The 117,176-nt window shown below is 42.6% G+C and overlaps 1 protein-coding gene across 2 annotated transcripts; it reads right to left on the reverse strand.

Moving 5' to 3' along the window:
* Positions 1–2,962: 2,962 nt before the first annotated feature.
* On the reverse strand, positions 2,963–115,189 carry SOBP (sine oculis binding protein homolog). Of its 2 annotated transcripts, XM_066547138.1 has the most exons (7): positions 115,020–115,189; positions 105,675–105,813; positions 103,642–103,827; positions 91,339–91,490; positions 51,593–51,688; positions 15,492–17,446; positions 2,963–3,075 (listed from the first exon to the last, which is right to left on the reverse strand). In XM_066547138.1, exons 1-6 carry the CDS (start codon positions 115,113–115,115, stop codon positions 15,494–15,496), a joined length of 2,622 nt encoding a protein of 873 aa, XP_066403235.1. In that variant the 5' UTR covers positions 115,116–115,189; the 3' UTR covers positions 2,963–3,075; positions 15,492–15,493. The 2 variants fall into 2 exon arrangements, with proteins under 2 accessions (XP_066403235.1, XP_066403236.1); XM_066547139.1 differs by lacking the exon at positions 51,593–51,688.
* Between the last annotated feature and the right edge of the window lie 1,987 nt (positions 115,190–117,176).

Below are 117,176 nucleotides of genomic sequence, written 5' to 3' on the forward strand. Positions count from 1 at the left end.
TCTCTTGAATAATGTATTGTACCATTTGGTCTGCATTTTCCTCAAGGTTTATGTATACTTGGATATCTCTCCCCATATATGCAGCTGGAGATATTTTTTCAATAGCAAACAATGAACTGATTCAGCTGTTCAAAGCAGTTGTTCACATTCTGAATTTTGAGGTGAGATGTTAAGAAAGTATAAGGTGAGCAAATTCTCAGGAAAGCTAAGGCAAGTTTGTGATCACTGGAAACATGTGAAGCCAGCTCTAGCCTAGATCACTTTCTCTACCTCTGCTGTCCTGATGATTTTTGACAAGCTGATTCCATTTCTGGAAAAGAAAACCAGTTCACCAGAGAGAAAGATTTCTCTAAAGAGTCTGTTGTTTTTCAGAAGAGTGAAAATGTGTGCTAACAATTCTGGACCACTGACAAAAGCAAAATCAATACACACGGCCTTCGTTTTACAGCCAAGTTCAGATGAATAAATAGAGATGCAGCAAGCTGTTTACTAGGGAGACAAGCTTTACTCTACATGCCCTTCCAAGCAGGCATGCTTAGGCTGTTGTTGTTTGCCTTCCATGGCTGGTTAATGAAATCAGTCAAATAGTTCCAGAGCTCACCGGACATTTCCAAGCCCTCCATCAGCAGTGCTGGCTGTGCTGGGAAGCAAATGCTGTTGTGTGAGACAGCTGTGGCAGAGGTCTGGGGGCACTTGGGAGGAGTTTGGTCCTTTGAAGAACCTCTGATTTCAGGGGGAGCTCATGCACAGAAAAACCCCATCCTCACAAAAGGCAGGCAGAATACTCCCTGTACATTGCCCCAGAGGCAGCATGAGAAAAGTGTGCTTGCACAGATCCTTCCGAAATCAATGAAACTGCAGCCACTGCATCTATCCAGGGATCTTCTCCAAGATCAGGACCTCACTCTGTACTGTGCTAAGTGCAGGGTTTTTTCTCCCCATGCCTTAAACACTGCAGAAAGTGAGAAGTGTCAAGGGAGGCATGAAGATGGAAGGGTCATAGATACAGCTTTCAAGAACAACTTATACATATTTTTCTGTGGCTTCATACTCAGGGGTCTTCTTGTCTGTGACCAGGCAGGTATAGGAATGAATAACTGCATGCACTAAGAGGGGAGGAAAAAAAAGAAAAATAAAACAACAGCACATTTAAGTGCATTTTTTCTTGGAGTTTTATTTTGTTTTAATAAATCTGACACCAGTCAGGGAGAGAGAAAAGCATTGCAAGACCGAAAGGAAAGCAGAGCACGCTGAGGGTGCTTCAGATTCTTGCTGTCTTGAAGATGTTTCATCAAAATGTCTTTGAGCTCTCTCCCTAGACTCAGGAGATCTTGGATTCCCCCCCCACCCACTCCTTTCATTTTTGTTGGTTTTTTTTTTCGTTTGTTTGTTTGTTTTTTTAAAAAGCGAGCTTACTCGCCCGGTGTGATTTCCAAGCTTTCACAGCTCTAATAAATAAGGAGCACCTGTAAAACAGTAGCTTGACTTAAGTGAATCTGTACAAAGGAAAATATAGAAATACAGTATATACATAGTGCTCATAGTGCACCATCACTACAAGGCTCTGGTTCAACTCACTCTGCTGCCCTGCTCCCAACACCACTGACACAGAGACTCTGCTCCCTCCTCTCTTCCCCGCAGCAGCCTTATAGAAAAGGTGTACTCTGAACACTCAAGAGTGAACAATTGCTTTATTCGAGTTAGTAAACAGTTACACTGAATCACAAGGTGATCTGAAATTTTTTTTAAGTTTTTTTTTCTTTTTGATTTTTTGTGGGGTTTTTACATGTTTTTGTATTTTTTTTTCTTTTCTTTTTTTTTTCTTTTTTATTTGTCAGAATGGGATACTCCACAACTCTCTTACCAATTCAGTGCCAGTATAACATGCTCTAGTGTACTTTTGGACTCTTGGCTACAACTGTACAAGTGCACACAAGTAAATTCTACCCTGTTATCCTCCACCCACTGATTGAGGATCAAATTGCACATTTCTCTTAACCATGACAGGAGAAAGCAAACAGTGAAACAGAATCATGGGGGATCTTTCTCACTTTACCCTTGTTTTCATTGGTTTGTCCATACCATTCTAATTATCATGAAAGGGCTATGCATATGGAGAGATTGTCTCACTGCCTTCCTGGATCACTGAAAACCATCAGGGTTGAAATTTCATCCAAGTCTTTCGTGACGCCCAGCAAATATTCCCCTCAGATTATTTTACACCTTGAGGGAATTTTGGTCTTTAGTTCAACACTCTTGCTCTGTTCCCAAATGGGGCGCTATTTAGGGGAATTTAAAGAGAAAGCTGAGAAGAATAAACATTTACTGAGTTCTCTTGGCATTCAGTCTCTGAAAAACCACAGTATAAACTATTCATGCTGCTTCTTACATCTGTCAAATCAAAAATTAAAAGCCATAAAAGTGTAACACTGAAAATATGGCATTAGAAAGGATAAAGGTGGCCTTTGTAAAAATAACAAGGAAAGTATATTAGCCAATAAAATATTCTAACTCTTCATTTAAAAGTGCATCATGGGTAGGACAGAGATGACTCTGAAGCGTTGCTACTCCAGTATTACCCCTTTCCCCCATCAAAACTTGAATAGGTCCAAAACCATACAATGCAAATCACGATTCTTAGTGTAGCAGCAAAACCACAGCAGTTTTTCAAAGGAAAAAAAAATTTAAAAAAAAATCCATATCATTGTCCAGTCTCAAATATCTGAACTTCGAAGTCAGTGAGGGCAAAGTACCTATGTTGGTCCATGTGGTTTTTGAAACCCGGGTGAAAAATCCCCCCCAGCAAGAAACGAAGAGGGAAAAGCGTTCCGAGAGGAGAAGAGGGGTGGTCGCAGGAATGCTGAGCACACTGTGTGGATCTATGATGTGCTGTCTTCTGGGTCAAAGGCACCCGTGGGACCGAGACTTCCTCGGGGGCTTCATGACAGGAAGCTCTTTCTTTGCTGGACTTTCAGCCAGAGGGGTGGTGAGCGGACCAGCTGGTGTCATTCGGTGCAGTGACGTGGTTTGCTCTGCTCCCTTTCTCCATGCAAGGTACCCTGTCAGTGAGCGCTCCTGCAAAGCAGACAAGCAGAGGGGGTCAGGGAGAGCAGCTGGCTCATTGCAGGCAGGCTGGGCACTGCCTGAGCTCAGGTCCCACACAGCCTCACGCTGGGCAGGTAGCCAGGCCGAGGCACAAGCCCACTGCTCCGGCCTCACCGGCCCCTCCTGACTCAAGGGCCATTGGGACACGCAGCCTCCAAGGCTCCTGGAAAGGAAGATGGAGGAATTCCTGTGATACAAAGCTGGAAGCTGATATAATTAGAGTTAATTATCAACAACACCCTGGCAGGTATAAGCTCCTGAGTCTTATTGTCTAGGGGATACTGGGAGACACCATTGACTTCCCTTGTCAGCTGGCCATGTAAGCTACCTAGCAGGGATTGTCCCCTCTGTCTCCCTACACAATGAGCTTTGGACTTTATCTCAATGGATGGGATCTGCTGTCCCCTACAGATTTGGACTGAAACTCTGCAGTACTTAGGAGCCTTAGTTTTGGTGCTGGGGCACACTTCCCTTCTCAGTCTGCTCCACAATCTCCCCTTCACACTGGCTCCTCTGCAATCCCTCCCAACAACATGCCTGTATCCCCTTGCCAAACCTCCATCCTCCTTACAGCAGAGACTGGAAGGTACATGGAATATGTTGACCAGCATAAACTTCCATGGCATGGAGACCAGGATATCTAGGTTAAGGAGTAACTTTTGTGCTTTCAGGCAATGTGCCCAGTGAGATGAGCTTCTTTGTGCGTACAGAGAGCTGTGAACAAGAACTAGACTGAGAATTGGGATCTATCCACCTACTAAGGTGAAGTACACAACTGCTTTCTGTCACATTTTTTGGCTTGAAGTCTTGGTGTAAAAAGGGAAGCACAGAAAATTAAACCTGTAATGTCTGAAGCTTCACGCTGCTCTCTCTTTCCATACATGAACAGAAATGAATTTCCATCCCTCACTAACCAGTCTCATAGTACATGGTACAACACAAACCAATAAGGGATTTCACAGAGAAGGCATAAAGAAGTTCAGTAGCTCTTGATGCTTTCTGCCTGGAGCAGAGATGTGTAAGTTCTGTCTATTTTCCCCTGTTGCAGATGGACTCAGAGTAACAGGGTGTGCAGAAGGGCAAGAAGGACCTTCCCTGTTGACTGGCTCATATGGCAGTAATCGCGTTTGATAAATGCATCTTTGTAGCAATCAAGTTACAAAATAAAAATCCGTATCAGGCATCGCAGGCAAAGTTCTGTAAAGAAATGAGAACACACCAGTCATCACTGCTTGGGAGCTCAATGCTACACACCTCTTGCCAGCACTAGCGTGCATGACCAGCACAATAAAGTCAGCTATTTATATCACCCCCCAGAAAAAAACCCAAATTACTTTTTAGGAGAGCGACATATGCTCTTCACCCTAGCTGAACCTGCCTTCAACACACATCAAATATTGCTGATCAGATAGAAAAATTGCATCAACCACAAAAGAATTTTCATTAGGGTAAAGCCATGGAGCTGAAATTATGTGAGCTGTGCTGAGGTAAGCATACTGGGTTTTGCTTGCTTTCCAAAGTCAAGTAGGGCTGGGCTGATCCTGGGTTGGAAGACCACCTAGAAGTTAGAGACAGGCTGTAGTTCAAACCCAGGAAGCAGCATGGAAAAGATGAGGGAAAGAGAACAAGTAAGAAGGCTCATTTCTGCCCTATTGTTAACATAAAGGGAAGGAGAATAACTCAACTGGATGATGACCCAGCTAAAGCAGGTGGCTTGGAGGTTCATCTTTGTGGGCTCAGACAGTGAGGCAGTGCTGCCGTGCAACAGGTGAGAGCTGCACTGGTGCCCTGCAGGGCTGTTAGTCAAAACCTGAGCAACAGGCAACTCTGACACAGGCTGCACTCACCCACACAGAGTTTCCTCTTTGGCTGATGCCCGACACATCCTTGCTCACAACAGCACAAAATTAGAGCATGGCAGGTCAATTTGGCAACTCAGGCAAAGCCTCCCCACTCTTTGCTCCCCCTCTGCAGTTACCCAGCTATTTCCACGTGCTGTTGCAGAGCTACAGCCCTTTGTCCTGTGGTGGGAAGCTTGGTCCTGCTTGGTGGAGCCAATTGCTGGAAGTGTTCCTCCCTTCCCTGCCCCTCCATGCTGAGGAGCTGGATGGCTCAGCTGTGGGGAGATGTCCTTCTGCTCCCCCACACCCAAGCACTGATCCCTGTGTATCTGCTCCCAGCACTGCCCAGGAGCCAAGCTTGGTGGCATGCTCCTGATGGCCACCAGAAAGAGCTGCTTTTCCACAGCGTCCTCCCCAGTCCTGTCCTGCTCCCTCAGAGGGGCCATGTCATTGACATGGCTTTGGACTCATACACACATCCAGATGCACACACAGTTTTTTCCATGGTTGCTTCCCTGTCATTCTATGCCGCATTGAACATTTCTGTCTCCAGATTCACATCTTATTGTTCAGGAAAAATTAGAGACTGGGTGGGGAAGGCTGAAACAACCGTTGATGTGGATTGGCATGGCAGAGTTTCCATAATTTAGCACAGCACTTAATTCACCCAGACAATGAATGCTGATGTGCTAAAACAGGCCTGGTTCATCTGGGACATGCATGGCCCTAGAGTAAAGGCACTACAATTATTTTCTCAGGGAAACTGCTCTGAAGATAAACCACAAGAGTGCAGCTAAAGTCAGCATGGGAGCAAGCTCAGCCCTGGAAACACTCGGGAATCATCTGTTACTTGTAATAGTTCTGTAATTTTTAATTTTATTTTTTTTTACAATTCTTAAAGCAGTTCAAGCTTCTTCATTAAAACCTTCCCCTTTGAATACTCTATGATTTATCTTTCCATGAGCTAATGGAAGGGATGCCACATTGCAAAAGTCAGGGAGGGCTTTTAGCTCAAATGGGAAAACAAGCTGAGTCCTTAAGCACTAATGCTGGATTTCAAAGAGAGTGATTTCCTTCTGCTCTGACTTTGTAAGCTAAGGATCCTCCTCAGCTTTGGGTCACCTGTGGAACTCAGGCTTTCCCTTCTACTGAAACATGAGTTGCAATCTGAGCAAACATTGTGACTTTAGGGAATGCATTGGGGAAGAGCCCTGGGGTTTGCCTTCTATGCTTAGGCAGAAGAATTGGTAAAGACACCCCCAATTCTATGAATTGTTGCACCATTTTCTCCAGGCTACTACTGACAGGGGGGTGTCTGGTTTATATTTTGGGGCATTCTGAGGTATGTACATGGATCATGCAAAGAGGAAAATGCCATCATGGTTTTGGACTTCCAATCTCTACACTGGAAGTGACTCCTATGGCAGACCACAGAGCCTGCCAGGGCCAGTCCTGATTGTAATTGGGTATACTCCACAACAGCAAGGCAGCCCAGTCTCCCCCAGTTAGTACAGCACCAGTGTGTTTGCCAGCCTTGTAAGCAGTGTGCTTTGCCCCATTGGTGTGCAGATGTGGCAGAAGATATGATTTTCCTCTGAAAAAAAAAACCAGCCAAATTTTCAACAAATTCTCCCATTCTAAGCTGGGATAAAGTTGAAATTTTGCAAGGTATTTAAAAAAAAAAACAACAAAAAAGCAACCAACCCCCCCCAGCCCCCCCCAAAAAACCCCAACCACAACACCCCCCAAAAAAAAACCAAATCCAAACCAAAAAACCAAACTGTACCAAACAAAAAAAAAAAAGCCCCAAAAAGTGAAAATCTGAAATACAAGGTAAACCAAATCCAGACAGTTTCTACTCTCCTTTCCTGAAACAGGCAACCACTGTGATGCAACAACCCTTCTTTAAACCTCCGATTTTGTCTGAATCAGAACAGTAACTTCGACTTGCATTTCAGCAGTCTCCTGTGAGCCTAAACCACTATTCCAAGGTGCTTCCCAATTTTGTTATTCAACCTGATCTCTCCAGTAAAACCAGTTAAATAGCCAGAGAAAGGCAGTTTAACTGTTGGTGGTGGTAAGGAGGAAGGTGAGGATGGGTGTCTTGCTGAGCCACAGCCTGTGCCTCCCTGAGAGTTCTCCTTCTCACCTGGGCTACACCTGGGCCTGGCTTTTTAACCTGAAATGTTATTGTGGGACACAAAATTATAACAATTACAATAACAAGACTTTCTGAAGCAGCAATGAACTTTCTTAGTGAAAAGTTTCAGCATCCTGTATCAGGAAGCAATCACCATTTTCCCATTTTCCCCATGAACAACTCCACTGTCCATAACCACCCAGGACTGCATGCCTGGCACTGTCCTCACAGGGTTTCTCCCTGGTTTTCACAGCCCTTGTTCTGGTTCTTTTCAAGTCTTAACAAGAGCAGATGCAGACTCATCCAAAAGCAAGGGGGCATGCTCAGGTGGCAAAAATGTCACGTGGATTATCTTGTGGGAGAAAGAAGAGGAAAAGCTCATCCAGAACACATAAGGAGCAAGTGGGTGAGACCTGGCACAGACCTCAGCACAGTGTCAGGCACCTTAGGGCATCTCCCTTATCCTCAGCACTGAACTGGGCACTGAAAAACCTGGATTGGGCCCAAACACTGCATTAGATTTTCTCTATTTCTCACCCCAAGAAGACAGGAACGATGTTTTTACCACCAAGATAACCATTTCAACAATAACTGGCAAACTTTTCAAATAAAACTGAATTGGCATTTTAGCTGATCTTTCAAATTTAGGGTCACAATTCAAATTTTCAGTGACTTTGTCATGTATCCTTTCTAGTCGTGTTCAAGACTCTCTCAATTGGAGAATTCTGTGGGAAGGGGCTTTTTTTCCTCCTCTTTTTGGATAAGGAACTTAGAAGTAGCAGCACAAGTAGTTCATGAAACCTTATAAATATTTGGAGCATAAGCAGACGACACAAAGTTTTGCATTTAAGCACGTGGGCTCCAAATAAATAGCTGAAAATTGCCTTAACCATAGGTTTCAATATCAATCACCTGATGATGGGATGCAGATCTTTCCAGAGAGGTCAGAATTCCATAGTTATGTCACTCAACACTACCCAATCCTGAAACCCCCTATTTCTTAATTTATTTTTTTTTTAATATCTGCCTTCATAGAAGATGATTACATTACACTGCATGAAAGTCCAAAACTGGGACTGGAAGATGGAGCACAGCAGGGAGTAGGGGTGTCCTCTCAGCAAATGCAGTTCAGCCTCTTTGCCTTTAGATAATTTGTTATTGAAGGTTGGCTCGAATTTAAGGCAGCAATGTTTCAGAAACACTTGGAAAAGCAAGCCAGCTGCAGGGCGGATATCATTACAAATTGAGACACATGTTGTACAGGAATACCATTCTTTTCAAATACCAGAGTTGTGTCTGGGGAAGCCAAGCCACGCAAAGAGTCGGAGGCAGGACCTCGAGCTGTAACGTGCTGGGGGCCTTCAGCTTGCATTAGAGGCACCAAGCTCTGAGTGCACACAGCACTGAGCAGGATCAAGCCCAGATATTTAATCAGCTGTAATTTTCATGGTAGAAGCAAACATTAAATAGTTGAGGGTTCTGCAGAATGTTAGAGGTTACTCCAATTCATGGCTCTCACGAGATGATCACACACATTTCCAAAGACAACTTTCAGTCCTGTGAGTGCACCGCAGCTCATTATCAAAATAATGTAAATAAGGTCATTATCAGGAGGTCTCAGCTGTGAGGCTTTGACTAGTGGAGGCACCCAGAAATGTGCTTACCTTTATGGGACCAACAGGAGAGACTCAGCAGGTAATCTGGAAGCAAAAATTGCTTCAGAAAGTCTTGCTTGCCACTGTCTGATTTCTGCCTGACTTCTTGCTCAAAGAGCTTTGTTTCTACTTTTCTTCAATCTTCCACTGTGTTTTTTCAAGCAATAATTTAATTTTATTTAAAATCTATACCTCACTGCTTGAGTATGTCCAACTTTTTTACAAACACAGTCCTCAGAAGTGTTTTGCTCTTTTCTCTCCCACTTTCAGGTATTGGTGTTAAATAGTCTATAATCTTCTCACAGTTGTTCAGAGCTCACTGCTCCGCACTGAGGTTGGCCATGGTGTTTCAGGGTCAAGCTTCACAAAGGCTGTGAGGTGCTTAGCTCCTCATCAGATTTCAGTGGCAATCAGACACATACCATCCAGCATCTTGGCCCCTACAAGTCAAGGCAATCGATGTCTAGATGATGTTTTTACAAGTGTTTTTACAAGAGTCTGTTTTACTATGGTCTTTGTTGTTAGGGACTCTGTATTTAATTATGAGTGGTGCTTTCCTCCCCACCCCCATAAAATTTCCCTGTACCACTGACTTTGGTAGCTCGACAGCACAAGGACAGGCTGATGAAGAGCTCGAGTCTCCCCATAGGGCTGTTTCACACTTAACACTTTTCAGTGCAGCCAAACCTGCTTTGAACCAATTTAAATAAGAGGAGCATTTTAGACCTTATAAGTATGAAAGTGCCTGAACAGTCTTTAAAGCCTGGCAAAGAATTATGAGCAACTCATTGTTTTAATATGAATGTGGGTTGCACCAACTTAGGGAATGCATGGTGCTTATTTCAGTTCAAATTATTTTAATTTCATAAGACAATTAAAACTAATAATGGCAAGTAAGCACCAAAATTATCTCTGAAATTGGTGGTCTGAGGTCCTGGGAGCTGTCAGGTAGGCTACAGTCTGTAGGTGTCATAGGTTCTTCAGATTTCTGTGGTTCTGTCAATTGAGCTAAGCCTTTTTTGGCTGTCAAGTTCTGGCCGTGTGTGTTGTTTGCCAACAGCCCTAGATGATTATTACCTTTACAAATCAGACCAGGTGTAGTTATTTTCTAAACTGAGTTCAAGAATCAGATTTCATATTTGAAACATGTGCCCTAGGAGGTTTTACAGAAAAGCAGGAGAAGCCCATCAGAAATCAGCACTTGCTCCTTTGATTCAAAGAGTGTGCAGTGATCTATGGCAGCGTACCACGAGCCTGCTATTTACTGCCACCAAGACGGAAGTTAGCACTCCCACACCCCGGCAGCAAGATGTGGGAGCTGAAAGCTACCCTGGAAGTATGTCATTTTATACTTCACTATTTTGAGAAACTTTTTTTTTTCTTTTCTTTCCATTTTTTTTTTTTCCCCTGGGAAATCCTTTTTCTGATTTAATATACCTGAGAAGGTACATAGGCAATTTTGAAACATAAGATCACACTGCTAGAGTCAGGCAGCTCTCAAGGGCAAAGCTTCAGTTCCAAGCAAACGTATTTAAGGCTTTGTGGTGTTCAAAGTCTCTCCTCTCCCCCTCTGGATAAATGGAAAATTTCTGTAGGTTCATAAGAAGCCAGGTGAAGGAAAACTTCTGAAGCAGGAGAGTAGGTGTTAAGTGTATGAGTCCAATTACTCTGCTGATTTAAATTAGTTTGGCACCAGTAGAACTATATCCAGTTAAAATTAGCTAAGGCTCTGGCCTGTAGTACCATGTCAACAAAGATGACTAGCATAGAAACGTGTTCAAATACAGAAAAACTGTTTTCACCTATATCTTTAAGGTCAAATTTTTTCAGAGCAAGCTAGGCAGAGGTAAGAAAGATGTTGGTAGATAGATACCACAGTGACAGAGGAGATCTAAAATCTCTAAGGCTGAAAAAAAAGGAGGTTAATAGCTATGCTCCTTGCCTCAGGAATCCAGACCAGAGTAGGAAATCTTGTGCTGGACCATGGGCAGAGGAGCTCAAAGTGGGATATATACTATTTCTGCTCTGAACTGAGTGTTCTACATGCTGTATATTTTTATGAGTAGACTGCATGGACCAGACAGCTGAAGGTTTGGGCCTTTCACTTTCAGCAGATGCTGACCCTGAAACATACAGGTTGGCTCTGTAGATGGCCATACACCTACTATTTCCATTACTTCTGGAAGAAATTCTGCTGTCACAAGCAGAAAAACTCCTTCCTTTCCTGATCCCTCTGTCTCCAACACAGGATTACCCAACACACACACATACACACACACAGAAGCTAGTTGTGAGTTTAGCATGTGACACTTCATTTTCTCATTTAGTTTAACATAACTATCATGTTAAATCCAAGCAGGCCTCTGTGTTTTCATTTCTTTGCTTTAGGAAACATTGACATCAAAGCTAGTGGGTTAAAACTGATCCCGCCAGGGCATAAAGCATGTAGGCAGGCAACACTAACACTGCTAATTTTAGAAACTCACATTGCTCAAACTTGAAAATATAACACTCAACAGAATACTCTTCCTAGCTTCATTCCTTTATCATAGCAGGACTTTGGCACTGAGATATCTTTTGATAGTTTTTCAAATTGCATCAAGTTAGAACAGCTTGACAGTCCACATCCTGATGGAGAAACTAAACTTTAACATCAAGGATTATGTTGCTGATTAGCACTTTCAATAATCAAGTAATTGGTACATTAAATAATCCAGAAATTGGCAACTTGCCCAAAAAGGTCACGCTTGCACTGATTCCTTTTTAGAGAGTCCATGTTGCCGTTACATGAATTCAATCTGTCTGTCCAGAAATCTAGCGTAAAAATATTTGGCTAATTTCCTTCTTGTCACACAATTTGATGGGAAATAAAATCCAGGAAAAGTTGCACATTAGAGCAATATGTTCAGATTTTCCAATTCAGGTAGGTGAGAAGCAAGAGGGAAAAAGACAACTGGCTGGACTTTTTGTCTCCCAGGTTAGTGTAGCCAGTGCTATCAATACAAACCTCCAAGGGCCCAAATCAACCCACTTGTTAGTGTAGCTTCTCTCCTCTTTCTAATTTGTTAGAATTTCTGTGAGGTTGGAGTCTCTCTTAAGGTATTCTCCCCACAACTGGACTGCAGAAGGGTTTTATCTCCCTGCTTCTCCGAGGCCTGGGCAGGAGGAACTAACCCCTGGGCATGGCAGAGGTCAGGGCTGCGGGTGCAACAGGCTACACTGAAGTTCTCCACTCCCTCTTGTCCCCTCTGCACAGACACAGACAGGCTCTGAGCCCTGCTCAGTCCTCACAGGCAGAAATCCCTCAGAGGGGAGGGCAGAAATCTAAGGCAGAGCCCTTTTGCTCCCCCAGACTGGCTATGACCAGCAATGCTGAAATAGCAAAAGAAGGGCTCTTCATGAAACCACAGAGTCCTCACCTCAAATCAATCATCAGAGCTGCACAAATCACTCGTGCGTGCCTTGAGGCGCTCAAAACCCACCCGCCTTTCACTGAGGTACCCACTGGAATGAGATGGTTACCATGCTGTTTACTTCTGCAGGGTATTTGGAGTATCCTCTTTCTTTTGGAGCACTTTAGGACCCTGGTCTCCCATATCTTCTGCATAGAGGCTACTTCTTTTCTTTTCCTGGAGGAACGAGGGGATGGACACAGACTAATAACCATCACCACGCCGTGCTATGCTACTGCACAAGCCCCAGGGGTAGAGCAGACACCTCGGCTGGGCTTCTTAACTTCCAGTATCTATGTGGACATCTAGGTCTGTGCCAGTCACCCTAAGTTTACCTCACTGCAGGCAGAAATAGGCACCCCTAGGTCACAATTCATCTGAGCTGTCTTAGTTGTTGACTCTGGGATGAGCTCAGCTGTCTCTTTGGAGTGCCTGCTTCTTTAGGTAAAAGAGAGTTTAGACAATTAGCTCAGCTGCATCTTTGTTACAGATGTCTGTATTGGGTCAGATCAATCTTGCCTGGCAACCCGAAAACTTTCCTGTAAGACAACCCTTACACTGAGGCAAAGAAATATGAAAAACTCATGATGAAAGGGAAAATTGCTATTCCTGAGGATAATCACAGTGGCAGCTATTGACATTTAGAGAACACAAAGGGCTGAGGACAGTAACTGGAATGGTAAAGAATCCTTGTCTTTCTAATGCAGCTTGTTCAGTTTGCCAACTTTCTCTCTTAAATACTATCTGTGATGTCATGAATAATCATGTCAACAGGAAAAAATAGACAACTTGGTGAAGCCAGCACTCTCTCTGAAGGTTTAGCCTCTGGCTTTGAATGATACTAAACTCTTCTTGGGACTGGGACCTTGAAGAGGCAGCACTGCTGCAGCCTGGATAGTCCAGGCAAGCAGAAATAGATGCTAAGAACCAGCCTGTCTTTGACTACAGAGTAAGCACATAAATGTGCAAGTGTTCGAGCATTGTCTTGAAATAAGCAGCTATGAGGAGCTTCAATGAGGTGGGAAAGGAAGGGTTAACCATGGCTCTCCTAAAATTTAATAAAAAGGACACAGCCAAATAGCAGCCTTCTCACTAGATCAAATCACTACCCCTAGGTAGAAGCATGCATACATTTATGAAGGGAATCTTTCAAGCTCCAAATGTAACAGTGGAGTTTGCAATAAAGATATTGCTGCTGAGGGACATATATTCCATACCTCAGGGGTGGGTAGGGGGATCCCCACTAATAGGACCTAGGAGTGTGTAAAGATTTAAATATTAATTTGACTTTCAAGTTCCTGTATATGCTGATTACTAGTCCAAGAATGTGATAGTTGTCCTCTCTTCTTATTAGTGTATCTTTTATGTGTGTCAGCACATGCTGAGAGCAAAGAATAATGGTTGTATTCCACTGAAGAAAGTAAATAAATACTGTTGGTGATCAAGGGAAGAAATGTTTCCAGCCCTGCAACTAGCACAGGGAAGGCTGTGTTAACAAATGAGAAGGCAGTCCTGGCTATACTATATATCTTTGATGGTGCAATTAGCCCACACTGATGGAGCAGGGAGATAGTGCAATGGCCCAGATTACACAGCCTGCTGCTGCTATCTGTGGCTGTAGGTGCCAAACACCACTGCAGCCATTATTTGTGCTACTAGGAACAGGGATTTACTGGAGGCTACAGAATATTCCATGGATTGCAATGAAATCTGGCATGTCACCAAGCCACATCCGGCAAAGCATCAGTATTTTACTGCTGAACAGATTTCTTGCAACACCCACCATTTCCCCTTTTCCTGAAAGAAGCTCTCCGTGCTCGTGTATCTAAATAAATTCCATTACATTAGTTTTGTTAAGGAATATATTCAGTGCAGGTAGCGCAGTGTGCAGCTGCAGTGCCAGCTGCAGGTTGAGCTCTGAGGGGGCCAGAGCCCAAGCCTGAGCACCAGGCAAGAGGGTGGGAATGGGCACTGATCCTTTCTACAACAAAGGACACAGGGTGATCGCACACCCCCAACAACCCCCAGACTTCCCTGTGCTTAGATTGTGAGGGTATACAAGGCAAAAAAGCCCAGGGTTCCTTTGTTCTGCATCCCTACTCAAAGGCATCAGATCGAGCTGTTGTTTTGTTATTTATTTATTGCACCATGATGAAATTATTTTAATGATTGGGATATCTGAGAACTCTGATGTGGAAAACCTGGGGTCGAGCCAGTGAGGAAACCTGGTCTGATTGTGTGAGTGTGGGGTGTGTAGCTGTGGAGGGGCTTTGTCCCAGCTCAGGTGTTACAAGAGTGACTGCCAGAGCCGTTCTTGGGTGGTCAGACAGGGCAGATTAGTTAGACAGTTTCTCGCTCACAGGTTTGAAGCATCAGACACATACTAAACAAAGAGTTTTACAAAGGTGCTATGCTATCAGAGGGATTCAGTAGGCTGGAAATTGGAAATGAAGGATGAGAGGTTTCTGGATCTGGAGCACTGTCCTTGGGCAAGCCATGGGGTTGGTGGAGTTACCCATATCTCTGCCTTGCTTTGCAGCCCTACCAGGAGCCACAAACATACACCAAGCACCGGGCTGGGGCAAATCTCAGTGGCTTTTTTAAGGTGGGAGACTTGCACCAAAGACAGATACCTCAGGAAGGGCAGTAAAGCCCCAGGGCAGAGGTTTTGCTGCAATAAGCTATAGTGGGCAGGTCCCAAACAGCAGGCAGTCCCTAAGCACCAATACATGAGAAAGGAAAGCCCATGGAGAGGAGTTCAGTCTCTCAAGAACAGCTCAGTGGAAAGCCAGGGTGCAGTGTGGAGGCAGACCAAAGTGAGATGGTTGGAGGTGACCATTTGCTAAGTCCATTGGATCTGAGCTAGCAGGAAGCTGCTGGGTCATCTGGCTCTGTGCTACGCTGCAGGGCAATTTCAGTCATTGTGAAGGCTTGAGCTGCTGTGTAACTCAGCTGGAATAAGTAAGCAGATTAATGGCCCAGACCTGTACCATATTCTAGGCAGAAAACCACTGATTTTGACATACACAGCACAATAACTTCACAGCCAGAACCATCATGATATGTTCTGTGAGCAAAAGTGTAATGAGGCTGCTGATGAATGGAGTACTGACAAGTACAGATGCAATACAACACAAAAAACAATACTACAACACAAATACCAGTAGTTTTCTGAAAGTGCTCATAAATTGGAATTTGTATCTTTCTCTTTCATGAAGGCCACATCCACATGAGTTTGCCCTCACACCTGAAAATACCGAATTCTATTCACACAGAAGGCAGTAGTGATTACACAAACCTTTACTTATTCTGATTTCGAATTCGGAGACACCTCCTTTTCAATGGTGGCTCCAGATCCTCTGGCCCTGTGCTGAGCATTGGCGTTGAGATAATGCACGGCGCAATAGCAGTCTTTTCTGCTGGTTTTGGCACAGGCTGGATCACGCAGCCTGTCTTGGGCAGCATCCTCAAAGCATACGCATGGTCCTCGTCTGCTGGATTGTTAAGGTTCGGGTCCTGTTTGTCTCCCCCAGCCAGGGGCTCCTCCCCAGCCTTCTTGCCAGCCTCTCCCTCGAGGTGGCAGTTCGAGGCGCAGTTGTTCTCCTTCACGGACTCCAGCTCGCTCACTGCCAGCTCCTCCGGGGACTGGGGCTTTTTCGGCTCCTGGGGTGGCTCCGGGTTCTTGGAACCCTCTGTGCTCTTTGTGCCATTCACAATGACGTTGCACACCGCTGCGCCAGCTTCCAGTCCTGGCGTGCCAGAGGCCAAGGAGACGGGACAGCAGTGAGCTCCGTCACTGCATGGTAACGTTTTTGAGTCAACCGGGCTGCAGTTGTCCCTGCAGTCATTGCAGTTCCTTTTGTCCGAGCTACCAAAAGCCAAATTTACAACACTGTTAGGTTCACGTTCAACTTTCACCTGGGCGTGCAGAGCCCTGTGGATGACATTGTGCAGCCTAGACCGGTGGCCCACTGTTAGGTCTATCACACCATCCTGTGGACCCTGTAGCACGCTGGGGAAACCAAATTTACTGTTTGCTGGACTACTAGGTCTGACAGTCAAATCGACAACTTCATTTTTACTGTGCTCCTGAAGCACTTTAGCTTGATTAAGGGACTGGCCTGAGCAGCTCGGTGATGAGTCAGAGGATTTGGATGATCCTTGCTTTGACTCTCGAGGGGATGAAGAGCTATTGGTTGGCTTTGCCCCAGGCGTCTCGCTGGAGGTACTCGGAATGAAGCTTTCGCCATTGCTGGAGAAGCCATTGGGGGGTTTGGAGTCGTTGATGTGAGGGATGGGGATGGGAATAGGGATGGGAACGGGCAAAGGGACAATGACAGGATATGGCACTAGTAGAGTTGGGGGTGGCACCAGTGGGGCGAGGGATGGCAATCCAAAGTTCATCATCTGTGGCATAGGCATAGGACCATTTGGCATCATGCTGACAGGGGGGAAAGGAAGACTGGGCAAAGGAGCTCCGGGAGGGGGAGGTGGCAACAAGCCAGGAGGATTCCCAGGCATGGTAGGTGTTGTGGGGGGATGGATGTGGGGGGAAAGCATTGGCCTGTGCATGGGGCTAGAGGTGGGACCCATATTTCTGGGACCACCTGGTGGGGGACCAATTCCAGGAATCATTGGATTTGAGAGAGGGCTGTTAGGATTTGAGGCATGGTGAGGTGGCCCACGAATAAATGGTGGACGGATTTGCTGCATAATTTGCTGTTCCATGAATATGGGCAGAGGAACTGGCCCACGGTTTGTCATCACCATGGGAGGACTGCGAGGAGGGACACCAATTGGAGGCACAATGCTAGCAGGTGGCTGGACAGAAACTGGTGGAATATTTGGATTCTCACTGATGGGAATAGGTTTGGGAACTGGCGTGGGGATTTTAGTGACAGAGCAGTTGGCAGTGTCAGACGGAGAGGCAGTGGTAGACGCTGATGGTCCAGGGCCTTGAATTTGGCCAGCTGCAGACGCTGGGGATGGGGCTTTTCTCCGAGCATCTGCTAGCGGTATATTCCAAGAATCTGGAGTCAGCAGCTGCACCCCAGTGCCTTCTGCTTTATTTTCGACTGGAGGATGTAATGTACTGCACAGTCCAGCTGGAAGATTGGCCTGTGTCTCTTTGTAGAAAATGTCCATTTTGTACTGATTGAGACATTTTGCACTGCAGAACTGAAGCCTTCTTTCCCCGTCCCCAAAATCCAGATACTCTTTTGTGTGTCTTATGTGCTTACACCAGTCACATACCTACAACACAGTAATAAAATCAAATCAGGTAAGAAAAGCAATCTTCTCTTCATAGTGTTATTTTAAAAGTAATTTTTCAGTTGCTAAACACATTATTTTTCTAACAGGAAAAAACGAAGTCGTATTTGTGAAAACTGCACCTTTTTTTCCCCCCCAACATATTAATGAATTGAATGCCACTCCCTTTTCTGTCTCCCATGATCTCAGTTCTACCTTATACGATGCTTTATATGTCTTAAACCCAAAGCACAGAAAAGAATCCTCAGCTGGCATAAACCGTTATAACACGCATATGTAAGCATGCAAAGTCCATACGAGTATGGCTGTGATCACTCCTTGGTGGCAATCTAAGCACGCCTGTGCCATCTGAGATGCCATGCTACACAAGGAGTGTGAGAACTGGGAAAGGACTCAGAGAATTGCTGGAAATGAACACAAACCATTCTCTGCTGAACTGCAGCACACAGTAACATTTAGTATTCTACCAAGGGTATCAAATAATAGGTTGGAAAGAGTGTGGTATTTCAAAATGGCATCACAAAGCAAAAAGCATCACTGATTCTTTGCCCTTCGTTCCAAGGAGAAACTTGGAAAAAGTTGGGATATATGCGTAAGGTTCGAATAGTCCCAATTTGTGATGTTTCAGCAAGCTGGAATTATTTTCTGAGCTGTTTGCCCACTCTTGTGTACAAGTCACTTTGAGTAAAACTTTTTGGCAAGCAATGACCTGTTTAGCAACTTCTCAAATACTACGGCAAAAAGTTTGCATTGCAGGCTCAATTTTGTTTTGTTTCTCTGCTTTCCATTTAATCCTTTTTTTGTATTGCTATTGGTGTGGTAAAGGCACAGCCAATTTTTTTTTAAAATAAGGCTGCAGAACTAATTAAGCTGTGAAAGGTTTTCCCAGTTGTAAACCACTAGACACCAAAGTTCAAAAAATAGTCATTCTAGGCTTCAGAATCCATTACTTCAGAGAAATTATTGTGATTTCATTAACACATTAATTTTGCAACACCAACAGCTCTCACAGATGGTGAAGACATGATCTACAATTCAAATATGACTCTTGTTTGCACAAATGCCTTTCCTTCATATGGCATTTTAAACAAGAATTAATATGGGTAATCTTGCCATAGCTATAAACAGATAAACAGATGTCAGATTTTTCAGTGCCTCACTTTTTTGACAGAATTTTACACACACAAACCCCCCCCCCAGTTTTGTCATTTACATTTGTTCTCAAAATACTCCACTGACAGAGATTTTTGGTGCTTTCTATCAGCATGTTGAGCCTATGACCATGTCATAATATATCCTGGTATTGTTTGCTCTGCCTTTTCCATATAGCCCACATTAGCTTGTTTTGAAATGACTCTATCTTTTGTACAGAGGAAAAAATACACTAAAAACCCCAAAGAAGACTATGATTGTGAAAAGACTGCATTAAAAGGATAATTAATTTTAATAACTATTGGCCATATAAACAATTCAAAACAACATATGCTGGGCATCTGATTACCCATCTCATTTAACTCTCAGCTTTCCTTTAATATAAACAGTGGCGACATTCTTGAGTTTTCAGTAATATATCTTTAATGTATATAGACACACACACACATACACACACACACACACACACACACACACTATAGGCTATGGCTATTAGCCCATTTAACTCCTCCACCTTTTGGCTGTCCTGCCAGGTCACTGTTTCTTTCCCTCTTGCTCCCCTCCCCATTCACACACACAGGCATACACTCCCTCCTCTCTTTTATCCCAACATTTAAATCAAGCTAAATAATCAGTTGAGAAGCAGCAACCCCTAAGTCAGCCCTGAAGTTTGTGAATGCAGGACCCAGATTTTTAGCTTGGGCATGCAGACACTGTGCCCTGTGAGATAAAGCAGAGGGGCTGCTGGTGCTGCTTGGCACATGTGGCATCAGTATGGCTGTATTTCCAGCATGGTGCCCCATGGCAAAAAAGGAAATTTCCTGGTGCAAACAAGTCCAGCCCTGCATTGAACATACAGTGACGCTGACACCCTAAAATGTGTGGGCAAAAAGGCTGTGAAATGCATAGAACTGCTGGGATAAATGCCTGCACTGCCATGGTGCAGGCATACCCCAGATATGGGGCAGATGGGAAAGCAGGAGTGCAGCAAGCAGGGCAGAGGGGACAATGTCACTTCCAATAGCTCCTGGATTTTATCAGGTATCAGCCCTCCACAGGAAGGCTCAGTGGCCATCACAGACAGCCCTGGAGCTTGTGCTGCAAATAGTGCAAGCACACTGCAGTGGTACCAAACCATCCTGCATATTTGGCATGGCTGTAGGATTGCCACCCACCTGGCAAGGCAGCACACATGATGGAACCATCCTGTAATCAACCTCCTGAAATTTTCTGGCTTGCCACTGTTTTCAAAGCAGACAAAAGGGGAATTTGTGAGTCTACACTATGAGGTAATAAGATACATTTAACTCAGTAGAACTGCTGAATTTACCTTAAAGTTATTTCTGAGTGAGAGCTCACTGCTGTAGCCATAAAATGCTATCTATTTTGCATGCATGGAATCAGGATGTACTCCACCACACTCTTCCTGCTGCTTGCAGAGTATGCTCTTGCCCCAAGGGCTGGCAAAGATGCAGAGAGACTCCACATGTACTCCAGGAGATGTACAAAGAGATGCCAGGAGCTCCCAGACAGCTCCTGAGGCAGGCTGGGGCAGGATGAAGCCCACCCTGGCCCATCACCATCTGTTTGCAGTGGAAAGACAAGGAGGAGAGTGGCCTCAGAGGTGTCTGCAGAAAGGGATGGAGCAGGACTTCAGGTGCATCTGCAGTGAAGACTTGCCCTTCCTTTGGGACAAGGAAGTAAACCACCTTGTAACCCCCTGCCAAAGAAGTGCCTGAGAAATATGAGAGAGTAAACCCAGTCTCCTTATCTTTCTAGGAAGAGACCCATCCGTGACCTTAATTAAAGGGACTGAAAGAGAAATACAGCTCCACAAAAAATCGTGACATCTTTTCTAATAATTTAATTTTATTTGTTAGCATTTGCAAAATTCACCGAAACACTCTACTGTATTATTGCTGTACTGATTTGTTTATCTCCAGTGGGCTCCTGTGTCTCTGCTGGCTAAACAAATATTTTCTCTTCCTTGTTAAAATATTTAGAAATCCCGCTTACAAATTCTCTACTGATTTCTCCAATTTTCAATAATTCGGTGAGGAACAAGAAACTCTGCCTCACTCACATATTGATCACATACCCTTCTGTATATTTTATCACTAGATAAAATTATTTAAAGCCAGAGAAATTAAAGGCAGCAAATCTATTCCTCTGAATACCCCACCTAGACCAAATGTTCAATAATTATCTCATTGATTTAATGCAATATCTCAAAGTGTTGAAGCTACAACATCAGTGTAAAATGTCCATCTTCTACATTCATATATTTCATAATTTTCTTTTGTTTTTTTCTCTCATTCTTTTGACTTACAAAAGCAATCAGTCTGTGCTGCTTAGTTAAGATAAAAGGTATAAAAATGTGGGACTCATATGCAGGTAATATGCAGGTAATATGACACATCACAATACCATACTATAAGGCAGAAAAACTGTCTCCACAACAATGAGGAAATTAGTAAAGGAGAAAAAAATATCACTTAAGAATTAATGAATCAAGTCTGTCTTACAGAATTGATCATTTAAGATGAGGTCAATGAATTTATGATACAAATGGCTATATCAGTAAAGGTGATAAAATGCAGCAATATCATTCATTTTACATCTAACTAATGATGTGCTCAGAGTAATTACAGATTTCTTCTAAAAGCCTACACTGATTGGTTCAGATGTGATAGGTAAAACATATATATATCTCCATTCAATAAAATAACATTTTCTTATCTGTAGAGCACACAGCTGATGTCTTATCTTTTTAAGTACTTGCATTCTGTATGGAACATCACTGTTCTTCACAACCAGCTCAGAATTTCTCTGTTCATGTATTCCCTTTCCTTCCCTTTTCCTGCCTTATTCCTTCTTTTCATTGTATAACCAAGAGAAGAGCTAAACTGTTGCAGAGTGCTTATTGACACTGCCCATTGGATTGGGAGTGCTCACACATGGGAGCAGCTCCCTAGGTTTCAGTGGCATTAGTCACAAGCATTCATGCTGTAGGATCACATTTGGAAGGCCTGACCCAGCACCAGTGGAAAACAATGAAGAGGCTCCTCTTTAATGCAATCCATCGGCTTTGGGTCTGTTGCTTAACCCTGGCCCCTGCTCACCCTGGAGTCATCAAGAGCTTTGGTCCCAGTCTCAACAGCAGCAGAGACACAGACAGGGAAGGAGCTGCAGGAGAAATACCCAGGAAGAAAATAAATGCTGTTAGACTGAGTTACAGACGTTTCCTAACAAACATAGGCACAGCCACCATTTTGCACATTTCTATCAACAGGAGGTTGGACCACTAGTGGTGTCACTGACAATGAGCATGAACACTTCCAAGATAAGAGGGTGAAAACTTGCAAGGTGCTAACAGATCTCCTATGCACCTTCATCTCTCTTGGAAAACACTTCTAGGACCACTCTGGGAGAAGCACACTTCACACCATGAATGCCAGAACATGAATCCTGAATGACAGAAAGATCAGTATTAAGATAACAGCCTATCTCATTCAGCTGCAGCGCAACAGCCCTCAAGAAGATTAAATTTACCTAACTGGGGCATATCCAAGGCTAAACAACAGAATGAACATTCCTTCAGTACATTTAATGTATTTATATTTTGGTGGCGGGTTGCCAGCATGCTACTTATAAGCTCAGTGACTTGGTATCATTTATCTGCTTTCCTGTGAAACACACAGCAACCTACACCAGGAGACAACTCAGAAGACACTGCATCAGCAGAAACACAGCTCGTGCCCGAAATGGGAACACTGAGGAAGCCAGCATTGAGGGATCCCGTAACGCTCAGATGTCTCTAATACAAAGAGCGGGAATAAAGCCATTCCTGTTGGCATCCATATCTTTATTTTGATAGAAACACCCAAAGTGGAGTCCAGACATGGCTACGAGGCTGCCTTGCAGGCACAACACAGGATCCTGCTGTGCCCAAAAGGGCCTGGACTTCAAGCACCAGGTAATTAATACTTAAATCAATTGGCTGTCAAATGCAGGCACAAAGTTCACACATAGATGCAGTCCACCACTAACTTTTGAAGAATAATCTAGTATCAGACACTACTTCATTAAGAAATACACTTGGGAAAACCTGTGTGCAGAGGTATTTACATCAGCCTAGAGGAACCAGGAACAAGTAGCAATGGAAAAACCCTGATGTGATGAAAGATACCCTGTGCCTCTTACACAATGCTTTGGACAACTCCATGGTAAAGCTTGGCAAGAGGACAGAAAGTGGTCGCTAGGGCAAAGACGTGCCATTTTCCGCTTCTCCAGAACCAGAGGGTGACTGACAAAGCTCTTCTCCTTGCTCAGGACAACGCCACTGGGGTATGCCTTGCAAAAATGAGGGCTGAATCACATCTGAGGACCAGACTTTTATCAAAGATGCTGAACAGATGCTGAAGATTATCAAAGACTCACTTCTTGGCATAAAATCCATGTATTCTACTTTGCTGAGTAGTTCCTATTTCCTTTTCTCACTGTAGTATCCAAGTGCTGTCTCTTTATATACATTCAGGCATATGTTCTGACTTCACGAACACCACTGCACATTTCCTATATCCTGTTCTGGCCCTGGTTGCCTTTCCTTTTAGCCCAGACTGGTCCTGGAAAGGTCTGGGAAGATGCCTGAAGTTTCTAGTACTGCCACCCAGCCAGGAAGTGTGAGGCATGGAGCCAGAGGCTCCCACCCCATCCCAAAAGCCACAAGGTGAGGACACAATGCCTCTCCCCTCCTGCCTTGCAGCCCAATGAGAACCTGACACACCAGCCATATGTTTTTCTGCAAGGGCTCAAGATTTTTGAAGTCTGCCAAACACTGGACACAGAAAAAATCTAAAAATTAGGAAGTGGCTAGAAACACACATACAGAGGTTTCTAGCACACAGCCAAATGAGTCACAAGTAGTGTGTTCTAGCACACAACTCAGTCACACCCTTTGCAGAGCACCCAGCAGCCGCTGCAGCATGGACACCAAGGCACCTTGAGACCCAGGCCCCCTTGCAAGGCTGTGGGCACTCCCAGCAGAACACCAGGGGAAAATTCCGTCAATCAAAAGGAAAGAAACCTAGATCTGTGTGTCCTGCTGTACTATGTACCCAACTGACTCTAAAGGAGCGTGAAACCTCTCTCTGCTGTCCTCGACAGCTCCCCAAGCTTATTGGGCAATGTGGCTATCTGCAGCCTCCCTTCTTTTCTCAATTTATCCATCAACAAGGCTTCTCTTCAGAGCAGGTCACCTAAAAGGTAATCCCCTCATAGATCCCACCTGCAATGCTAATCCTGCAAATGGCCCTGTTTCTGCAGTCTGTTGCCTGATTAAGAACAGAAAAACTTCAGGGCAAGAGCTGTACCTCAAGCGTTAATGTATCCAACACTTGTGAGCACAGAGAAGCTCTGGCCCCAGTGGAGCTCTGGGTTACACTGAGACTTCCTGTAAACATCAGTTTGGGTCTGTATCAATCTTCACCTCCTCTTCTGCTCACCTTCTGAGGATAACCTGCTTCAGAACAGCCCCTCAGGAGCCAAAGCCCCCATCAGGCTCTGAGTTCTTAGAGCTCCGATTTGTTTGACACAAAAATTGTTCCAAGGAATTAAACTTCCCTTTTAGCATTTCCTGGTTCAGAAAAAGACAAATATGAAGAAGAGCAAGGTAGGCACACTGTCATGCCAGTTGAGAAGGTGGGCAGGTGAAGATTTGCAGAAGGACACAACCATGCTCAAAAGAATAGGGTCAGAGTGAGGAAGAGGGGGATAATGTGTTCCACCCAGAGATAATGGAAAATTACAAACTCCTTGGAGAGGTAAGCAATAATCAGCACAATATCCTAATGCTGTTGTGCTTTTTTCACAGCTAATTGAGTTATCACAAAAGGTATTCAGCTGCCAGCACCCAGCGCCAAGAGATAGAGTGGGTGCAGCCTTGCCAGGAGCTGCTGTCGCTCACCAGCGTGTCCCACATTTCTCTACTTGATCCTCCTCCAAAACACCCACGCTCAGGCTTCCTCCTGACATGGACCAGGAAGCCTGGGGCACAGCCAGGGCTGGGCAGGGTGTGCAGGGTCTGCCTGTCCAGCACTGCAGCCACTGTGTGCTGGACTATGGGGCTGGGGGTTTTGTCTGGGTGTCCCCAGCAGGCATCAGACTGTCCCTGAAGGGGGAGGGCAGTTCACCATGTCTACTTGGAAGACAACTATGACTAAGTCCCAGCTGTCATGACTGGGAATTGATGCTCTTTCACTACCAAATGTCAAACAATACTGTAACAGGCATAATCCTAAGTGCGCCTCTAAGCAGTTATCCAGCCTCGATCACCATTTTTGATGTCTTATTGTAAAACATTCAGCATGTTTATTGTGGCAAGATTTTTCTATCCAAGATGGCTTGTGATAATTTTTTTTATACTGATTGTTCCATTTGAATGGAGTGATTATTATAAAAAACAAAAAGAATCATTCCAGCTGAAACCTGCTGCGAAGGAACCCCGAGGCAGGCTCTAACACACTGTGAATGTGGTTACAATATAGCTCATAGCGACGCTAGGTGTGAAGGAAAACAGATTTTTACAATGTTTGGAGCTTTGTGTAAAAACAGTTGACAAAACAGAACACTGCAGTTGCCTACAACTTAAAACTGTCCTGTGACAAGTTTCTCTCTGTTAAAAAGATACCAAAGCTTGCCTGCCTGATTGTTTTTCTTTCCCTGATGTTACCCTCCTGAACATCTTGTCCTTTCAAAAATCTTTACCAGTTTTCTGAGTGAATACTGATTTTATGTCATTTAAATGCAAGACTCACTCTGTCTCCATTTTTCATCCTAATTATGCAAAAGTCTAAGCTACATGAAGCATAAGGAGAAAATAGAGTTATTTGGTAATTAATGGCTAATGATAAATTGATTCCATCTTTTGAATCATTGCAGTTGTCATCTGTGGTATTTAAAACATAGGGCTTTTCAAAGCCCTTGGGTTCCTTTGTGTTGGGGGGGCTTTTTAATGTTCCCAGTTAAGAAGAATGAATGTGAGTTATGCTAATGCCCGATGGAAATCCAGGTTGGGTCTTATTTCATCAGAGTGGCTACACATTTGATTTTGTATATAAACAGCTGAGCTCTGTGTTTTCACCTTCAATCTGAGGCTTTGAAACCACAGAAGGAACTTTGGATCTAAAACCACTGGTGAAGCCCAAAATATGATGGGTGAAACTCTAGGGAAAATGAATGTACTGTGAGGTGGGGCTTGCCAAGAGGGAAGTTCTTTTCCCCAGAAATGTTCCTGGCTAAAATAACACAGAATGGGACAATAGCAGCATTTAAATCTAAAATCTTTAATATAAGGTTTTTACAGGGGTGCTATACAAGAGCAGATGAAAGGGCATGTCTGTATGGCTGTTTCAGTACCGGCTAAGTCCATCACTGCAGCAGTGACAGAAGTCCTAAATAAAATGAATGTGATGCATAAGATAAATGGAGGGTAAGAACAGGAGAGAGAGCCGGGGGTTAAATGCCCTCAATAGGTCAGACAGTCTGTCTCACACATTTCAGAAACATCTAAAGAACATCTCAGTCTGAATGTCCTTTCCAAAAGGGCATGCCATGGGTTTCCCATGCCTTGGAAACCTCATCCCACACCAAGTGCATTGGCCTTTGAGCATGCAATAGTCTGTGGGGCAGAGCAAATCACAGTTCAAGCCATCAAGTCCTACACTCAGATCCTGAACTCTCATCAAACCTCATCACACAGAAAGGCCAAGAAACAGTTCCTCTTCCAGACTTAATGTAGTCTGACAGGAGACCATGCAACTGTGTCAGTAGCTATCTTCCTTGTGAGCATAATTTGAGGGATCTGTGGAATCAACTGAGTGTCTCCACCATGCTCCTCATGGCCCTTAGTTCTTGGGTGGCACCACAAGAAGCCAGCTTGGCAGAGCAGTGGTGCAAACATCTGCTGGTCAGTCAAGAAGTTTGATTTGGATTATGTAGGCATTGGTCTCCTTGATGTTCAACACTTTATTTCCAGGCAAACGCTTCTCATGATGTGCATTCCCAAACTCCCCTGCTCCTGAGATGATGGTGGGAAACAACTCAGCAGCCAGAAACAAGAACTACATTGAGTAGGTGAAGCTGGGAGTCTTGGTGAACTACAGCCTGTCCCTTTCCACAACAGGAGGTTTTGCTTTATCATCCTTAAGCTGTTATGCCCCAGCAGGAGCTTCACTTCTTCCTAAAGATGATACAAATGAACTTCATCAAACTGCTGTCACTAAAGCTGTGCAAAGTATCAGCAGTGGAAAAGCATTGCAAACACCTTGAGAGCAGGACAAGAAATGTTGGCTTTGAATATTCAGGAAGTCATAAGAAAGAAATCAGAGCTAGCATCTGGAAAAACATTTCTGGGGCTTAGAAATACTTCCTCAGAGTGCTCAGGCCCTGTTGTCTCTTTGGGGCAGCAGGGGAAGGTTGCACTAGGAAATACCCTCCTTCCTCTTCCTCAGAGAGTGGAAATGCAGTTCTTTGCTCAGGAGGACATTCACCTCCATGACCTTGGAAAACTTTTTGTATAATCTACATTCCCACACGTTCAGCTACAGGAGGCAGCAGAGCAGCTTCTCCATCCTTGGAATGGCCAAGCTGCAGAGTCTCACCAGTGCCCAGGCTGACAACAGGGCCAGCACTTCTGTCATGCCAGGAACCCCTCACTCCTTTCTCCTTTGGAGAACTGGACTAAACATCAGCCACAGAAGGTTTCTTCTGCAGAGCATCTGCCAACAAGTGCAGTGAGAAAGAGGGCCTGTATGCACTAGGCACTGCAGCATTCCCTGCATCCAACCCAGCAACTGGGAAAAGAAAGGAAGCAACTGACACTGCCAATTCTTCTATCAAATTCTTTTGAGAAATAAAGATGCTGTTAAGCAAAAAAAAAAAAAGCTTAAGGGTAAAAATGAAAGGGGCACTTTACTAGGCTCAATCAGTATCTCAATGATTGACCAAAATCTTTCCAAATGAGAAATCTGCACCCTTAGGAATCTCATGCAACCAAGTCTGCACATGACTTCAGAAGCCAGATGAAGATTTACTTCTCTAATTAATTCACTTTTTTATTCAGGGTCTGAATAAACATGTTCACTCATCTTGTTTTCTGATCAAAACTTTATTCTGATAATATGGCAGACATTGTGAGGTGGAAAATTACCCATCTGGCTAGAATTTATATCTAGTAATATCTTATATGTATTTTTTCCCAGTATATTTTCTTTTTTATATTCAAGAGACTGTAAAAATAACAATAAAACCCCCTGTCACTACTCCAGTTGCTCATAGATTGGTTGACAGAACTATAAATGTAATAATGAGGAGGTTTGAGGGGCAGGTTAATGTTTTTTGCTAACATATGATGCTTTTAGCCTAAGGCATTGCTGGGGGCCAATACCACTTCACCTGAAACCAAAATCACCACTGAACAGTCATTAAATCACTCAGAGTTAAATGTAATATTACTGGGTCTAGAGAATAGTAGTGTAATCCAGATTTGAAATTTCATTAATCCATAGAATAGGAAGCAGGAGTGCAATCTGAAACCTTGGGAAATCTTTATTTATTACCCTTTATTTGTAATGAAGGGTTCTAAGTCCAATTTCTCCCCCTCACCTACTGCCATTTTACAGTGGCATAACTCTCTCAGACTGGTGGGCTGTTTCTTCTGATTCACGCCTCTACAGGCAATTCTGTAAGAAGCTTACAGAATTCAAGACTCTGGGTGCTTTGAAAAAAAAAATTATATGTGTGTGTGTGTGTGTGTGTTTTCCCCCTATCTACATAGCTCAGGGATCTTCAATTCTTCAATTTTTATTATTACATGGCAATCTTTCTCATGCAATGATTTTTACAGGCCAGGACCCACTACACTGTATTAGGTGCTGTAACAGATACATAACTGTGGCACAGTCAGCAGCAGAACTGGCTGGGTCTCACAGTCTACCTGACACAGGTTCCCTGCATGTTTCCCCACCTTTCCCAAGCACATAAAAATCCTAGAGGGACTGCATCAGCCACTAACTTGAAAAAATAACCTTAGGAAAAGATTGACTTGATTAGGGAAAGATTGACTTGACCACTAGTAAAAATGGATGAAAAAAAATCCACAAAACTTCCCAAGAGAAGTGTTGCTGGGTTTAGGCTACAGAACTCTGAAGGGAGTCAAAGCTGTCTGAGATTTGAATGCGTGTGATTCACACTTTGAGAGCTGCTGGTAATGGTACACACCACCCTGAGTCCCAGAGTATGTTCAGTTTGAAAAGCAGCCCTCTCTCTGGAAACCACATTTGATTAGAACAGCCCTGGGCCAGATCCAAAACCTGCCTGGATCAGGGAAACATGTGTCACATCAGTTTCAGCCCAGGACTGAGACATGTCACATCTCTTGCAGATTGGGCACCAAGAGTGGAATTCATTTTCCCATTTCCTCTGGAGTTGGGGGCTGGAGAAGACGAAGCCAAGTAAGGGAAATTGCTCCGCTGCACACAGAGGAAACATTCTGAGTCCTCTACTTTCTCTTGCTGCAAGGCACTGATCCTGGCTGAAACCCAGAGCCCATTGGTACAGACCCAGCTCCCCTTCCCCCTCCTAATTAGCACAAAATCACCAGTGGAGAGAGGCTTATTCTGAGCAACTCTGGGTATTACTCTTGGTCACTCCCATACGGAGCAAGGAAGAATGAAATAATGGCCAGGGAAGAGAAGAGATGGGGATTGTAACAGCCTGCACATCCCTCAAACAGGGAAAAAGGAGGAGAGGAGAGGAGAGGAGAGGAGAGGAGAGGAGAGGAGAGGAGAGGAGAGGAGAGGAGAGGAGAGGAGAGGAGAGGAGAGGAGAGGAGAGGAGAGGAGAGGAGAGGAGAGGAGAGGAGAGGAGAGGAGAGGAGAGGAGAGGAGAGGAGAGGAGAGGAGAGGAGAGGATAAAAAGATTACTCTGTTTCTGGTAGGTAGGATTTACCATGAATATTATGGTCCCTAGCTATCTGAAACCATGTTTTTTCAGGATTTTAACCTCGAAAATAATAAATGAGGAGTTACAAAGGTCTGAAACTGCAGCCTAGAGCCAAACATATGGTGAACTAATGTGTGTGAAAACTTCCTTGTCGTCTTCTTCTGCTAATGCCTCTCTTGTTTTACTAAGAACATTCCTGCAGAGAAGCCAGGCTTCCTTTGACAGGAGCCAACAGCTGTGAGGGTGATGGGCAGCAAGCAGCTTTACTTATGTGCCACACCTGAGGGAGAGGGGGCCAGCCCTTCACATACCCTGCTTGCCCACTGTGATGCCCTTCTCAGGCCTGAAACATTTGCTGGTTCTCAAGAAATGCAAAATGTGTCTTCTTCCTTGCTGATTGACCCCTCTTTCTTTCTAAGTAAGGCATGGAAGTGAAAAAATTATCTTTCCTATTCCGATGAAAAGGTCTTACTTATCCCTCTGTTTGGAAAGTGTTTAGCACTAGAACGTACCTGACACTAAGCTATTTACATAAATCAAATCTATTAGCAATCCTGGGATCAATCTGGGATAACTCCTGAATCATGTAACTGAGAGTCGAATTTGGCACAAAGGATTAATTTCTCACTGAGGAGGGTACATTACAGCAGAAGGCATCAGATGCACTGTTCAGTAGAGAACACAATCACAGAGGACCCTTTAGCAATGCATTGTGTTACTGTAGATGGCACTCCTTCCTTGCCTGGGTGCACGATGCACACTGCGACTGCACAGATTCTATTATGTAAATGCATCATGCCAAAGCCTTTCATACTTACAAGACCATGCAGATGATTTTCTCCTTGCATGACATGCATGACAAAGCAGCTATGTGGAAGCAGCACACCAGGACAAAAGACATCAACATATTTAAACCATCACCCTGCAAAGCTCTCAAGAATGCTTTGCTCTTTAGATTCCTCCTCAAAGAAGACCCAGTCTGTCTTACCTTCTCCAGCCTTTTTCCTCCCTTACGAGGAAAAAGACCTCCCCTAGGTCTTCCCACAAAACTACTTCTGACAACAATTTCACAAGGTAGAGCACCACTCAAAATATTCATAGGACCTGCTGAGACCTGGCTGGCAAATGAAGACCTGCAGCCATCATATACAAAGACTTCTAACTGTGCATTTGTTCAGTGCAACTCAAGTGTTTGTTCTTCTTTAAAGAGCTTTCCTTTACATTTACTTCAACACCCATCCTGGGTCAAGTGCTCCTCACCCTCAGTGACTTAGAGCAGTGGAGAAGGAAGGTTACATAGGGTTACATAGCTACAGCATTGAGATAGGATTTGCCATGTTGGCATTAGTCATTCTCTGCGAGGAGAAAACTGCTGAGTAACTTTGGACAAGGAGAAAGGCAGACAGTGAAATAATGCAAATAGCACAATTTTAGATATTAACTTTGATTGCCCACCTCAGGTCTGTGAATAGATGTAGGCATCTCGGGAGGGTGGATCACAGCAGGAACCTAACTAAGGCTCTGAACTGGTCCCAGCAGAACTCTGTGTCCATCCATTGTCAGAGGAATGAAGGGAGACCAAGCAAGTCTCTAAAGCTGGGAGGCTTCTGTGTTCTTTATTTCCAGTATGTATCTTTGATCCTCCTTTTACAACCAGGAGAAGGCTTCTCCAGATCTGCCTAACCAGCTTGGAGGGTTTTGAAATGGGAATCAGGTCCTCTCACATGTGTGTACAACATCCAGTACAGTCACTCACACAGAGCCAGTGCCTTGATCCACCACCATCAAACAACCAAAGTGCAGCATCCCTGTGGGGCTCTTTCCTCCCTCTGGGATCAGAAATCAAGTGGGGCTTTGCTCACACTCTGACTTTAGGATTTGGTTCTCTGTGGCTCATTACAACTGTGCACTCATACACACGCTGTTATATGGAGATGCACCACAGTAGCAGGGAAAGGAAGATGGAGTTAAGTACAGTGTATTTACCATTAGACATGACTGAGAATATTGGCTGTTCTTCACACATACCAGGCACATTTGTCACCCTGTGCTATAGGAGGGATGTGACTAAGAGGTGGGGACATGCCAGTTAACCTCAGGCACTTGTCCAAGCACAGCGAGAGATCTGAGGTATGCACGAGGGTTGAAATTCCATTACAGGTTTTAAATAATTAAACACTACATGTTTGGAAGCTCATTCATTCCTATTACTTTTTAAATAATTAATCTGTATTTACATCTAGTGAACTTCACGGAGCTATACACATAACAAATTTGAGTCAAGTTGCAGAAGAGAGATTGTTCCTGTCTGACAGCATTACAAATGTTTTTGTTGTACACAGTAACTTCAGCTATTAGGGATCAGTCAAAAGCCAAATCCAACCTAGATGCTGTACACCACTGGGGTTTTTTATCAAATTATTCACAAGTAATCAAAACACTAAGAGAAACTGAAAATCCCCAGAGGATGAAAATGTGCTTCTTACATCTTAGAATAGTAAAAACTGATTCAAGAAATGAAATCAGTGAAATGAAAAACTGCATATTTTTTTCCTATTGAACATAATCACTATGTTCAAGATAATGCTGCCAGTTCCATGTAACCTGTAGTACAGTCTGATTAAAAAATACTGATCTCAAAGCCTAGAATAATACATGTAACAGAGTAACAGGCTCTAGAACAGGGAAAAAAAATCTTTATCCAGAATCCTTGTCTTCCTCAACACATTATTTCCTTCTATTTGCTTGTAGTTCAAGCTGAACCAGACATTAAACACTCAGCAGGTTTCACCTAACTGAACTACATGTGATGCACCAAAATGAATAACCAACACTGTTGAAACCTCCAAAACAATAGAGCACTGAAATAGGTGCTTGAAACCATAGCTCTGCTGTGGGAAATGTATTTGTAGCAATGGCATCAGCATTACATGTTTATTACACATGTGATTTCCAGCTCCAGTTAGACTCTATTTGCAGGTAAACAGATATATATGCATTCACTTATGCAATTCTAGCTGGTATTCCTACAAATTCAGCCCAAAGCTAAGTTATTTCCTTTTCAAATAGCATTAGTACTAATAGAAATGCTGCTGGCCAAACAGTTCCTTCAATTATAATAAGTGGAGCAAAGCTGCCATCAAACTGAGATCTCTGTTACACCTGCACAGTTATTCTGTAAGTTAATTAGATTGCACAGGGCTAAATACGGACTTAATGTGCTCTTCAGAGGCCTCATAATGGCAGAAGACATATTAGGGAGGGAAAAAAGAATCCAACTTGACTTTCAAATCCCAGGCTGGCTTTGCAAGGAAGGGAGCAAAAACATCTGTACTGTAGGTGAAGCAGACATGCATTAGAGATCATGGAAAGCCCGTGTCACCTTGGAGAGGAAAGGTTTGCTTAAAAAGTACCTTGCAACCTTCTTACTTAGTTATTGTTATTAAAAAATAAAAAAACCAATGCAAGGACATCTAAATCAAGGGCAGGTGTTGGATCCAATAATGACAAGTCTCCTGTTTGCTCCTTTGACCTGTGCAGCTCTAATTCAGAGTCCTGAGGACAGAAGCTGCACATTTCTGAATGGCAGAAGAGAAACGGGGCTGCAGAAGAAGGGACCATGAGGTCAAGTTTCACTGAAAGCCAGGCTTGCATGCCAGGCACAGAGATCAAGGAGTGACTAACTCAAAGCACAGGAAGAATCAGTGCTTCAGATGTCAGCTGTTTCAAGGATTACAAGTCCTCCTGTTTCCAGTGTCAAGGTAATAATCAGAGCAGTGGATGTGCGAGGATCCTCGCAGCGATAGCTGAATGTGCAGCCCTCGATTTGGATTCGGTTTGGGGGATTTTGTTTCTTTTTTAGACAAAGCCAACAGCGCCAAGTATTCATATTTCAATGCTGTTTTAAGGATCAAAACCCATCTTAATAAAAAGACGAGCAAGATTCAAAGCAGAAAATTATATGGGAGCTTCACATACAGTAGGTGGAGAGCAGGATTCTGTGACTTTTGTCAGGGGTATTCATTTAAAGATTGGTGCTAACAACAGCTTCTTAAAAATGTTGTTGTGTGTATCCCTTCCTGTCCTGTCCCCCGCCCCCTCCTCCCCTTATTCATGTTTTCACATAAATCCTGATTTTGGCATATTACTTTATTGTGGAGACATGTTCTGTGTACTGGATGGCTTATGCAAATTAGCCAAATGTCCTATAAATTAGTCTTGAAATGCCTGGGATAATGAGCTGCTTGCATGGTGAGCAGTGCACAGTATTCAAAGAAGGACTTTACAGGTTGGGAGAGTAGGAAAACATTATAAATGTGTCCAGACTGCACAGCAAGGCAGGATGCCTCCCTGGCACTGACTGTGCTGCTCACCTCAAAATGCAAGGCTGACTGACTGGAACTGAAAAATGCAATACTAGGAAGCAACCAAAAATTGAAATACCCAGCCCCCCACTTCCCCCCCACTTATTATTTGGTAGGCAGGTATGTCCTCAGCTACTGAAGCCCAAGCTTGCAAATCTTCTTAGTTGACTTGGCCAACATATTTAAACTTTTGCAGGCTGGGTTTTCTTCCCTGCCTACTTTGAATTCTCACTGAAGGTCTTTTGACATATGTTATGTATGTGAATTGTATTGTATGCATTGCTTTCTTTTGGAGATATGCATCTGTCTACCAAAACTCATACCTCCCTTGTGTTCCTTGCCTGAGATGGAGAGAATGCTTCAAAACTACACTCCCAGTTGTATTTTAAAAACAGATGTTTTATGTCACTTGCTGCTATCTTGTGAAGTGTAGATTTAAGAGCAAGCTTTGTGCACACAGGGCTGGTTCTCTGCTCCTGACTCAGGTGATGCTCTCTGAGGCATGTGAGGTAAATGGCAACAAATCAGAAGACAAATCCAAAATACACCACTTGCAAGTGGTGGCAATTGCCAGTGTGGTGTGTGTTTAATTGGCATTCCATATTGAATTTCTGTGTGGGCACCTTTATTTGCAACATCACAATAACTAAATGATATTAGCCTTCAGAGGCACGTGTATGAGAGAAAGTGCTGTTAGGATGCCTTTACCTTGCATTCTTTTATTTTATTGTTATCACAGAACTAAGGGGGGGAGGGTAAGGGAAAGAGGACACAGGGAGGGAAACCAGAGATGGGTTTTACAAATGGGGTGTTCACCTTGCCTCCCTCCCTCTCCTTCTGGCTCTTCTAAGGTCCCATGTTTTCTGCTAAGGATCCTGTGGAGCACGCCCTCAAAGGGAGCCATTTTATCCCTTTGTCCTGCAACAACCACTGTGCCCTCCTGAGCACCCTGCCTTGGAAAGGTCCCTTTTCACTATTCAGAGAGAGCATAGGAAGCTCCTCAAAGCACACAAGAGTGCAGTAACAAATCTGGCTCTCTGCTGTCAGTGCTACTGGGATATGGCGAGTGGCCGGGCCAGCTGCTCGGAGCTTTGTGCTAACCATGGCTAACCCTGATTCGGTGGCGTTTTATCCCCTCTGACAATTGTGCAGACAAAAGGGATGAGGTAAAGGCAATGCAAGCAGGAGGAATTCATCGCCGCAATTCCACGTGAGCTTCAGAAGTGCAATTATGTTCATTTTATGAATGGAAGCAGAGACAAAGAGAGATAAAGTGACTTGGCCAGGGTCACAGGGAATATCTGGAACAGAGCTGAGGAAAGAACAGGCACCTCATTAAGGACTGATCTAATACCATGCACTGGGACAATCTTCCTTGCAAAGAACTCGGGGCTTGCGTTCAGAGACCCGCCTAGCTTGGTAATTCTGAGAAATCAAGCTGTGAGCTGTGGCAGGTAACTGACAGGCTTTTAGATGGCAAAGATCACATTTAGCAACATCTGGGCCTTATAACATTTAGGGATGGGGACTTTCCACAGTTAACAGCACTTACAAGCCAAAGACTAGAGGAACAAGCAGGGGCTTAAAAAAAAGTTACGTGATTTATCGTGGAATTGGGGAAGATAGTTAAATTGAAAGAAACAAAATAAAGTAATGGAGGAAGAGAGATATTCAGAGGAGGAAGAGAAGCCTAAGAAAATAATTGCAAGTAGCAGGAAACCAAGAACAAAGGTCAAAAATAATTTTAAATGAAAAATAGCAGGTATACTTAGGTGAAAACAGCTCAGCCGACAGAGACAATCCCTGCCTCACTGCACTTTCAATAAAAATGTTCCAGCTTGCATGAACCTTGGGCAGAGGAGCTGTTTGTGCTGGAGACAGTCACAAGAGGAGCTGCCCAGGAGACAGAATCCCAGTGCAAGGGTACCCAGGCAGGGGAGGGGCAGCAGCCGTGCCCACCGACGAGCTCCACCTGCTCCCTGCTCAGCATCTGCAGCCAGTGTAACACCAGCAGGAGCTGTTTCAATAATGTTTTAAACCTTCCTGCCCTCCTTTTCAGAGCTCCAACATGTAAATTCAAATCCCTGGACATTCACAAGCAATTATTTTCTAACAATGCTAGAAGAAAAGCTTCCAGCTCTACAGCTTCAAAAGCTCCTGCCCAGACATGCTCTGTCGTTGACCTTTTTCAAGACCTAAATATATATGAGATACCTAAATAAGATAATTGGCCAAGTATAATGTTGGTGTGAGCTGGAGGCCTTATACCAGAGGTGACAAAGGCCCCCTCTAAGCAGGAGAGAAACTGCAGGAACTCCATCCTTGCTGGTTTGCCCCCTGCGTTCAAAAGCTTCTCTGATGCTTGCTCCTCTCCTGATTTTGTGTGATTTTATTCATGTGTCAGGTCTCACAGTGGATGTACTTAGCTGTACAAACTGTGCCAAGTGAGCTTAGCAGAATGGCAGTGCTGTGCAGGAGATGGTACTTTTGCAAGGGCAGCCCCAAATTTCTATTTTCCACTACTGCATGAGAACAGCCTATCATGCCATAGAAGATAGAAATGTTTTGTGGCCTTGCAGATAAGCTAGACAGATGATCCATCAACATGGCTCTGCATCACCACCATGGTGAAGGGATAAGGAGTGAAAGCTGATGGCTTCTGCACAACAAACAAACAAGCACAGAGACAGTGTTTGCTCATTTCAATGTGCAAAGCTGACTTGTTTAAATATGAATATGTTGCTTATAGACAAATTTTAGTGACAGCAGCCCCATGGCATCTATCACTGTTTGCACTTCTGCTAAAAATAGTTGTGTTGTCTTTGGATTTATTTAGATGCCACATCTACAGGTAGTTCTCACTCCTTCCATCACATCTCTATCTGTTACTCTTTCCTCCATCCTCCAGGGTACATCACACTTAGGAAGAAGCTAACCACACAAGTTCATGTGGTGTCACAACCACCTGAAATCACTTCCCTGACCTCACCAAAAGGCTGTACCCTTTTCTCTCTCATGTCCTCCCAGTTGTTCTCCTTCTCTGTCACGCTTACAGGCAAAGGACAACAGGCACAGCTTCTAAATGCTCCCAGTGCCGTGACTGAAGAGTGAGATGGTCTAAAAGGCAGCACAAACTACAGAGACTGCAGAGTGGTTTCTCTCAGACCAGATCATGATAATCATTGCTTCTCCATTTACAGAAAAGTGAGCAATTTTCTCTTCCCCCTGTGCCAGCCCACAGCATGATACAGAAGTGCTTTAGAATCAAAGCCCTGTCTGGAGGAACTAACAGAACCTTTCCATTTCTAGGTTTTCACTGTATATATATTCAGATGAAGCACACTGTATATATATTCAGATGAAGCACCTGTCTCCAGTTCAGGGCGATCTGCCTTAACTCAGGCTCCTCCCAGAACTCATTTGGGCACTGTCTTAACACCTATGAAAAAGGAGCAAATCCCACCTAGGAAATAAACAGTAGTGAGAAAACATAAAATGTGAAGTCTAAACACTACTGGTTTCCTCCAAGAGCCACAATCCAGGCACTCTCTAAACCTCTCTTTTAAGACAGAGCTACATGGAGTTCCTGAAGGTTCAACAAGGTCCAGGCTATTTTTGATTTGCCTTCTTAGCAGTTTTTGAACCCCAAGAGCACTGGGAGATCCCCATGCCCACAGCACCTCATCCCTCTTCTGTCAGTATCTGCCTTCATGGATGGATTTTGGTGCAGGACCAGGGCTTTGCACATCAGGGATGTGGCACTTCCTGCTGTGTCAGTGCACCATGATATCGACGTGCTATCACTCTGCCACTCAGAAAGGCACTCTGAAAATAAAAAGTGTGTTCTCCACAGCATGCACCATTTTGCTAAATGGGGACCTAGGAACCAAAACCAGCCAGCAAAGACCATGAACTGCAGCTTCTATTGCTCCAAAAACCTTCAAAAAGGCATTTTGCCTTCTGCACAAAACCTGCACTTGTGGCAATCCTCAGCATTTGACAGCTGAATTATTTTCTCTGCTATGTTAATCAGATTTGTTTCCAGCAGGTTTTTCTAACAACACAGGGGGGAAATTGGGCCAAACTCCTCTACATAGGGGCTTCTCCCAAAACTCACAGACACAGCTGAACTGGAGGGAAAGAATAGTGGGATCATAGTAAATTCCATGGAGACAAGCACAACCTGCTTTCCAAATACATGAGCAAGGTACTGCAGCTCTCCCAAGCGGGCTGCTGTGGTCTTCCTAGCCCCTAACTGAGCTCCCACCAGCAGTTCAGAGATACCAAAGGAATATGTGTCACCAGCGTGGCATTAGAGAGAAAAGCCATCACACAGAGGTCACTGCAGCTGTGTGGTGACTTAGGGCAACTGAGAATTCAGTGAGATCCCAGCAGAAGGATTTTGATAACGAATACAGACGAACATCTCCATTTATGCAAGGAGCACAACAGCAGCCTTTCCTTTCACTGACCACAATGGTCTTGAGCTAATATCATTTGAACTTTGGACAGCTTGCACTCATCTGGACCATGGCCATGCCTTTCTGCTGGGGAAAGGGTTTCTGCCCTTATTTGTGCTGGAGGAGAAAGGAACTAAAGCTGGACTGCTGGACTGCACAAGCACACGAGTATAACCCCTCATTAAATGTGCATCATGTGGTGACAAAGAAGGAGCACAGTGCAGTGGCAATTGCCAGAGCCCTGTGGCAATACAGCAAGCATAGCCACTGGGGAGAGCAGCGCTTGCTCAACACAGTCCCCTGCAATCTCTTGGAAAGGAAGAAATAGGATATGCCTAAGATAAAACTGAACATGTTTTCCTGGCCCTGTGCAAGCCCTGTGTCTGTAAGGGTGTGCCTGTCCCTGCTGAGGCCCCCATTCCTCTCTGGGCACATGCTCTGGGAAAAGCCCTGTAGGCTGCAGGCACAAGCACACCTGAGAATCTCACCTGCTTGCTTTGCTCATGGTACTGGATGCTTCCAGTTTAAGCAAGATACTGGATCCTGAAGGATCCAGTGATTTTACATGAAATACCATCCCAGAGATTTATAAATACAAAGTGAAAAATAATGGATAAGAGAAGCATTTACCCTTTCTATCTATGGAGTCAATCTCTTAGCTGTTTAATACTTCAGTTTCCAGCATCCTTTGGCCCTGATGGCTTGGTAAAACGATCACCAGTGCAACGTCCCTAGCACTCTCTTCCAGCGCTACATAATCCTATGTTTGGGACAGATTCTCATCTACCTTGAGACTCCTTTACACCACTCTGGCAGCTGAGAGGGGCCACCTAAGTGCATTTCATATGCACCAACTTTTGAGGCTTCTTTCTATTGCCAGAGTGATGAAAAGGCATCCCTAGCTTGGGCCAGAACCTGGTCCTTTGCTTAAAGTTTTGAACAAATGAAGCTGCGGTTTGAATGCCTAAGACACAGAGAGAGAGGGGGGCAGTAGCCAGGTGAACACCAGTTACTTCCACCCTTGGCAGTCAGGAATCTATGTCATTATGAAACAGAAATGCATTGGGATGTGTTACCTTCCCAAGCACTAAAAAACTCTCAGAAAATGACTGCTTTGCATGTTGACTAAGGAGGCATTAATTTCAGTGTCATGTGCAGTAATGTTCATTTGGGACAGGCCACAGGTGGTCAATTATTCCTCTGCCTGTCTAGAAGAAGTATGTTTATCCCTCATAATAAAGTATATTAGTACAATATAGAGTTTATCACTCAATTAGGAAAGTGACATGTAAGGAGTTACAGCTTCTTGTGGAGAATAGAGCTAAAAAAAAATTTTTAAAACTGAGTGAAATACTACCCTCCTCCCCATCAGACACACAGAAAATATACAGCTGGAGAGGGAACTGACAGGTACTTTAGGTTGAATATTTAACCAGCCTGTACAATCCAATATTGTATATTAAAACTCTAGACTATAACTGTGTTCCTTTCTCTGTTTGAAACATTTTTAGCTGATTATTCAGGCACTGGTTAAAAAAAAAAAAGAAAAAACAAAACAAAAAACTCACAAAATTTAATTTTGGTCCAAGCATAAACAAAGCTGTGCATTGAGCAGAATTTGAGAACATTGTGCACATGCACACTTTGATCACTTTTTGGGATCCACACACAGCTCTGCTTACTTCAGTTACTATGTCTGGGCAGTCAAGTTGTTTTTAAATACCTGTAAGTAAATCCTGGTACTTGTTTACTCCTGCATCAGATAATAATTCATAATAAATGAACTTTTCAAATACCAAGGATGCAGTTGATCACTATTTGGAGTATAACACAACATTCAATAAGAGATATCATTTTGCACTTCTAACATTTTAATCTCAAATTTAAATTGCATGCAAAAGAAATTAAATAACAGCATCCCCAATTAAAAGCTGTAGACTACATATCTAAACATAAAGTTAGCAGATACCTAACTTCCAAGCATACAAGCAGTCTCTCTGGGTGGCTTTACATGCAAGACTGATGTTGGACACATGCAGGAATATGCAGCTCAGCCAATGACTGTAGTACCTAAAATGTAGGTGTCCTATGGAAGGTATTTATCTAGTTAATGAGCAGATACAGGCATGTCTAAACATTGCTTAACCAATCATAAATCAACACCTAATTCCCACTCTACAAGTGCTTGCCTTCCTTTATTAACCACAGGACCCAGAAAGAGACTCCAGCCTGGATGCCAAATACTGAGATGTCCCAGCCAGGCATGTGAATGGAACCATGTCCTAAACCAAAGGGTGCTGTGGAACTGGGAAGAAACGTGGCACTGGTGAAAACCAGAGTGAAATGTTGATCTAGCTGAAGCTCAGACTGAAACATCCATCACCTTACTGTGAATGCAGCTGAGAACAACATCTGATCACCTGAATCCCACAGGATTATCCTGCTATCCTGAAAGACATCAGGCACAAGGAGACATGCATGGTTTTCAAACAGGGAAGCAACCACGGGCATAATGAAGATTTCACTGAAATTGTTAGGGCTAGACTGGGGGAAAGGTGTACAGCATAGGAGTATTTCAGATTACTACAAGCAAAAAGCTGTGCTCAAAATACTGATGTGTTTTTATCTGCATGTACACTCACCTGAAAGACCCCGGTCTGCAAATGAAAGCAAGAACAAGAAAACTTCTTGTAGGGAATCAGACACTTCTTCCCAGGGTGAGAAACAACAGCACATCAAACTAACACTGTGCAAGACAACATTTATAAAAATGCTGATAGATATCATCCTCCTTTTGACTTATGGAGCCATCAAAAACTCACTTCCACAGAGCGTTTTTGGACCCTTTAGTTGACTGAATCACCAATTTAGAATCTGTCAGACTCCATTATGCAGATTAAGAGTCTCTCCTTGGTTTCATTTGTTATGCATTAATAAGAGAGCACTGGTGCCTGTATCCTCTCACACAACCAAAGCCTTTCTGCCATTACATAGTAAATTTTGTTCTTTCTCGCATTCGGAAAAAACCCGACACAGCAGCAACACGGCTTAGTTGCTATGCAAAGACTTTAGAGCCACTGCATAGGGATCAGTTCCAGAGTTCAGTTTGATTCCAACCAAGAAAGGCAAATTATGCCTGGAAGTGAACTGGCAAGACCTTCCTCCTTGACTGTTTCTCTTGTCTGCAGGTGTAACTTGTGCTCAGAACGAACCTGGGATCCCCACAACCTTTTACAATCCTGATGCACATTTACTGCCTTGCAGCCTGATGCCTGCTAATGTTAAAATTCCGAGTACCAACAGACAGATTTATTATGAATGCTGGTAGGGATCTTTTTTCTCTCTCATTGACTAGATGTGACTCAAAAAGTTAATGGTAATTGCTTTCATCTTCATTTAGCAACAAGAGAGAGAGAGAGAAATGGGAGCAATTTGCAGATATGAGAACAGGTCATTACAGGTGTGTTATATTAGTGTATTCATGAGCCCCCTGGGACAGCCATGCTGTGATATCCAATAACTTTTTTAATGTGTAATTACACACCATTGGACTATAATTGATTAATTGAAAAGAGAATGTAGGCAGATGCTAGGCCAAGGCTGCTGCTGCTTGTTAAATGAATATGTCCTTGCTTCTTTATAATAAGTTAAGTGAACTACTCAGAAGCAATTAAGTGAGAACTGAAATTCATTAGATTTTATGTAATTGTTGGTATTAACTTCTATAATAAAATGCAGGATTTATATTTTGGGTTTTTCTTCCCATCCCAAAAGCAATATAATACATGTCACTGCTGAGATGTAAAAAAAGTGTCTGCCACAGACAGTGAGCTGTGAGATATGTGCTCCCAGCATTCAGATCTTCCCCAGACAACTGTGTAGCACTAATCTTCCTTCTTGGGATGTCATTCCTGCAAGCTCTGCACAGCCCCAGGGATTCCCAATGAGATGGAGTCAGACACTTAATGTCCCAGAGCATCCCTAAACCTCCCTGCAGTCTACTTGAATGGTGGCAAAGCTCTTCTCAACCATCCTTAATTGGCTGGATCTTAACTCTGAGAAATAAAAAGAGTACAGTCTCCTGATTTTCAAAACCCTACTCTCTTACTGCTCTATGTTGGATGAAAGCCTTCAAACACTTTTCAGGGGGAAGACAACACATGAGCAAGACAAGACGGTAAGCCAACTGCACGATTACAAAGAGTGACACTTGTTAATGAAGGCACCTGTTCACACCCGATAAAACCCATTCTAATTCACACCTTGCATGACTGAGAGCCAGGGTCAGAGGTGAGAAAGAACCTGAGCCCCTGGATACCAAAGAGATGTGTTACAAAGGATGGTTCCCCCAGGTAGCTGCCAGGGTATCCCACAGGCCCTACTGAGCCATCTGCATCTCCTGCACAGACCCCAAAAAGAAAATATTTATAGCATTGGGTGATGACTTGGGAAATTTTATTTCCAATTTATATGGAAGGAAGTCCAGTGAATTTTAATTTATCACACTTCACTTCCTTTAAAACAAGATATATCTTTATTCTTTAACATTCTATAAAAACTGACTGAATTTTATTTCACAGAATCACAGAATAAGATGAGTTGGCAGAGCCCCACAAGGAATATCAATTCCAGCTCAGGACCTGCATAGGACCACTCCAGAAAACACATCCTGTGCCTGAGAGTGCTGTCCAAATGGATCCTGAACTCTGTCAGGCTTGGTGCTGTGATCACTTTCCTGGGGGGAGGCCTTTTCCAGTGCCCAACCAAACTCTGGGGGAAGAAACTTTGCCTAATATTCAACCTAACCCTCTCCTGACACAACTTCGGATCATTCCCTCAGGCCCTCTCACTGGTCACCACAGAGAAGGGATCAGTGTTTGCTGCTCCTCTTCCCCTCATGAGGAAGTTGAAGACTGTAATGAGGTCTCCTCTCAGTCTCCTCCAGGCTGAAGAGACCAAGTGACCTCAGCCACTCCTCATATGCTTCCCCTCAAGGCCCTTCACCATCTCTGTTGCCTCCTTTGGACACTCTTCAACAGTTTAATGCCTTTCTTATATGATGGTGCCCAAACCTGCACACAGGACACAAGATGAGGCTGCATCAAAGCAGAGCAGAGCAAAGCAGGACAATCCCCTTCCTTGCCTGGCTGGCGATGCTGAGCCTGACACAGGTTATGAATGCCAGTTTCCTAAAGCTAAGCTACAATTCTCAACTGCTTTTCTTCCCAAGAGATATGAACTCTTTTTTTTTTTTTTTTTTTTTATTTATAGGGGTTTGGGTGGAGGTATGGCTGACAATTTTTTCTAGGATTTTTTACTTCAACATTTATTGAAATCATTATTAAGAAGTAATCTGCTAATAAATGAATGTATTTTCATCTAGCCATTTCTTAGCTTTTTACATGTTTAAATTTGTGGTAAAAAAATAGAGGCTTTTTTGATATTAAAGAAAAATCAATTTTTTAGTGACAACAGGTTTAATACAAAAATTATAACTTCAGTAAACATATCAAATAAGGAAAGTAAAGAGTAAAACTAGAATAATACAACACAGTATTGCAGTAAGGATAAATTAAGGTTAGAGAAATTATTCAGAGGTCATCAGTAAGTGCAGATTTATTAATGAAAATTTTAATGCTTGTCCTGGGAAGGAAGTTGACAGATTTGGAGCTGTAATGGGATTTTAATTGTTTTCCTTTTTAACAAATGCACTTTGCGTCTCTTTCAAAATAATAAGAGTGGTGTTAAAAATTAAAAAACCATGCCTCCTTTTGAGGAAAGGCAGGCTTGTGCTCACAAAGTGTCAAATGCCACATCCTAAAATAATGCTCCCGTATTGGGATGAAGGAAAATGCTAAATTAGAGGCACTGGGGCAAAGTTGCTTCCCATATGTAAATGGGTGTTGTGGGAAAGGGGATATGACTCACTCTTGGTTCCAGAAGGCCAAACACTCACTGCCTGTAGCCATAGTGTTTCCCAAATCTGCCCCATTCCCATTGCCCCTCTTCCCATGCTGCCCACCCCTCTCACTGTCACACCTTTTAGTGTATTTCTTTAGGGGCCCTGAATCATCCTCCTTAATTTGGCTCACTGGATTGGAAAGATGGGGATTATATAGAGCTCCTGGAGGTACCAGCCTGCTTGGGGAGGAAGACACATCCCTGACCATGGGGGAGAATTTATCCTTTTATTCCCTTCCTTCTTCCCTTTCCTGATGCTCCTGTGGCTTTTATGCCTTGTATTTATGTGTTGCTGGGCTCTGGCTCTCCCTGACACTCCCAAGGTGACTGGCACTCCCCTGCCCACCTCTGTGGGAGCCATGGGGAATCCTTCACCCTCCTTTGTGCTCTAAGTCCTGGTCACTCACTAACCCTAGGTGTAAAAGAAGTGAGGTTTGGGTCTTCTTTCCAGCAGAAAATCTGCTACCTCAGACTTTGGGGATTTGCTTTCTACTAGTTCCTACAACAGGTCTCTGATGTCAGCCTTCAGCTTAGATATTATTAATAAAGGGCATGTTTTCTACACTTCAAATTAGCTGTCAGCTGGCCTGCTGGTTTTTGGTCAGACAGGAGGAAGATGTCTCAAAGCAGTCATTCATCTTTTTTTGTTTACAGAACATAAGGTGTCATTCAGAGCCCACCTCAAGTGAACAAGAAGGATCCTATTGATTTCACTGGGCTTTGGATCAGAGGTTGTGGAGTCCTAAGCATGGTGTGAGTTAAGAAATAAAAGCTTAATACTTTGTGAGCATGGAGGTGTACGACAGGGGAAGGGGAGCAGAAGGCCTGAAAGACCAAGGAAATCTCTCAGGACCCCCTAGAAAGTCTCTTGCAGCCCAGAAAACCTCCCAGGTTCAGTCCATGTCGCCATAATGTGAGGAATGGCTTTGCTTCCATTGTGGGATAGAAAAACATATCATTAAAAAGCAGGGCCAAGAAGGACACAGCCTGTGTGCCGGGCAAGACAGTGGCTGCATTTGTTCTAACCCAGTAAATAGATGTGTGCAGACAGGCCCAGGGACTATCATTTCCTGGGGACAGTGTGTGGCAGGGTGGCTGGCAGGCTGCAGCTCTGTGTTTCATCCTGTGCTATCCCAGTGGGATGCTGATCATGGCACAGATACCAAGGTACCCAGTGCCCTGTGGTGCCTACCTGTGCCAGCAGGCAGGGAGGGTCAGCTGGAGCTGGGTGTCAGGGCTCTCTCTCCCCAGGGCTGCAAACAGGCCCATGGTCTGAGTGCTGCCTTTTTTCAGTGCATTTACACAGCACTCAACTTCCATGCATATAAAGCAAACACTACTTAGCCCTTCATTCAGCCTGGCGGCAATCAAGGACAAAAAACCATTTAGAATAATTTTTCCTGGTTTGTTGCCCTTACTTGAAGAGAAACAGAGTGCAAGGTTTTCAGTGGGGTTTTGGGGAGTTTAGTTTCAAAATACTCTGCCATTGCTCATGGACAATTTAGTTTTTGAAAATGAAACACTACAGGCGATTAATCTACCATATGACCTAAGCGTCACTGTTATTTCAGTCACAAGAAAGGTTGAATTTCATGTGGCCAAGATTACTGAGGTTTTAAGAGCATCAGTATCAATTCACTGCTACAATTGCTTTTCCCCATATTTTTGTTCCAGGGCCATAACCACCACTCTGACAGCTCTCTGTGTCTGATCCAAGGACCCTGAAACCAACAGTGGGCTCTCCAATGCTGGTTGTTGGGGGTTTTGCACAGTCATCTGCTTGTACTGTGTGCCACAGTACAACTGATGCAGGACTACCAGTTGCCCTCAGACTGTGATGGCAAACTGAGCAAGAAACTGATGAAATCCATCAGAAAACCACCAAAAACTGCATCAGCAGTGAGAGAAACATTGATTGATGCTGAAGCAGCATTTAAACATGGCTGTAGAGGTTTTAAATTCTTATCAGACTCAGTAGGTCTACAATCTGGAACTCCACAAGGTGTCACAGGTCTCTTCCCCCTCTCCTCTCCTGCCTCTCCAAGGTGGCAGAATCACCTCCTGACCACAGGATTGTACCTGACAGGCTAGCTGTGGCCCTGCACCCCTCAGAGCTGCTGGGCAGCACTCTTGCTCCAGCTTTCAGGCCAAAAGCCCTGCACATCCCCAGTCCTTGGCCAGAATGAAGGAAGTGCTCTCCCTTTCCCTCCACTGCTTTGCACCCAAGAGGGAAGACCCAGAATAAGCACAGGAGGAAGTGCACTTCTTCCTCTCTCTCCACTCTGTTATGAACAAGAAGACAGCAGGAGAGACAAAAAGGGTGGAAAGGAAAGGGACAGAATGAGCAAAGCTATTTCTCCCTAATTCAGTCCTTTTTTGGAGGCACTGTGACTTTAAATGGACTGAGAGGTATTTTCTTCTGCTGCTGAGGCACTAATAGGGAGTGGTTTTGCTTGATACTGGGGCACATTAAGCAGGTCAGGCACCTTAAAAAAATTAATTTAAGCCTCACTTTCTGAAACCAAAACTCTCATGGCCTTCAAAGGATACCAATACGCATATTTACATTTAACTCATCTACAATAGCAAAACCTATTTGCCTCATCTGATCACAAACACTCTAAGTACTTTCCAATATCAGTCTAGTAGGTATGAAATCTTTCCCACATCCCAGTGCCATAATTCTGAAGTTAACTTGCCTGCATCCCCACTGCCCTGTTTGGGTGCCCCACATGTGCCCCTTGTCCTGACTCTGCCTCGTGCTGGAACAGCAGAGCACGGTGACACGACTTCAAGCAAAGCATCAGCTGTAGCTCTGGCTCACCACAGCTTTGCCATAGCCTCTCCAAAGGCCTTTTGCTCATAAGAGAACAAATTGCATTTCATGTTTCCATTGTAGATGTGTTCTCAGAGTTTTCTCTGCCTCTTTTTGCCAGTGATTAAAGAAAACTAGCCATAGGTGAGTTTGCATTAAATCAAATAGCGAGTATGTTTTATTTTGAGTCTTTTACATAATAGCTTCCAAGCACCAGGACTTATAATTCATCTCATACTGCATTCACAAATTTATCCTCTCAGAGCAGAACTACTAGGAACAGACTTTTTTATTTCAAAGATGAAAAGATGAGGATTGTTCTGCAGGAAAAGCATGGATTCAACTGGGTATGGGACTGGAAATGAAATTTTTTTTCCAGGATATTTATGTTTTGTTTGGTTATTTGTTTGCTTTACATATGATCCCACAGCAGTGGGTGGTACTCACATCATCTCCATAAACAAATTATCTGGAAAGCAACCTGATGTTTAATTTCCTTAACCCATCAAACCCTCCTTGCCTCATACAGCAGCATGCCAATCTGAAACCTTGACTCAATATTTGAGTAAACGGGGGGAGGAAGTACGAACTTCTGGTTTTTCTTTCCCACTTTTGTTAAAAGGCAACCAAGCATGACTCTTCCTACCCTGACTAACCTGGGTAGGTGCCAGATGGATTTTTCCTTTCTCTAGGCAATGGCTCAGGAATTTCATCCGGCTAGAGCTGGGGCTGTGGGCTCCTTGCTGGCCTTTTCACTCCAGCCTCCCCTTTCTCGGCAGTTAATCCCATCTTTCTCCCCACATCCCCTATTAGCTGGACTGTACTGTTTCTTGACAATCAGCTTACAGCAGGGACTAAATTCTGCCTTTTCCTTCTGGAAACAAAGAGATGTGCCTGAAAGAAAAGCTTCCAGTCACTCATGGAATAAGAAATTGAAATCCCAAGGCAGTGCCTATGGGAGAAGAATGGATGGCTGGCCAAGACAGCATGCTGACCTGGCTCTTTAAAAATAGATTTCTTTTATGTAGTTCCCGATATTTAGCATGGATAGCTAAACTTTAGACAACATGATTCTCAAAAATCCTGTGAAGTCCACAAAGAAAAATCTGATCTGCTCATTGATTAGAGCATCTTATCCACTTTGGTTTTTGTGCCCTACAACAAATCCCAGGACACAACATATATGGATTTAGCTTGGGAAATGAGTTCCCTGTTCTAATCCCATAACTGAAAAATGGTTTCCTATACTAACCAAAATATTTAATTGTCACTGCTTTTCTTAATGAGCAGAACTACTGAGCACACTTCAGGAGTTTCCTCTACCTAAATTATACCTTTCTTCCTTCTATTTCTTATCAAACTTGCTCACATTCAAAAAAGACAAAAACCGAACAGAAAACCTGAGTTGTATCTCATCAAATTATCTGCTCTTGTGGTGTGTAAGAACTGAAGAAAGCATACAATTTGTAATCCTCCATGTTACTTTTGTAATACTCTATGTTACCATGCATTAAAATCTCTCCAAGTACTGAAGAGTTAAAGCTTGCTGTGTGTGTGCCTGTGACCTGGGATGTTAAGATTCAGCCAGTGTAGCCTGGCTCCTGAGGGAGAGCCCTGGCATGCAGACCCAGCAGCAGCAACCCAGCCCTGGATCCCGGCTGGCAGCACTCTCCCAGCATGAGCACTTCCCAGACTGAGGAGCCTGCCTTTGCCGAAACAAACCTCACTGGAAAATGGCAGCTAAACCCTAAAGCAAAAAAAGCATTTTTGAGCTCAAGCCTCCAATTTTACCTGACAGAATATTACTCTATTTACTCTGAACTGCCCTCAGAAAACTCAAGGGATTTCCTCATTCTCAAAAGCATAAACAAGTTTTAGTTTCTCTTTGATTTATAAAATCTTGTCTTTTCACCCAGCCAGCATCTGACTTGTGCTGTTAGATTCTGGCTAAGTTTTCACCATTGGGAAAATATTTTTTAGAGGATCAGCTGTCCCCATTCCTTTCTTTTATGTTTGTTTTGGGTTTTTTTTCTCCTCTCTCAAGCAATATTGAGTAGCCTTTAAGAGAAAGAAGGTTTCTTGATGGCCAGTTCTGGTGAAATTAGCTTTTGAAATTTGAGCACATTTTAAAATAGCATTGTTTCCATAAAGTAAAATGTAGAAGGAATAACACTACCTCTCTGTGAAACACATAGAAACTTCAACAAATAACACTAGCTCCCCCACCACCCACACCTAGGCTCAACATCATATTTTCACTGAAAGTTCCTAAAATACATCTTTAAAGATAGCAGAGGTACATATTCATTATTTGCCTACTATTTTTTTCCACATACAAATTGAGTGCAGATTACATCCCTGCCAATTTCGTTTCCAATAGCATAGGAAAAATAAAACTATAACAAATTGCTTTTATTACTTCCTTAAACAAGAATTGAAACTTGTCCAAAAAAGCACATGAAAGACTAACTTTGATGACTTGAGCTTTTGCCAGACACACTGGTGATATAATAAAGCAAAAACTTAAATGTGTATTAATAGAGGAATAAGCAACTGGGCATTAAAAGAATGCTTGATTTTAATAGCACAAAGTGGGTTAATTGGTTTGTTGATGGCTTGCACTAAATATAAAGCAGATTTTCAGTGGAAATATTACACGACATATCCATGTTGTCTCTATTACTAAATTTCTCCAGCACCAAGAAGCTCTACTGACTTTGGGAGCATCTTGGTGTGCTGTGATGGTTTGTCAGGCCTGATTAGCAGCACAGTAATTAAGCATGGCCTTGAAGAAAGAGCTTCATTTATTTGGCACAGGAATTATGAGTACACCAGGGAACCACTCTTTGTGTTTGTCTAGTCCCCTCTCCTTAGGATGTAACACTGCTAACCCAGAAACCACCAGGAACTTTGCAAAGGGTTTAAGAGGAACCAAGACCAGATCTCCTGGGTCACCTTGCTTTTGGCTGGGGAGAATTATACTGGTAATAAACTGAATCTTCTGAGTGACACCCATGGGTTTAAAAAGCATTGTCTTTACCTAACCAAGGGCTGGCTCAGCACAGGGGACACTTGTGGGGTAGGAAAGCGCAGGGCCAGTAGTGCAGGTGTGGCCAAGATGCTCTGCGCTCTGGCCAGTGTGGGGAGCAGGGACTGGCCACCAGCCCTGAGCTGCTGCTTCCTGCTGTGAGCTTCTCTGGCCAGCTGACTGAACCTGGAGGCCAGCTTCAGCGCTGGGTTATCGGCTCATCAGCTCGACTTTCACTGCCTGTTGCACCTGGGGCACCCAGAGCAGCGCTTGCCCTGGCATCCCGGGGGAGCAGGCACGGGCTCTAAGGCAGATAAAACACAGCTCGCTCCTGCACTGCCACCCGCCTCTTCTCTGGTTACAACCAGAAAAAAAGAAATGTTGTTTCAAAGTAAAACCCCGTGTACTGACTCTCCATAAACACTCCCATTTAGCCAAATGATACATTTTACTTAAGTACAGATGGGAAGAAAGGGGAATGCAAGGGAGAGATCTACAGATGTATCTAAACCCCCCTTCTCGAAAGCCATGCATGAATCTCTTTTAAATGTACGACAATTCATCCTCTGTTTACTTTAGGCAAACAGAAAAACTCATGGTGGAGCACTAATTTTCACAAGCTAATCAAGAACATTAGGTCCCAACAGATTCATTTAATAGAAATATAATAGGCATTCCTGCTTGCTTTTAATCTCGTCTAGCTGCAAACGCTAAAATGAACAGTGAATTAACCCTGCCTTGGAACAGAGATTCTTTCACAGCTGATATCATCTCTCTTATGGCTTGTAAACACTCCAGGCTCCCTGTAAGTGCTTTCCTGGCTTTCGCTCTTTCCCCACAGCAGAGGAGAAGAATGGAGAGGAGAGGAGTGGAGAGGAAAGCAAAGGATGCTCTGGGTTGCATGCAGCTATGAAGGGGAGGAACAGGAGAGCTCTGAAGGGAGGACTGCCTGTTAGCAGAACAAAATGCAGCGCCGCCACCCGAAAACAAGGCAGAGCTAAAAGGTGGATGGGAGAGTGAGTTTTGGGGTGCTTTGGGGGAAGAGGTGGGGGGCTTTCCGTGCATCACCAGCTACTCCCTGCATGGCTCTCCCTGATTTACCAGTGCAAGACAAGGTAGTAAGACAAGGCCATTCACGTGCTGACATAAAATATATATTTTTCAAGCAATTTGAGATCTTAAACTGTTCATGGATAGCAGAACTAGCATTAGAACGCTACAACAGTAAAAAAAAAAAACCTATCATATTTCATAATGTATGTCATAATGAACAAAAGCCTTTAAAAAAAACGGTTTTCACTGTGCTAAAGTAACAATCTAGACTTGTTGTAAGTATGTTATTCTTACAAGTAGTTCGCAGTTATTCTTGAAGGCAAGTCTTGGAGTTTCCTTAGCATAGTGCTGCTGGGGAAAATTTTCAGCATGTCCATCTTCATCTCTAGCCTGAAGGGAAATATAATGGCCTATTTAGGGACTTACAAATAATGGAAGGAAAAAAATAGCTAAAAGCATAACAGCTCAGATCATTAAAACAGACGGGAATCCCAAAATACAACATTATTTAAAAGTTTCTTTAAATAGTCAGTACACCTTTTAGATATGAGAACTTGGGATGCTGTTTTCTTACATAGCTTAGATTGAACATGCAAATTCATTGTGGAGTAATAATTAGAACAACAAAAGACAAAACCAAAATGAAATATTTGAGCTGGAAACTGAGCAACTCAGGGTTTCAATTTACTCCATGGCATTTTTCAGGATTACATTACATATGTACTCGTTTAAACTTTTTGACATGCTTAAGCGATCCCTAGATGATGTACTTGTATTTTCAGTTTAACAGTAAGGCCAAAAAATAAATGAAAAAAAGAAATGCTTTCATACTCATAATTTACATGTAATACTATTACAAATAAATGGGTTCCCCCTCCATGTTTAAGTGAAGCTTTGAAAGGAGCAATCATTGAGTGAGAACAATGATCCTTCAGTCAAATGCGGTCAAAATATTTAACGACAAAGATGCATTAAAAGTTACTGGTTATTTGTAACTACACTGTTAATTAAGAAAGCTGAAGTTTAAATGGAGACATTACCAGAGCCCATTAGCAATCCTGCTTGCATATAGTATTTTTCCCTTCTCATCTTGAGCGTTTTCTGCTTTTTGAGTTAAAGCAAAAGGGAGAAGCAGGTGAAAGGAGGAGTGTCAGCAATACGCTCATTACACTGTTCATTTGAGTGACACTTGCACTCCGTTCCGCTCCATCTCATCTGATTCCTGACTGTTCACTCTCTCCCTCTCACAGCCTCCCAAAATTCACAGCTGAGCTGTCTCCCTCACATATGGCTTGCATATAATTATGCACATTCCATTTTACACTGCATTAAAATGATGAGCTCCTGGCTCCCTGCCAACCTATTTAAATCAGCCCCTGCCCAAAGGAGCCAGGGAGAGGAGGAGGGCAGAGGCAGGGTGACCGCATCGGGGGCGAGGGGTGCGGGCAGGGGCAGCGGGGCCGGGAGCAGGCAGCTCTGCTGTCCATCCCTGCTGCTGCCCCGTGTGTGCTCCTGGGGCAGGGGTGCCCAGGGATGCCCAGGTGCAATGCGGGCACACCTCAGTGCCTGTGGCAGCGAGAGCTGGCACATCGCTCGCCCCCCGCGCGGCGAGAGCTGCCTGTCACCGTGTGTCACGCGCCCGGCACGCCAGCTTTTCGGCGTTGGCATTTATGAAAGATATTTACACCTTGCAGGCTCTGAGACTTGTTTGTCTTCAAACAGGCTCCTGCCTCTCCCCGAGGAGACGGGCTGGGGAAGGGGAGACGTGGCCTAACAGCACTGGCGATTTTTAGGAAAACATGCAGGGTCTGCACCTCAGCGAAAGTCCCTTGACTCCAGCAGGCTTTGACTCAGGCCTCTGCTTGTCAGCCATGGGGTGTGAACACAGTTTGCCAAACAGAAAATGCCATTTTTAATGGTGAAAAATTTGTCCAAAGGTATATTTTGGGAAGTACCTAAAATTGATGATGATTACAAGAACAAGGGAAGTAGGAAAAAAGTTTATTCTGTATGATTCCTAACAGTTTATGGGTATTTTCTTTCAATGCCCTCAATAGTTGTGGGGTAAAAAATGTTTAAAATTTTCCTTTAAAACCACAAGAAAGAGGATTCCTGAACATCTGAAGTCACTTTTATACTGACAAAGATTTAAATGTATTCTTCCAATTATTAGTTTGAAACTAAAAGCTCTCTTGCACAATAAATACACCTTCATGCTGCCTGGAATATAAAGTTCAAATCTAACCGGGTTTTCTAAAAAAAAACACACCTCAAAATTCTATAAATTTTGAAAATAAATTTTGTCCTTTCCTCCTTGAAGGAATATGGTCAACTCACTGAAGCTCTTCCAGGTCATTTAGAAGACAGCTGGGGGATGAATGCCTTAAAAATGCCTTGCACAAATAGAAACAGACCTGTCAACTTGGGAAAACAGATGCCAATGGGATGCTCAGTGAGGGACAGCTAGGGAGATACTGGTGGGGCAGAGGTGTTGTGTGGGGCTCTGAATGCTGTTGGTGCCCCCAGACCCCTGAAATTTTATCTTGGCACTATGCAATGCATTGTGCATGTGATGGCTGGCACATTGTAACCTGCCAGTGACCCTCTGGAGCGTTGTCTTGGTGCATGCACACACCTTCTAAAATGAAATGGATATCAGGGTGTTTGGAGTGCATCTGTCAAAATACAGAGACAAACTCCACTGAACTTGACCTGCTTACCAAAACTGCCAGTTACACAAAGGTTATTCACCCCTGCTGACAGAAACATGCTCCTGCTCCTACTGATCTAAACCTTGCTTTATTTAATTTTGGATGTAGCTAAAATTTCCTAGTCTCAAAACCTGTTTAGCTACATACTGCCAAAATTTGCTCAGGCAGCAGAAATACACCCAATTTAGCTAGCTGGTTTCCATTGTAAAAAACACCTATTCTGAGCAGTCAGGACTAATTCTCCAGTATCTTTCCATTAATTCATTACTACCATCTTCCAGTTGTAAATAATTTGCAGAAGGAAACACTCCTACAATGTTCATCACTGTTCTAAGCATATTAAAAAAGTGGCTCAGAATTTATCTGGCAATGGTAATATTGTGATGCATCTGTGCCTACAATGACCCACTCTCAATCACTGCTGCACACCTCGTGACTGCCTCGGTTCTCCAGCATCTCACTCACAGCAAGTTGGCATCTACAGCTTTGCCATCAGGCCTGGCTGCTGTGGAAAGCTATTGTTCAAAGAAAAAAAACAACTGCAAAAAAACCTGAGCCAAATCTGTGATCACTCTGATTTTTTAAAAAAATGCTTTAATACTGCTAAAATCATTATAGGAACGCACTCATCAAAAAATGTATGTACTAACTGCTAGATGTGATTGAATGCATACATGTAATATATGGAACAACTCCTCTCACAGCACATTTTGTTCCAGGACAAGAAAAGGCATCAGCTCGTGTTCTGAGGCCTGGAACCATGGTTAGCACTGCTAGTTTTATCAGTGCAAAACTGCTGCAACTTCACTGTGGCAGTGCCTCTCCTGGGATTTACTGATTCTCCTAATTCAATACCCTCTACTGGCAGACAGCCGCCCTCCCGTCAGCTGCATGGGATCCAAGAGGGAAACCAGCCCATTGCCAGCCCCTGGGACACCAGGCTGGACACTTGACAAGACCAGTGGCACACACACACACACACACACACACCACCTCACTGCTACTGCCAGAGCAGAGCACACTGCCCAAGGAGTGGTGCTGGCAAAGATGATCGAGCGAGGAAACTGCAGCTGACTTGGTGGAGGTGGTTGGGCTGTAAGGTCAGCCTGATGATGGGTTGTGTGGGAAATCATGGCCTTTAATTGCAGGTTAGATATCAGGAGCCCTTCTTAATGACAGGTACAGCAAAGCACTGGAGCAGATTGCCTAAGGAGACTGTCAAAGCCCCATCACTGGAGTTTTTTAAGAGCAGATTAGGCAAACATCTGCCAGGAATGACACGCATGGAGTAGCTCCTGATGTGGGGAAGCTGGACAGATGAGAGCATCTCCTTTCCCAGGTCCCTTTTTCCTCTGCTTTCTACCACTGAGCTTTGAAAGAAAATGGCAGGAGGCTAAGGCAAAAAAAAAAATTAAAAAACCAAACCAGAAAACAGGATCTGAAAGGATCTCTCTGAAAATAGCACAGCATTTGATGTTCAGAGATATGTGTACTCATTAATAAGTGCATGATGACAACTATCTTTGGCTACAGAAACTGTGCTATTTGTTCGTAAGCCAGCCAGCCTATATTTGTGAAAGATGCCAATAGTTTGGAAACAGACTATATATTCAGTCAAGATTCCTTTTTTTAACACAACGGAGGAAGAACAATCTACAACAGAATTTCCTCCTCTCCAATGAGTGTGGATATTTGCTTCTCCTTATTCTCAGAGAAAAATTATCTTGATCCAGACAGAGGATTCCTGAGCTTCAGTGCAAGTCTTTTTATGCAGCTTTAGCCTTGGGAGAGGAAATCTGTGCTTACATTTAAATATTAAGGGCAGGATCTTACGATATTATAAGTCACAAGGCAGGTTGAGCCAAATAATTTATTAAGATGGAACTTGTTAATGCAAAGCTTCCACTAAAATGGGACAATGCATTTGCAACAAAATCCTACTGCTTAGTCCACAAAACTCTAATGCCACTTAACCAAAACCACCTAACATTAAGAGCAACAGTCACTTGAGTAAGGCAGAGTGACAGAATATTAGTCTGCTTACTCGGCATAAAATTGCCACCTGATTTCCATAAATGTCCTTTGAAACAGATGAAACAGGGAATGTTACCCCCAGATATGTTCAAGGCAGCAGGCATTAGCTGAATGTCTCTGCTAGGACAGAGAATAAGCTGCAAGGAGCTGAATGGCGTTGCTATAGAAGTGCAGATAATTGCATCGGGGCTCCTGTCCCGTGGCGATGAACAGAGGAAATTCACATCACCCTTAATGCCATTGTCTCCAGAGCCTGGCTGCAGATGGGAACTGAAAGCTCTATTTCCGTTTCCACCACAAAGGTTATCTCTCCTTTCACTGAAACTCGAAGGAAATCCTCGGGGAGACCCTAATCCTTGAAATTCTAGTTCCTGTGCATTTCTGTTGTCCCAGATAATCAATTATCATGCTCTTTACATTCACTGTACCAGCAATAGTAAAAATAGTACTAAACTTCCACCTGCTGGGTATATTTTTCCCAGAAATATGAACATGCTTGCTGTGGGCTGGGTGGCTGGGGAGCCCAACACCAGGGTCCTGTGCTGGGAATGGAACAGGCCCAGGGAAGACGATCCAGAGAGGATGTTCCCTGGTTCAGCAACCACACAGTTACAGGAATGAGGAAGCCCTCAGCTCAGAGAAAGTCTTCCCTCAGGAAAAGCTCCCACTAATGTTTGATGAGAGGTTTGCTCTTCACAAGGATTTCAAGATTTTCCTGAATCACAGAGTGATTGAATAAGCGGTATTTACTTGCTTGTTGCCTCTCTCAGCTGCACTCTATTCACTAATCTCTACAGTTGTAATATTTTGCCACTCCAAACCTCTAAAATCTTCTTAAGATTTTTTGAAAAAGTCACAGGTATTTTGAAAACATATCAAAACAAGATTTCATAAAATCTTCCAAGACTCAGATCAGTGAAAAGAAAGGACTTAAAGTCATGCTGATTGTTTATCAAGTTGTTATCATTTACATCCCACAAAAATTGAGGTTATCCCTTTAGCCTGACCTCTGGTGACCATACAGGTTAGAGATGACCACCCTACCCAATATTTTCCAGCCTGAGGTCTCTTTACCAGCAGTGACTTTCTGCACACTTGGTGGTGGTCTATGGAGAGTTTGCAGGTCACATGCTACTAACTCCCCTTGTTTCCAGCTGCTAAAATGCATTTAAAGACAGCTAAAAATACATTAAATTCTTTCCTAATGTTATTTTTCCATGTAAGCAACTGCTGTAGTCACCACAGGAATGTTATTTGATTGCCAAGGGGAGGGGAAGAGGTCTGTGAGACAATCTGTCTACTGGAGGTGATGTACAAAGTTAAAAAGAAATTGGGAATATGCCCTCCTGTAACTTCTTTACTAAGCATGCAAAAGAAAACTGGAAGGGCTTTTGCTGACTTGCTGCCTCCTCTTCTCTCCCCAAACATGCCACACAAGCACATGTACCAACACACACGTGCACATCCCCACCCATTACTTCAATTAGGAACCGAGCCCTTGTTTATGCTGGAAGAAGGCACCAGTGGAGAGGAAGCAGCAGAACAACATCACCCTGACAAGCCAGACCGTGGCACTGCACATGCAGCTCTCCCCAGCCCCTGAGGAGAGGGGATACTGCAGGAGACAGCTTCTGTTGCTATTTTGTTGCCTGGGGTCTCTCCATAGTCTTCCTTGAAATCTCTCCCTGGCACTCAGCTGCTCCTGGCTCCTGTACACTATAGTAGAGACTCCAGAACTGTGGAGTCCCTTTCCCAGAGGGAAGTTAATGGTCCCCAAGAAGGAGCAAAGATGTCCCTGCAAAGTCCCTAAGCAGAGCCTGAGGTTCAATCCCCTGCAGGTATCCTCAGCAAGACAAGGCTCCCTGTTGCTGTCACAGCTCTTGCTCACAACTGCTCTCGCCTTACTGTGACATGTCCAGTGCAGACAGTGATGAATCTAGACCCAAACTCCAACCTTTGTTCAAATTTTAGTTGCCATTTCAAAAGCAAATACAAAACCTAAATGCAAAACCACTAATGGCCGACTGGATTAGAAAAACATCTCGAGTCCTCATGTTTAGGAGAAGGTTTGGTGTGGAAGTGGCTTCAGGAGGCAGTAATCTGGCCAGTGTGATTAAGCCCTGAGAAAATATCTAATTCTGAATATCCTGCAAACTTCTCCACTGTGCTGACAGACGAAATACTCCCTGACTTCAAAAACAAATAGTCACCAGGTCAAACCTGCTATTCTAACCAAACCCAGCCCACACCACTTCATCATCCCTTTCTGAACACATGTAAAATCTCCTGACAAACAGGCAGTTTTGCTGAGAAAAGCCAACTCAGAAAAAATGCATTACAACAAAGAAGGAGAAGGTGCCAAACTGTGGAATGATAGGGCAGTGTTTCTGAAATTATCCTTGTCAAAGCAACTGAGGACTGTCACGTTCACTTTCTTGCATAACTGAAGCACGCTAAAAAATCCAAACAAATGTGCCTGCAAATCTGAAAAACAGTTATTTAAGGATCTTTTCTTCCTTTTTTTTAAGTGCTTTTTTTAATGCTTGTCTTCCACAGCCTATGGCTCTGAATGGTCCAGCTTTATATATTAAATTTTTCTCTCAGGATTTCATGGCATAAAATTCTCCACAGTTTATGTTTAAAATGCAAGCTGCAAACTCTATTATAATGTAAGGAATATTATAGGTGGATCAAAAGGAAATACTAATAACAGTGCTACTATAGTGCCTGCTAAAGTAATAACTTCCATCCTACTGCATTTAAACCTTATACCAAAAAATGCATTCAGCTTTCTGGATTCTATAAAACTTTTCCTCCCCTTCCCCCAGTTTTGTTTCATATACTTTGTAGAAGAATCCCGTTTTCCTGCTGGATTTCTCATCCTTCCAGGCAAAACCAGGATTTTCTTTTTATGCAGTTTGCAATGCTGTACATTTATGGCCCTTTCTACAAGGGTCAAAATATACCTAGAAAAAACTGGTGATCACTTTCAGTCTCCCAGTACATCCAGAAAGAGCAACTGAATTCAAAATAGCAGTGTCTACTGCCATGAGTTGCTTTTCTAATTTTTGTAGGAAGAGGAGTAGAAGGTTTGAGATGTTAAGTGACTCAAACCCACTTGCAAGACAAGGTGGTACAGCCTCAATCCAGTTGCGCAAGCAGGGAACTGCCTAAAGCTCTCAAGTGAAAACTCTGCATTAAGTCTCATATTCCTACTGCATTCCAGACTTAGAGCCTCTTCCTTTCTCTATTGGCCAATACCCAGGCAGCACTCCTGCCTTCCACAGGACTGCACTACCCTTTCTCTGACAGTTCATGGCGCAGTGATATGTGAGAAGTGTTCAGGTGGGTGCCTCAAAAGCTAATTTTTCAAACTGCACAAACCTTTAACCACATCATAAATTTTTTATAACCACTTCCAAATTGTCAAAGAATAAATATAATAACAAACACATAACGTTGAAATAATTTGAAATAAACTTTGTTTATTGCCCCTTTGAATATTTTTTCAACAAGTCACTGGTGTGTGGGATCTTCACAAACGTGAGCCTATCCTGCTAATCTCCCTCCTGATTCACAACAGGCCTGATCCAGAGACACTAATGGACCGTGCCTGACAGTTACTGCAACATATCCAATACCCAGCCTAAAATATGGCCAGGAAAGAAATTAAAATATATGACAGACTTGCCAGTAGCTCCCATTTGTGTAATGGGGAGCTCACACCAGCACAGGCAATAAGCTTTCCCTCTCTCTTCACATTCCCTGATTATTATCATTTATGAGATAAAATCAATTTCCAAAGTGTTCTGTGTGTTTCACTGTCAGGTAGCTCAAGTGTCCCTTGTCACTGCTGCCATTTCTACATGGGTTCCTCTGTCCAGGTGACAGATTTGGGCACAGGGCAAGCACACATTTCCAATGAGCCTGCCAGAGAAGCAGGGAGACAGAACACAAGATCAAGGAGGAAAAAAAAAAAAAAAAGACAAAGAAAAAAACCCCAAAACAAACACCAGGAAAAAAAGCCCCGTCAGATGTTAGTAAGGGTTACCTAAGGCTCACAGACCAAACAGATAGCTGTCCCTAGTGAATTTGTTTTAATGCATTTGCCTATTTCATGCTTTTGCATTGTAAATACCAGAGCAACAATGCGTATTTTCTCTGATTGCAGTGTCACATATATGATTAATCATCTTGACTCAGAGCATATTCTTTTTAAGCAATTGCAGGCTGGTTTAATGAACTTCTCTCCCACTGGCTTTTATAGACTAGTCATGATCAACACACCATTAAGATAAACCTCGTGCCCCATCCCTCCCCCCTCTGACAGCTTGCCTTATTTGCCTCGCAACAGTCAATATCCAATTAAGAGGCAAGGGATTTGATCAATACAGAAGGCAACAGTAAGACTTAAACAGCTGGCAAATTCTACATGTACTCTTTTTCTTCAATTCCCATCTTTGTGGTGTATACACGGTTCCGAGCTTTGAATAAATGCAGAGAAGGAAAAACAATGGCCAGGTGTGGCTGGTAAAGCTTTCCCTCAAATGGGCAGTGTCTGCAAGCTACTGCACAGCCATAAATGCTTGTCTCGGGCCACTGCAAGACAGGCAGGATCCTATTCTCTGTATTTTCTGTGGCCTTTTAAAGGGTGAAAGTAGAAATCTCTTCCTGGTCTGACTACAAGCCACATGTCACTTGGGTCATTCACACATGAAAATGGAGGGGCTGTAATATTATTAAAGCAATCATTTATGAGCTGGGCCAAGGGACGACTGGTCTGGACAGGGGGGGCAAAACCCAACAGGAACGGAATATAGGCAAGAGAACAGGCAAGTAGAGGGTGAAAAGAAGCGAGGGGAAGCTTTGATACAAATGACGTATTCTACAACCTTAATATCATCTCCCAGTCTTTCTGCCAATGATGAATGGCTGCAATAAAAGGTGGGATAGTGGCACACAAGCAGGAAAAAAGCAAAACCTGCCTTGTGGTGAGGACCATTCATTTTAATTCCCAGCAGCCCAGGTAGAGGTCAGGGACTGAGGTCACAATATTGCCACTGCCTTTGGGTCTAACACTAGGCACAGCACTTCTTCCTCATCTCCTGCCACCTTTTCTCAAGGCTTTTATTCAAAGTTTTACTTTCAAAGATGTTTCACAGAGTACTAGGCTGATATAGACCAAATGAGGTACCCCTCCTTTTCCAGGATTCCCACTCTATTTTAAATAAGAAGTCATGACCATGTGGGATGCCACGCTCCCACTGACAAATGGGACCTAACTCAAACACCTCTGAGCTTGCTCCCAACACTGGCAGAAAGTTATTCCTAAATCACAGTGGCATGCCTGTGTTCTTTACTGCCCACTGCAACCCTCTGTCATTTGGAGGGATTCCAACAACATATATCATGTCTAAAACCAGGAAACTGTTCAAACTCACAAGAAAGCTCAGAGCACACAGATCTTTTTAGGCAACGGGAGGCAACCGACTATAATTTATTTTCCCAACTTGCCTTGGGATTTGAGAAGTCCCATTCTGAGCTCTCCTTTCTGTCACAGTAAGATGAAATGTGCTGAAAAACACCTCCATCCTCCCAGCTCCCTTCACTACCATCTTCCACGGGGAGCAGTTGCAAGTAGATCTTTGGCCAGGTTTCTGAATCTAAAGTAATCCACTGCTAACTGTTCCCAGCAGTTTACTTCAGGCCCCAAGTTTTATCAGACTACACCTTTTTTTTCAACTCTGTGCATTGCTACTACAAAAAAAAAATTATACTAGTTTGACTCCTAAAGATAGACTTAAAAAATGGGTATGCTTCCACTCGAAAAAGGAACAGAAAGAAACACATTTTTATGTTTTCTGCATTCACTCAAATGGCTCTGCCCCTGACTCACCTGGCCCCTTACCAGACAGCAAAAGCCTGCCTGTTTTGCCATGTAATCCTGTAATCCTGATTTTGATGGTTGGACTTGATGACCAATTTTGACAGTTGGACTTGATGGCATTAAAGGTCTTTTCCAACCTTAATGATTTGATGATTCTCTTTTCAACTTCTCACTCTCAGCTCCTGTCTTGAAAAGCATCCCTTAGGGCTTCACCAGACTCTGCAAACTCCCAGTTAGCACTGATGTCTCGTCAGGCATATGTACGAGTATTTACATGCCACCCCTACCATTTCATGGTGGCACTGTCAGCTTTTCAAAACTTCCATGTGTTTATTCCAGGCTCTTACGTGATTGCCCCTTAGATAGCTCCTACTTGCCAATAGATATCGCAAATACTTAGCCAATAGCCTTGCTTACAGTCCTGACCTCCTTTAATGTTTCCTCACTTTTCTGTGGACTATTCAGTGTCACCTCTAATGTGTCACCCACTGTGTTGCTGGGCCTGCTGAAATCCAGCTGCTGGCCTATGCCATAGGTCTGCTGCCACAGGTGTGTCTCATTTTCCTCAAAATCGAGGTACTGCTTCAACATGGAAGAAAAAAGATGCAGATAGGCACTCCTCTGCAAAACTGGTATCACAGCTGAAGAACTGGGAACTGTCAAAATCACACCCTTGCACCGTGAGTGCCCCTGGGGCCTCCATTCAAGGGCTGGAATTTAGGCAGCCTGGTAGGCTTTGCAATATTTGGAGAGCAAAGCCCTCCTGATGTTTCTGCACTCCTGGGCTGTGAATTGAATGCTTGCCTCCTCTGTCTCCAGCACAGGGACTTACCTATCTCAGTTTAGGACTCAGTTGAAGACTCCTGTCTAAAAAGAGTTTGGAGAAACCTGAAGAAATGTGGCCTTTGGTCCATCATCTACTGGCACAGCTCCACAAGCTCCCCACTGTTTGAGATGTGGAGTCTGTCTTGTCCACAGTGTATATTGCAGTAGGAGGTAGCAGGGCTTGGAGGAAACTGGTACTCTAATTATGACCTCTACAAGGAAGTACAAGTGCATCAAGCAAAGAACCAGCTCTAACTGAACACTTTAAGCATGCTCTTATTCTACTAAATATTGCTGCTATATGAAAAACTTCACATAATTTTCCTATTCCCTAATTTATTCCATCAAAATTCAAGGCCCAATTCTCTTGCCTGCATCCAGACCACTTTGCATTAGTTTTGTAAAGCTCAGGAATGGGCTTCACCTGTGTTGTTCTTAGTACACTTTTTCCATCTGTGCCCACAGATACTCTAAAGTGAAGAAAGCACCTACTTGCCCTTCACACAATCATGAGTGAAGTTAAGTTTAGGCCAAGGCCATAGCTAGGAAGATAACCACTGGGGTAGTGACAGATGCTCAGCCTAACATAAGATTGAGGCCAGTAGACAGGAAAATCCGTCTGTGTTTCGCAGTACTAACTAGCAGGAGGAGGACTGTGGTGGTAGCCATCATCTTTTCATCAGCAACAGCCTGGCCAGAGAGAAAAGAAGCTGAGGAATCGTCTTTTCATATTCAGAGTGTGAGTTCCAGGAACAGAATTACCATCTAAATTACTTACATCTAACTATGTAATTAATGTTTGTGTCAGTTTATTACAGGCATCGTCACCATTGATGCTGTGAAATGCAACTTAGTGACTTTTTTTGTGGGGAAGGAGATGGAACAACCATTTGTCTCCCATTGTTTATATATTAATCATTAAATTGTTACTAATATTATTAATCTCATTATCCTAATTACATGTGTTCTGTCTTTTTAGAGTAGCATTCCTTCCAGAATTAGAGTGTTTTGCACATCTCCATTGTTCCCCTCTCTCAGTTTAGAAACTTGATGGGGAATCACTGGCATGGAAGAAAGGTGAAATGAGAGTATTGAGCACAAGAAGCCGCACCATCGGCTGCTGAGCAGGAAGGGGAAATCTGTGAGCGCTCCTTAACAACCTGCATACACTGGCAGAACATTTCACACAGCGGGAGGTGAGGCTTGGAAAAATTGGTGCACCATAATCCTTTGAAAGCAGCTTGGGTCTCTTTCTGGAAGTCTGGGTCATGTGCCTGGCACTGCCTCATATGGTGTCTCTCTTCCGCCATTTGTTTATTTGCTTCTGGCAGTTTTGGCAGTGAGGTAGCGGAGTGAAATGCACACCACTCCATACATATGGTGGGAAGAATCTAGTGCATCAGTTGAATGCATACTGTACTGTATACACATTCTGTTTTATCTCTGAGCACAGCTGTGCTGTAAAAGCTTACAAAATGTGAAGCCTTCTGTGCAGCAAAAACATCGACAGGAGAAGCTGGCCTATAACTTATTAGGTTGTGACACAAGCCAAAAAAAGACGGAGTTACAGCTGACAACTCCTGGCATCGTGATGAAAAGCACAGTGGCTCAAGTTAGAGAGGGAGTGTCAGCCCTAACTTCATGTTTTGGACTTTCCCTGCCATGGGTCACAAATAGCATCGCTGGTCTGCTCTAGGCAATGATTCCCAATCCCAGTGCACAGCTTCAGATAGTGACTGAAGCAAACCCCTGGTGCCCCACTGTGCTTGCAGGCATCCTGCACTAGGAAGGGATTCAAGGAGGGGGTGGGCAGGAGCCAAAAAGCAATTGTGCCTCTCTTCCTCACCCAGCACAGCAGCTTTCAAGCTGGGAACAGTCCTGCATTCCCTACTCCCCCTGCAAATTGGGCTGAAGGTAGTGGAAACACATGGTAGGAAACCCAGGTGCTAGTTGAAGCAGATGTCTGGTAGGCTTTTTTTCAGCACAACCTTGAAACAGAGTCTCTCTAAATCTGAGTAAGAATGGCCACTCTGGGTCAAATCTAAGCTACCTGAGCTCAGGCTCGTCTCCAGCAGCAACCAGTATCACCCTCCTGAGGAGAATCTGAGGAGCAATGGGCTACCAGTCCTTCCAGAAGTACAGACCTGCCCTGAGGGCAGTGGGAACGGGTGTGTAAAAGGTTTGAATCCATGGATTTTTTACATTTATCTCTGTGAAGTGCTGAGTTAGGTGAGATGGTAGCACATCTCCTTCCCTACCTACTGACAGACTCCATATGTGCCTGTAGGCAGAGGAAGTGTGGTGAGTAAGCAAAACAGAAGAGGAAAATGCAGGTGAGGACACAGAGGAACTGCCCTGACAAGAAAGCCATGACTGGAGACATCACACTTGCTTCCTGATCCCACAGGAATGAATTCCTTACGCTGCTGAGTGCTGGGCTTCTCAGGGCTGACCTGTGCTGCATCCCACAGATGCTGTGAGAGCTCCCCAGCTAGAGAGAGGACAATCCCTCCTGTCCAGCCCCTCCACTGCCCGGGGTGATACTGACTCTCAAAGTGGGCCTCTGGCTCCAGCAGCTTCCTGGACAGCCACAGGACGTGGAGAGCACCTCATGGTGGGAGAGCATTCCACAGGCACTGGCATTCCACAGGCACTCACCAGGGGAATCACACCCTTTTCTGCTCCTCACAGAAACTTCTTTTTCTCAGGCAGGACCCCACCTGATCCCAAGGGAAAAGGGGAGCTAAACCCTGCTGTCAGTGGGAGCTGAGGGAGAAAGTCATCCCACAAGGGAGCTTTCATCCAGCTGCTACCTCAGCTGTGAGGAGATTTCCTTCCTCTAGCACAGGCATGGTGGCACCTCACGACTCAGCTGCCCCTGGGGGCTGCCCAAATGTCATTTGGAGGAGTCCTGCAGCCAGGTGCTGACCCTGCAGGGGATGAAATACAACCCCCAGCCAGGTTTAGCCAGTCTGCCTCGTCTCGTGGGAGCACAGCTCCATGGCTCTTACACTGCACTGTGCCCTCTGCCTTCTTCCCTAGCCCTGACAGTGACACCCTGACTACTCCACAGTGAAGGGGGACACGACTGTCACACTCTGGGGGGAAGACAGACAAGAAGGAGCAATTTAAGGCCCTTAATTTCACAGCAAACACCCTCCTCCTATCAAATATATGAAAATAAAAGGGAAGCAAGGGAAGGGAAAAACAACAAGCTCTTGCCTCAAGCTCTAATTGCTGCTGATGTTAGTTAATTTTCAACAATTGACTTTAATTGCATGTCCACACTGGGTAAACTTTCTTTTTCAAAAGTTATTTTAAATGCATGGCAGACTGCTCCTTAAAACCTGGCCATGGTTTGCACCAGAGGAAATAGTATCAGTGAAAGGCAATCAGAGTTTTGGAACAGCTCTTACATAAGATATTCAATAACAAGGACTTACCACTTAAAATAAAAAGAGAGACAATGGATCTGATAGTAGTCTATGTCGTATGCTATATTTTTATGATACCAAAAAATTTGGTATATTTTTGCTCCCATATTTTTGTTACCCAAGCAAAAGTAGCAAAAGTAGCTATCCATTAACTATCCACCGTCTCTCACAATGTAAAAAGCTAGAGGTTCAATAAATGTGCAAAAATTAAAAAAAAAAAAACAAAAAACCTCTTTGCAGAACAAGTCACCAAGCAGGGTGATGTGCAGGTCAAAACCATGCACTATTCCAGGAGAAGTGTAATGCCTCTTGGAAGGGCACATTCATCAGCTATTAACAACAGCAGCACGAGCACTCCCACATGAGAGTAGTTCCAGGGAACCAGCAGACATGGCCTCGATGCCAGCAGCCACGAGTCTGGCCTGCAGGATGACCTCAGCTGGAGTTTTCAGACACCCAGGCCTCCCTGCAGTCAAACTCTAGGAACTGATTTTGGAAATGGGAACTCTGGATCTGTTTTCAAACCTTGAAAGTAACCCATGGAAATTAGTTGGGGCTATCATTTCTGCCTCCAGAAAAGGGTAATTAAATTGCATCTGACACTGGTAAGAGACTTCAGAGATGGGAGCTGCATTTGACTTTTACAACAAACACAGCCACACTTTGGCTGAGAGGGGGAAGGGTAAAACACAGGTGTGTATCTCCTGATACTGGACACAGACTAGCTTTTCTTCTTATACATGCTCTAGGAAAGGTTTGTCCTTGAAGGGCTTTTGAAAGCCAGGAGGTGGCAGCTTTTCTGACCTTCCAGCTGTCTGTTCATACCACAAAAAAAAAATTCTAGGAATCTATGCCTGTTGTGAGAAAGTTCAGCACTCTTGAAATTCAACAACTTTGAATGTCCTGACTTGAGCCAAAAAGAGACAACTAGATTTGAAACACACAAATATCCACAGGAAAACATGCACATATAATGAGTACAACAGAAATAAATATCACTCTGACTCCTAGTTTTCTTTTCTTCAGTTTTACCTGCATTTCTGAGTTCAATTACATGGTCATCCAGGAAATCAACTTAGATTGCACTCCTAGAGATATGTGAAGCAACCAGAAATGTCATCACTCTTGTGATGGCTTTCAGCAGGGGTTTAAATCTTTCTCTCTCAATCTAAGGAATGCGGTGCTGCTCAGAGGAATTCAGACAATTACAAATGAGCATCCTAGAAAACACCACTTCTGGAATGAGAGCTTGCTAGAATATTGCCAGCTACTAAGAGACTTTCCCTAAAGCATTTGAACAGGAAGGGAAAGGGCAGTTGGAGATACTAGGAAATGAATTTTTCTAAACCCTGAGCAGGACCTTTAAAACATGCTTCATTAAAAATGGTATTAAAAAAAATACTAGCCTTGGACACATTTTTTATAAACTTTAATACTACAGTTTTACTACTTGTAAAGGACTTTCAAAATTACCTTCAATAATATAATAATATACCCAAAACCACAGTCTCTTGCTACTGTCAGTCACTTGCCTGGTAACAGGTGGAATGTGGCAACATTTATGTAATTCTGGGATATGGAAAGTAGAATGTAGTAATGGAAAAGAAGAAAAACCCTTGGCTGTGCCAAGATATGCCATTTCTTTTTAGCTGGTTCTGAGGAAAAGATACAACAGCCTTACTGTGTGCATAAATGCATGTATGAACATGAATCTCTAGGTTTAGTTCCATCACTCACAGGAAGTAATTAGAAACTTTAAAGTTAATTAACATCCTAAACATCTTAAAACTACAACTGTTGTGAAGCAGCTACAACAGTTGCTTCACAAAAGGGTGGAGCTGCCACATGTAGCTGTGGCTAGTCAAATGCTGCGAGAGCTCACAGAAGCCTATGTGGTTTTTATTTCCTTTTCCTATCATTTTTCATCCCTCTTGGTCACCAGGTGCTTGTTGCTGTAGACACATGACTGCAGGAAGCAGAAGTTCTACAGAAAAGGAGTTTCTAAACTACTTTTGTTGGATCAACTAGATCAGATGAACTTGCCTTTTTTTTCCCCCACATCCTTGCTCATCCCCATACACACCAGAAAAACCTGTGTTATTCTGGATTGACTTAAATGCAAAACAGACTAATAGGAGACCCATATCTAGGCTGTGGCACGAACAGACCTGGAATACTCACAAAAAAAATTGACAGGCTTGATGGCTGAATGAATTTAAGCAACAGCTGGAATTTGATGAGTCTAAAATCACAAGTAAGCTGATCAGGAGAATAAATCTTTCATGGATTACATTCAATTAAGTGCTCCCACATCATTGAGAGGCAGCTAGACATCCATGCACAATATATGCTAAAAGTAACTGGGTTCCAGATTCTCCCACTGAGGCTGAAAGCACAGAAATCTGGGATTTGTCTGCCAGGCTGGGCATTGGGCAGTGCAATTAATGTGAAAAAGTGACCAACACTTGTGTAAACTCTAAACATCCCTCCAAGGGTACCCCCTTGGATGTGAAGAGGGGATTGTCTTTAAACTGAAAGAGGTTAGGTTTATATTGAATATTAGGAAGAAATTCTTTATTATGAGAGTGATGAGGCACTGGCACAGGTTTCCCAGAGAAGCTACAGATGCCCCTTCCCTGTCTGTTAAGTGTTCAAGGCCAGATTAGTGTTGGACCCTGAGCAACCTGGTCTAGTGGGAGGCGTCCCTGCCTATGGCAGGGGAGCTGGAACTGGATGTTCTTGAAATTTCTTTCCAAAACAAACCATACTACAATTCTCTGATAACAGAGCACCCAGCTCCTTTATGTTTGCTACATGTAACATGCAGGAGATGGGCTGATTTCTAAAAGCTGCCACTCAATAAGAAAGGCAGCAAATGTTTATGCCAGCTACTTTTAGCTACGGAGCAGAAAGTGGCAGAGCCAAGTCCATCACGCACTCAAAGGCTTTCATTCCATGGCTCCCAGGGCACAGAAGCTGTGGGGTTCTCAGCAAATCTGAAATAGCTTTCATGGTTGGAGATCAAGTCTCTGCAGTAAAACATCATCAAACAGTAAAGAGAGAGAGGCAAAGAACTGAACTGAAGCAAACAAACCAACAACTCACCAGAAAGACAGCATGTCTCTTGGGAAAAGTGTCTAATTGTGACTGATTTTACAATGCTAATATTTTTCATTCATTCCTTTCATTTATTTCTTTCATTTTTCTTTAGAGGAAAGTTTTAAGAGGAACTGAAATTTCTTGCTGAAATTTCTCATACTGTACATCACAACAGTAATTAAGACATGACAGAAGGAAATTTTGGTGTGATTCTGGATTTATACAACAGTGTTGGAGTCAAGAGCCCATGCAGTTCCCTCTAACAAAGGGAAAAAAAGTCACTTTAGCTTGGATTTTCAGAAGACCTGGTATAAGTTAAGCAAACAAGGTCCATTTTTTTTTCCCAGGGAAATTGGTTGCTTAATTTTGTCCTGTGCTTTCAGAAATTTCAGGCTTGGCAAGAGGAGCAAAGGAAACACTTTCCCTCATTCCAGAGCTGGGATGATAACAGGTTACAAATGCCCATCTGCATCAGAGCTGCCCAGATGTGGTGTTCCTGTAGGATGGCTCCCCTTATGGGTGCTCCTTGGAGGAAGGGGCTCACCTGGCTTTCATGTGCCTTTGTGGGCGTCTTTCCTCTCCTGATGAGAGCATGCACCTCTCTGACTGCTACAGCTCTTCTCCATCAGAAAGGAAAACAAAGTGGCAGAAGCCCACCTCTGCTTGATATGCAGCTGTTTGTTGGTGGGAGAGGCTCCTCCCTGTGAAACTGTCCAAGCTGCAAATTCACTGCAGATCTTCAGCTGTCAGCTGGCCAGTTCACAATTACCTTAAACACTTTGACCCCTACTGTGTCCTGAGTATCCATCAGGCAGTGGCTGCTCTCTCAGACTAGTTCCAAAAGACTCCTCCTTTGACTGTTACTACATCAGGTACACTCGGCTTTGTTTTCCATTATAACAGTGGCTTTCTGAGGCCAGACAGGGTTGTGCTTTGCTGTCTGTCTTATAAAATCAACCTGTGACTCAAAAATTAAGCTGTGTCCTTTCAAAGATTTTCACTCCTGGTAATAAAAAAATCTGCATGTCAGGCTTTCTTGACCATTACCCTGATGATTCTTACTGAGGTGGGAAGGCATCTGGTCATTCTCCAGGCACACTGACAGGGACAAGATCCATCTGGGTCAACACAGGAAGCACATAGAGCATGCAGAATTCCTTTATTAAACAAGAAGGTGCTGTTTTTCTAAATAACCACTTTCTTAACTACAATCTCATTTTAAGCAGAGGTCACTAGCCTCTATTCTTCAAGGAATAAGAGTAGTGTGATAAAATCAGCACCAGGAAGGACAGAGGATTAGACACTGGGGTCAGGGAACAAGGATTTAGGAAGTTGAGAAGGTGTCCTTAAATCTCAGAGTATGCTCACTTTCCCCAAACAAAAATCTACTATTTGGGTGTTGAAATCTGAGACTCACAATAGGAACACGAGCTCCGTCAAACCAGCCGGGTTTTCTGCAACTCTGACAAGGAATTTGGTGCAATAGCTCGTGAAAACAGGTGGTGAGTGTCCAGTTCAGACTGGGAAGTAGTGTACTACTGTAAAATTCCCATCTTCCCACCCCTTGATTTAAGAATTTCCATGTCAAAAAAAAATTGGTCAGTTCAGCAAAAAAAACTGAACTATCTTGTAAAAGCCATGTCTTTTTAATTGCAATAGCTGTGGAAAACACAATGCATCTCTAAGATTTTACAGTGCTGGTAACATAAAATGACTGAAATATTTGCCATTATCTTATCAAAATATCAGTCCTGCAACTTATAGGAATATTTTATGAATGGTAAGCCAGAAAGACTTGATTTTTCTTTCTTTCTTGGGTCATATTCACAGCAATGCAAGAGCAAAGAATAAGCCCTTCTCTCTATTGCAGAATTGATTTGCTTCATTAAAAGTCAAAACCCTCTCTCTCTTGCCAGCTGAAATAGCTGCCTTTGTATCCTTAAGTGAAATCATTAAGAAACATGTCAGACAGAGATGTGTTTTTCCCAGGTATTCCTAAAGCCATCGAATACTACAAGACAGAGCTATGAAATTATACTGCACCACTCCAAGCATTTGTTCCTCTTCCCAAACAGAGAATCATTGTTCTTATTTAAAGAAATAATCCTCACAAAGCTGAAATAATTATTCAGCCCAAACAGCCCATAGCAAGTGAAACAGTCTTTAGACAGCTGTCATGGCTCAGTCTTCCGGAAGCTTTGATTTTAATGAAACTCATTAAGGAAAGAAATTAAGAGAAATTAACAGGAAAATATCATAATTTGTCTTGTTTCAGAAAGCTTGAATGGAGACAAAAGGCTCTTAACATGACACGTAATGTGACCAGTCAAAACTCTGTGTGTCGCTGAATATCACAGGCTGAGTAAGTCCGAAGCTGCTTATGCTGCAGCTCCACAGCTTGGTGCAGTGAAATGAAAACAGTAAATGAGAATACCCTGTCTTTGGGTACTAAGGATACTCTCTCCTAAGCATCTGTGCACTGTGTGCCCATACAAGCATGCAGGAATGTTCAAGGTAATGAAGGTGCTACCTGTAAATATCTTAGGATGATGAAAGATGAAGGGTAATAAACTCTCTTGAGAAGGAAACAATTTTATAGATAGTTCATGACAACTGTTTCTTTTTGCAATACTCTTCAAAGGAGGGGGAAAAAAACACTTGTCTTTTCAGATACATATTAGGTGTCTAAGTAACCTCTGATTTCCCATTCAGAAGCCCAAAAAGGAACATTCCATCATGGTTTTTAATCTGAGCGGAATTGACAGAGGAGCATGCAGTGTTGTAAGCAGCTCAGAAAAGCAGCAATAACAACATTGACATGTCTTGGTTTAGTGTCCTCAGCCTCTCCTCTTGCTGGCAAGCTTAACTCAGCCTGCTACACTGCTGCCTCACCCGAGGAGAGAGCCACACACACCCTCTACAACGTGGGACTGGCATCTGCTCAGTGGCTGGGCTAAAATCCTGCCCTTCTGCAACTGACTTCCACCTTTGACTTTCAAAGGGGCCAGGATTTAGACTGGAGGAGTTGTGAAAAGGACAGTCGTGGTGCTTGGGACCAGAGGGAAGCAAAAGAGACATCTGGAAAGCAAAAAGGGCATGACAATCCACAGACCACATTCATAAAATAAAATTTTCCCATGAATCACTATTTGTTCCTCACGGGGACCAGTCATCTTTCTACAGAAAACAATAACACCACTAAGAATCTGTTGAAAGCACATTCATAAAAGCATTACCTATTTGGCATTTGTCCCTTGCCACCTGCAGTGGCAGTCATCCTCTGAGGCAGAGCCACGTTGTGCTGCCATTGTATTATGAATCTACTGGCAATATCAGGGCAGCAACAGGCACACAGTTACTACAGCTTCCTAGCACAAGGAATTTTCATAAATGTAGGTTAAAAGACAAGGTAGTGCTTCCAGGGCAGGGGAAAAGCCTTAGTTATATGGAATTTAGAAAGAGTTTTCCTGTGATTTCCTGTGGAATTCACAGTAGGTGTCAGTGGCACGTAGGAAGTGCTGGGGTCCATAAGGGCAGGTACAGAGAGCATGTATGACAGACAGGGGAAGTCAAGGGAGTAATCAGAAGCTGTTGGCAGGAGGGAGACAAGGATGGACACAGGAAATCAAGACTAATGGAAATGCTTCTGAGAGAAGTAAAAAGTGTTGGGCCCTCAGACAAAGCAATTCTTGAGAAACAGACATCAGCAGAATGACTCCTCCTCCAGTTCAAATAAAGCGTGAATGATAATACAAGCCACAGAGGATATGGAAACTGGATCCTATCCAAACGGCCTCAGAACAAGCTGAATATGTCTAAACTGGAAAATCACCTGGACCTTCCTTTATCCCAGCTGACTAGGAATCTGTTCCCAGCTTTTAGTTAGATAGTTCTCACCTGACATTTATCCAAAATTGTATGCTGTTTCTAATCAAGAACACCAGCAACATCCTTCATACTAACATGCTTAAAGCAATGGTCCACTTGTGAATACAGCTGCTCCAAAAAAAAAATCAAACTTATTCTATTGAAATCACTGGAGACAAACTGATTAGAATGACCAGAATTCAACCCCACAATTCTATACACAATCTAGGAAAGTTTGTGAACTTGTCATTATTCTTTTAAACTTTCTGAACTTCAAGGAGTTGAGGAAAGCTGTTGAAATATACTAAAAGAGAAGTACCTCCTTACAGTCTCTCATACTATATTTTATATGCTTTTATCTAGTAACACTATGATCATAGACTACGATTAAATTAAACAAACCCTCTTGCATTGTAGGGAAATGCCTGGATGACCTCCAGGAGGTTATTTCTGCCCTAACTTGTTCAATGTCAGAGCCATTTTAGGAATACAAATGAGTGGAGAGATTAGGAATAGATGAATCCTGGATATTGGACTGCTGAGGGTTCACCAGCTCTTTCTGAACTAGCAGCAGTGATTTCTTTCAAAAAGGAATCCCCCAAAATTAACCTCCTATCACCTAGATTACCTTCTTCCTGACTGAGAGAGCACTGAATTTCTCTTTCATTGGCACTCCTCTCAAGCAATGCATTAGACTATTTACTTAAGCCCTGAAGACTACCTTAAGTGTCCTCTACCACACAAAAAAAAATCCATACATAAATGATTCAGGAGTACATGCTTTATCCATTCCTCCTGTTTAAAAACATGCACGCCAAATGCTTATCACTTACTGCCACTCAGCTCAAGCTTCCTACTCACTTCAGCCTGCCTTCAAACTAAAGGCTAAAGATGACCTGATTTTCCCAGGTGTGGATGTCTAGCTGTAAGCCCCATCACACTTCCTGGAAGATGAGGTGTTTACAACATCTAGGAAAATCAGATTGTTATGATACAGCTCTTTATTCTTTGTTTTGCTTCTTGTGGCAAGCCGAAAATATTCCACCAAAATCATTTTGCTATCTTGATTTGCTCTCATTTATTTTCACATGCAGTTCACTGTGTGTTTGGACCACTCACTCACAAGAGTTATTTCAAAATTGCTTACACTTTATCAAGTTTCCTTTTATATCCTCCCTTTTTCTTATTTCAAGGAGGCCAAATATAATTTTTTCACCTTTTTACAAAGGAAGCCTGAAATCCTGCTGATCCTGCCTGATACCTTCACAATCAAAACATTATGTCCTTTAGTCTCCAGTGCTTCTGTTTTCTGCAATCCCTACCTCTAATCTGTCTGCTCCTGGAGCATTCTAGCAGCAGTGGCTGTACCTCAGAGGGGTCCCTATGAATTGCTCTACCTCCTGGTTTGGGAAGAGGTTGGCACATCCCTCCCAAATGCAACTATGGCACAGAGATATGTGCTGACCCACTTCAGTCTCTGCTCTCTCATTTATGAACCCCATTCCAAGGACAGCTGGGAGAGGGACCCATATTTCCATCACAACTCACTCCTCCGTAATACTCAGATAAGGAGGCCTGTCTGTTCCCTGAGAGAAGCCAGAAACCATAGCAAGAAAATTGTATCAAGAACACAGAGCTCCTGCACATCAAAGAAAACCCCTTCCTTTCCTATTTATATTGGAGACTTCAAAACAGCCACCTCAGCTTTTGCTGTCACTTTAGCTGTTACAGAAGAGCCTGTTCTCTGCTTTCAGACACGTGTATTTTATGTAGCATGACAAGAAAACACAGTCAAAACTTTTCCTCACTCTAGTCTGAAAAAAACTTTTCTTCTGTATTATAAAGGAAGAAAAGCTTTGAGAACTTCACAGGCAGATTTGTTGAAACAGTACTTTAAATACAGAGCAGAAAGCTTTCTTATTATGATTCTTTTCATGAGTTTATTTATGGGACATTTTTTTAATTCTGGAAACAAGAGCACATGGCTGCTGCACCTACAATCTTTCAACCAGCTTTGTCTCTAGTTAACCTCAGTTTTAAGGGAACATAATTAAACCGATGTCTATGGGACTACTACAGTGTAAAACAGGGTGATACCATGGAGAATTTCTTTCCCAGTGTTCCTATTGTCACTTACTGCAAAAATAGCAAAATTAAACACAGTGAGACAGTCAACTTTTTCACAGATATTGTGCACACTGCAGCAGCCCATGATACATGATATAAATTATGACAAGAAAACACAAGAAAAATGGAAACACTCAGAGCACTGGTGTCACTTATGCCTGGTAATTTGTGTGTGTGCATGCATGTGTCCTGGATGCAGGGGACATTGGCCAGCTGGGGATAATGTCTATGAAACCACAGACCCACATTATACCTGGCACAAGGCTTGTTTAACCTCAGGAAGTGTGCTATGACTTAGTGGAGGCTCACTTTTGACACTGACATTATTCTGATAGATAGAGACCTCATCTCACAACCAGGCCCTATCTCATATTGAGCATCTGTGCCTGAGCACTGCCAAACGTGCACATCCTTCCTGACAGGCTACTGAGAGCCAGTTAAGCCTGGCAAATGTGTTTGTGCACGGCACTTTAGCAATACAGCACACGCAAAACCTGCTAGTTTTCTTCCATAATATTTGCAAATTCCGTAACAGTTGATTATTTATACATTAACCCACAGACTTCATTTCTTCCATCTTATACCCACCCATTGTAGATGTAGTGTTGTTGCCACTTGCTCTGTTAGGCACGAATTAACGCATCAGGGCCGTGTAATTTATGCATGCTATTTTGTCAAGTCTGTTTGTATGGAATCTGCTTTGGAGAGGCAAGCTGCTCTCTACTCTGGGGCCAGAAATAGTATTAATTTTTCTTTTCTTTTGGTGCTATGGATCAAGGTAGCCTTAGAGCAGTCACCGGCAAATCTCAGATGAGATGGAAATTGCAATGTTCTGTGTTTTATGCCGCTTCAGGTAGAGATGATTTGTGTGCGTGCAGAAGTATGACACTGACACAATAGAGGAAAACCCTAGTTGACATGGATATTCAGGGATGCCATTATCAGGGCAGCCAAACAACCAAGGACAAAGCACTGATTTACTAAGTTAGAATATGACTGTGTGCTTCTAGGTTTCAAAAGCGAGGGAGGAAACCAAACTGCCTGCCTTTCCCAGGAAGAAGTATTACAAGGCAGACAGCTTGTTCCACTTAAATGCGCCCCACTGCAGTAACAGTATTACTTGTGAAATGAAGACACAACATACAGTCTTTTCTTAGTGCTTTACAATTCTCAGGTCAAGTGCTAATACATATTACAGAGCTCTCCCTGGCAAGTATTGTTAGAGCTGTCATTAAAGACCTCCAAAAGTCTTAGCTGTGCAATTCAAAATGTTTCCAAATCCTCTTATCCCAAACATAACAAATCTTGCTGTTGTTAAATCTGATGTTTTGTAAATTCGATACTACTTGGCTTATTGAGGGGGCTGGAGAATTTTTTTTGTGTAATAACACAGATCTCCAGAAAACGAATAAAGTGTCTCTGCAGCAGGGGAATAAGACGGATCTCTAGGAGGGGATTTATGTAGACCCGTGGAAAAGGAAAAATCAAAGACCACCTACAGTACAGTATGAAGATGATTCTAGGATTAAAAGGCACAATAATGCTACCCAATTACATCTCTGCCTGGGTCATGTGCTATGCATAGCAGAAAGAAGCAAGATGGCAGATACCCTGGGTTATTTTAATTAATTTAATCATGTGACTAATTGGTCTCTGCTGGGTTTCTGTGGTAACTGCTTCCTAAGTGCTGATGGGCAATTGTGTTAAATGTAGCTTGGAAACTGCACGTAGGGTGCAGTGCCTTCTAGGGAGCAAAGGGAATTGTACAGCTGTGTGGAGAAGGTGCTCCTGCTGGGGCACTGATTATCTCCGTGCAGAATGTCTACAGCTGTACCGTCCTCTTTGCTCGCCTGCTTCCCGAAGGAACATGCAGCAAACATGCCAGACTTTTCCCCTCCTGGGCGTGAAAGTAGATTTCCTGTAGGAATATGGGAGGGCACACGTATGCGGCAGAGCACGCGCGATTTGGAAACAAAGGGAGAGCAGCCAGAGCGCCGTGCGTGCAAAACTGAAACGACTCCTGCGTGCACAGTGTGAGGCCCTGCAAGCCAGAATGTCTTCTTAGTGCTGACTCTGTTTGAGGGTAAATCCATTACCAAGCCCTGACACAAACAACGTGTGAAACCGGGTGTTTTTTTTTTTCCCCAACTGCTCCTGCTTCTCTTGTATTATTCATGAAATCCCTAAATCCACACGGGTCATAATTAGCATGGAGTACTGCAAAATGGCACAGAGCTGCCTTCAAAACTGGCAAACATGAAAATGACTTGTAAAAGTCATTCCTTGCTTCACGGGTTGAATTTCAGATCCCCACGAACAAGAAGTTGTCATCCTGTTGGATCCAAACTTACGCCCATGTCTCCTCACATGATTAATGTAACAGCAAGGATGGAAAGATGATTAATAATAGCAACCTACATTCCAGCAATCACAATTGCACATAAATGACTGTTTAATGGGGTGGTAAGTTAAACCCCATTAAGGGCACAGAGAAAAAACAACTGAGAATCTCCTCTCCTCGGTACCTTTCAATGAAAAAAAGCAACCTAAGACAATAACCTTAAGACAATATAAGACATGCTGCAAATACAGAACACAATAGGGAACAGAAAATGCCATACCTTATCCTAGCCTCACCAATGAAAATGCAGAAAGAGGATAGGAAATGTAGGAAGATATAGCCAAAGAGAGGTTAAAAGTTTGGTAGCTGTATTGTGAAGGCTAGAAAGTTCCATATTATAAAGCAAGGGAAAGGATAAGACAGAATGGTAAAGGAGGAAAAAGGTGCATTACCTCCCTGCCCTGGGCTACTGGAGGATAAAGAGCTATCCAGCCTAACTGCAGCACACCTGAGCTTTATTTTATTTAATATAAATTAGGTTAAATTTAAAATACCTTATACAGCTTCATCAGCAAAAAGTTATACTTGTAGAGCACAAATATCAAATTCCTTGTTTTTCCTGTTGTAACACCACCACTGGCTTGAAGTTTGTGATTCAGTTCTCATCCTACTGACATCAGTGGAAATATTGCCCCTGACACTCACAAGACCAAAATACTTCCTTTGTTTTGAAACTGGTGGTCAGCATGCTATTGCATATTCTGTTCTGAAATTTGTATTGAGTTATTCACACCTAAATTCAAGGCTGAAGAAATAAAATGCTCAAAATAACCACATTTGCTGTAAGCTGTCTTTAGGAAATCAATTTTAGGAAACAACTCACAAACTAGGTGAAATGCTGCAATATCTCTACTCTGTTCTTTGGATAAGTTAGGCATAGTGAAGCTGCTACACATCACATTTTATGCTGAAATGTCCAGATATAATGAATTAGAGCTCTACATGACCCTTCTTTAAAAACAGCCCTTATTGTGTGAGATTGAACACCACCTCACATACTGCTTTAGTCTTTTTATAAGAAGTCTTTTACACTTTCCATATTTTCACCAACAACAAATACTAGAAAATATTGACATTTTCAAAATACTCCAAAAGAGCAGTGTGGCGACCCTGACAACTGCATTATGAAGGCTGAAAATTGTTAAGAGAGACTTGAGAATAACTGAAAGTGAGACAAAACATTTTCATTTGAGTGATATTAACAAAAAACTCCCCAGTAAGACGATACCAAACCTACTGCTCCTGCAGACCCAGTAAGAACTAAATAGAGCCATTACAGCTCCTACATTGGGCCAAAATTACTGCTGATCCATGCAGCCCCATTTATTTTAATAAAGCTGTGCCTGTTTACACCAGCTATGTATTTGCCCAACCAAATGAGACACGTCAATCTGGATCTGGATTGTGTCACAGTGTCCTTCATGCTTGCTATGCCAGCAGTGCAACCACTCTGACTAGGAAGATGGGTCTCACCATAGTGATCAGCCCATTTGTTCATCTCATCTGGCAAATTGCAGCTGACAATAGCCAATACCTGAAGGAAGGAATGAAAAATATCCTATAGTCTACACAGTTATAGGATGTATTACTAGACATGGCAGGTAACATCTCTCATGCACGATATTTGATTTCTATTGCTCTTTCACTTGGTTTAGCTATACACTTTGCTAATAGTAATCAGCCTTAACAAACCTCTGCAACTACATCATTTAATTTTAGTACCAGTTCAACTGCTACTCCAAACAGAGCACTCCTGTTTATTTCAGTGGCTTGTCACTCAGGCCTTTAACTATTTGTAACAGTTGAGTCTAAAAATGGGTGGTATACTTTTGGGAATTAATAACTCCTGCTGAATCCAAGCATGCTATCCTTTCATTTCTGCAGGAGACAGAAAATATACAGAGGATGGTGTGTGTATCCCCCTGCCAGTGCCAGCTACTGTGTTTAGTAGTGTTTGCTTTTACCAGCTTAGTCAGTCCCAAGCAAACCAGCTCATTTCAGACCCCAGCTACAAGTGTTGACACATCAGAGAATTATACATCAAAACTGCAAAAGATGAACCTCTGGTCCAGCCTTCTCCTCCTTCTCCACAGCCTTAACATTTTCATATTCCCTAAAGCATCTTTGATTTGTCTCATCACTGAACTCTGCATACGCAAACTCTCTCCAAATCTTGCCACCCCTTGTTCTATCCACATTACAGCAACCACCCAACTGTCCTCCCCAACACTCCACCACCCCAGACCCTTGCCCATTTAACTACCATTATATCTGCATCATCCAACTTATTGCCCTTCTCCTATCCTCAGCTTCAGGCTGCTGCTTAGCTTCACTCATTCCCTGAGGATATTTTTTTCAGGTTGCTTTTTTGTCCCCCCTAGACACAATATCTCGCTTTTGGAAAAGTACAAGTTTGATTTCTTCATTATTTCTAATTCCTCCAGAGAAGTATTTTCTGTCCTGTCTGGTTTCTGCAACTCCTCCAAGTTCAGTATCAGCTGCAGAGTTTGTGAACTTGCTCTCTGTTCTCTCCTGGAGATCATTAATGAAATATGAAACAAGACCAACCTCACGAAAGTCCCCCTGGCACTTCTCTATCCACAACCTGATATGCTGTTCTTTATCACCACCCTTTACTTTATTCCTTGAGCCTGTTTTCAGGCCACTTGACAGTGTTCATATCCAAAGTAATTTGAATTAATCTGGGGGTAAGATTTCATGAGATGCCATTTCAAGTGCTTTACTAAATTTCAAATCCATTAGAACTTCCAATTTGCCTCTCTCAGCTGATTTCCGTGCGTGTGTACACACTAGCCATGGTTGCTGGGCAAAACCTCTGTACTCATCTCTTACTCCTTGCCCATGTGGTACAACTGCAGAAAGCAGGAATGTGATTCTGTGGGTTTGTGCATTGAGTATCTGCCTTTTGTTGGAAAATCCAATTTTTTTCCTGAAAAAAAATTCATTTTTCTCAAGAAAATTGAATTAAAATTTTGTGTAGCACAAACAAAAACACTTTTCAGCATTATAAAGTAATTTTTATTTTGGCAGGAAACTTGAGTCCTTTTCAACACAAGCAGTTTCTTATTTAGATGTCCAGCTTCCTATGAAAACGTGGACTAAGGTATGCTGCATTCACTGCTTCCATGGAGAGCATCAAACTACCCATAGACATCAAATAACACATCAAAACCAACCAATCTTATCCAGCAAACATGATCCTGAGTCCAAATAACTACCTAAATATCTCTGTCTAAAAGCTGCTATGTATAAAAATTATATCCCAGCTGTTCTTTACAGTGTTACTACCTGCCAGGTCATGCCTAACTTAAGTTACTTTATTCTGCTGTTAAGCAAATTAAATAAAAATTATTTAGGAACTCTCATTTCCTGTGCTCAAGAAGAAAGTAACCTTATGTCTCCTTTTCTTTTTTTGTTTTTGTTTTGGTTTTTTTTAAGCACCATACAAAAGGCTTCCAAATTTTCAGGAACAGTTGCTGGTTTTAATGATATATTGCAGATCCTTGTCAATATCTCTGCTGCTTCACACTTTTATTTCCTTAGGAACACTCGGCTGAGCACCATCTGCTCCTGGTGATTTACTGCTCTCAAGTTGCTGAAGTTGGTCCATAACTTCATCCTAAGAGACTTCAATTTCTGTTATAAGGCCACATTCTGATTTCCTGTGGATAGTGTCCTTGGGACAGGAATTTCCTCATCATCCTCTGCGGTGAAGATAGACACAGGAAATTTAATTTCATTTCTCTGCTGTTCCACTTTTTGAGAGGAGGTCAGAGCCATGTCTGGATGGCTTACAGGCACAGGGGACTTATAGGTGGCTTTTTGTTTTCTAGAGAGACACTTTTTCTGTATTTCCTACACTGCCTGGTACCTGCACCTTTCAGATAATTTCTGCACTAGACCTCAGGAACCTTTAGCTGTAACTGATTGACCATGTCTTCAAAAGTCTTGAAGGAAGTGTTTTGTCTTAAAAAGGCAAAACATTTGGTATTTCTGCTACATGTATGCCTAGGACTCTGGTGGCATTTCCATCATTTAACAACCACACTTCCAATTTGGAAAAAAATGGTTTTTTCCTCTCTTGCTGTGTGAAAACCACAGAAACAATAGGAAAACAGACCAGATGTAAAATAATTGAATTGCATGTACACAATGTACAGGGCAAATATGCACAGGGCCTGATCTAAAGCTAATTGCAAGCAGTGGGATGTCACCCGCTGATGCCAATGGAGTCTGGATCAGGCCCAAAGAAAGTACACAAAAAAGCAGAGGGAGTTTTTTGTCTCATCTTTCAGTTACAGTAATCATAGGTGTTGTTTGTAACAGTAGTAGGTAACAAATTTTCCAGTAAAAGTGCGATTTTTAAGTTGACAGTGTCCCTTTAAGCTTATGCACTTCTTCACTTAACTATGCCAGATTTACTCTCCCCTTTCTACTTTTCCTTGCTCAGAGGTATACATACCATCTGTGCATCTAATATGGTGTTCTTAAATAGCCTCTAGAGAGATTCAATGCTTCTTTTTTCCCTCTTTTTAAACCTTTTCTTGTTTAACCCTTTTCCTTGGTATTTTCGAACCTCCTCTTTCAGTGCTCCTGGTCCTTCTTCCTCAGGATGAAGTTATCACCTTCACACACTGAAGTCAGTAGTACAGCTACTTTCTCTTTTAATACTTGTACATTAGTCAAAACTCAGAGAGAGCTGCCTTATCAAGGCAGTGATATTGATAAATATCAATATCAATATTTTGCTTCTGCAAAAGAAGGCATGAGACTGGACCATTCAACAATAGCCAAAATCAACAATTATTTTAACACTACACAATGAAATAATTCAAACCTTTCTCCCCATAAATATTTAAATGTTGGTGCACTGCTTTAATCTCTAGATTAATCTTTTAAGAATAATGTTTCTAGTTCTAGGAGCTTTCTTCCACCTAATTTTTAGTAGCACTGTGCACCACAACTACAAAAGTCTGGGGGCTAAATTAAAAATAATAAGAGTTATTGAGACTGAGATGTTTGATTTCTAACTCAACAGGCTTCCCTTTTCATTTGAGACTGTGAATTTCAAGGGAGAGAAGGGCCACAGGCATACAGGACACTGCAGTGCTGCATCCATCCACGTGGTAAGAGGAAAATCACTCAGTCTCATAGAGATGTTGAGTCCTTGGTGACTCCCCACGCTCCCCAGGAAAGCTGCACCAGGCTACCATGCCCCACTAAGGGCCCTTTCCCTCACAAAGCCCAGAGAAGGGCTGGAGAGATGCTCTGCTCTGCTTCTGAAATAAATGGGCAGCAACAGAGCCACGTCTCCCCCTCACCCCAGCCAAAGGCCTGGCTCCTGCCCGAGCATCTCTGCCAGCCCCTCTGTGTGACAGAGGCAGGGTCTGGCCTCCTGCTTCTTAGGCTGGAGAGCAAACAAACCCAAAACATCTGAAGACACATGTTCCCCACCTCCACACCCATCAAATGGCTGTTTCTAAGTATTACTAAGCAGATGAGTACATTTATTTTAGATACAAAATTGCATCAAGTCTGACAACTCACAACATATGTTTACCTTCAACTTAAATTCAAATAGGTGAGCTGTAAATGCTTGGGGTTTTGACAGAGCACAGCCAGTAACTGAATTTATCTGGTCACCAAGTGATCAAACATTATTGGAGAAATGATCTTCTACTGGAAAGACATTTTACATTTTCAGACTTTTGCTCTATAAAACCCACCTCATTCTTCCATCAAGTTTAACACCTGCACAATGAGCACGGCTTGATTTATGGCAAGAAACTGACTTCAACTAACAATCCCCAGTAGTACATTTTCCTGTTCATCCGGCAGATTATAAGTTATATCCATTTGGCCTCTCCTAGCTTCATTTAAACTCACAAGGCCAGACTCAAGGTTAATGGGTGTAAGGGTTTCTTCAATCTTCCCATAAACCAGCAGACATTTCCAAACAAACCTAAAAGGGATGAAACTTTCCTGGCTAGAAGAGGCCAAAAAGATAGACAATGTGATTTACTCCCTTGGTCTGAACTCAGTTTCATCCTTGAATTTATTGCAAGATTTCTATGGCTGATGGAGAGGAAAGTCACCACACTGGGAGTGTAATAGAGTGATTAAGTACAGACTGTCAGCTGACAAGAAATGTCGCAACACCACCGAATTGCTGCCTCACCTGCACAAATTACTTTGCCACTTGTGAAATGTGACAGCAATGTCATCTCCTGAGACACTTTAGGACTAGAAATTACCTTCCACCTTCAGCTGGGCCCCTCAGGTTTTTAACTTCTGCCCACCATGCTACCCTGCCTGGGTGGAATTTTGCCTCGTTAAACTACGCCGCTAATTCCAATTTCTGTATTCCACACACCCTTTCAGAAGTGTGTACGAATGGTGTTGCTCACAACATTGTTCCTAATCCAAACACATTTTTGAAAACCATATTTGCTTAATTTTGGTTTTCAAATAAAAATATATAGAGTGAAAAAAATACTCAACCTCCTTTTCAGTATTTCCCTAAGTTAATGAGCTGACTGATAAATGAACAGATGCCATTAAGGCAATAATTTATTCAAATGTCATGATATTTTTGAACAAACATTTAATATGCATTTCTTTATTTGCCCAGCTCATATTAGTATTAATGATTGATGTGTTCATTAGGAAAAGGAAGAGTGGCACCAAATATAGTCTGTGCAAATTAGATTCACTTTGGAAATATACCCTAAGCTTTTGTCAGAACAAGGACTGTTCTTGATGCTCATTCTGTGAAAACAAAGCTGAAAGGTGCCTAATTTCTTACAAAGCCAAGGTTAATCTAAGGCGACCTGAGCTGAGACATGAAACAGAGGAGAGCAATATTTTTTTGAGCAATTGGCCAGCTCACATAGGTTGGACCAAAGGGGTTGAGAGGTAAAGTAAGCACCACTGTGTATTATATCTGGTATTTTCTGAATGCATCATTGTTATTGATTTAAACTCTTTAATCAAAAATCCCTTGGTGATGTAAAAATGCCATGGACGCAGACCATGAAGTCTATCTTGCCAGACTTTTTAAAGGAGCAAAATGTCTGTTATCCTCTAGTGTCCTCCTCTCCCCTTCAAAAATTTGCCCTATGCGATTTAAAGCCTTAGTAAAGCTTTTTAGTAACCTCCAGAAAAATGGCTACTGGCCATATTTTTCCCTCAGTCACTCTGCAGGTAGAAACTTCTTTCACTTCTCCAATACCAAGGTGCCAGAACATCTATTTAAATCCAAATCATTGCTCTAAACTGCATTCACCCGGTGTGCAAGGAGCTTAAAAGCATTTCCAGTCAAGTCCTAACACAATTAGTGGTTTTTGTTGTACCATCTGTATGCAAACAAAACTTGCTTCTGGGAAAAAGAAAAAGTGCAATCGCTGAAGCTGTCCAAAACTGATGTGAGGACCTTGCATAAACTGGTAGCTTTGTTTGAATCAAATGCCTGCCCCCCAAGAGGCAGCTGTAATTAGCATATTCATCTTGATAGAACCAAAGCAGCCAGAATGCAACACGACTGATGTAATGTGACATGGTGGTTAAAATTAAAAGTGAACACGCCTTTTAATTGGATTGGATACCTGCTAGTAATTCAGACAATGGGAATTTGATTCAAATTTATAGTATTAAATGGCAGCAGATGGACATTAAAATGTCCATTGAGTTTACAAACTGACAAGCACGCTGGGTTTGCCAGATCCCTTCATTAAGTCACTGGTGGCATCAGTCAGGTGCTGCTGCCCATTTCATTGCTAGCAATGGCAATGCATTTTGCTTTGTTGTGGGTGAATGGCGAGATATTCTGACTGATGGGCTCAGTAGGTTAATTTGGAATTTCATCTGCCTCTTCTAATCATGAAAAATCCTAGCTCTGGTTTAGGGAAGCAATTCTATGAGATTTCTAGGTTTAGCATCCTGTAAATAACCAGACCAGCTGATGACAGCAAGACAATGATGCCAATCTTTTTTCTGACCAATACCACCCATTTTTTTCACACCTCAGGATTTTCTTAATATTTCAGTCTCTGCTCCAGGTTCTTGGTCACTATATGCAGCCTTCAACCCTCCACAAACTTTAAAAACATCTTCTGAATGAGGTTATTCTCCTTATCCCTCCTTCTCCAGCCAGTTCCTCAAAGAAGTTTGCAATTGTGCCCCACACTTGAGCTGTTCCCCCTGCAGACTCAGCGTCTCATCTGCATTCACTCATCAGCGCTCATTTATGTCTCAACAAAGCAATCACAGCTATGGAGATGTTTGTTGTCTTTTTCCCCTCTACCTTCAAGCATTTGCAGGAAACCTTTTCAATTGGCTGCTGTGGCAATAGGCGCACACACACACGCAGATGTGCACACACAAATACACGCACGCACGTTCTACGCAAACCCGCAGCGGCAGAAGCCACTTTGTGAACCAGTTATTGAATCCTGCTTTTCTCTACAGCTCCACAGAACCAAATATGGGCAACTGTATGAAAAGATGGTGGGACACCTGCTCTGCACTGACCTTTCTGAACACCTGATTAACGCAAGTTAGATCTCTAGGAGAAATAGATTTTCTATTCAGAGCCCCATGTTTTTCAACTATAGAAAGGGAGTCTAAAGGAACAGCTAAGCTTTCTTTTTTTTTTTGGTCAGGGCATTATTTGCATCAAGTTGCTCCAAGCAATTTTCTGAATTTCCATGAATAATGATCACTTTACAAATTAAATTTTGTAGATGCATAAGGAAGAGATGAAAGTGGCTTTTTTTTTTGCCATTACTCATTGACTTAACAGTGAGATTGTTAAATATCTCTCATGCGCTGTTAGGCCGCACAATTAAGCTTGAAATCAAGAGAACTTTCTCTGACAATCCTCAGTAATAATTCTGGGGAATGATAGTTGCTGTTTACTCCTGTTTATAGTACATGTTTGTATCTAAATGTCCATATTATCACTTAGTGATAGATATTAATTAACAAAAAAATTATGCAGGCAAGAGCACTAAAGCTATATGACGTTGCATGCTCTTTATCATCTTTAAATATAGCTTGAAAATGTGAAGGGTTTCCTAATGCAACAGAACTCAGAACTATATAAATGTCTATGACTTCTTACAGCTCCATTTGATAGTTCACATTCATTTTTGCCACACAAATGAGATAAAGGACCTTAAACCTGTCTGCACTACTAACACACAGTGTTGCCCATCACTACACTTTACAGGGAGAAAAGGGTCATCCTTGTTTACATCTTCTTGGTGCTACAGAGTAGCTTACTTTTACTTTTTGATTTATGCCTTTTTGTTTATTAGCATGAATGAAATTGGACTGCTCTGTAAACAGAAACATCTATCTTTCTTCCTAATTGTGAGGCAGTATGAAGCAGGGACAAGGTCAAGTATAAAATACTGCCTGAGAACCTTGCACTCGCTATGTCTCCAAAGCCTTAGTCAAAACAAGTAAATTACTCTTTAATATATCTGTGAGCAGAGTTTATAGCCTCTTTGAAGTCAGTTCTAGTTCTGTGTTTGGCTATTTGGTCATAATAAATTTGTTTTCTGACCCATTGAGTCAAACAATTTAATTTCAAAATTAATCTTTTCAAGCTTCAGACTCACTGGATCAAATTATGAGTCCAACCATTCCCTTTAAATTTCGTATTCTGAAACTTGGTGGTCTAGTGCTTTTTGCCCTTATGTGACTCTTTGGTACTTAACTTTGTATTAGTTGGCCTCTAAAATTCAATCTGAGAAGCATCCAAATCTTATATCTTTGGGTACTACTTACATTAGTCCCAAACGCTTGCTTTTCCAGCAATGGTTCCTTTTAGTCGGTATTATTTTACACAACAGGTTGTCATTATACAATATTCAATATACAATATTATACATTATTACAATATATGCATTTGACTGGGCAAACTGGACAAACAGGAGCAGGAATGCAGATTTGGGTTATTTTTGTTTGGGGGTGGCAGTGGTGTTATTTTTAGGTTTCTTTCTAAATTGGATCTTGTCTAAACGCTTTGGGTTTTGCTGAATGGGGTAAAAGCCTCAATTTTTTGTTTATTTATCACTAACAATTTAGATAAGTTTATTCTGTTGGGGAAGCCTTTATAATTTCAAAACATACATATTTCTATTCTTGCAAGGCATGGCTGCTGGCTGATATAATTTTGAACAGTCATGACTTTAAAACACCTGGAGTAAAATTTGCATTTCTTGTAAGAAAAGCAACTTAAGGTTGCACCAGACTTCTTCCTTACAAACTTCCTATTCCAGGCATGAAGCTCCCTGACAACCCTGGCTATGCATGGATGCAGAGGATACAGAGGCCCAGCTTCCAGAGCACAAATAGACAAGACTCCAGCAGGACAAAAGGCAGGAAAGCCTGATGGGCACCTCAGACTTAACTCCTTGGGTTCAAAGGTCTCAGGGCCAGAAAGGCACCAGCTTATCCCAGTGTGTTGCTGCTCTTGCCAAACCTAGTGCAGGAAAGGGCTGAGAAGGAGTTAGAAGTTGGGAGCAGCCAGTGCCCAGCTGGCCTGGGGCTTTGTGGAGCCCTTTCAGGGCACTTCAGGGTGGGCTCATGCCAAGCCTTCTCCCAGCTGGGCACCTGTGGCATGCAGCATTGTAATGTGCATTTGCCCTGTGTATGGGAAAAGATTTTTTGTCTTAGACTGATTACAAAGGTCCTCATTCTGAACACAGCAATTGTCATTCAGGGATGGATAATTCACAGCATTACTTAGTGCTGTTTTGAGGCATTAGTGATAACTAATTCTTTACTGCTTAAACAGTCCTACCATCCGAGGCAAGCACTTATTACAGCACTTCTTATCTAGGGGAGGGAGGGAAGACTGCTTAACGTGATCCATTAGGAAACTCAAGCTTTAAATAAAGTGACCACAAAGTCCTATCAGCTCCCAGAAATGCAGCAGCTGTACATATTTAATGTAATACCACACTATATTGTGGCAGAGATCCCTGTTTAAAACATGCATAAGGCAGGTGAAACGTGACTGTTTTGCTCCTCTGTTTGAAAAATGAGAAAGTGTAGAGTGGCATAACTCCTTAAAATACATAAATAAGCATTAGAGTCAGGGAGAAGACAGGTACGCTGTTGGAATAGCAGTAAAAGAGCAAAGGTCAGCAGTTAAATCTGAAACTATTGCATCCTGGTTCTTTTGATCTTATTCCTCAAGACTCCACTCTGTTACTAACAGGTGAAGTGCAAAACCAGAAGCGTGAGGGTCTGCTGAGTTCTACTGCGCTTGTCTTCATTTAACAACAGCACTTCCTAAATATTCTGTCCCCAGATTATCTAATGCCATAAATATATGCAAGGGGCAGCTACAGATTTCCTCTGCTCAGTCAAATCCTGTGAAATTCCAGGTTTCACAGGTCCAAAGAAAAAGAAAATTTAACTCACTGGCTTAGCTTTGAAGCAGAGCCAATCATCATGATAATGTTTTCTCACCATGTTTTGCCAAGTCCTCCCACATGGCATTTTGTTAGTTTGAAACCTTTTTAGTGAATAATAGGACATTTCACTGGGATATGCTGGCATATAAAAATATTAGGAACATCTATTGTGCTTATATACATATATGTGTATATGTATTTATTTGTATATATTTGTATATGTGTGTGTGTGTCTGTCTGTCTGTACACACATACAAAACAATGACTACAGAGAGCTTTCTCGATGGAAATATTTGGCATCTTCCAGAAGTTAACAGAGGTGTAGGAAAGGGAACCAAGGTGAATGTGAAGCTCTAATTCATCCTCTCTCATAATACAAGAACAAGGAGGCCTCCAGTAAAGCACAAGGGTAATAAATAGTAAGTCAGGTAAAAGGGAACTTTTTCATATACTGCCTCACTGATTAAATTCATGGTCATAAACTATTACTGAATTCTACTACTAATGGGTTACTAGAAGGTTGAAGTACACCTATGCATTATGTTAACACACATTTATTTTAATTTAGTGGAGATTTAAATCTCTTATTTCAGGATCTAAGCTGTAGGTGAGAAAGAATACACCGAATCCTTTCATCTGCCTCTCCAAGGTTTCCCAAATTATCTGGTACTCATCAGTTCTGGTCACACAGGACCACTTAACCAGGATCACTGACAATGCCTCCATTACTAGGAAGTATCTTATCCATGAAAATTTGTGACTGGAAGTCACAGGAGCATCAGTTGACAGAGATCTGCATCCTGTCAGCCCAGAGTGTCTGGACTGTGCCCTGCACACTCTAAGGCACACAGAACTGCATGTGATAGAAGTGCACATGTGCACATGCACATACATCCCTGCAGATTTATTCTCAAATGAGGAGCATCTAAGGAGCACATATTTCCCTCCTCTACACTTTTAAATAAAAAGAATGTAAACAACACTCTTCACAGAATACTCATGTGACTTTTACTTGCCTGTCTGCTCCGGTAGACACTATGAGCTTGATTCTCCAAGACTGCCACTAAAATTCCACTCTACTGATTTTTGCAACCTAATTCTTTGGGCTTTTTTTTTTTTTTTGTCAGGATGATGTGACCCAAATTTATAAAGGAGGTTAATTTGCTATAACATTGCATCTTAAGTCTAGAAACCATATGTACTTATTGGTTGTCATGACAGATGTAAAAGACCAGATTTAGAGACCTGAAGTCAGTTTGAACTTGACAGGCTTGGACTGTCCTGAAGGATGAGGGTAAATGGCATCATTTAGGAAGCCAAAATGTAAAGAGTTTTATGAATGATAAACATTTCTAAGACAATAAAGTTAGCCAGAGGCTCACACTATTAAGCACCAAAAGGATACAGTTAGTTTTAAACAACTAAAAATTTGAGGGGTTTCTTCTCTATTTTTCTTTAAATGACATGTTACAAATTCTGCTGTGGAAAAACAGCTGCTGAAGTAACCTAGAGGGCATTTTCAGGCACCATGCTTCAGTGATTACAGCAATTTTTGTAGACATTCAATATTAGGATTGCTTCTAATTTTAGATGGAGTTAAATTTAAATTGAGTAGGAGGGGTGTTCACGTTACTCTAGATGTTCAAACATTGCTTACCCCAACCCAAAAATTGAATAGTGTCTTAATTTTTGTAGCAATGATAAGTTATTAAAAATTATATACTTTTAAAGAATGAAACTACAGCTCACTAGCAGCAGTGAAAAGATGTGCAGTATTGTGATGGGACTGAGACTTAGACCATAAAGGCATTTACCAACTGGCCATGATCCCAGTGCCATGGGACTTGGTGGCACTGCCATACACAGCCTTTCTCTATTCTATTTCTCTGATACTTCCTCTTAGTTGTGTATGTGTAGGAAGTATCCTGAGACTCTAAGGCCAAATTCAGAGTCTTATGTTAATGCTTATTAGTATTTAAATTTCCTGACCCTCACAAAACCCAAGTATCAAGCTGAGAGAAACTGAAAGAAAGAAGGTTAGTAAAGGGTTGACAGTCCAACAGACAATACAGATGGAAAGTGGTGGGACTAGGTGAAACAGAGAAAACAAAAGAAAAGAGTTTGTATCAGATGCTAAATGAGACTCAGGCTGGGCCTGATTAAAGCCATGTCTATGTAGGTTACATCTTTCCTTATTTCTCTTACCTTGTTTCTCTTGAAATATGCTCTTCGGCAAGCTGCAAAGCACTTCTCGCTGCAGAAGCATTTCACTTCACTTCCCATACTCAGGGAATAGCGCTTGATTCCAACTTTCTGGCACCAGGCACACATTATTTGTACATTTGACACATCATCTTCTACAACAAAAATATAAGAACAATGTTTACATGAGATGCAAACACCTTCCTCAGACATCTGCACACTTACTCTTAGACACAAGCAGCACCAGCTCATCTTATTGCTAACTCCCTCACTGTCAGAGAGCAGAACTGTGCCTGCCTGTGATCACCAGCTTCATCCTCAGGCAGCCAGTGACCTGTGCCAGCCAGACTCAGCAGCCTGGCAAAGCTTCTAAAATGGCTGGAAAAGATGATTAACTCCAAAAATTGTGCACTGCTGAAAATATCTGGAAATCTCGAGAACTTTTTAGTGCGCTTTAGAGCGCACAACTCTTTATTAAACGAGTAACCAAGACTGAAGGTTTAGTGGGTATTGCTGTTTTGCTCTTGTTACTTACAGTGTGCTGTAGTGAGTCCCTGAGATGCTCTGCTCAGCAAGCTGGTGATAAAACACAGCCAGAAGGTGCTGCACCAAGGCAGGTCTCTAACACGAGCCCTCTTCTAAATAAGAAGGAACATAAAACACCCCTTTTCTGTATTATTTTGAAATGAGTAGCATACAAAACAGGGAACTTTTGTGTGAATTCAGCAGTCACAGAAACAGACTTAAACAAGGCAGAAGTTGCAGCACTGTGGCAAAATCTGCCAGGTTACTTTTCAGTCATTATGCTCATTGGTCAAATTTTAATTCAGGCAGAGTTCACAAGCCTCTTTCAAGCTCTTCTCTAACATGTGTTACAAATGTGGCATGTGTGCCTTCTGGCATGTAAAAATACCACAGAGCTTATTTACTAATGTAAATATCCTTTTGCAAAATCCTTTTGTGGTCATCACTCCCACCTCAGGTTCACAGACAACAGCAGTGAATAGTTAAGCCTACTAAACAGATCAAGTCAAAAAGTTAGCAGGAATCTTTCTGACTTAAAACACAGAACTCTTCAGTTCTTATGTCCAGTTTGTGATACTGAATGACCTTTCAGTTACAGACAGCAGCCATTGTCTAACTTCTGGGAAAAAAATATCCCTGGAGACTAATTGTTAAAGCAGTTCCTGGTCCATGAGCTGTGGAGAATTCATAGCTTAGAGATTCTGTCATGCAGCCATCCTATTTCCCTATAAAGGATTTGTTTTTGAAGCTACGCTGTCATCGTTCTGTAAAATTATTGGCAAACTAATTTTTAGCAGAGTGATTTGGCTCCTTTCCTCACTATCATAACTCAGAACTACGTGCTGCATTTTACTCACCTTATTGGAATAAATACTGCCAGTTTAATAACTTTTTTCCTTCCACAAATTGTGTTATGATTTACAGCTACAAATAAAATTCTACAATGTAAAATAATGGCCTTTTAGTTTTAATCAGACTGTCTACCTTTAAACCTACATTTAAGGCCAAGTTATAGCACAGATTTGTGTTTAATGTATTGTATCACTTACCCTTTAGAGTGGGATTTGCCAGTATTATAAGCACCTTCATATACTGAACATGAAGGGAAATCAAAGCAATTTGGCCGAAATTATCACTAGCCATCTCTAGGGTGAAAAAGCCTGCCCTGAGCTGGCTGCAACATCAGCCAGGCTGCTGTAACACAGGGTGCTGCGTGGTGATTTTTGCATGCCACTTTCTCTGCACACTGGTCTTGTCCAGGATGCCAACTACTCCAGCACAGACCTAGAGCTCTTCCCCCCATTCTTGTCCTGAGCCATTTGCAGCACTTATCTTTTTCAAAGGCACCCTGATTCAGCTACTTTTGCACCATAATAAACCAATTCCTTACAGACTGAACCTGCCCCTTTGAATGTACCAGGACAACAGAAGATCCTCTGAATCAAAGGAACCAGACAGCAGACTCTTGTTTCAGATAACAGTAACATATATTCCCCTACTGATAAGAAGCATTTTATCTCTGGAAAAGAGAAGATCTACCAGTGATACCTTTCTAATAGCCTTCATTTCTGATGAGAGGAACTCTCATAAATGAAAAAAGAATATTACAGAGCTGAAAGAGAGTTCACTGGTAAAGTAGGTGCTGAAGTAGCTCCTTTTGAAGCAGGTTAGCATGTCTGGGGCACAGTTTTTAAGGGGAAACACAGATGCACCACTGGGATTCTCAGGGGCTTTCATAAGTGATTTGATAGGGGGAACACTTCACCTATCCTTCAATTCCTGTTCACTAATTCACATGAACAGTCTCCCATAGATGATGAGAAAGTCCCACAAAATTGTTTATTTCTAATTACACAGGCTACCAGCAGCAGCTGTTTACACGGAAAAGCCATGTTATTCACTTCTCTGCACTTTTCTGCAGGTGGTTAATCAGGACAGTCAGGTTCAGTTCACCTCCCTCTACCAAAGACCCTCTAAGATATATCCTGGCAAGGGAAGGGGAGGAGAGGAGAGGGAGAAGGACCTTCTGTGTCAGGTTGCTGTCTTGCCACGTCCCGTCCAGCAGAACTTCACAACCACCTCACAGAGAATCCTTTGAAGCAGCATGGCTTCACGAGTGGTCCATAGATTTGATGGTCAAAAAAATAGCAGAGAATGGTTTACAAACTACTACTTCCAGCCACTGTACGCACTTCCAGGAAGTGATATGTGATATCCAGGGGGCATCATCAGTATTAGTCAAAATGGTCATCATTTTGAAAGAAGGAAGGGGAAAAGGGAAGGAAATAATCTAGCTATACACAAAGAACTCAAACTATTTCTCTATTCTACTCCTTTCCCACAACAGTCATCAAACAATGTAATCCCTTTCATTTCATGGTAACAGCAATAATAGAACTAGATGCCTCTTCAATTTAATAGACTCAAGAACACTGCTACAAAAGGATTAACTGAGTATGGCCATGTGAAGCAGCCAGGAAATAGCAGTACTTCAGAAGGGGGTTCAGAGTACACACTTGCTGGGACAGGACACTAACACATCACTTTTCAAATCATCTTTGTTCCCTCAAGTCTACATTTGCCTAAGACAACTTTTGATGCAACTCAAACTCAAACTTTTTGTAATGCAGTTCATCAAGTGAAATAGAAAACATCCATGATGACATTTCTATGGAACATCAATCGGGTCCAGCCCAGTGGGAGGAAAACTTGGTCTAAACTCAAATCCTTTCTTTCAGCTACAAGTGATGCTAAGAACAGCAGAGAAAGGAGGCCATGCTTGGTACCTGAGGGAGTACAGAGCTGCGCCCTATGGGCGTGGGTGACAGCTGGGGACAATGATAAAGGTCCAAACCTGACTGACTGTGTGCTTTCCTTCTTCACACTGGTTGTGGTAAAGATCTGAGCAGACCTTGTGAAAAGAACTAATAGGCATGTTTTGTTACAGTGTATTAAGCTTAGTGACCAAAATTCAGGACTGCAACATTGGCAGAAAGTATTACTTCATGTATTTCTACCAGCAGTGAGAAGCAGTAACGTAGCCTCAAGACATTAAGACTGTGAAATAAGAAAAGACAGAGTCTTGGGATTTAAGTACTGTCATCTGCTAAATGCAAGCTGGAATAATCTGAAACCAGGAATTCGTATCTTGCATTCCATTCAAGATAAAATTCCTCTCACTTTTTCACAGACCTTTGTCTTTCAAGGCCAAATTCTTTGAAAATCACTTTACCAGATTCCTGCCCTGCTTTCAGGAAAATGTATCAAATCCCTGTTCCTAGAGCGTTCAGCTAGAAGAACTTGCTGCTAGGAGATCATAGGGAAGTAGGAAATTTTCAAATCCAGTAGTTTAAGACTGGTTATCTGTCTTCAATATTTATTCTAATCTTTTCCTGATTAGAACTGCACTAAGAAAGCTTCTCCACAATAATTATCCCAGTTTACTACATTGGCAATAGTCTCCTTTGTTCATAGTCAATCTTTTGCTGGTAGTCTAGCTTAGCATATCTGCTTAAAGTAACATGAGCTCATCCTGACACCATGCCTACATCCATCATGTGAGCTCCCACTGGAGCAGCTCTTCTGATGAAGATCATTCACCATCACTTTTAGGACACATATAGCTATGCTGACACATGTTTGTAAAGTACAAAAATATCATTTGCAAGTCCTGTCACAGATAATATTGAAGTGAAAGAAAATACTTCTTAATAACTGCTTTTTTTTTCCCCCCTCCATCTGGGCCTGCAACTTTATGACCTGCTTTTGCAAAGTGTTTAGCATGCTCTCAGATCTGTCACACTTATGACAGGTAGCATGGGCACTCTCACAGGTGGGACAAAGAGGAGATGGGACTGACACAACTGAATAGTAACAGGAGAGCTTTCAGCAGAACATACATATTGCTGTCCTCTCTAATTAGACCAGGTAATAGAAAGATAAATTCTTTCTACATACTGCACAAGATCTAAATTTCCAGCCTCTACTTTTCTCAGTTCTCAACTCTTCACAGGGAGAGATATTGTGGGAGTTACAATATTGTGATTTTCTGCCTCTGGGTTGTGTCATCACAGGTGGAAGGAGTACTCCCTGCACCCACCACACAGATACTGTTCAGTTATATCTCCTTGTGGTTTTTATCCTGTGTATTTTTCATAATGAACAATGCAATAAACACGGAGTGTTTGCAGTGTTAAATCATGTTCCCAAAGGGAGTAGTTTGTATAACAAGATAAAATTATCACATTATAATAACTAAATATGCATCAGTCTAAAGCATGCTTCAATTAATCATCAAAAGTTTGCACCGCCTCTTTAGGTCTTAATTAAGCAGAATGTTTGGAATTTTTTTCCTTTCAAACCCATGTGAAGGAGCTGCAGAAAATTGTTCCTCTTAAACCCAATGAGCAGCAGTTTACACTAATCGATCTTATATGGAGCCATAATTTAAACAGGTGGGGGAAGTGAAGGAATGTAATGAGTACAATGGAGTAAATCCATCATGAACAGCTCTGTCTCTTCATCTAAGCAAACCAGCATGATCTATGGTGTTTAGTGCAATGTTCCTGAAATCCCTACAATTCTGGAGTTAATCCTGAATCAGTTTACTAAGTTTTAGATTGCGAGACTCTAATAATACTGTTTTGAACTGAGATGTATTTTCAATTTTAACTCCACCTTCAAAAAGTTGGGTGAAACTAAATGCAGCTACAGCTCTAATCCTGAATATAATGATGATTCAAGGGCAGGTACTTCAAAACCTTATTTTCCATATTTCCTTGCAAGAAATTCAGCAGGAGATAGTCAGCTCTTCTGGCAAGAAGATGACATCTCTCCCAAAGGTGCCCAACCACAGTACTGCTATGCAGAAGGAAGACCAGGAGGATGGAGTGTTTAGGATTGAGATTTCAAGTATGGCACCCGGACTGAGTGAGCCTTTGTGAAACCTGTACCTTGATTGTGGTTGTATCCATGATCTGATACAAAAAATATTTTGGAATCCCATCCCTCCTTCATGTCTTCCAGCCAACCAACTCATCTCTGGCATGAGTTTCCTTCCATCACACTATCAGAAGCCATTTTTCTCCATTACTACTTTCTTCTCTTTTTCTCTTTGCTGCATCCTACCCCCTCCCCCAGGCAACTTGGATCCTAGGTTTTTTGGGTAGGCAGCTATAATAGCCCTTTTACTTTGAGCTGGGAAATGCACTCAATCCACTGGTGTATATATAACTTTAAATATTTTAACTGCTTTCACTATTACTTTCTAATGAAAAGCTGCAAAACTTCCTTTTAAAAGACTTAAGATCTTAACTTAACTTGAGCATCTGCAGCAATAACATTAAGGGCTCACTGTTTCCACTGGGACCTGCCAGGATTTCAGAATTGGATAATTCTGAGTTACTCTCCTGCTGCTCCTGAAATCCCAGATCACTATTGAAGAAAACCAAGCAGCATGTGTTCAGATTTTTCATCCCCAAGTAGTTCCTGAGGTTGTTGATCCCAAGCAAGGCAGAAGCACCATTACAGTCAATTTTCTTACACCCGAAATGCTTTACCAAATTAATCTCAAACCAAAAAAAGGTGAAGAAACAAAACTTCTGAGACATTGCTGCAGATTCCTTTGTGATATCACCTTAAGCGCTCATCCCCTAAACAGATGGGGCACATGACAAACTTAAGGTACAAAAAGCACCTTAAAAAAGTCACTACCAGAGGAAGATTGAAATATAGGCCTGACAATAGAAAGCTTGCTGCTGCCATCGCTATGGAAATATCAGAGCCTCTACAATGCATTTCCTTTTAAGGACCAGTCTCTTCAAGTTCACTGCTCTGCCAATAAAGCAAAATGTCCCAGCCCCTTTTGAAAAAGTCATCTGGGGGAACCACGGCCTGCCTACGTTTTCTATGCATGAGCTGAGGCACGTTCTTATGCGTAGTTCAGAAGGGACTGAATGCACAACACAAAAGCTGGCATGCAGGCAGGTTTTAAACATGCAAACAAAAAAAGCACCTACTTCAGCTAACAGAGGGGGAACCCCCTGTATACTTGAATACATGCTATTAAGGTGCATACATGGACTTTATTATTTTCTTTTTAACACAAAGGAAACATTTGGCCCTCCACAGAGAGCAAAAGACATCAACAGCAGGCTAGATAGGGCAGGCATCCTGGCAACCACTGGCATTTAAAAACCCAGGCAATAATAACCCTACAATCACTGGAAATTTGATGATGCTTCAAACTGAAAACAAGAGAAATAATTTGAAAAGTAGTGACTATAGGATTTGTTGCAGTGGTCTTTACCAGAGGGCAAAACCTACAGTTAGAGAAATTGTAACACTGTTCATCAACCTTCAGATATCTTCTGAAGTGGGATCCAGAGCACAGTAAAATGAGCACGGAGCACAGAAGAATACTGAAGAGGGATCCAGAGCACAGTAAAATGAAAGTCTCCTCCATATACAGACCTAACTAGATTTGATAATGCGGTCTTTACTTAAGGAAAACTGCTACTCAGTTCTGCCTGGAATCAAACTTCTTCCTACTGTAGTCATAGATCCAATTCCTCAGTGAATTTTGACAGGTAATCTTGGAATTAATTTTTAGTGGCCTGCTAAATACATTCATGCTTTCAGATTCCTCCAGTGCAATTTAAATATTGAGAGAGGTTACAGCAGGCTGTTTCAGAATGCTTGTAGGGCAGGAACTCTGCTTATTCCCATATGTTGCACAAAGTTACTCATCTGTACTTGTATTTACAAAATCTCCTATAAATTTTAATTTTAAAGCAATGCTAAACCATAACACAGAAAATTACTGATTTCCTTCTATAAAACAACTAAATACTTACTTTAGTATTTGAATCTGATATTTCTTTGCCAGCCTAGGTCACAGGCTGATTTTACAAGTCAGCACTGGAAATGCTTCTCCTTTAAGACATTTTGCCTCATCAGATACCATTCCTCCAGCCTAGTCCTCCTTCACCTTCACAAGTTTCTGATAACTTCTGGTACAACTCCAGTCATAATTCAGAACCTAACATTCTGTTGAGACATTCATCTGTGGGTTATAGGATCTACATCCCCTTTCCTTCTCCAAATGTTGTGAAAACCTTGCGGGGGAAGCATTATTTCTCCCTTGTACTTTTTTCCTCTGTGGAAAGCTCAGTCAGCTGCATGTCATCATGCTTTCTCCCTCCCCTTCTCCTGTGTCCCTTGGCAGTGACCTCCCCTCGCAGCACAGCATCGCAGGAAGCTTGTTAGGGATGCTCCGAGCAGCCGGCACACTCCGTGCATCACTTGTACACAGAAGGAGGCAGGAAAGGGAAGGATTTTGTCGACCCTCATGCTCAAAGGACAGACCAACCAATGTACTGTCATGGGGATCACAAGATAAAACAAATCAAAGAACACTCAAAGAAATGGAAAAACTGAGACACCATAGCCTCCAGCAGGTGCCAGGGGAAGGAGGCAGCTTGTTCTCACCCACATTGAAAGAATTTTTTGCATTCTTCTTTGACTACCCTTGATTTCAGCCTTCCTTCATCCCAGGTAACAAGAGTTGTCCAGACTTGCCTGAGCAAAAGGGCAGAGTCACCCTAAGTGCCCTCTCAAATTTACTCTATCATTAAAGGCTGCAGAATATCAGAAGGTTTGCACACTACATACTAAGGCCATATACCCCACACAACTGTGCTGAGATTTTTAGTTCTGGGTCATTCCAGGATATTGCATTGCTGTTCCTCACTATTTCTATGAGACTTTTAAAATGGGGAAAAAACCAACCAACCAAACAAGCAAAATAAAAAAAAACCTCACCAGCCTTCTTTACATTGCTGTGCAGGAAATAAGAACCTTCTAACAGCAAGCAGAACTAATCTTAGGATCACTTTGTTGCAAGAGGCTGTACTCAAGACTAACCCTGAAGATCACTGAGAATCTGCAGCCAGGTCTAAATGTAGTTGCCAACCAGCTGGGCAAGACGGACTCTTACTAGCCACAAGGAGACTCCTATAGCAACTCTCTGGAGGCTGCATTGACTTCTCACATGCTTCTAGATGCAGGTTGGAGGGCTGATGCTGACTTATAAAGTGATGTTTGATTTGGGCACTGTTCCAGTGTGGTCTCTCTGGCTGGTGCTGCAGATCAGGGGAGTGCTCTTGCAGACAGCCTCCCATCTGAGTAACTTGCATTCTCCTGGTGGATGCTTCCCACGACTGGATTTAGCATCCTCCACTGACACACCATAACCTGAGTCTGTAGATACTCAGTGCACCACATAGGGCCCATGCATTTAACTCAGCTTTCTTTGGGTTTAATTATGAGGTACAGCAAGGAGAGAGTGCCTTTATTGGAGCTGTTTCGATTTGGTTAGTAGCACCCTAATTCTTTCCAGAATCATATAAGCAAATTAGAACCTAACATTCCATTTTATTAAAACAGAAATCTGAACAGCTTGAAGATAAAATTTTAGTCAGACTGTTCAAAATTATTTGGTTTTCAAATTAAAGAAAAAACCCAAACAAAGCAAAAAAACCCCAAAAAACAAAACAAAAAACACCAAACCAAAAACCACTTTATTGCAAAATAGGCATGAGGGGAAGAAAGGTAATTTTGTCAACTCTTCAAGGTTTTAGCCTGGTCATGCAAAATATGAATGCAAGCAGGACCCTTGTTGAAAGCTTTCCAGCACACTCAAGGAAAACCTAGTCTGCTGAAATCTTCAATGGCAGCTTCCTAGACAGTTTAGGATCAGCACCCCTTCCTCCATTTTTTCAAACTGATAGCTGTTTCTGATAAAGAATTGTATTTGCCTTCCTAGAAATCCTGTTTCCCTTGGCTTCCTGACTGTTGTTTCTACCTCTGCAATTGCTTTGTCAGTGCACATTGCAGTTTCCTTCTTGCTGCTCTTCAGGTTTGTGAGCATCCCCCATGCTCTGCTCTCCTTCCTCTTACCTGTATTGAATCTTATCAGCAAAATTATTCAACTAATAATTCAATGGATCTGCTTATCCTCTTCAGACCATTACACTCCTGTCCAAATGAACACCTCAGCCTGTCTCTCTGACACCTCTTTATTCATACCGACCCTTCTGTTCAAGATCAATACAGCAAGAATTAAAGTCTTAATAATTTCTCCCTGAGTGCTCACTCCATATTATTCGCTCAATAAGGATGGACTGCACCATTTTTCCCGTCCTTCAGGTTCATGATTTACATATCATTTTCACCTGTAGGCACTCCCTTTTAAGCTATAGTGAAGTCTTGTAGATTTTTCCTTTGTACAATATCTAAAAGCTTTTCTCACCATTCACAAACTCTGGACACATCCTAATTCTTAGCCTCCCAGTCACTACAGTGCATCACTACCTGGTGTTCTCTCTGGCCTGTAACGTAGCTTTGCCCTCTGTGTGTCCACACAAAACATGCTGCAAAGATCCCTTTTTCTGCCCAGCATTTTAACCTTGGAACTTGCTCTTGGCCTTTCTGCCTCTCTCTCTTGCCCCCTTACTTCATTTATCCACTCAAACGTGGATAAATGCTTTTGTGGCAGGTCAGTCATAGCCTGACTGTCCCCCATGTTGAAAATGTCAACCTTCACCTTATTAATTAATGATGTGAATCTAATAATTTGCCTGTTCAAGTCAAAGAAGCACCTTTGTGCTGTTGCCAAAGTCATCCCCCCTATGCTTGTGAGGGACTCCAAGAAAACATCCCCAGAGTTACTCTTGTCTGGCCTTGTATCACTCTGAAGTTTTTTGCTTTGATGTAGTGCCCACAAAACGGTGTCAGAGTGCAGTGCCAAGACCACTGCCTTGCACACTGGCTCTCCTGGAGCCTTTGTACTCCCTTTCCTACCAGTTGTTTCTTGCCAGGCTCTTGAGGGTGATCATGGCTAGGGCACCTACACCCTAAGATAAAACAAAACCATTACTACCCATCCTTGCTGCAAATCCCACAAAGGTGGTGATTCTCCTCCCCCTCCAATCCTCCCAAGCTTTGGTCTCTAAAACAAAGATGAGATAAACACATTCATCTGCTCAGAAGTCATGGTAATCTAGTGCTCATTACCAATCATGGGATAAAGTCAGAGGAGGCAGAGATTATGCATTCATATCTCCTGTGCAGGTGAAACAACAACATTATTCCTTGTTAATGAATTAATTAAAAATCTAAAGGTGGGAAAGACTTATGAAAAGCTCTCTCTACACATTACCCTTAGAGGTACATTTGAACACAGGATCATATGTTGTAGGTGGACAGGCAAAGAACAGAAGGCAGTTGACTTGGCCAAGATTCCCTTGTGTCCACTTAACTACTGTTGCAGTAATTTGTTTTTCTACTTCATAGTTCAATCTCCTCCTGCTTATTTGGTGTCATAAAAATCCAGCAACTCTGGCAATTTTCACAATGCATGCTATAGCCTTGTGTTCACATACCACAAATTCAGCATTCTGGATTCATTCGTGACTCAGATTGGAGGGGAAAATAGCTTGGGATGGCACAAGCCCTTGATTAAAGCTTTAGGGCCAAATCAACAACAGCTGAGGATCCAGCCCATATGGCCTGAGATCTTTAGCTGTGTAAAGGCTGCAGGAATGGGCCCAAATAGCTTTGGTAATTAGCAAATATCATATAAAATAGATTGAAAGTCTTTGGCAATGAGCATGTATTGAGTAACATTTGGAAATTATTCATAGAATATTATATACTTCTTTAGAGATAAAACTCAACGGCATAACAGTAATTTAGGAGGGGCAACTGTAGTCTATTACATGACCAACAACAGGCAAACACCTTCTGGGATCAATGAGTATTTTACAGCTACCTTTAGACAATGTCACAAAGGGCAGAGGTGACTTGGGACCTGATCCTACAAGCAGTTTTGCCTCTGCAGAAGCACCCTGGCACCTGCTGGTACCTCTTTGGCCCTGTGTGTGGAGAGCTGATGTTCTTGGGTAGGAGTTGCATGTCACCCTGTATTCCTCAGTGCCTTGGTCACTCAAGAACAACCACAACAACACCCAGGGACATCCATGGAAGCAGGACTCAGCTTGCTCCTATCTGGATTCACCAATTTTCACACCGTGTGGAGCAATAAACAATAACACAACAATTAATCACCCTGGTGAAGCAGTAAGAGCTCCTTCCACAGATTAGAGTAAGCAGCATGCAGAGGGGAATAAATCATTTTTCATGCAAACTCTGAGGAATGGCATGTTAGAAAACCACTCCTGATAAAAATCTAATGAAAATGTAAAATGTCTCAATGCAGTCTCCTGGGTAGAGTCAAAATCATATTAAACCCTTGAGAGACAGCGGTCAGGGATTTCAATAGGAATCAAGAGACAGTATTCCCAGTATGAGCTTGTTAACCTGATATAAAGACATGATACTGATTTGATGGCTTTGTCTCTTTCACTGTTTCCTTCATGCAGCCTATTTTTAATTTAATAATCTTCCATTAATTTAGTTAAAGGCTTTATTCACCAGAACAAAAGCTTTTTTTTTTCCTAAAAGCAAATGCTCTTGAAGTGCTGAGAGCATAATCCAGCATGAGGAGTGTCACAAGCAATGCAAGTTTGTTGTCATTGCATTTGCAGGAGTTTTTCAAGAATACTAAAGTGATTAAAGCCACTCTCCCATTCATTTTTAAAGTACCCTGTGACTGGATTTTAATAATTTTGAAATCAGCCCTCTTGCTAAGACACCGGGATCCAGTGATCTCAGGACATTGTCAATAACAGTAACCATTTTTACATGTTCATTAGGACTTACCTGCTGGTGGCTTTATGAAAGGTGGTGGAATTAATGGGACAATTATAGGTACATTCCCATGATCCTTCGACCCTGCTGGTGAGTCTGATAGTCCATTTCCTGTGGCAAGCCCTGGGTAGCTTGGGTTTATATTGTACGGTGAAATAACACTGTCCTCAGGCAATTTTGGTTTTGGCAAAGAATTTTCTGTAAAACACAAAGAACACATTGTACAGTATGACACATAAATTTCTTAAATGGCTCTACATATTTTCACCAACCTCTTCATTAAATTACTTACCCTAATATAAGAATAGTGCACAAAAATCCAAGGTATTTTCCCTTTTAAAGAAATTGATACTTTCCAGTAATCTTCAGAAGTGCTCCATTCTTTTTTCAAAATCAAACTCACACTTTCTTTTTGCAAAAGGTAAAAGGTGGGATTATTTTGTCATGTATAACCTTAGTATGCCTGATTTAGTCAATGGCATCCTATTCTTGTACTTAATTTCTACTGTTTGCATGGTGATCACACTTGGTGTGCTGTGATTTCACCAGTACAAGGAGCATGAACTGAAGAATAAAAGAATTCCTATTCTCTATAAATAATATGAGTAGTTATTATAAAAGCAATTTAAAGAAAGGAACAAAATATTGAAATCACAGCAAAGCATGCATAAAATGATGACAGTTATTATTCTAATTCTTTAATCCCAAATCACCTCTGGATTCTTATTTCTAAGAATTTCTAAAATAGCTCCCAGCCATGGGACTCCCTCTTCTCCCATCTCTCAGAACAAGAAATATGCTTTTTCCCTCCCAAAAACTGCATACACCAAAAATTTCTATCTGTTGCAGGCATTTGACATATATGGTACATAAAACATGATTTGTATCATGTGCCTGTTAAAAAAATATTTCACAATTTTGATCAAGCATAGACTGGAGCCAGTAATCATTCAGTAAAAGATGTATTTATTAAAACAGAAACAAATTAATTGTATTACTACACAGGCACCAGTTTCTTCAAAGGTAGCTTAATGACATTAAGTTTTCAATGAAAAATAAATATTGATCACCAGTGTTGTTATAGTACTAACAAGCTGCAAACATTCAATTTTAACACAATTAGGTTGTTTCACCTTACCTCTAATTTCTTCCCCTTTTTTCTAGCCATCTGTCCCTCAGCACTGGTCTGTCTGGTGTCAGTACTCATTGCAACACTCACTGAATACAGTGCTGCTGCTGGCTATCAGAAAGAAAACCCAAACACTGCTGTCCATGAACACAGTGAAAAGCAGCACTCAAGTGGATAAAAGTTGCTGGAATCTCCTCTCTTTACCTCACCTTTGAGGAACTCCTGTTGGACAAGTCAAGATGCAGCAATTTTCTACTCTTCTCCTTACCCTGATGACAAGCCCCTATCCATCCCCAGAGACTGAGGAGTCAGAAGGCAAGAACCGAATGACCAAACAAACCAACGGGCTCTCAGCCTTTACATTTTGAATCACAAAGATTAAGCAATGTCTCAAACAAATTTCATCCACGGAAAATTTCTACCACAGTGCAGAAGACAGTACAGTACAAACATGGATGAGAAGCTTTTTGTGAACATTCACACTTGTTCCTACATGTGTGAATATTCCAGTTTAAAATCTTTCAATATTTTAAGAAGTTGTAGGCCAACCAGCATTAGCATGGGAAGCCAAAGAGTTTCTTAAGGCCACCCTGCTAAGAAAGTACTCCTTCCTTTCTCCAGTTGTGAGTAGTTTGTTGATACCACAGACACATGGCTTTCAACTGACACATGAAAGGCATTATTTGTGAAGATATATATCAATATATAACAATATATCAATACACCAACAGCAAATTTGTTAAATTACTTTTCTCCTAGCCTATCAGCTTCCCTGTGCCACAAGGTACTCTCAGGTATTTTTATGTAAAGCAACCAAGACACTAGCAGCAGAACATGCTTCACAATCAACACCAATCAGACAGGTTGAGCTATTAATCCCTCTTTACATGAACACAGAAACATGAAGTCTCGTTACCTTTGAGAACAGAAATGTGCTGGCGGCTTTCCCCATCTGCTGAGTAGTTCCTGAATTCAATATCTTCTCCATCTTTCAGTTCTACCTTATCATAACCATACCAGCCAAGGAGCTCATTCATAGTGTTTTCAGCAAAGTTCTGAAAGAGAAAAATTACCTACTTATTTATGTAATCAATAACCATTTGGAAGGAAGGGAGGACTGCATAAATCGAACCATATCTGCGCTACATGAGGAAGTGTCAGGTTTGGCCCACCTCCTCAAAGACTAATGTTCATTTCATAACTCAAGCGCATAAAGTGAAACGCATTTAAATCTCCGACTGGCACATGTAATTATGACAGAGACTCATATGTCTGTAATTTAAAGAAAATGAAAAGGAGAGTAATTTATGACTTTTGCTCTGACATTCAATGTCAGAAATATTTTAACATACATTTCTCACACAAACTTGTCTGTGTTGCCATAAAATATTTAAGACTGTAGCAAGAGAATAACAGAAAACCAAGTTTTTTTCTAGCCAGCAGTTAATCAATCTTACTGCGTTACAGTCTTTTCAGCTGGAGCAGGTCACTGACACAATTACAGTTCCTTGAGGTGCCCATGAACCAAATCAAATAAAATCGCAGCAGACGTTTTTTCTCAGTTTTAAGCCCTTGCATAGTCAAAGCACTTAAAGATTCTTTACTGTGAAAGCATTCTACCATCATTTTTCATACAAATATTTCTTATATTTGTTTAAGAAAACCTTTCTCAATTTTGCCGTATTTATTTTCAAACCAATTTCCAAGCGGCTGAGTGGTTACATTTTATGTTTGCATGGAAATGTAAAGTATGGAACACAACTGTCATAACCCTCAATTTCTATTAAAAATATGTCCTCTAGGTCATGAGGCAAAAATATTTCTGTAGAAAATGCTCATTACTGGGCCAGGAGATTTAGTGGAGTAAGTTAAGAAATCTGCAGCCAGGCAACAAAGCTTTCTGAAACCAAATAGTGCCACAGAGCTCCACAGCTTATGGATTTAGGAAACTGCCAAAGGAAACCAGCTAACGAATTACTGCAATGGCAAAGATCAGTTTAAAGTAGTATGACAACTATAAGTTGAAACAAAAAAGCCACACACAGAGCCTTTCTATTTGGTTTTTGCAATTTTTTGCCATTTTTTTTATTAACACTCTCCTACAACAAATTCCAAACTTCATATTCCTCCAAGATCTTGACATCTAAATTAATGCCTCTGATAAGCACTGCCTCCCAGGACTCTGGCAAAGGAATAAGAAGAATACAACACCAATTCAAAACAAATGGTGAATGTCAAATTTGCAGGTTGCCAGATTTTGTCTAGTAACCGCTCTAGCTTAATTTTTGAGTGGGAGAAAGTCTAATGATAGAACACAGCCATTCTCCAGTCATTTAAACAAATACATAAAATTAATCAGATGATAATTGCTTTTGAATTCAAAGCTGCAGCAGGTGCTGTGTCCCAGAACCTCGGAGCGCTGCACTGCTCCTGGCTCATTCATCACACCAGATTACATAGGTGTTCTTGTCACACAAGGAGCACTGTAAAGCAGCTATAAGCAATAAACACAAGCAATTTGTACTCTACCAAGAGTATCATCTGTGCAATTATGTTACAAACACATTTCAGGAAAAGAAAACCCCAGACCAGACTCCTAAAGCATTCATTTCCTTTTGTTTTTCCCCCTATGCATTTTCACCTTACCATCTGATGGAAGTCACAATTCTGTGGCTGTCCTGTGCAGCCCAAGATTTCTGGAAAATATTCCATTATCCCACCTCTGCTTCTAGACTCAGCATTATAAGTATGATATGTGAGTTATGCCACTACTACAGCTTTCAATGAGTACAATGCAGTGCAAATGTGGCTAACAACTACCTAAATCATTTGAATGATGCAGTAATGTGTTTTAAATTCTAGTAAAATGTAAAATTTTTCTATAAGTTGTTTTTCATTGGTTTCTTAGTTTGTTTTGGTTTTTTTTCTTTTAGCTTTTTAGAAAACTTTTCTCTCAGCATTGAAGAGGCCAAATGCACTAACCTTGTTTGTAACCCATGGGAAACCAATAACAAAATGACCTGGACCTGGGGAGTCAAATCTCACCACTGCAGCTCACCCAAAATGACTTGAAAGGGCCCACAGAGGCCGAAAGGCAAGATCTGCCAGCTTCCCTTGCTTTGCTAAATTTCAACTATGGAGACACAGCCCTAGAGACTAATCTAGCAAGGTAGAGACCAATAGATAAAGTCTTACCAATTTAAACCCCATGCAACCAAATTAATTGAGTAGCTCTAAATTTGCCTCCTGTGGATGCTTTGTGTTTTATTTGCACTGCTGATCAACTCAGACAATGAATAATTTCTAATTACTTGTCAAGGAATACATAAGCAAGGTTGTACATATGTTTGTTTTTTCCTGAAAATTCATACTTGCATCTGTCCCTTTGAAATGTAGTCAAAATGACGGTTGGGTTTGTAATGGCACGAAATTTAAGTACCTTTCACATCTCATTTAAACTATCCATGATAAGTGATGCACCAAAATGAACACTCATACTGACAATAAATACATTGGATTTCAAAACCACTCATCATAGAGATCTGACTCTTTTATAAAATAGTAAATCAGTGGGGTCTTTTCTATTAACTTCAATGAGAGTACAATGAGGTTACATGCCAGCAATAACAAAAGTAAGCACCTTTTTACACTGATCTCCCAAAAAGAGTGGCTTGGACTTAAAAAAAAATAAAAGAAAAAAAACAATTAAGCCATTCTCCTTCATAATTTATCTTACCTACTACAATGATGCAAGTCACCCTTAATACCATTCTCTCAGTGACTAACAGCCAGAGCTCCATTACACCACACTCTATTCACAGCAAATGGAAAGCATGACCCCATCCTCAGCAAGCTGAGTGTCAAACCTGAGAAGTATTTTTTTCCACACTGACTCTATTGCATAGATGGGTATCCAAAGAACAACATCACCTTCCCTCAGACTCCTGACTACAACACCTATTTGCAGAGATGTCTAACACCCTGACAGTTATGCTGAGATCATGCTGAAGCCACTGCCCTGAAGCTGACCACTATTAATTCATTGTTTTCATGTATTTCCCCTTCTTCCATTTCAATGATAGACACAAAACACATGGATTCAAGACGTGGTAACAAGATAGGATTTGTAAAGACCGGTGTGGTGGCAATAGTCAATACACAAATGATTAGATGATTTTTCTCTGTGTGAATGCAGGGAAGGGGGGAAAGAAGAAAAATAAAAAAATAAGAGAGACAAGTTCTTGGTGAAGCTAAGGAAAGGAAGAAAGCATATTAATACACGACCTGTACATGCAGAGCAGAACATCACTGAAAGACATACAAGTGTCAAAGGCTTAGTGAAAGGAAGGGTGATGATTCTAACACTGAGGCATGAGAAAAGCAGGAATGTGGACTCAATATTGGAGCAGGAAAGCAGAAGCAGCAGTGATCAAGCAGACTAGACAGGAGCCAGAGGAATTGCAAGATCATGGACCTGCCAAAGACCAGGGAGGAAATGTGAAGGCAGGTGTGGATGACCAATGGAAGATGTGCAAGGAGCTGCAATTCAAAGCTTTGGCAGGAGCAGGACAGCAGAGGCATTAAGGTAGCCCATGCTTACTTTCAGACTCATTCCCCAAAAGGATGTGTAGTGTCTGCAGGATGAGGCTTCCACTCCACTCCCACAGCTGTGCCAAAGGGTTGGGATGATGTGAAAGACTAGTGTAGAGAGAAAACCTTACTCATAATCAGTAACATCTCAGATCAGCAATCACACTGATAAGCTGGGACCCTTACAGCCATTGAGCCCAAAAGGAGCCCCCCTGCAGGGACTCACAGACTTCATTGCAAATGTACAGCATGAAGCCTAACTTCAGCCAGGTGTGGAGGCAATGCTCAGTCCCCGGTGTGAAAACAGAGACCGAGCCCTGGTGCCACCCACAGTGTGGGTCAGCATCAGAGCTGAGAAGAAAACCACAGAAATCCTGTCCCACGTCCTTCTCTGCCCATTCTGCCACACCAGGCACCAAGCACACAAGTTTTTGAGACCACAGCAGAAACACCCGTCCCCTCTGCAGCTGCCAGTGCACCCAGGCAATTGGTTAACATCCCACAGGAGCCAAACCTCCTGCTCTTCCCTAGCTGACAGAGCACCATTACAGCTGCTGACTGCCCGAGCATTCACTACAGCTGCGGCACAACCAGCTCGTGCCTGCCAAAGAAACCGGCCCGAAAACGATCCGGTGTCCCCAGTCACACAGCACAGCCAAAGCCCTTCCTTCCCAATAGATGGCAATCCAGCCTTTGCCACTGCTAAGTCCCAAAGCATTTATCACCACTGTGGGGCAATGTGTAATTTGCATGTTTTAACTGTATGATTTCTCTACTCTTGTACTACACAGAAATATCTTCCCTCCTGGAAGAGCCAGGATAACTGACTGTTATGCTCATTGGTATTTCTACTTGAATTTGCACCTATTCCCCTGAAAGATGAAGAAGAGTGTGTTGACTCGCTAGACTGCGGTTTCCCTCCTTTCTGAGTCTGACTTATATGCTAGGCAGTAAAAATATAATCACATTTATTCCCACTTCAGGATTCATTTCATCGTAACAATACACCTACAGTTTGATTTTTTACATTACAATGCATCATTTCCCCAAATCTTTGCTAATTAATACATTCTCAAGCTATGCCACACATGTCTTTCCATCTTAGATTGCTTGACTTTCCTCCTCTATGAACATTATTCACAGAGGGCAAGGCCTGGCTTCACTGAATGAGGCCTGGCAAACATGGAGGCAGGAAACACAGGGGAACATGAGTCTGTCAGACTCATTTTCTTCTAGGTTTTACTGCTGAATGTTTATTTCAGATCTGGGAGGAAGCATAGTGGCTCCACTCCATTTCCTTGCCTGCATAACCCACTCAGTGTGGAGTCCCACAAATCCACTTTTCACTTCCACTGCATCAAGGAAATAAAAATGTTTCTAGGGGCACTATACAAACTTGGATCTTTTTTCCCAGCCCTCACATTCTTTGCTTGTTTATGTTGTCACCATACTGAATTCTGTAATTAGACCTTTACACTACCAGAAAGAACAATTCCATTATGCTTTACTTTCCTTTGTCCTCCCATGTATGTTTGGTTCTGTATAACCCACTTTGTTTGGGGAAGCAGTATTTCTGCAGTGCCCTGCCAGGTGAGGCTCCCTGTGCAGACAGGCAAGCCCTCTGCAGCCATCTCACAAAACTTCCATGCATACTCCACAGAAAAACCTTGGTCTCCTGAAATAATGCAATTGATAAAGTCTGTCTGCTTTTCCACTTTCCCAAAGATATTTTTTGCTTTTCAGGAGAGAAGGGAGGAGTTTCCTTGGAATCTTCCGAGCGCTCTGAGCAAACTGGCTCGCTCCAGGCGCAGGGCTGCTACGCCTGCTTCACCGCTTTCTTCCTTCTGACAGTAGTACTTTCAAATGCCAAACAGGGACTATTTAAACACTAAACTGAAAGATATTCTGATCAGTTTACTATTAAATGATAACAGATGGGGCTGCCCTAAGCTCTAGGCACCAGGAACAAAGCCTAATTTTAGATACAAATTAGTTATTGAGAATATTTATGGACAGCAAACTCCTTGGGCACATGGAGCAGCCCTGTGAAACTACAACACGAATTAATTGCTTATCTTTCAACTGTTAGAGACACATGGATACAGTGCCTCATCTGTGCAGGAGAACTTCCAGTGCAATTCAGTACCTCACAGTGATGTAACCTCACCTCACAGCATTGCAGAGCACCTAGCTATTCCTCCTGAGCAGCACTGCTTCCTGGCAGCAGGACTGCAAATGGAAATACAAATGGAAATAGGGGAGGAGAGATGGATGGGGGATCCACCACTGTGCCTAGACAAGTGCTTTCATCAATTTAACTTTTACAGATATTTTGGTCTTAAAACAGTAGTGGGTTCCCTGATGACAATAGGTTTGGATCTATGAGGTGTTCTGCTATTCACCAGCAAGTTGTGGTGAAAATGACACCAAACTGAATTTCAGAATAACCATCTGCTTTTCCTCCAGAGCATGTGGTGAATGCTACCTCTGGAAGAAACACTGGAAAGTCTCATCTGAAGGAGGAAAAAGGACAAAAGAAAAAACAACTAGAAAATGTAAGAGTGGCTGTAAAGGTCACAGTGTAACAAAACAGTTCCTTGTGAATATATTTTTCACTGAAACGTAATATCAGAAAACTGTGCAGAGTCATGTACTTTTTGCACACAACATGGTATCAAATTAAAATTTGTTATAACCATCGTGTACATTAGGTTAGTGATAACAAAAACGTAACTCAATATCTGGCATAAGGAAAGAGTGAGCAACCCGAATATCCATCCAGTCATGTTAAAACCAAGATGTGACATTACTGCTGGAAAACACTAAAGCAAGCAGTTAGGTGTTGTGATCTTTCTCAAGTAAATATCTGACTGTATCAAACAGCAAATCTCAAAGGAAGTCTCTGTAATGAGGTAATATTATTGCTCATTCATAGTGCCTTGAATTTACTACTTAAAATAGACACTTGTACCAATGGCCTTTTTAGTCTCCAAAGGAGGGAAAAAAGAAATCACATATACACCAGTCCTTTTTCTTTCTGCTAGCAAAGGGAGGCAATCTGATCCAACGTGGGCTGAAACCTGAGTAGGTCACTGTACACCATGATAAAATTCCCTAACCCCTGAGCCAAATTTCCCTGAGGGGGCCCTCCTACTTTCTCCTTTACTTTCCAAGCTGACTTTTCCATTCCCTCTCTCGTCTTTTCCTCCCCTTCATCTCTTTCATTTCCCCTACCTTAAAGCCTTGATATCTGATCTGCTGCTGATACTCAGGTTACAGTTTTTACAGCTTAGGCTGTCTATTGCTGTATACATTCCTTTCTTTCTGCTCTGCTGTGATTACTTACCAGAGCTTATTTTACACTGGTCCAGATGAAAGCAGTTCAGATGAAGGGAAACAGCCAGCCTGTTTGAACATTACAGATACAAACCTACACAAGGGCACATTGTGCTCCTTCTGTCATTTCACTGCAAACATTTTGCACACTGTAACCAATTTGTTATATTATTGTATTTTTCAGGTTTATTAAGAACAACTAGACATCAGTTCATCAGTAAAGAAAAAGGGTAAACGATCACCACAGGATTTTAATTTTCTCAACCAGTCAAAAATTCAAACTACTTCTTTTTCCTCCCCCCTGTTTTTCCCTTCTTAGATGATAGCAGCTAGCAGCCCTACTAAAAATGCATAGCACATATAGCATAGTTTATGCTGAAAGGTGGGCTATGGAAGGTTCTGCCATCAGCTGTCTCATTCTCAACAAGAAACTACATGGGTTCAAAATGTCCTTTCTACACACCTTTAGTTTTTAAGTCAGCTGAAATATTGAGGTTCCTTAACCTTAAGCAGTTAGCCATGATTAAAAAAGAGAAACTCTCTACACGAAGGTTAATGCCAGTGCTTAATACCAAAGCATTACTTTAAAATTGTGTAATTTTTCTCCTTCACACAATGTTGTTTTTGTTTCTTCCTCACCCTTTCAGACAAACATCTGTTATACTGTAGAAGAACAACTATCTCCCAAACCGCTGAGTGTGCCTGCAGCCAAAGTAAACAAAACAAACCCAGAGGATCCAGCACAGTCAGCCTTTATATCCAGCCAGGATAACATTTCACATGTTTTGATTAAAATTAGCTAATTTGTAATTCTAGAACCTATGAAACTTAAAAGCTGCAATCCATATAGATCGCATTAGGCGATGCTCTGAGGGGCCAATGCCCTGTACTACAGACCTCTGCAGTCCTCAAAACTATGTGGGATTACAATGAGCAGTGACTCTCCGGTGGCTGCACAGTGCCCTCTCCGAAAATAGGATGTGTCACATATCTCACAAAGAAAGATCCCGCTCCTCTGGACTTGAAGCTACTACAGTTTGTTTCCAAAGAGATGCACCAACACATTATTTTGTTTGTGCCCTTAATACTACTCTTGTCCACATTCACACTTGAAGTGCACACAGCACCATGTACACGCTCAACACACAGGCAGCAAGAACGAGAACGCCTGCCTCGGGCAGGAAAGGGCACCTAACCGAAATTAGTGGTGTGCAAAAGAGGGGAGAGGGGAGGGGACGGCGCATTCCCGTTTAATTTTACATGGGGAGATCAATGTTCTGGAAAGCAAAGATATTTTCACTAGGCATCATGCATATTTATACACTCGCCTATATAGTATACATACTATGTGAACGAGTGACATTTTCCGGGCAGTCTTCCACTTATAATCAGCCTTTTAATAAATTACATATTCAAATTAAATCTCAGCAGCTTTATCTCGTAGCCAGACTATGCTGTTTTAGTGACTCTATCTGCGCATTTAACAACAAGTTCAGCTGAAGTCTAGCAATACATTGTAACCAACTTTGGGGAATTAGAGACATCAAACAGGCAGGGAACAGACATGGAAAACCGGCGCAAAAAATAGGACCGGTCCAGCCTGGAACAGCGACCTAATGATAAATGAAGTTCCAAAATAGCGGTTTTGTGCCATCGCAGCCATCCCAACATCTGGAGCGGCCGCCGGAGCACAGCTGGAGTGGCACCGGTTCCTATCAAGCAGGACAGCCCTCCGCGCGGTGAATACACACTTCCATCAAAAGCAGCCCTCGGACAAGCCCTCGGACAAGCCACCTTCCAGCGACACCTCTGCGCTGCCGCGAGCCGCGGAGCCAAGCGGTGCAGCGGAGGAAGAGGCGAAAGGGGCACGGGGAGAAAAGGGGTCTCAAGTGCCAGACCGACGCACGGCTCAGACCGCAACGTTTCACTTTGACAATTTAATTACACAGTTGCAGCTGGCGATTGAAAATAGGACAGAAATACAGTGTTTAAAAGAGATCTCTTTCTTTCCTAACTTTAAGGGCTTCGCGGCTACCTGAGGGGGTAGCTATAGAAAGAAAGAGGAGAAAAAAAAAAGGCTCATCATTGGCACCCGAGGAGCTTAAAAGCCCAACGAGAGAGTTATTTTTAAAAAATAAATAAAGCTGGTCAATGAACAGGATTTGCAGCCTGTGAATTCGTCTCTGTTTGCAGCCCAGGAGGCGGAGTTGAGACACATTCAGTGCATCCTACAAAAAAAAAAAATGACAAGAGATCCTTTCTTATTTCATCTCCATGCTCGGAGGCGGGGGGTGCGGGGGGGGACCCCGCTCCCGTCCCCATCACAGGCACCTACCTTCATCTCCTCGTTGATCTCCCGCTTCACCGGGTGAGCCGGCTTCCTGCTCCTTTTATTTTCGGGAGGTCTCCCTTCTTTCTCCATTTCTGCCATTTTTTGCGCCTACTTGGTGGTGGTGGTGGTGGAGATGAAATGGCTGCTGGTGCTCTGGGGGGGCCGGGAGGGGCGCGGGGGGGCGGCGGCGGCGGCTCTCAGTGGTGGCAGGCGGCGCCGCGGAGGGCCCGGGGGGAGCGCGGCGGCGGCGGCGGCGGCGGGCGGGCGGGGGGCGCGGGCGGGCAGGGGCGCGGGTGCCCCGGCGAGTCAGCCATCTTCTGCCTCGCCGCCGGCCCGCATGGGAGCGGCGGGGCGGGCGGGCGGGAGGCAGCGCGGAGCGAGCCGGCCCCGCGCCTGCTGTGGCGCTGCTGGCGGGCTGCCGCGGAGGGGGCGGCGGAGGGAAGGGGGAGGCCGGCCCCGGACCGCCGGCGGGCGGGGCTTGCCGGCACCGAATCGGCCGCCGCTGCCCGCCATGGGAGCCGGGGAGGGGGGAGGTGCCGAGCACCGGGCGGAGCGGAGCGCGGCGGAGGGGAGGGGGCGGTGCGCACCCGCCCCCGCCCCCAGCCCGGCATGGGGAGGGGAGCCCGGTGCTCCCCACGAACACCCGAGGCGGCCGCCCGGTCTGTGCCCCCTAGGCAGCCGACCCGTCCCGTGTCGTCCCGTCCCGTGTCGTCCCGTCCCGTGTCGTCCCGACAGCGCCCGTCCCGTCCCCGCCGCTTTCAGCCGAGGCTCTTCCGCTGATCACTCCTGGTTTTCCCTTTATCTGTGGCGGGGAGGTGCGGATGAATGGTTTGGTGGGACGCGCTTCAGCGAGGAGGTGCCGGATTACAGCACACACTGTGGGCGATACATTGATTATTCCTAGGCTCTGCTTTCCCGCTTTCCCTGGCAGTCCCTGATTACCCGATAGAACACATTACGGCACGGGGGTGTCCATTGTTCCGATAGTCAAAATTGTGATCGTACGGGGTTTCTCATTATGACTGTGGTGCACCTTAAAATGATACGGTTTTTATAAAAACACCCAAACCCACAGTCGAGAGATGAACTGCGTTCCGTGTGGGCATGAGTAGGCTCCCCATAAAAATCTCTGTTTAGCCTGTCAAACACAAGTTCGGTTTGTGTGCAACAATGTTTAATTTACATTCTCTGTTTCCGAAGCTTTAAATCACTGGCACTTTTTAGCATAAAAAGTTGAGCACAACTTTGTTCGATTCGTTACTAAAATGAGCCTTGCCTGCCTGTCAGAGTGATTTCTAGAGACACGGGGAACATTTTCCCCTGTGACTTTGAGAATAAGAAGAAACGGGGATTTTGCACAGTCTCAGCTGTTAGAGCATCGAGCATCAAAAGATGAGATAGCAACCAGACTGAACCTGTAAAATCCTAGAGCACATCCGCAGTGGTAAGGTCACGGCCGCTGCGAGGTGAAGGTGCTGCCACTCCCCTCGCTGCCTGAAAGAATCAGGCAGATATTGGAAAAAACCCAGCCCTGATCGTTTGTTTTTCGCAGAGCAGCAGGACCTCGCAGAGACCCTCGAGAAGGCTGTGCTGGCAGCAAAGAGTTGCAGGAGTTCAGCCGCAGCAGGGCTTGTGCTGTGGGCTCAGTCGGTTCTGCACACCCCAGGAACACAAGGTCTGGGCTCACACCCACCAAGCAGCAAGCATGAGAAGAAAACAAGGTTTTTTTTTTTCTTGCTTGTAGTATTTTAAAATACAGTGATTTCTCAAACTTGTGGAAACTAACTTTTGACTACAGGTAAACTTCAAAGGATGGTGCTTAGTAGTGAGGTTTCCCTCCTCCCGTGCCCCACCACCACCACCAACCTCACCTCTGTGTTTTGCTTACCGTATTCTATTACAAACAAATGGGTACAGTTAAGCTCTCGTTAAGTACAGGAGATATTCCTAGAATCTCAGTGTATTCTTTCGCACAATAAGACAGACAGCACAAGGGAAAGTTGCTTTTAAACACAAACTCACATGGCTCTTTGAAACCTTTGGCTGGAAAAAGCCAGCCACCTTCAAATGACTATTCTGCTTCGAACAGCCACCACCTTGCTGATACAGTGTCATTCTAATGAAAAGGACAAAACTAGATCTTGTACTAGACATATGGCT

Source organism: Molothrus aeneus, chromosome 3, assembly GCF_037042795.1.
Source record: "Molothrus aeneus isolate 106 chromosome 3, BPBGC_Maene_1.0, whole genome shotgun sequence".
Classification (NCBI taxonomy): domain Eukaryota; kingdom Metazoa; phylum Chordata; class Aves; order Passeriformes; family Icteridae; genus Molothrus; species Molothrus aeneus.

Bases quoted from the DNA above. Each gene is read 5' to 3' on its own strand.
- SOBP (XM_066547138.1), bottom strand. From the start codon at position 115,115: ATGGCAGAAATGGAGAAAGAAGGGAGACCTCCCGAAAATAAAAGGAGC. The intron at 91,491-103,641 runs GTAAGTCCTAAT...TTTTTGTTGTAG, and splicing joins TTTCATAAAGCCACCAGCAG to AAGATGATGTGTCAAATGTA. The intron at 51,689-91,338 runs GTAAGAGAAATA...ATTTCCCTTCAG, and splicing joins CATATTTCAAGAGAAACAAG to GCTAGAGATGAAGATGGACA.